The 144,179-nt window shown below is 35.8% G+C and overlaps 2 protein-coding genes across 2 annotated transcripts; both read right to left on the reverse strand.

Annotated features, from left to right (window-relative positions):
• Positions 1–6,613: 6,613 nt before the first annotated feature.
• On the reverse strand, positions 6,614–8,704 carry LOC149544421 (uncharacterized). Its single transcript, XM_089798845.1, has 2 exons — positions 8,543–8,704; positions 6,614–7,933 (listed from the first exon to the last, which is right to left on the reverse strand). The coding sequence occupies exon 2, from the start codon at positions 7,881–7,883 to the stop codon at positions 6,756–6,758; it is 1,128 nt and encodes a 375-aa protein (XP_089654971.1). The 5' UTR covers positions 7,884–7,933; positions 8,543–8,704; the 3' UTR covers positions 6,614–6,755.
• Positions 8,705–10,346: 1,642 nt separating this feature from the next.
• Positions 10,347–65,459, reverse strand: LOC149544422 (uncharacterized). Its single transcript, XM_089795972.1, has 10 exons — positions 65,139–65,459; positions 64,781–65,037; positions 64,373–64,694; positions 60,827–61,080; positions 40,442–40,568; positions 35,502–36,048; positions 12,848–13,092; positions 12,487–12,743; positions 12,078–12,399; positions 10,347–10,896 (listed from the first exon to the last, which is right to left on the reverse strand). The coding sequence occupies exons 1-10, from the start codon at positions 65,370–65,372 to the stop codon at positions 10,642–10,644; spliced, it is 2,820 nt and encodes a 939-aa protein (XP_089652098.1). The 5' UTR covers positions 65,373–65,459; the 3' UTR covers positions 10,347–10,641.
• Positions 65,460–144,179: the final 78,720 nt, after the last annotated feature.

Below are 144,179 nucleotides of genomic sequence, written 5' to 3' on the forward strand. Positions count from 1 at the left end.
TCATTCTTTTGGATTTGGTTCTAACTGGGTGAGTTGGACTATGAGTTGTGTTACTTTTGCCTCTTTTTCTGTTCTTCTTAATGGTCAAGCTTCTCAACTATTCGGTGCCTCTAGAGGCCTCTGCCAGGGTGACCCTCTCTCCTCTTATCTATTAATCATCATGGTTGAGGGCTTGGGTAGATTCATTAAGTATCAGGTGTCCCAGAATTCTATTTAGGGGTGGTTGTGGGGTAATGGTTTACCTTCTCTTTCCAATCTTCAATTTGTTGATGATTCTGCTCTCGCAAGTCTTGCTAGAATCAAGGAAGTTGATGCCTTTCGACATACTTTGGACATTTATTTGGCAGCTTCAGGCTAGAAAGTTAATGAGCACAAATCTTCCATTTACTTTTTTAACACTCCTGATTCTATTCAGCATAGGATTGCTAGTATCCTGCGGTTTCATATTGGGTCACTTCCTTTAACTTATCTTGGCATTCCTATTATTGTTTCTAGGCACCTACATCTCTTCTGGAAAAATTTGATTGCCAAGCTTTACGATAAGGTAAATCATTGGACTCATAGATGGCTTTCTTCTATTGCTCAAGTTACTCTTCTTCAATCTGTTATCCAAGCTCTTGCTACTTATAGAAGCATGGTTCAGGCTACTGATGTTTACTTTCTCAAGGAGTTTGATGCTCTTTCTTGGCAATTCCTTTGGAGTGGTAATTTGTGTACTACTAAATGGAGCTTGATTAGTTGGGAGACTATTTGTTGGCCTAAAAAGGAGGTCATTCTTGGTCTTCGATCAGCTCTCTTCAGTAGTCAAGCATTGGCTACTAAACTTTATTGGCGATGGTGCTCTGAACAACATCAACTTTGGGCTTGTATTATCACTCATAAATATTTTCATGGTGTTGATCTTTGCTTTGTTTCTGCACTTCCTCTTGAAGATCATGGCTCAATGGTCTGGCATACTCTAAAGATAGGTGCAATGTTAGTCAAGAGGGGTCTGTTCTAGATATGTAAGGGAGGTTTGTGAGGCTTTGTTTTGGTCTGATGCTTGGGATGGATTCCCATCCATATTATCCATGTACCCTCATCTTTAGGCTCTTTGTTACTCTTTTCATGTAGCTGGATGGGATAAAGTGGCTCATTACAAGACTCCTTATCAATTGGGACCTATTGTTGGTTACAGATGGAAGCATTCTTCTGATTGGCCTCCTGGAGGCACACATGTGGATCGTCGGGAACTTTCTCAGATTCTAGCCTCTAGAGAGTGTTCCTCTTTGCTAGGTCTAGATGTTTTGGCTTGGGGAGGTACCTTCTCTAGTAAGTATCATGTCTCTGCTGGGTATCAGGAGATAACTGGACAATTATTTGGAGATGCTGAGGTCCCTTGGTGGAAGCAAGTTTGGAATGAAGTTTCTTGGTCCAAGTGCAATTTTTTCATGTGGCTAGTGGCTCACAACTGTTGTCTTATATGGGATAATCTTTGTAAACGTGGATTTCAAGGCCCCTCTTATTGTGTTTTGTGTGGTAATGAGGAGGATTCTATCTTCCATCTGTTCTTCCATTGCTCCTATTCTATTCAGTTATGGCACCTTTGGTGGAGTGCTTGGGGTTGCTCTTGTAGGCATGCTTCCTCTTTGCCTGAGTTCTAGGCCCGCTTGGGCAATGCTCCCTTCAAGTCTTCTCCTCTCGATGTTGCTTGGATTGCTGGCCCATCATTCATGCTTTGGCATATCTGGCTAGAGAGGAATTGTCAAATCTTCCAAGATGATCAGCTTGGTGTTTTGCATCTTTGGTGGAAGATCTCACATTCTCTCTAGGAAACTATTCAAGTGAAGTGTGAGCTAGATGGGGGTATGGATCTGGTTGATCTTGCCATATGCAAGCACCTCAATTTTCATCTTCAACATCGGGTTGCAGCTCAAAGGTTTCCTTCTATGTCTAGGTAGCCTAAGCATCATAGGAAAGGTCAGGTGAATTAGGATGGGCATTGGACGACTCCTCCCTGTGGAGATCTAAAAATTAACATGGATGGTTCTTCCAAAGGGAATCCAGGCCCTGCTCGTATTGGGGGAGTGGCTCATTGTAGTTCTGATGATGTTAAAAAAAAATTCTCAGTTCATAAGGGTGATTACACTAACAATTGCTTGCGGGGATGGAGTAAGATTATCTGTGAGTCTGATTCCCAAGTGGTGAATTTGCTTTCCTCACAGGAGCTAGAGGATGTTAGTTGGCAACTGGCCACTATTGTTAATCAGATTATTCTCTTTTCTACCTCTTTTAAGTTCATTAGGTTCACTGATATTCCTCATGAATGGAATAGAGTTGCTGATTGTTTAGCCAAATGGGCTTCTAGTCATGCTCTGGGTTGGAATATTATGGATAGGAGGCAACTTTCCTTTGAGATGGTCCAAGAATTTTATGAACTTGTTGCTCAAGATTGAGCTCAGGATTGAGCTCCTTGTTGAGCTCTCCTTGTTGTATTTCTTTCTGTCTTAATAAATTTTTACCCCTCTTTTTCCATAGTAACATATGATAGATTAAAAAATGTTTTAAATTATATAGTTATTTCCATGTCTACATTATGGAATGCTTCATAGAGGTTTCATTATTTATTTATTTATTTTTAATATAGTAGTATTCAAATTTCTTAATATTAGATTACAATGAATACAATTTTTTTTATGTCATCAATTTAGGTAAATACTATTGTAATCATTTGTGTTTAAATTAGCAATTAAGTAGAATTTTGACTACTTAAATGAATGAAATATAAGTATTTTATTATTTTAATAATAAATATTATTATGTGCTCCTACATATGGTACTGTAATGTTCTCATTTTCTAAAAGGCTTCAATATGTTAAAAGGCAACTCAAGATATGGAATAGGGAATGCTTTGGGAACCTTCACTTTATGAAGAGGCTTGCTCAAGAAGATCTTGATGTCATCACAAGGGAGATTAGAGATCGAGGTTTCTCAAAGGATCTTGGCAAGGTTGAATCCCTTGCTTCTAGAGCTCTAGAAGAATGAGAACTTCGAGAGGAAATTTTTTGGAAGCAAAAGGCTAGAGTTGATTGGCTCCAGGAAGGTGATCGTAACACTGCCTTTTTCCATAAAACAGTGCAATCTCGCCGGAATCAGAGCACTATCTCTTCTTTGGTTAATTCTCAAGGTATCCAACTAAATTCCTTGCCAGCTTTGTTCCAGGAGGCTATTTGGTACTTCTCTACCCTCTTCTCTGAGGACTCTCCTCCTGCTTATAATGAAGAAAATCTTATTTTGTCCTGTATTCCTTGCCTTATCACTCAGGGAATGAATGATTATCTCATGCGTCCTATTTCTTTGGAAGAGCTGGAGGAGGTGGTCTTTGGCATGCCTAAGGGGAAGGCTCCTGGTCCTGACGGCTTTCCAGTTGAATTCTTTCAGGAATTTTGGGACATCATTAATCATGATTTGTTGGAGGTAGTCAAAGAATCCTATGCTAGCAAGCAGATGCTTCGAGCTTTGAACTCTACATTCTTGACTCATATTCCTAAGAGAGAGTGCGCTAATCAATTGGAGTTTTTTAGACCAATTGCCTTATGTAATGTGGTTTACAAAGTTATTACTAAGTTGATTGCTAAGAGATTGAAAAGGTGGCTTCCCATTATTATCTCAGAAGAACAAGGTGGTTTTGTTGCTGGCAGACAAATTTGGATGGGGTGGTTATTGCTACTGAGGCTATTCACTCTATGGCTACTTCAAGGGAGAGAGCCATGTTTGTTAAGCTAGATATGGCTAAGGCCTACGATAGAGTTAAATGGAGCTTCCTAAGGAGTATTCTTCTTTCTTTTGGATTTCGCTCTGATTGGGTGAGTTGGATTATGAGTTGTGTTACTTCTGCCTCTTTTTATGTTCTTATTAATGGTCAACCTTCTCAACTATTTGGTGCTTCTAGAGGCCTCCGCTAGGGTGACCCTCTCTCCCCATATCTATTCATCATCATGGCTGAAGGCTTGGGCAGATTCATTAAGCATCAGGTGTCCCAGAATTCTATTCAAGGCTGGCGGTGGGGTAATGGCTTACCTTCTCTTTCCCATCTTCAATTTGTTGATGATTCTTCTCTTGTTGGTCTTGCTAGAATCAAGGAAGCTGAAGCCTTTCGACATGCTTTGGACATCTATTTGGCAGCTTCAGGCCAGAAAGTTAATGAGCACAAATCTTCCATTTACTTTTTTAACACTCCTGATCCTATTCAGCACAGGATTGTTGGTATCCTACGGTTTCAGATAGGATCATTTCCTTTGACTTATCTTGGCATCCCTATTGCTGTTTCCAGGCAGCCATGTCTCTTCTGGCAAAATTTGATTACCAAGCTTCAGGATAAGGTAAATCATTGGACTCATAGATGGATTTCTACTGCTGCCTGGTTTACTCTTCTTCAAGCTGTTATCCAAGCTCTTCCTACTTATCGAAGCATGGTTCACGCTGCACCTATTTACTTTCTCAAGGAGTTTGATGCTCTTTATCGACAATTCCTTTGGAGTGGTAATTTGTGTAGTACTAAATGGAGCTTGGTTAATTGGGCAACTGTTTGTAGGCCTAAAAAGGAGGGTGGTCTTGGTCTTCGATCTGCTCTATTGAGTAGTCAAGCTTTGGTTGCTAAACTTTATTGGCGATGGTGCTCTGGACAACATCAACTTTGGGCTCGTATTATCACTCATAAATATTTTCATGGTGATGATCCTTGTTATGTTTTTGCACTTCCTCCTGAAGGTCATGGCTCAATGGTTTGGCATACTTTGAAGACAGGTGCGATGTTGGTAAAGAGGGGTCTGTTTTGGATATGTAAAGGAGGTTCTCAGGCTTTGTTTTGGTCTGATGCTTGGGATGGATTCCCTTCCATTTTATCCATATACCCTCATCTTCAGCCTCTTTGTGACTCTTTTCTTGCCGCTGAATGGAATAAAGTGGCTCATTACAAGACTCCTTATCAATTGGGACCTGTTGTTGGTTACAGATGGAAGCATTCTTCTGATTGGCCTCCTGGAGGTACAAACATGGATCGTCAGGAGCTTTCTCAAATTCTGGCCTCTAGAGAGTGTTCTTCTTTGCTTGGTCCAGATGTTTTGGCTTGGGGCGGTACCTTGTCTAGTAAATATCATGTCTCTGCTGGGTATCAAGAGATAACTAGACAATTATTTGGGGATGCTGAGGTCCCTTGGTGGAAGCAAGTTTGAAATAAAGTTTCTTGGTCCAAGTGCAATTTTTTCATGTGGCTAGTGGCTCACAACCATTGTCTTACCTGGGATAATCTTTGTAAACGTGGATTTCAGGGCCCCTCTTATTGTGTTTTGTGTGGTAATGGAGAGGAGTCTATCTCCCATCTGTTCTTCCATTGCTCCTATTCTACTTAGATATGGCAACTTTGGTGGCACGCTTGGGGTTGCTCTTGTCGGCATGCTTCCTCTTTGCCTGAGTTCTGGGCCCGCTTGGGTACTGCTCCCTCCAAGTCTTTTTTTCTCCATGCTGCTTGGATTGTTGGCCCATCTTTCATGCTTTGGCATATCTGGTTGGAGAGGAATCGTCGCATATTCCAAGATGTTCGACTTGGTGTTTTGCATCTTTGGTGAAAAATATCACATTCTCTTCAGGAAACTATTCTTGTGAAGTGTGAGTTTGATGGGGGTATGGATCTGGTTGATCTTGCTATCTGTAATCGCCTCAATTTTCATCTGCAGGATGGGGCTGCAGCTCATAGGTTTCCTTCTATGTCCAGGCAGCTTCACCATCAGAGGAAGGGTCGGGTTAACCGGGATGGGCACTGGACGACTCCTCCCTGTGGAGTTCTGAAAATTAACACTGATGGCTCTTCCCGTGGGAATCCTGGTCCGGCTGGTATTGGCGAAGTGGCTCGTTGTAGTTCTGGGGATGTTAAATTTTTCTTCTCAGTTCATAAGGGTGATTATACTAAAAATCTCATGGAAGCTCAGGCTATTTTATATGCTGTGGAACAGTGTTGCTTGCGGGGATGGAGTAAGATTATCTGTGAGTCTAATTCCCAGGTGGTGGTGAACATGCTTTCTTCGCAAGAGCTTGAGGATGTTAGTTGGTAGCTGGCCACTGTTGTTAAGCAGATTCTTTTCTTCTCTTCCTCTTTTCAGTTCATTAAGTTCACGTATATTCCTCGTGAATGGAATAGAACTGCTGATTGTTTAGCCAAATGGGCATCTAGTCATGATCCGGGTTGGAATATTAGGGATAGAAGGCAACTGTCCTTTGAGATGGTGCAAGAATTTGATGATCTTGTTGCTCAGGATCAAGCTCCTTGTTGAGCTCTCCTTGTTGTATTCCTTTCTGTCTTAATAAAGTTTTACCCCTCTTTTTGCAAAAAAATATTATTATATTAAAAAATATTATTTTTCCTAATATATTTAAATATGTAAATAGTTTAAATGATATATTTTTAAAACCTAATCAAATTTTGATTAAATATATTAAATATCATTAAAATTCCTATGAATTATCTATATGATTTTGTATTGTAATATTCATAAATTATAATATATTCATGTAAGAATCTATCTCACATACACTTGTTCATTAATTCTATATAAAATAATTTCAGTAACCACAAACATTATATTAAAATGACTAACAAATTCTCAAATTTTATTACGCATTCCACATACTTCCGAATTCACTAGATCAAAACTCAAAACAAAATAGTTATAGAGGTGATATAAACAAGAAAAGTGGTAATATCGTAATCGTGGCCTTATTCACTTAATTTGTCTAGCCTTCGGCACTTGCATCTGCCTCGCCTGGAGCATCATATTTCCTTTCCGGCCTCTCTCACCTACACCAGTTGCATGAGTCCCACTTGCAACAGTTGCATCCGTCTTATCTCCTAAAGGAGCTTCCTCATCCATTTCACAACCAGAAACAATCAACATATATTTGTACTTCTTGGCTGCACCAAAATTATTAACATACTCCAGCCTACGAATTTTATCTTTGAGATACTTTTGAAGATTGTCACGAACTGAATTATCTGCACAAAAACGTGTTTTGTGCTCTTCTAAGACGGAGTATTTATGTCGCTCAACTGCATCCATAACACTGAACTTATCATGATTAGCGGGGAGGATACCAATTTGCTTATGCTCTTCAAGGTATCTCTTCCAGCATTCACTTCTGGTTGCTTCCAGATTCAGAGGCCTATAAATTCCAGCCGCACCAAACGAATTCTTAGTCTCCTCCTCATACTCTACAATTCTTTTTTTTACAGCCTCGATCTTATTATTAAGCTCAGCAATTTCCTTCTCAACTTCGGCCTTGTACAGAGAGACATTGGAACTAAGATCAGCCAGTTGAATATCAAGAATAGAGACCCAAGCACAATCCTCAGGGCTGAAAGAGTGAAGTGTGTGGCGTACTCTTTTAGTTGACTTCTCCATCTCAGTAACCACTGCAATGGGTCTTTTTCCTTTCTTGCAAGAGGATTCAACAAAATCACCAGAATCTTTTCCTTGTTTGCTTTTGCTTGGCGATGTAAGAGTATCAATAGCATCTTTCCCCTCTTTGCTTTTGCTTGGCGATGTAAGAAGACCAACAGCATCTTTCCCTTCCTTGCTTTTTCTTGGAGTTATAAGAAGATCACTAGCATCTTTCCCTCCCTTACTTTTGCTTGGGAATGTAAGAAGATCAATGAAATCTTTCCCTTCCTTACTTTTGCACCACCTAGCAAGGTCAACAGCATCCTTGACACCCCAATCAGTGAAGCCAGAAATCACCCTTCTCCTACGAGCTTCAATGGCCAACCTCCTGAGAATACGTTGATTCTCATAAGATTTGAACGCACTACATTCCTCAATGACCTGCTGTTTCGTAAACCCCTGCTTCTCCATCTCTCTTATAACATCGCCTTTAAACTCGATTTCATTGACAAGGAGGATTCCTGTCAATTCATCAAAAAGAATATCCTGAGAAACCTCGGCCATCTCACTCAAACAATCAAATATTCAAGCAAATAACAGGACAGACAAGCACTGAGCGTACACAGACAAACTTGAACCTGCATGAGATGTTGGAAAAGAAATTGAATTTATATACATAACCTTGCCAATTCATGAAGGGGTACTTTTCAGAGCTAGAAATAGACTCTTTCCGACTTTATATTTCCTTGCTATTACTACTGAAAATTTTACAAAAAAAACACAGATTCGATGATATAGAAACTTTCTATCACTATGGTATATTAAGGAAACTTGTCATTTAGAAAACATTTACAAGGGGAAAGGGAAAAGAAAGTAAAGATGGTTGCATGAGCTCATCTGGAAAGAGTTACCACTACTTAGCTAGTTTTCTTTTTTCACTCCTGTTTCTAGCTTAACTCTTACATTGGTAGCTTCCTTAAATTAATTAAATCAAAATCGACCGGTGTGGAGAAAGTACTAAGCTAACAATAATATAACACATTGCATTCTTTATGTTGTGATAGAAACAATCCTTAACAGAACCATAATCTTTTAGAGATGTTTTCCAGAAATGGTAATTCCAACCATACAAGAGATGTAAAATTTTCTTAGGAGTTAGAAATGAAGATGACTCCGAAATGTGGGCGCTAGCTCTTCCATAATTGTAGACGAGAAGTAAATTCTAGGTTCTATGTCCTCCAACCCATTTGTAATTAATAGCAACTTGAAAACAACTCAAAAGCTTCATCATAGTGAATATTGGTACCAATTAATTAATGTGTCGAAAGGATTGAATATGGATAAGATAAACTTAATGACCAGTCATGCCCAAGAACTTTATGCTAGAATAAAACTTGGCTGCCTCTCAGTAACATATTTTTTAATCTATTGGAGAGAGCTCTATCTCTATTAGCATGCATCCATTATTAAAACGTGTAATTTTGCCTCGAGAAATGTTTGAATTGTTCCTCGAATAATGTCTGTTTACGGTGTCTAAGAGCTCTGTATTTTCTTGTTCAATGTACCAATTTCAAATGGACTCCAGATTTTCTGATTATAAAACAACTTAAAAGGGATTACACCTATTCTACTTCATCTTCTTAGAGACAAGCGAAAGGATAGGTTCTTACTGGAAAAAGTGATGGTTGAGCTGTAGACAGCGACGTATAAGAAACTAATAGAAAGTATTGATTAATACAACACTCTTATGTCATAGGAATTGTTTTCAAGTTGGTGCCCGTTACTGTTAGGGAAGGACTGTGTCTTCTAGCTTCAAAATTTGAAGCAGGGAACCCTTATATAATACAACAAACAATATTTCTTTGAAGGATTCTGTGATTATTCTTCTGTTATGACTATCATTATTTTCGGGTGTCATAAGTGTGTTTTTTAATAATTCTTTTGATTAAAAAAATATTTTTTGTGTTCAAATTTATGTTACAAGTTTTTAAATAACATTAAATCTTTCAGACTCTATAAGAAAAATTACAAATTACAAATTTAATCATTACAATTCATGCCAAATCTACTCTATTTGGTAAACTTCAAAATATAGTATAAAGGGAAAGTAATGCAATGTTCATATGCAAAACTTAAGTGAAAATCTCTTCAATAATATATCTAAAGTATAAAAGATTTTCTATTTGAAGTCTATATTTTTTAGACAATAATTTATACCAAAAAAAATATTGTTGTTAGAATGAATGACAATGTATTATATCTATTTTGACTAAAGTATGATATAATCTAGTCATGATTTATTATTTTCCTTTGTTTAGTAAGAATTCGTTATGATAACATCTTGCAAGGTCCATTACTATATATTGATACCATAGAATGTAGAGGTCCAATCCTAACAATGAATGAATACTTAGTTTATATATAATTTTTGTGAGTGCAACATAATTTGAGACGTATGATCATTTAGGATTTATGTGCACCTCAAAGTGATGCCAAAATATAATATTGAAATTAAAACTCCTATATTCACTCTGTTTTTTGTCACTTTTAATAAAATATAATCTTAATTATGAACATAATGAAAAGTGACAATATCTTGTACAAAGTTGGGCCATGTCAAATATCTTGGTCTTACATTCACATAGTTCTATACCTTAAACTATCTGTGTGAATCATATTTATCCTTTCAGTACTAGTATCAAATTAGTCATAGTCTATCATGATCATGGTGGACTTCTGCTTCCAAGTCGGCTCTATAATTGCAAGTTCATCCCTGAAGAACAAACTTGACTAATCAAACATTTGCATGAATGGATATTATGTGTTAGACTACACTCAATCTAATTATCTTGAATCATTTACCTCATTGTTGTTCCATTAAATACAAGATGATCATTTTATCTTCTTTGATTATACAAGATAAACTGACTATAATGTACAAATCTATTCAGTCGATCTTCTTTGATTTAACAGATTTAAATAACATCATATGAATAACAGACAACCCGCTTCTTTCAATCAATAAAGTTTGTATGACATCTAGGTAGAATTGTCTATTAAGCTGATTTGTGTCTGGCAGCTGGAAGCATGTATAAGAAGTTCTAGGAATTCTAATTCCTTCTACAACAATCACTTTTAGCTTCCCTGCTCTTGGATTTGGACCCTGTAATGACTGTTTTTACCTAACAAATACAACATCACATTACGCGAAAAGCATACAGACTGCACTCTAAGACTGTTGTTCTATTAGAAGAGCTTCTAGTGGAGCTTTTCCTCGAACATCCTTGCTCACATAACTTGTTACATACTCTTCAGATAGAGACGAATGATACAATGGAGGATGAGTTTCATCAACCAATTCAGAGGCTGGAGCAATCAGCACACCATCTTGTGGAGTTAAAAACATGACAACTGACATCCTGTACCGATTTGTATTCACTACTGCCCTATGCTCTGCACTCTTGTATTTTCCATTACTTATAATCTGCCATTGTAGAACCCAAACAAATTCCAAAACACTTATGAGCTGGATATCTTGCATATAAACTACAAAATAGAAATGTTAAACATCTATTCCTCCGATTGCTAATTACTAAGCAAACCTGAACAGATGATCCATCACAAGGGTATTGTAAAATCAAAACTCATTTCACTACTAGTGCAAATCCATATACAAGTACTAAGCAAAACTGCATAGTTCCTAAGTTAGACTTTACGGGCCATAATCATACTAGTACAACTTTTTTAAAGATTTTCTCCGAACTACCCACGTTGCAAAAACTATTCACACAAACAAAAACTACTAAAGCATAAGAAGGATAGTTTACACTCTAAACTACACTTCTGAAGACAGGAAACCTATAGATTAACTCGTATATGCCAGACTCAAGACTTATGTAAACATGTATGATATTTTTATGACATTATCAGATTGGACCAAAACTAGCGGAAATCTATATGTTGATAGTTAGGAAATATTTCGTGTAATAAGTTAAATTATGTCACTGTTATTCGGATTCAATTGTATAATTTTTCATGTCTTATGAATAGTGATTCACAAGAACCCATCTTTTATAAGAATGAATAATATGCATAACACTCATTACATCTTGATGAGACACTGAGCCTGTCCAGAAATTACCCATTGATACAGGAACATCATGCATAAATGTATACTAAGATATTACAGAATAAGCAGCTTTAAAATATAATGCTATTTTGATGTGATTTTGATATGATCAAATCATTTTATCAAAATGTTACTCCTACTCAAATACATTTTAACTACAGAATTTCCACTAAAATTAAAGCTACTTAAACTACTACCCACATTTTATATATCAGATTAAACACAAACTGGGAATCTCATGCAAAGCACAAATATCCTACTGCCCCAGCTGTTTGTCCCTTTGAAATCTAGACTATAGAGCGCTCTTTCAGTATTCTAATGACACATGTATTTGCTTGGATTTCTTAACCTAACTCTGATATCCTTTTATTTATCTAATACCTCCGAATAACATGATGATCGGTATGAATAACCTACTCTAGAGCACCACAGCATGTAAACGAGAAATAGGCAACAAATTTAACAATATCCTGAACTCCAATTGCATATAAACGAGAAATTATTTGGGCAAGAGAAAATTGAATGATTTTACTTACCTCCAAGAAATCACCAACATTGACAATAAGCGATCCAGGAACAGGGGATACGGTCAACCATTCTCCTCCTTTCCGAACTTGGAGGCCCTCGACCTGATCATCTAGCAGGACAGTGATAATAGTCCCATCTGAATGGGGTCTCAATCCATGCACCAAATCTGGCTGAGGGCAAGGTGGGTAATAATTGATTCTGAGCTGAAGCATGGGTTCCTTGATAAGGGTTTGAACATAATTAGAGTCCAACCCCAAACCCTCAGAGAGAAAGCCCAACAATTTATCTGTAAGATTGAGTACCTCTTCTCCATATGTTTCATAGGTTTTCCTTTATTATACACACACCAATCAATCAGGATAAATTCATGCTTCATATTGCAAATTGCTTATGCGCGTTGGAATTAAATTTATTTACCTGTATGTGAGGGGTGTTTTTGGCCAGTGCACTACTGCCTTGACAGAGGTAGGTGAGATATAATGAACAAGGGCATCAACCCAATCAAGGACTGCGTCATCTGAGGTGTCATAGAAGCGACCATAGCCTTCAAGCAAATGAGTGCCAGGCCTCACCGGACACTGCCTTCTTTTTTCCTCCAAAGGAAGATCAAAAAATACTTGTGACACATCTTTGACCCTCTCCAGCAATGAAAGATTTATTCCATGATTTATTATCTTCAAAAGAAAAAAACCAAACCCCTGAAGTCATTGATGCAAATAAAAAATATTCAAAATACCTAATTTGGGTATGTATGTTTTAATGGTGTCAGGGTACAAACCTGGAAAAAGCCCCAATGTTGCGCTGCTTGGGTCACTTGTGTTACTATCTCTGAGTGCTGAGCTGCTAAATCGATGAGGGGAATAGATTGTGGAGCTTGAAGAGCAAGAGATGGCCTTTGATCAGACGGAAGAATATATCGAGAAGGGACATCCTTGATTTGCCTGTCATGGAAATTTTGTACCAGGTCTATTGGCCTCTGTAGTCTCTCCAGTTGCTTGAGAAGATCATCCATTTCGAGAGATAATCAGCAGACTTGGTGTACAATGAATTTTTCTACAGGAAAGGAAGTCTACATTGGAAATCAAAGAGCACAAGTCAAGATACATATTTATTTATTTTAAGCGATTATATCCCGAGAGGTGGCAGTAAATATTACAAGTGATGTCGATGTTCGTAATGCAAAACAGAGCAGATAAAACAGTACATAAACAGTGGGAAAACACGTATGTTCGATAAGTACACATTTGGTGGTTACATTCTCGCGCGTCTTCTATTAATTATTCATAGTGAATATTCAAAATAATGATCTTTTATTATTATTAATTAATTGCCGTGTAGGTTAAATATATAATAATTATAGTATTTTAAATGGGAAAAAACATTTTGGGTAAATTAAAAGGAAGATAAAATATTTTTTAAATGGGTGTTAATTTAATATATAAATAATGAAGGATTTGATGAGAACGAACAAATTCACAGATCTAAAGAAGAAAAAGACAAGAGAAGGCAAGGGTTTGGCTCTAAAAATAGGCAATAATATATTATCAAATTGAATGAATGAAAATACAATGGATAAATCCTAATAAAAGAGATCGTAAAACTCTAATAAGCAAACCCTAATAGGTAAAGGACATTTAATAATTAATTTAATTATTAAAATGCATGTGCAAAAAGTGAAATATTAAGTAGATAGTAAAAGTAATTTAATAAATTAAATTAAATTAATCCTACTCTAACACCCCCTCTTAAGATGAACAACAATGCAAAAAAAGAAAAGAAACTGCAATGCTGAAAGCATAAATGGGTCCAAAAGACATGGCCTGATGAGGTACCCAGCACAACCAAATCTCTAAAAAATGGAGAAATAGGGAAAACCTCGTGGGGAAAACCCTACCCCAAAAAGAGATAGAAGAAGGAAAAAAAAATTAAAAATGAAGGAAAGACTCAAGAATGAGACACTCCAAGGACAACTTACTTTGCCCCAAGCATAGAATGCAACTGAAGATACCACGGGGATGCAAAAATTTTAGTGAAGATGTTTGCAACCTGCTCAACAGTAGGAATGTACTCCAAGAAAAGAGAGTCATCCTAAATCAAATGCTTGATGAAGTGCATGTGAAGTTCAATGTGCTTGGTCCACTGATGCTCAACTGGGTTGCAAGAAATGTGTATAGTAGTATGATTGTCACACCAAAGAAAGGTGGAACTATCAAGGGGAAATCCAAACTCTATCATCAAGTGTTGAAGCCATAAAATCTTCTGACTAGCTAGCACAGTTGCCCTATATTTTGCCTCCGTAGATGATAATGCATGAGCATGTTGCTTCTTGACCATGTGATAGGACCAAAACCAAGACAACAAACAAAGCTAGAAGTAAATTTCCAATCACCAATATCACCAGCCCAATCTGAGTCTGTATAACCAACAATGTGAGAATCCCTTGATGTGTACTGAATTCCATAACATGGAGTACCTCGTATGCACCTCAAGATATGTTTGGAAGCTTGTCAATGACTCTCATGTGGAACATGTGAGAATCTAGAGACAAGTCCAACCACAAAGGAAATATCAGGAGGCATGTGTGTCAGGTACAAAAAACTACTCACAAGTTGTCTATATAAAGTGGAATCCACTATAGGAGTAGTGCAAGTGGTAGATAAATTAACACCTAACTGAAAAGGTGTGGGAGTAGGCTTGCAATCAAGCATGTTGAATCTCTGAAGCATATGAAGAGCATACTTTTGCTAGAGTGTGACTATCCCATTTGATGACTAAACAACTTGTAGGCCCAAAAAATAGTACGGAAGTCCAAGTTTTCTCATCTCAAACTGATCTCTCAAAACATTGAGTACTAGATAGTAAGAGAGAAGTTGGTGATGGAGGATCCATCTGAGGATAACGTTCATCAAACTGGACATCTCACCAAAACAAGACCTCTACGAAATTAGGATCAAACAACTTGTATGCCTCCACATCCTCATAGTAGCCAGCAAAGATGAGTGGCCAACTCTTCCTCTCTATGGCTTTCCTCTAGGCATCTAGAATAATGCCCAAGCCTCACTACCAAAAATGAAGAATGTAGAAACATCAAGATTGACATGAGTCCAAGCCTCCTCATGAGTCAATGTCACAATTCCTTGTGAGGCATTTGATTCTTAATATAGTTGGAACAATTGATAGTGTCAGCTCAAAATAAAGAACCCATAGCTTGACACTATATCATACAATTGGGCATCTCCTATAATGTCTTGTTCTTTCTCTCTACAACCCCATTCTATTGAGGGGTATGGGGAATTGTGAATTAATGTTGTAAACCATGCTGAGTGCAAAAATTTATGTAAGATTAATTCACATATTCCCTTTCATTTTCTGTGTGTATATGCCTAACAAAAAGACCAATCTACTTCTCCACAAATGTCTTAAAGATTCGAAATGAATCAAAGACATCAGACTTATACTTCAAAAAGTACACCCATGTGCATCTACAAAAGTCATTTATGAAGGTAAGTACATGTCAAGTACCTAAAAAGGATGGTGTGGGAAATTACATAAGATGACTATATATCAACTCCAATGGTGTCTTAGAATGTTTGGATCTACCTATCGGAAATGGATCTTTGTGATGTTTGTCAAGTGCACAACCTTGATAAACACCATATGTACAAGAGATCTAAGGTAGCCCAATCACTATCTCCTATGTAATCGTCTATTATAGATATATGTAGTTGACATGGCCAAAGCTTCCTCACTATGTCTACATGAGCAATAAGAGAAACACCTATAGAATTGGAGCTCTTGAAGCCATCAAACTGATATAAGTGACACTGAAGATCAATACTCCTAGTAGTAACAACCAAGTCAGGATCATGGAGATCTCGAATAACCACATCATGTGTTGAGAACTTAACTATCTTACCAGACTTAGAATGACAAATCTGAAAGACAGATAGGAGGTTCGTAGAAATGACCAGAACTAAGAGAACATCCTATAGGGAACCACCCTCTAAAGAGATAGTACCTGAACCTAAAACTAAAAGTCGTGCAGAGTCACCAAATGCAATTTGTGTAGTAACACTCTAACCAAGTAAGGCAATCAAAGCAGGTGAGTGTGTCATATGATGGGAAGCACCTAAATCAAGAATCCAAGTAGTTGATGAAGACAATGCTTGTGCAGAAATATTATGTCCTTTCCCTAAAGGAGGAGGCAGTGGCTTTGGAGAAGCAATACTGTGTTGTTGCATGGCCTCCTCTAAAGCCTCAAGATGTTTCCAACACCTAGAAACTAGATGTCCTTCCTTGCCACAAAAACTACAAAGATCACATGTAATCTTCTTAGTGTTAGAAATAGGAAATACTTTGCAGGGGGTTGTGAATTAGTATTCTGCAAAATTTTGTCACCAACTGGATACTATTAATTAATTTGAACCATGCATAAGAAAGTAAACAAGTAATATTGAATAGAAATAATAACCATGCATAAAGTGAACTCATAACGCCATATTTTCTTAACTAGGGAGACCCTGGCCAAGAAAAATTGTGGTGGGGATGATACCCACTAGATGATATACTGATATATATGTTCCTTGTTAGAGGATGGACCCTATTAGGAGTCAATGAGAAAATTTAGTATAGAGAATCACTGTTAGGAGTTGTAGTACAATGGATGCAAGAAGAGCTCACTGCCCAAACATGCACTTCCAATTACAAAAAGATCTCACTGTGCAAACAAGTAATTAGTCTTTAGGTATATAGGTGATGTATCTTCTTTCTTGACTGATCTCTAACCCCAACTTGATCTTGGATCACAAAATCAAGTTCTCAAAACATCACATATATTGCTTCACAAAAAATTCACATATCACTTATTACAATACGATTGTACACTTCTTTTTGCAAGATGTCCTTCACATAAATACCATGCCTTTTCACAAATTTTTGCTAGGTCAGCTAAGACCAATATACTTTTCCAACTTAAAGTAAAGATCTATGATGTCGGCCCTAATTGGTCAAGTAATTATTTTGTAAACAAAATAATTCCTTTACTTTAATTATGTTGTTCTATTTCACTAGTAAATTGTGAATATCTATTTTTCGTACTGTTTGTACTAATGTCTAAGGTTATACACATCATCATCAACATGTATATTGTCTCCATCAAACTTCACTAGTCATGATATGATGCTAGAAACATTTTACATATAAAGCAATGTATTGTTGTAAACCAAATTTCATACTGAGACAATTTTCTAAGTACCAAAAGCTAAGTATATTTATTTCTAAGGTTTACTACAAGTATGTACATCATGTATTCCCATTAATGACAACAATTACATCACTACATATAGCCAATTGTCAACAATCTCCCACTTTGGCATTGATGACAACAAAGTAAGGAAAATTGGCTAAGTGACAAAACCTTAACAAAAACTTACAATACTTAACATCTAATGCATACCTATACTTCATATTACAAATGCTCAATTGCTTAATTTCTCCCCCTTTGAATATGATTGCTACATCCATAACTTACTACACAATTTTCTTCTACAACTTCTCCCCTTATGATATCAATGACAAAGGTCAGAAAGTCCAAAAACTGTCAAGAAAATTGTCTGTCTTCTTTTCAGGCTGTTAATATTTTCATGCAATCATCAAAATTTTCCTTCAAACTATGCATACCTTTCTCCCATGTGTCATTTTATACTTTGGCAGTAGTGAACATTGCACATAAGGCATATGATGCAATCTCAACTACATTAAGGTTGGAGTAGGTAAAGTTTTCATAAATGTTTTTAGCTTTGATACATTATTTCAATTGTCTTTCAATAGCTGATATCTTTAGAGAAATTGATTCTCTTAATTCTGATAGGCTTCTCAAAATTAGGCCTTTTTCAAGTTCCAATTTCTTGATGTCTAAGTGAACACTGACAACTTATCCTTCCAACTCATCAAATATGCAAGAGGTTTGTTGTACCTGACTAGTTAGAGCTTCCATCTCACTCATCTTCCCTTGAATCTATCTATCCAAATCTTTGGTCAACATATGAGATAAAGTACATTTGATGTATAGTACCTTGCCAACTTGTTGACATCTTTGAAGTTCCTTGATACGAGTATCAAGACTTGGAAAATCATTCTAAATATTCTGACAAATGGTGATAAAAAGATTAGCATCATGTGAAATTTGAGTCTTAGACTCAACAACATTCAAAACATTTGTAAACTCATCATCAAATAATTTTACAACTAATTGAGCTCTCTATTTGGGGTTTGCTTTAGTGTGTTTGGCTATGAGGGTGTTGTGTGATCTATTAGTCACCTCCATTAATGCTTTCGGTAGACTTTTCAACTTTTTGTTCTTCTCAAACAATTTTGTAAAGGATGAGATCAAGTTAATTTCATCATCATCATCATTTTTAAGGTTAGCAAGAGATATAGGAGAGGATGAGTTATGTGCTTTCAGCTCATCTTTCTTTTGTTTCTTCTCTACTACCTTCTTTGATCTTCTCTCTTCTTCTTCCTTCTCTTCTCTCTTGCTTCCTTTTCTCTTTCTTTTTTTCCTTCTTCCAACTTTTTCTCTTTTTCTTCTTCTCTCCTCTTTTCATCTTCTTTCTACTTCTTTTCTTCTTCAAGCAATTTCAACTTGGCTTCTTCAATCTTTTTCTTTTCTTCATCTATCTATCTTTTCTCTTCTTCTATTAGTCTCAACTGATCCTGAATATCTTTGAAATGGGGCTTAGGCTAATTTAATGGATCTTCATCAATGTTAATAGTAACATTTGTCTGATCAATCTACATAGTATCACCACTTACTAATACTTCCAAGGTTTTCTCTGTAGTAGTAGGTTCTACCTTTAACTCACTCATCATTTGATTGATGGTTGTTGCAGTTTCATTTATTATAGCATTCTTTTCTCCTCCCATGAACAAAAATGGCCTCATCTTACTTCGCAATTAAGGTGCTAGTTTCTTCATTAATTTCTTGATTTCATCTTCATCATCTATCTTACACATAGTTCTTAGCATTGACTTTTGAAGTTCCATGTCTTCTTTGTGAGCTGGTGCCTTTTAGCCACAAGTCTATCATAAACTTTTTTGATTCATCATGCCTTTAATACTCTCAAGTTTCAAGTTATTAAGGATCATATATCTCACATCAGAGATATCTATTTGTTCCTTTTCAATGTCATTGTATAAATCATACAACATATTTGTCATGCCCAAAAAAAAATTCAAAGCAAAAACACACCAATTTATTTTTATTTTTCCTAAGATACTAATAATTAAACCCACTAAGTTGATAGTTTTAAATTAGTTTAAAACACATGTACATTGCAAGACGTTCAATGCCTTGCCCTTAACATGTCCTGACAATATCATAAAAGTTTATGACCAATGGTTATGAATAGATCGTTAAAACTGAGCATTCGTTATTACTTTACTTTTAAACAAATATACAATTTTGTTTATATTAACTTTTAAATTAAAACTAATTATTTCTCTAAAGGTAAATACTAACATATTTATTAAATCTAATATAACAACATTTATTAAATTCAGGCTAGTATTATCTAATCAATATAGTTAATTAAATCATAAATAATAATTCTACATTATTTTAAATCAATTCATCTTCTTTATACTTACCCCATAATACCAAACAATAATCTTAGAAGTCTTAACCAAATAATACAACCAATAACAAAGTTAATTAATTTTCAAATGTATTCTAACACTATTATAAATCTAACATTAATGATCCAAAACACATATACTAAATACCTTTTTACTAAAAATTAATATGATTAACAACATATCCTAACAAAACATCTGAACTAAACTAGATCTAACTATCTCCAAGACTCAATACAAATTAATTAATAGAAATTAAATAAATAAGTTACTAAAATAAGAAACTACTAAAAAAAAATTTAAACTCACCTATATTAATTCCTTCTTCCCTAAACATGCAAATCTATTCTCAACCTTCAAACTATAATTAAACCTAAACTTTCTACCACTTACCAAAAATTCCTACCAATAAAAAAAGCATTAACTAAATTATGATCTACAATGATTCTCTTTTCTAACAACAAAACTTAACTATACTAACTGAATTGTATTTATTCCTAGCTCACCAACTAGTTCTATTACCCTCTTATCAAAAAAAAACATATTTAATAAAGGCTCTGCTACCATTATACATTATTCTAACTCATTTCCCTTAATTATCTTAAGTAAATCTACTCCTAACCTTATAGCAAGAACATTTGTTAATAACCAATCTACACTACCCCACTACCAAACTTTATAAACACGCCATCAACAATTTCATCCCAAATCGCTGGATGGTGGAGAGTCTTAGGTGGCACGTGAATGGTGTAGGATGGGACGCATCCTCCTTGGGATGCTCACCCTTTGGACCTCAATGTGGAGGCGCCTAAACAGATTCAAAGTAATGTAGACAGCATTATTACCCCATCAAATCAAAAGTCACATCATTTACTTATGAACAAGATATATGTTGGATACAAAAGCCGTAGGATGTGATTTCTCTGCACATTAATTGGAGGAGAGGAAATCGATGTTTAAAATTTGATTTTTCCAGCTATACATAGTTAAGGTGGTGTAGAAAGTTACATATCTAATGGTAAAGGGAGGGGTTGGAAAACGTAGTACACTGGTAGTAGCGATTACTCTCCTTCCCAAGTCAAAAGAACATATTCACAAATTCCCAAGTTGTGTGCACGGAATTAGGGTCGTGACCAAGCAGGGTGCTAAGTTGAGGTGATAGGCAATTTCAACGCCTAGCTCTAGGATACGGTTTCTATGTGGTACCATTTCTAGGTTATGATAGTGTAGGGGTGAATTTTATAAACTTATTTATTCTTAATTCATTCATTTATTTATTTAAATACTTCCATTTATCTTTTTTAAGACGTCCTTTTTATGTTGACTTTGCTCACGGGTTTCTTCTCCTAATATCAAAATTTGAAGATGACATATTTTTATATCTATTACTATTATATATTGATCAATCATTTTATTATTTTAATAGTGTCCTATTAACAAGATTCTAAGTATATTCTTGCTGAATAAAATATTAGATTGTAATAGGCATCCATTATATTTCTCATTCCAATACAAATTCCAGAGAGGTAATATGCATCTACAGCAAGTTTCACTAAGAGTTTTATTGTGTTTCCTTCTATTCTTCGTTTGATAGGATATGAGTGTGGGTTTGAATTTGGCTTAACCGCGCTATCCTTTTTTTATAAGATTATTGGTTCTATTGATGCTACTTGTAATAGTAGTAAATAAAAATAGAGTCTAAAAAAACTTCCCATGCTATTGGTTTGATATATTACATCAACTTTATAGCTTACATTTGATCATGTTCCATTTAAAAATTTTACTAAAGTATTCATTATAATGAAACCTTGATGAAAATTTATATCAACTAGCTTCTTCCATGAGCAATCACAATTGAATGCCTCTTAAATTTGTTATTCTAAAATATAATCATGACTATTTCTTAACATGAAACTATCTCATATATGAAAGAGAAGATAATCAACTTCCTTTATTCGAGTAAAGCACATAAAGATAGAGTCTTACAATGCATTCAATAAGAGAACCTCCAAATTCTTTTCTCTGCCCATGAACCCATACATCACAGTGGTATATACAAATGGAGATTTTCTTTTATAGCTCAACACACAAAGCAAAAAGAGTAGGAACTATACTCTTACAAATACAACATTTGATGCTGTGAGAAAATAATATCTCCTTCCAAACAAAACACATATCCCTTCTTCTCTACTATGCAATCATTCATTTCAACTACACGAACAATATGGAGAGTTCACCTTTACAATTACAAAGCAAAATGACAAGTTTTATCTTCATGCAACGGCCATAAGATGATCATTCCAAGCTTGTTCCATTGCTCCCTTGAGCACAAAATTTGTAAATGCATCACAAATTTAAAAAAACAAGGACCACAGGTACTTTCCACCCAACCATAGGCCTCCATAGAGACCACCCCCATGCTAGGGGAACAAGGCTCGAACCAGGTTACACACATGCATCACAAAATTTTGCATGAAGACACAACACAAAACACAATCAACACCCTTTCATGGCTTGCACAATGATTCACCATTGGAATCATAAAACATTGGGTGAAGGTGGGCTCTTCAAGGAGGAGAAATTAATAAATATCATATTGCCAATACATTTTGCCTCTCAAGGCCACCACAACATAAATAACATATTACCACTGCATTGCCTCTCAACGCCTTCAAAACAACCATCTTCTCCTCATCCACCAAACCTCTTTGTTCCTCCCAAACAACAAGATTCATGGCCATGAAGGAGCCCATGCTCCATAATAACAACCTCATCATGAGGTAAAAACAAAATTTTCTTTCTCACCTGCAATGTCAAGCCCAACTTATGCCCTTCACCCAAGGCTTCTCTGCCCTCCCAAGGGTGAGTGAAGCCTTCACACCCATAATCACAATCAACACTCACATTCAACAATAACAAAACAAATGAAGAACAACAAAACCAAGAAAGGATCTCCAAAAGCACAAAACACATTCACTTTCCATTCCAACAAAAACAAAACCAAGAAGGTGAACCAAGAAATTTATAAGAACATCACACATTCTCGCATTGTCACAATACATAATCAATGCTCATAATGCAACAAGAACACCACACTTTCACACAATACCCAAAAATCCATATCATAAGATTTACAATGCAAATGCATACTTTATTAATGAACTCTCACACTTGCAGATTTGTTTAACCATGCTAAAAGCAAGAATGAGAAAGAAACAAGTTTTGAGACACCAACCTTTGTCCAAGCTATGGTAAGGATAGTTTTAGTAGAGCTCCCTTAATCTCCCTCCAAAACCTAACAGTCTCTAAAATTAGAGAGTTGGTAGACACCCCACTAGTTGGCCAAGACCCTCTAATAAAGCCTTCTTACTAGCTATTTTTAGCAAAAGACACTAAACCACCTCTTCTTACAAACTTGTCTCCCCTAACTTTTCTATTTTTTTGACTTAGTGGGAACATAGATAAGACAACTCCAAATTCGAATTGATGGAAGAATGCATGGGTAAAGGGGCTCCCTAGGCTATCTAGGCACTCACATGATCAAAATTAGGTCTCTGACATGATGCACTATCATATGGGTAACTTATTTTCACCTAAAAGACACTTAGGGACCACCTAATGACCCCTAAAAACCCTAGCCAAGTCAAAATTCGAATTTCCTTTGATTGAGACTCCTCATAGCATTTTTCTATGTGAAGTTAACTTGGGTTCTTCATCGGGGTTAGGTTCAGGTTAGGTTACTTCTTGACAAACCTCACAAGGACAACACAAGTGTCAAGTGATACACACAAAACATCACATTGCATTAAAATGACTTATTTTACAATAATACATGAACTAGGCTACTATGCACACATACAATTCACATATACGAATAAAACACATTACAATGAGGTTTGAATCTTTTCCACTGATTCAACCTTGGCTATGTCATGTTTGTAGTAGTTTGAGCCTTAATTCCCCTTTAAACCCATGGTCAAATTCCTGCACACTAAACTCAAGCATCAGAAGTCCAAGAAAATCATGTAATTAGTAAGTACATAAGTGAAATAATCATTATCTCATTCAACATTAGACTTGCATATATTTCATCATCTCAATTTAACTTTCCCTTTCTCAATCATTTCAAATATAACCTTCAAAATATTAAAATATCAAAACTTACATATCACATTTCGACATTTGAGTTCCATACCTCATTCTTTTTAATTAAATTACTTTTTTCTAATAATTTCCATGTAAAATGCTCAAAATACTATAACATCAAACATAACATGGTAAATTTAATATTCTGAATAACTTCATAGTCTATTTTTATCATTACAACAAGATGTTGACTCCACAACTATTGAATCCCTAGGTATGCGGGTTAGGTCTCAATGCATAACCAAATTTATCTTTTAACTCTAATTTCCACTGTAACATTACCTTCTTACATTACAAGCATTTCTACCATTCAATTTCTATTAAAGCAATGTCAATAGCTTAAAACATGAATAGAATCATTAAATGCATCAATTAGGTCATAATATGCAGAAGTAATTGTGAATCATCAAAATGCAGATATTAAAATGACATAACCCTACAATCTCAAAAGTGTATCAAAACATAGGATTAAAATCACCGTAATGCAATTATCTCATTGGTACTATGATGGATTGGGTGAGGCCTCACAATATTCATCTACACAAAGTTTTCTTCATTGATAATGGCTATGCTGATTTTCTCTATCTTGGGTTTCCATGGTTGCCTTGTTTTACCTGTTGGCTTCTTAGAAGTAATGACTTTATTTGTCTATTTTTCTTCTAGTTCCTCTTCTTTTTCCTCTTCATCACTAGAGTCCTCAATTGTCAACAATGTTTTCGTTCTTTTCTCAAGTCTAGTAGCCTTTTGCTTAACTCTTTTAGACTTGTAAGTCTCTATTAACCTTTCAGACTTCCTCTTAGGTTCACTTGGCTACTCGGATGATACAATAGCATATGGAGTGCTCTATTCTATAGGAGTTTCTACAATGGATGCATTAGATTCTTGGCCAACTAACATAGATGTCACATACATTACACCTTGTTCACTAGTTTGTTTCAGTCTAAAGATAGTTTGTCTAACTAGTTGTGATTCTTCTTTTGACATATCAGCCTCCAATAGTGCTTTCTTCATTACATTTCAAATACGTATGATGCTTGATCTATATTAGGTTTCAACAATAAATCAATATAACTAAAAGCTACATCATCGCTTAACTCATAATCTAGGGGCTCAAGAAATGTTTCTTGAGGTTATACTACTTCAATATAGGTTAGGTTAGTGTCCACCATAAAATATATATCATTCTTAAATCTACCAATAATTATAGGGGCAATTTTGTATCTATGTTTCATCTCAATCTGAAATATTCTCATGATCAAATTTCTATTGTCCAAGATTTTTTTGACAGGGTGCCTTCTGCATACATCTATTATCTTGTCAATAGTGCATCTTTCACTATTCATAATATTATGAAGTACATGAAATAAAATATGATTAATCAAAGACTAAAATTTGAATACACTTTTCTTAGTTCTCTTAATCTTCTCCAAATTCTCAATGAGTTGTTCTATTAGAATCTCTCTTAAATTCACTTGTTCTTTCTCAACACATATCTTATAAGTTGCATAAATGAAGCCTGCTAAGAACTCATCACTTTTAGAACTTTCACAAATAGAATATGCAATGATTATGCTCAAGAATCTTACATCATGTTGTATGATGGTGTTGATCACCATTTCTTTACCATTGTAGACTGCCTTAGTATAATTTTCAACCTTTTTCTTAACTAGTTTCTCACCAATAGGTACACTACCTTGTTTGCTAAGACCAATGACCTCATGAATAAGGTCGACAGAGATGTCAACTACATTGTTTCCCATCCAAATATTTCATTATGAATTTTTCTTAATATGATCTATGTCCATTCTTCAGTATCAAGTTCGTCGTGGAGATGATATCTAAGTCTAAGTCTTTTAGATGCTAATATCTAGGCTTAATAGTCATATCATGATTGAAAACAATTTCCATATCTCTATTCATAGGCTCACTTCCAATGGTTTAAAACTTACTACATAGGTAGGTTCCTATATCTTCCAAGAAAACTACATTGTCCAAAGTAATTGATAAGGCCAAATTAGGGTTCTCCTCTAGGGGTTTCATAGGAACAAACTTTAGTTTGGGTCTCTCAATATTCTCAAAAAGCAAAAGTGGGGTATAAGTGGACACCTTTTTTTTTTCTGAAATCAACAATTTCTGAACTTGAATAAGAATTTGAAGATGGTTACCCTCAAAATTTTAAGATATGATAAAAAAAAAAAAGTAGTAGTCCTTTGAATCTAGTTTCTAAACTACTAATTTTTAATCAAAATGGTTTAGTTTTAGGTCCTCAAAAAAGGGAGTCATAGAAAGTGGTATAGTTTATTCAGAAAAAACATACCACAATACAAAGTGTGGCCCCCCTAGAATTTTAACTTTTTTTTTAAAAATTATTTAATCGCTCTAGTCAAAAGTTACCTAACACTGTGTAGTTTATCCCAGATTTTTTGGGTAATTTTATAACATGTATTCTTTTTATGAATTTTTTAATTAGACACATCCCAAGAATGTGAAATATCTATGTACTCCCCCTAGAAATGATTGAAAACTAATCTACAATCAAAGCTTCTTTTTTTCAAAGTTTGTAGAATGGAGTCTAGTTTCTTAAAAACTAAGTTGTTGTGAAATTCAATGAACGAGCTAAAATCTACAGCCCAATTAGTACATGTTGATTTTTGACAAAAAAAGGGCATACATTCAAAAGAAATTATAGTTGAAAATCTTGAAATAGTTCAAATAAAAAATAAATTATATGGTTATATAGCTAACGCAAAGACCTACAATGTCATGTAACTTGATTTTATCGATACTCAACCATGAGGAAACTTGAAGAAGAGCACACAAGAAAAATCAATCATTTTTTCTATGTTTGCTACAAAACATGTCGCAGACCAGTTTAGAGACTCCAAACCTTTGGGTTGGATCCCCAAGGAAAGACCAAGCCTAAGGATTTGTAGAACGCAAATCTTTAAATAATGCATGCGTGTTATAGCACGCACATGCTATTCAAAGGTTTTTTTTTATTTTGGTCTTAATAGCACGTGTGTTCTTTAGTGTGTGCACACTTTAGGGCACACACACTATTAAGACCTAAATTTGGAAGGAGATAGGGGAAGCGAGAGTGAGAGAGAGAGAGAGAGAGAGAGAGAGAGGGAGAGTAGGGGATGGGAGAGAGTAGAGAGGGAGAGAGCAAGAGTGAGAGAGTAGGTAGTGGGAGAGGGAATGGGAGAGTAAGTAGGAGAGGGGGAGAGAGAGAGAGAGAGGGGGGGGGGTGGGAGTGTGTGTGTGTGTGTGTGTGTGTGTGTGTGTGTCTGTGTGTGTGTGTGAGAGAGAGAGAGAGAGTAGGGGATGGGAGAGGAGAGAGGGGGGATGGGAGTAAGTGTGTGTGAAATAGAAAGAGTAGGGGATGGGAGAGGGGAGAGAGAGTAGAGGATGGGAGAGAGAGAGAGTAGGCAATGGGAGAGGAAGTGGGAGAGGGAGAGAGAGGGGGGGTATGAGATTGTGTGTAAGAGAGAGAGCAGGGATGGGATAGAATGAGAGAGAGAGAGAGAGAGAGAGAGAGAGAGAGAGAGAGAGAGAGAGAGAGAGAGAGTAGGGGGTGGCAGAGAGAGAGTACAGGATGGGAGAGAGAGATTGAGAGTAGGGGATGGGGGAGAGAGAGAGAGAGAGAGAGAGGAGGAGGAGGAGGATGGGAGTGTGTGTTTGAGAGAGAGAGAGTAGGGGATGGGAGAGGGGAGAGAGAGAGGGGGGGATAAGAGTGTGTGTGTGTGAAAGAGAGAGAGTGGGGGATGGGAGAGGAGAGAGAGAGAGTAGGGGATGGGAGAGGAGAGAGAGAGTAGGGGAGGGGAGAGAGAGTAGGCGGTGGGAGAGAGAGTGGGAGAGGGGGGGGATGGGAGTGTGTGTAAGAGAGAGTAGGGGATGGGAGAGAGTGTGAGAGTGTGAGAGAGAGTAGGGGTGGTGGAGAGAGTAGGGGATGGGAAAGAGAGAGTGATAGTAGGGAATGGGAGAGAGAGAGAGAGAGAGAGAGAGAGAGAGAAGGCAAAGGTTTGACTCTAAAAATAGGCAAGAACATATTATCAAAATGAAAGAATGAATGAAAATATAATGGATCAATCCTAATAAAGGAGATCATAAAACCCTAATAAGGAAAACCTAATAGGTAAAGGATGTTTAATAATTAATCTATAATTATCAAATGAAAATACATGTGCATAAAGTGAAATATTAAGTAGGGAGTAAAGGTAATTTAATAAATTAAATTAAATAAATCATTTACTCTAAGACCCCCTCTTAAGATGAGCAACAATGCAAAAAAATCAAGGAAACTCCAATGCTGAAAGCATAAATGGGTCCGAACAACATGGCCTGATGAGGTACCCAACACAACCAAATCTCTAAAAAATGGAGAAATAGAGAAAACCTTGTGGGAAAAACCCTATTCCCAAAAGAGATAGAAGAAGCAAAAAAATATTTTAAAAAGGACTCAACAATGAGACCCTCCAAGGACAACTTCCTTTGCCCCAAGCATAAAATGCAACTAAAGATACTGCGAGGATGCAAAAGTTTTAGTGAAGATGTTTGCAAACTACTCAGTAGTGGGAATGTACTCCAAGAAAAGAGAGTCATCATGAATCAAATTTTTGATGAAGTGCATGTGAAGCTCAATGTGCTTGGTCATATGATGCTCAACTGGGTTGCGGGAAATGTGTATAGTAGTATGATTGTCACACCAAAGAAAGGTGGAACTATTAGGAGGAAATCCAAACTCTATCATCAAGTATTGAAGCCATAAAATCTCCTAACTAGCTAGCACAACTGCCCTATATTCTGCCTCTATAGATGATAATGCATGAACATATTGCTTCTTGAACATGTGATAGGACCAAAACCAAAATAGCAAACAAAGCCAGAAGTAAATTTCCAATCATCAATATCACCAGCCCAATCTGAGTCTATATAACCAACAATGTGAGAATCCCCTAATGTGTATTGAATTCCATAACATGGAGTACCCTATATGTACCTCAAGATATGTTTGGAAGCTTGTCAATGACTCTCATGTGGATCATGTCAGAATCTAGAGACAAGTCCAACCACAAAGGAAATATCAAGAGGTGTGTGTGTCAGATATAACAAACTACCCACAAGTTGTATATATAAACTAGAATCCATTGTAGGAATAAGTGCAAGTGGTAGATAAAATAACATTCAACTAAAAAGGTGTGGGAGTAGGCTTGCAATCAAGCATGTTGAATCTCTGAACCATATCAAGAGCATACTTCTGCTGGAGTATGACTATCCCATCTAAATATTGAACAACGTGTAGGCCTGAAAATAGTGCAAAAATCTAAGTTTTGTCATCTCAAACTAATCTCTCAAAGCTTTTTTAACACTCTAAATCATAAAGGATGAGCTACCTGAAATGATGAGATCATCTACATATAGCACAAGTATAAGTAAGTCAACCCCATGATGTTGAATGCACACTAGAGGATCAAAATGACAGTGAGTGAATTGTGAAGCAAGAAAGAAGGAATCTAGCTTCTCATACCAAGCCTGACGGGCTTGTTTGAGACCATATACAAACCTCCAAAGCCTACATACCATAGAAGAGTCCTACACAAAACCATGAGGTTACTCCATATAGATCTCCTAATGTAAGTTTCCATGCAAAAAGGCACTCTTCACATCCATCCAAAATAATGTCCATCCCTGAGAAGCTACAAGAGAGAGTACAAGGAAAATATAATTCATCTTGATGACATGAGAAAAGGTCTTAGAGTAATCAATACCCTCAACCTGTAAAAAATCTCTTTGCAACAAGATGTGCCTTATACCTATCAATAGAACAATCTTCAACATACTTGGTACGATACACCCACCAACACCAAACCAAATTTCTTCCATTTAGAAGAGGAAAAAGATCTCAAATGTGGTTCTTCATCAAAGAAGAGTATTCCTCATCCATATCCCTATCCCACTCTAAGTGTCATATCGCCTATGAAAAACTCTTTGGATCATCTGAAATGGCATGACTTAATAGTCCAGTACTAGATGTTTGAATAGATATCCTATCATAAGTCTAGCTATATCAATAGTATCATGAGCCCACTTGAGCACTCACTAAAAATATGGAAAAGGTTTTGAAGGGGAATCAACATCAAGATCTTCCTCAAAGGATTCATAATCCTATAGAGGAGAAGAGGGAGTACTAGGTAGTAAGAGAGAAGTTGGTGATGAAGGCTCCATCTGAGGATAACACTCATCAAACTGGACATCTCACCGAAACAAGACCTCTATAGAATCAAGATCAAACAACTTATATGCCTTCACGTCCTCATATTAACCAACAAAGATGATTGTTTAGCTCTTCCTCTCTATGGCTTTCCTCTAAGCATCTAGAATAAATGCCCAAGCCTCACTACCAAAAAATGCAAAATGTAGAAATATCAGGATTGGCATGAGTCAAAGCCTCCTCATGAGTCAAATGTCACAATGCCTTGTGAGGCATTTGATTCTAAATATAGTTGGAACAATTGATACCATCAACCCAAAATGAAGAACGCATAGCTTGAGACTATATCATACAATTGGCCATCTCTTGTAATGTCTTTGTTGGTGTTTTGAAATGCTATAGGTTTCAAATTACCCCAATGAGAACAAGACACATCTAGGGGTAGCTAACTCCAATCTTCAACATGTCATTTCAAACACCAAGCCAACTATAAGGCTAGGCCCTTCTTCTACTTCAAGCTCTGCAAAACCTAGGCGAGTGGACCTCAGATTCAATTATATGATACCAATGCAAAAACCTATTCCTAAATCTAATAAGCAGATTTAACCCTTGTCTCTCCTAATAACTCATGCAATAACATAGATCTGTAGTAGCTAAATGAAAATCTATGAAATTCACAAGTTGAGTGAGGGCATTCTATTTAAGCTCTTCAACATGAAATGGAAATACATTTTATTAATGATGTTGAATTTAGTAAGACCCCAAATATACAACAGTAAGAAAAAATGATCCTATAGATGATCAGTGTCTTATCTATTGGGAAAACCCATGAATCAAACACATAGATATGGATACCTAAGACATACTCATACATTCAGATATTTGATCTATCAATTCACATTGTAAATAGACATCTATGTTCATAAAGATCTCACTACTTACTAAAAATCCTCCTAATGAAACCTACAACCCTGTCAAGGTAAATAAGCATTTACTTGGCTCTTTGTTCCAATAGCAAACTTATCCAAACATATAACCTTAAGGGATTTCAAATGATTCTAAGCTCTTTGTTCTTAAACACAAAATATTGTAGATAACAGAGGAAGGAGAAAAGAATCAGAATGAAACTAAAGAGATTTCTACTCAATTGTATTCATTTCCTTGAAATTATACATTCATATGCATGAAATCAAAAATGAAAAACACCTAATAGATCTGAACTTTCTATATTATCTCTTCACTAATGGTGTTCATACAAAAGAAATTGTTGAAAGAATGGTGTCTCAGTAGTGAGAAGTTTCTCTTAGAAAACTGAAACCCATACAATGAGAAAGAAAGAGAATGATATAGGAGGAAGTTAATTACTAGATTTGATCTGAGGAAGACATGTGTCCACTTGAAATTCCCTCTCCTAGTAGTGAAAAGAATCTCTCTTATCTCTCTCTGCAATTTCATATCAAATCTTCAATCATTCTGGCCTCCAAAAGCATGAAATATTTTAAATATTTTGCTCGAAATCATAACTGATTGCAAAAGACAAAAATTGTTAGAAGTTCCATCAAAAAGCAAGCAAATTGTGAAATACTTGAAGCAAAATTTATCATCATGTGTGAAATTTTGACAAACTGATCCATCCAAGAAAATCAAATGCATCTCAACTAAATTCTGATGTTCCATGATGAGAACTACCCATTATGTTGCAAATGCCCTGGAAATCACAAATTTTCTTATAACTCAAATTAGTAAATAGTTGTACAAAAAATAACCTTAGAAATGGATAGCTCGTCTTCTCCTGGTTCCAACGATATATTGGAGTGTATATTTGAGCAAAAAACATGCCTATTGTGGCCATTTGAAGTTTCAAGCTCCTTATGGTGTTGCACATTAAAAAGAATGAATTTGATTTTTTTTTTTAAATTCCATAGTTTAAAATATAGAAATTAATTTTTTGAAACCAAATCTTTCAATCTTAGGTTGAACATGCGAAAAAGGGATATTATTTTAAATTTAAAACTCCTTTATATCCCCTCAACCTCTCTAATGGCACCATGTGTCATCATGTTACTAGTCCTTTTACTATTGTGGGTCCCACACATCTTTCTCAACTCCTCGCAGGATTTTCAATTTTTCGGGCCGAATTTTTGATTTTCCAGGAGCTCACCATGTCACTACTAGCAAGACCATCCCATTTTTTGGTGGCAACATGGCGACCACCAGAATCCTTTAATTTCTTGGTGACATCCTTAACTTTTTCGGTGAACCTTCCTTTTCCAGCAAACCTTCCTTTTCGACCATGTCATCACCACTTTTGTACCATGTTTGTACCTGCTCATTGCCACGTCAACTCCACCTATCTTGGTTGCTATGTTGCCATGGTTATTTGGTGTGCATCTTCACTTGGCAACATAGCGCCTACCACAAGATCATCCATGTGGCATCATCTAGGTATTCAGATTCCATGTCATCGCAATAGCATAATAGGTCAAAACTCTGTCATTTGCACAGTCCAACTATCATCCACATGTCCATCTATCTTCATCGTTCACCCAAGTGGGCATCCTTGTGCATGAGGCTTTCCTTTTCAAAGGCATCATCTTTTAGACATGTAGTCGTATGAGTGGAGAAGTACTTAAACAGGCTAAAGGTCCACTACAAGAGCAATGTGGAATAAAGGTTTTAAAATGCCTCCTTCAACTTGTGTTACCTGCAACCTCCTCTGCTGAATTCACTCCTAAAACTTCCACCAAAGAAGGATTGGAAAATGTCAAATGGATCATGGCCACTGCCCCACCCATTCCTTCTTTAAGTGCGTCCTCTCCATTTTGATCATAAATTTCTCACTTCTCGGGATCACAGAGCACCTCATAAGCTTGTGCAAGTTCTTTAAACTTTTCAAGGTCCCTCTTTTCTATGCATGCATCAATGTGTGGTTTTTTATTTTTCCTTCTACTATTTTTCCCATCTTCTACTGGTGACTTCCACATAACACTATGTATTTGAAGTATGAAATCGTAGTGTCATATTCTTTCTCCTTCTCCTGACCCTACGACATCCTCAATTCATAACATCCCTTCATAACATTGCACACCTCAAATTGAGCCTCCCTGATCTTATGATAAGCTCAAAATTCATAATATCTTACCATTGAAATTTTGGCCCTCTGACCATATGACAATCATATCATTTTTGTAGCATTGGGGCACTTCAAATTTTTCTTGGCCATCCTATGATTGGTTGTAAGATCATAGATCCTTTCTTTGAGCTGCTCAATCTGATGATGTGCCTCTCAGAGCTTCGATGTGGCACTCCTCCGTTTGAATAGTCAAAATTGGACTGGCATCACCCATCTTGGCTGACTAAGCCCCTCCATCACATTATTATTTAAAACATTATGCATTCACGATATTACGATGATATGATAAATCGTATCATCATAAGCCTTACCCATCACCTTCCCAATCACTCAACAAGAGGTCTTACCTTCTCATAACATCTTATTCCATGAATTTAACAATCTCAATGTCCCTGCCTCCCGATCTTAGGGCAAAATTATAGCATCGTGCATCTTTAAAAACTAACTCTTGATCCTACAATAAAGGGAGAATGTTGTGACATCTCAAAACTTGAGTTGAGGCCTCTCAATTTTATGATCTTGGTGTAGCATCGTAAACCTCCAAACTAAGCCTCCCGATCCTACGATTACATCGTGGGATCGTAGACATCCATCTTTGCACTTGGCGATCTCATGATGGGCCCCATTTTTGTAGCATCACAGGGCTTCAATCTCCAGCTCCCGACCTTTTGATCGCATGCCTTCATCATAGTATTGCACTCCTCCATTTTGATCTTTCTAGCAATATGATGGGAACCCAATCATAAGATCATGGCACTTCCTATTGCACCTCCCAATCACACGATTCCCGCTATGTGAAAGGTCAAAATTTATTTGACTATGCACTTCACTACTAACCATGGTAGATGGGCCCCTCCACACCTATGCTATGCCTTTCAAAGAACTAGGTGTCTTTGAAGACACTATTGCATCAAATCTCTAAGGTTTTAAAATACAAGGAAAACTAACCTCCCATGCATATGGGATTAAACGTCTAACAACTACCTAGATATGCTCTTCCTTCACATGGAGCTCCCTATTCTGCATTTTACATGGGCCTTCATTGGGCATCTTTCTTTGATGTCATCCTCCATTATGCTCCAAACTGTGGTTCTGATGTCATATTCTTGCTCTATGCCATTAGTGCTCTCTCTCTTTGGTGTAGATGCCTAGATACCTATGGATGTTGCCTAGGCATTTTTTCTTGTGTGGGCTATTTGATTTTATCAATAGTACTCAAAATCAGGGCTTCGATTTTGAGTCCCAAGAGTGGCTCTATTTGGGGATGCATGTCCCTTGTGGGCATGACAAGGATTTAGATCTCTGGTAGAAGAAGACCACACATTTGATAGCAAAAGTTCTATCTTGGACAACTTTATTGAAAGCAAGAAAACTACTCCTACTATGTACAAACAATGGCCCCAGGCCACCAAACTTCAAAAAAAAATTTAACTCTATCATAAATCTAATTTTCATCTGAATGTGCATGAGGTAAGCTAGAAATATTACTTCTATTAATTTCACCAATTAGATCAACATTCTGAATCAACTCACTTGGCAAAACTGAATCTACATCCTCACTTTCATAATGCATATAAAAACCAAATTCACTTTCAACCACTTGCTCATTATGAAAGTTCTGATCAGCATGCTCAAAAATATCAGACTCAAATTGAAACTCTTCTTCTCTTAATGAATATTGCATTCTATCAATCTTGAATATGAAGGCATCATATTCACCATGGGGAAAGGGATCACACATACCTTCAAATTGTACATCCTTGTGTATAACTAGAGGTACTCAAATGAGCAATAAGATTTGTACGAGAACGCGCGCACACACACACACACACATCAATGCCAAAATTTGAAACTAACCTAGAATCTTCAAATGGTGCTTTGAAAACAACAAATGGATTAGCCATCATATTAGAGCATTCATCATAAAACCCACTGCAACCTGCATGTTGATCTTCAATAATAACTTTTTCAAACACCTTGTTATCCACATCATGAGATGCAACATCATTATCACAATCACTATCAAACCAGAAGAAGAACAATCTGATCTCTTACAGCTGTAGGATAATGTATCATCATTAAGATCATCCTCAACTAAATCTAAACCTTCCATGTGCTCTTCAAAAGGAGGGTTGATAATTCCATGCAAAGAACCTTTGTAGACATTATGGCAAGTGATGTGTTGATCAACATCAAACTCCTCACCATATAATGGATTAGTGGAAACTTTAAAAACATTTCTAACATCAATGTCATGGATGCTTTCAACATATAAAGAAGAAAAATTAGAATCATCACAGGAAGACGCACCATTAACTCCATCAACAAAGCATGTAGAAAATAGATCAATATTACTTGCATTTCCTTCATTAAAATGATTCAAACGTCTTGCAAACCAATCATCTTTCATTCTATCAATAGGTGTTGATGTATTGATCTTAGAATCATTTTCATATTGCTGATTACTACTACATATATCTTCAAGACATTCATCTACACAATTAGGTAGTCTATCCTTATAAACAACATCTTTATCCTCATATTGTACAAACAACTCTTCTTCACAACTTTTAACCTCAAGCTGATTTGCATAATTCTGAAATGGAACTTCATTTTCAGATTTAGAAATAGAACTCATACCTTTACTGACATAAGAGCACACACTTCCGTCATTTCTTTCTTCTGCCCAATTTGGATCTGATTCATATGAAGACAAACATATACTAGCATTGTCTTCTTCTCGACTTGAGCAACAACTCTTGCCATTGTCTTCACATAATGCTTCTTCACAATACATTGGGTCAGAAACTTCACCTTCATCACTTGACACATCACTTCCAACTTCTTCATCCTCAAACTGAGATGAACACATTTCCTCTTCATGATTGGTTATGTTTTCAACATAATGCAAATCATCAATAGAAGAATGAATAATTGAACTTATATCTTGCATGTATAACTTGTCAAATGAATCAACTCTATCATATGCTGTTGTAAGCCTAGAAACATGTGCATTCAATTCATCAGGGATAGGTTCAGTTCCTTTTTGCAACAAAGAGACTTCATATTCACATATATTTAATTCTGAATTTTCAACCAAATCATTTACAACAATAGTAGTATCTACTTGTTGATCTGAAATTAAACACTCTTTATGACATTGATTCTTCCTTTGAACCTAATCTTGCCAGTAAACACTCTTAGAGAAGTGACTCTGAGTTAATTTGTACTTTATGTTATTCTTAATCTCTATGGTTATCACGAAAGCCTGATATAATGTCCTAGGTTCTTTATCCCTTAACCGATAACTCATTTTCTTATCAAATGCATCTAGGTAAACTATTAGACACGCTTGATCTTCTAGTCTACATTTCTTAGGGATCTCATTCAAGGTTCTTGCAAATATGATATTGAATTGAGTCACAAGTTCATCACACTTAACATGAATCTTCAAGAACTTATCATAAGAATTAGATATGCTTACTCTTTCTCCAAATTGCTCTGTGAAGGCAGAATGCAACTCACCCCAAGATGAAATAAGACATGCTGGTAGAAAAGAAAACCAATCTCTAGCATCACCTTCCAAAGTTTGAACAAATAATTTCATGTGCACATCCTCATGAGCAATATCATAGTCACCCATCAAATCACTGAAAACTTGAACATGATGACTAGCTGAAACAAGATGGTTCCCAGTAAACTTGGGCAATTTATTTCTAACATCATTAGGAATGACATTTGGGAAACTATGAATGCCATTGAAATTTAATGGCATATACTACTTGGTAGAAATTGATCTAGAAATTTCACTGATAGGCTACATACTAGATGAAAGAAAACTTGGCATTCTTTAAAGATTTGGAACTCATTCACCCATAATAAATCTTAGATTCACAATTTGCAGTGGATCTATACAACCTTCTGCCAAATAAATCTCTTCAAATACACTTCACAAACTCAAATACAACAAGCTGAAACTCAATCCAATGAAGGGTATGAAACTTGTCAAACTATTCTCCTCCTCCTATTGTTGAAACTCACTTGATGGAGAACACTGCCTTTTAACAATAAATTTTCATGAAATGATAATACATGAAAATAAAAATACCTCAAGATCTAGATGGCTTAAGGTTCTCTGTCCACTATTTACAATAGCAGATCCAAAATCTCATCAATTCTTTACTGAACTATTTGAACTAGCACATCAAAAATCTTACCAACCATTTGAATGTTTCAACCTCTTCGAATCTACTCTTCTCCTATAGCAACTAATCACAATTCATGTATAGAACTGCACTGGTATGGAGATTAACTTTGAGTCACCACTCACATTAAGTGAGACATGAATTGCATTAGTCTTGAAGATACCACAAATTGACTTGAAACAATAATAGATAGAAGATAGATCTTCAGATTTATCTTGAATTTGAAACCTCTACACAAAGTTGAAACATGACTTTCTTAACTCTGAAATTACAATAGCAACTCACACTAAATTGAAATGATTGAAAGAATACTCATTTCTCAACACAATTTACATCCAATTTAAGAACTACTACTGTAAGAGAATAAAGCTTAATGGGGAACACAAAACCTTGCATACAATACTGAATATGCAAAATATATCAGAGGTTTCCAACTCCATAGTTCAGGCATTTACAACCGTTGTCCCCAGAAAAGTCACCATTTTGTTGGTGACTCAAATGGACAAAACCATATTGAAAAATAGGACTGAAGTATTCACTTCACACTAGAGGTTTTTGTCCTTTTAACAAGATGTATTGACATCTTATCTCCCTAGTAGAGTTGCCATTTTTTTGGTGTTTTGAAATGTTATAGGTTTCAAATTACCCTAATGAGAACAAAACACATTTAGAGGCAGCTAACTCCCATCTTCAACATGTCATTTTAGACACCAGGCCAGCTATAAGGCTAGACCCTTCTTCTACTTCAAGCTCTGCAAAACCTAGGCGGGTGGGCCTTAGATTCAATTATATGGTAGTAGTGCAAAAACATTTTCCTGAATCTAATAAGCAGATTTAGCCCTTATCTCTCCTAATAACTCATGCAATAACACATATCTGTAGTAGCTAAATACAAATCTATGAAATTCACAAGTTGAATGAGGGCATTCTATTATAGCTCTTCAACATGAAAGGGAAATACATTTGATTAATGATGTTGAATTTAGTAAAACCCCAAATATGTAGCAATAAGCACAAATGATCCTGTAGATGATCAGTGCCTTGTCTATTAGGCAAATCAATCAATCAAACACATACATATAGATACATGAGACATACTCATACATTCAAATATCTGATCTATCCATTCACCTTGTAAATAGATATCTATGTTCATAAAGATCTCACTACTTACCGAAAATCCTCCTGATGAAACCTATAACCCTATCAAGGTAAATAAGCATTTACTTGGCTCTTTGTTCCAATAGAAAACTTATCAAATGAGTCTAAGCTCTTTGTTCTTAAACACAAAACATTGCAGATAACAGAGGAAGGAGGTGAGAATCAGAATGAAACTAAAGAGATTTCTGCTCAATTGTATTCATTTCCTTGAAATTATACATTCATATGCATGAAATAAAAACATGAAAAACACCTAATAGGTTTGAACTTTCTATATTATCTCTTCACTACTATTGTTCATACAAAAGAAATTGTTGAAAGAATGGTGTCTCAGCAGTGAGAAGTTTCTCTCAAAAACCTAGAACCCATACAATGAGAAAGAAAGAGAATGATATAGGAGCAAGTGAATTCCCATATCTGATTTGAAGATGGCATGTGTCCACTTGAAATTACCTCTCCTAGTAGTGAAAAGAATCTCTCTTTGAAATTGCATATCAAATCTTCAATCATTCTAGCCTCCAAAAGCATGAAATAGTTTAGATATTTTGCTAGAAATCATAATTGATTGCAAAATACAAAAATTTTGAGAAGTTCCATCAAAAAGCAAGCAAATTGTGAAATACTTGAAGCAAAATTCATCATTATGTGTCAAATTTTGACAAACTGAGCCAACCAAGAAAATCAGATGCATCCCAACTAAATTATGATGCTTCATGATGAGAACTGCCTATTCTGTTGAGAATGCCCCAAAAATCACAAATTCACCTATAACTCAAACTGGTGAATAGCTGTGCAAAAACTTACCTCAGAAATGGATAGCTTGTCTTCTCCCAGTTTTGACAGTTTATTGGAGTGTATATTTTGAGCAAAAAACATGCCTATAGAAACCATTTGAAGTTTCAAGCTTGTGCTATGGCCTTGCACATTAAAAAGAATGAATTTGAACTTTTTTATAAAAAAATCCATAATTTAAACTATAGAAATTCATTTTTTGAAACCATATCTTTCAATCTTAGATTGAATGTGCAAACAAGGGATGTTATTTTAAATTTAAAACTCCTTTATATCCCATCAACCTCTCCAATGGCACCACGCTTCATCATGTTACTGGTCCTTTGACTGCTACGGGTCCCACATATATTTCTCAACTCCTCGCAAGATTTTTAATTTTTTAGGCCAGATTTTTGATTTCCTAGGAGGTAGCCATGTCGCTACCAGCGAGACCATCACATTTTTTGGTGGTGACATGGCAACCACCAGAATCCTTCAACTTTTCTAGCAAACCTTCCTTTTCCAGCAAACCTTCCTTTTTGACCATGTCGTCACCACCTCTGCACCACATCTGCACCCGCTCATTGCCACATCAGCTCCATCTATCTTGGTCATTATGTTTCCATGGTTATCTAGTCTGCATCTTCACTTGGTGACATAGCACCTACTATAGGATCATCCACGTGGCATCATCTGGGTACTCAAATTCCATGTCATCATGGCAGCATATTGGGTTAAAACTCTATCATTTGCATAGTCCAACTGTCATCCATGTGTCCAACTATCTTCATTGTTCACCCAAGTGGGGGTCCTTGCATGTGAGGCTTTCCTTTTAGAAGGAACCATCTTTTAGACATGCAGTCATATGAGTGGAGAAGTACTTAAATAGGCTAAAGATCCACTACGGGAGCAATGTGGGATAAAGGTTTTAAAATGCCTCCTTTGACTTGTGTTACCTGTAGCCTCCTCTGCTAAATCCACTATTGAAACTTCCACCAAAGAAGGATTAGAAAATGTCAAATGGATCATGGCCACCACCCCACCCATTCCTTCTTTAAGTGCATCCTCTCCATTTTGATCATAAATTTCTCACTTCTCGGGATCACTGAGTACCTCAGAAGCTTGTGCAAGTTCTTTAAACTTGTCAAGGTCCCTCTTTTCTATGCATGCATCAATGTGTGGTTTTTTCTTTTTCCTTTTGTCATTTTGCCCATATTCCATTGGCAGCTTCCACATAACACTATGTATTTGAAGTATGAAATCATAGCATCTTAATAATTCTTTCTCCTCCTCCCGACCCTATGACATCCTCAATTCATAACATCCTGTTGTAGCATTGCGCACCTCAAACTGAGCCTCCCTGATCTTATGATAAATTCAAAATTCAGAATATCTTACCATTGAAATTTTGGCCCTTTGACCATATGGCAATCATATCATTTTCGTAGCATTGGGGCACTTCAAATTTTGCTTGGTGATCCTACAATTGGTCGTAAGATCATAGATCCTTGCTTTGAGCTTCCTAACATGATGATGTGCCTCTCAGGGCTTCCATGTGGCACTCCTCCATTTGAATAGTCAAAATTGGACTGGCATTTCCCATCTTGGCCAACTGGGCCCCTCCATCACATTATTATTTAAAATAGTATGCATTTATGATATTACGATGATACAATAAATTGTATCATTGTAAGCCTTACCCATCACCTTCCCGATCACTTGACAAGAGGTCTTACCTTCCCATAACATCTTATTCCATGAATTTGACTTTCTCAATGTCCCAGCCTCCTAATCTTATGGAAAAATCATAGCATTGTGCATCTTTAAAAATTGACTCCCGATCCTACGATAAAGGGAGAATGTCATGACATCTCAAAACTTGAGCTGAGGCCTCTGAATTTTATGATCTTGGTGTAACATCGTGAACCTCCAAACTAAGCCTCTCGATCCTATGATGACATCATGGGATTGTAGACCTCCATATTTGCACCTGGTGATCTCATGATGGGTTCCATTTTTGTAGCTTCATAGGGCTTCAATCTTTGGCTCCCAACCTTTCTATCTCATGGTTTCATCATAGTATCGCACAACTCCATTTTGATCTTTCTGACAATACGATGGGCACCCAATCATAACATTGTAGCACTTCCTACTACATCTCTCGATCACATGATTCCCACCATGTGGAAGGTCAAAATTTATTTGAGTGTGCACTTCACTACTGACCATGGTGGATGGGCCCCTCCACACCTTTCCTACACTTATCAAAGAACTCGGTGTCTTTGAAGACACTATTGCATCAAATCTCTGGGGTTTTAAAATACAAGGAAAACTAACCTCCCATGCATATAGGATTAAACATCTGACAACTGCTTGGATATGCTTTTCCTTCACATGAGGCTCCCTATTCTACATTTTGCATGGGACTTCATTGGGCGTCTTTCTTTGATGTCATCCTCCACTATGCTCCAAACTATGGTTCTAATGTTGTCTTCTTGCTCTATGCCATTAGTGCTCTATCTCTTTGGTGTAGATGCCAAGATACTTGTGGATGTCACCATGGCATTTTTTTCTTGCATGGGGTGTTTGATTTTATCAATATTACTCAAAATCAGGGCTTCAATTTTGAGTCCTAACAGTCTTGTTCTTTCTCTTTGCAACCCCATTATGTTGAGGGGTATGGGGAACTATGAATTAATGTTGTAAACCATGCTCAATGCAAAAAGTTTTGTAAGACTAATTGACGTATTCCCTTTCATTGCTAGTGCATATATGCCTAGCAGAAAGACTAGTCTACTTCTCAACAAATGTCTTAAAGATTCAAAATGAATCAAAGACATCAAACTTGTACTTGAAAAGTACACCCATGTGCATCTACAAAAGTCATCTATGAAGGTAAGTACATATCAAGCACCTAAAAAGGATGGAGTGGGAAATTACATAAGATGATTGTGTATCAACTCTAATGGTGCCTTTGAATGTTTGGATCTACCTGTCGAAAATGGATCTCTGTGATATTTGTCAAGTGCACAACCTTGACAAACATCGTCAATACAAGAGATCTAAGGTAGCCCAATCACTATCTCCTATGTACTCATTTATTATAGATGTATGTGGTTGACATGGCCAAAGTGCTCATGCCAAATATTGCTAACTATGTCTACATGAGCAATAAGAGAAACACCTATAGAATTGTTGGGTGATGCAACACGCTCCCCTACCCACAAGTGGTTAATTATGTGGTGTTCCATGTTCACTAACAGTCATGGCTTTTGGTGCAACGGAAAATGGGCCCTAAAATTGGTATCAGAGCCTAGTTTTGGCCTGGTCATGGGTTCAAATTTCCCCGATGCCTTCCCGACCCGCATAAGCACCTGGTATGCGCGTCGAGGGGGAGATTGTTGGGTGATGCGACGCGCTCCCCTACCCATAGGTGGTTAATTATGTGGTGTTCCATGCTCACTAACAGTCATGGCTTTTGGTGCAACGGCAAATGGGCCCTACAAGAATCAGAGCTCTTGAAGCCATCAAACTAATATAAGTGAGACTGAAGATCAACACTCCCAATAGAAACAACCAAGTCAGGATCATAGAGATCTTGAATGACCACATCATGTGGTAAGAACTCAACTGTTTTACCATAGACAGAATGACAAATCTAAAAGATAGATAGAAGGTTTCTAGAAATGGTTGGAACCAAGAGAACATCCTATAAGGAAGCAACCTCTAAAGAGATAGTTCTTGAACTTTGAAAGTAAAAGTTGTGCAAAGTCACCAACTATAATCTATGTAGTAACACTCTCACTAAGTGAGGTAACCAAAGCAGGTGAGTGTCTCATCTGGTGGGAAGCACCTGAATCAAGAATCCAAGTAGCTGATGAAGACAATATTCATGTAGAAAGAGTATGCCTTTTCCTTGAAGAAGGTGGTGGTGGCTTATGAGAAGAAATACTATGTTGTTGCATGGCCTCCTCTAAAGCCTCAAGACATTTCCAACACCTAGAAACTAGATGTCCTTCCTTGCCACAAAAACTGCAAAGATCACCTGTAAACTTCTTAGTCTTGGAGGAAGACTCGCTAGACTTAGAAGATTTACCTTTTGGAGTGAATTTTTGAGCATCTAATTCAGGAGAAGGCTTGGAGGATCTCTTGCTATCTGCTAAATTTGATTTGGGCTTTGATTTCTACTTCGGCTTCCCTATAGATGTCTGAGAAACCAATGCCTCATTCTTTGGTCATGTTAGAGAGTCCAACTATGAAAGCTCAGCTTGCTCTCTAATCAAATGATCACAAAATACCTTAAATGTGGGCATGGTAAATCTATGACCCAAAGCATCCATAATGGAATGGAAGGTAAAAGAGAAAATCTTAAAGCTTCCTCAAAGCTTTGATAATATTAGATAAATCCACTCCTTATTGTTATGATTTGGAGCCTAATTAGAGTTAGAGGTTTATTCAGCACAATTTTCTCCCCATATTATTTCTATGGGGGTTTTGGAGCAACACTTCCAAGACAGGGTCAAGGGGCAACACCCCAATTGCACTTCCTATTGCAGTATAAAGTGGGGTCGAGGGGCAATGCCCTTGTAGGGGTTTTTGAGGGTAGTGCCCCTGAAGCCAAAACTTCCCTTATATTGTAAAACACATTGGCTGCTATTTTTCCTATTGGATGACCTATTCTACCCCTAATTTTGTAAGTGGCAAAAGCTTGTATAAAAAGGCTCAGGGTTAGGGATTTCATAATGTAATGGTGATATTGTAGCCTCTTGCAGCGATATTGAGCTGTAAGGGATTTTAGATTCTAATCACTTGATAATAATAATATTGGACTTGTTGTTGGTGAATGTAGCCTAGAAATTGGGTGAACCATGTTAAATCTTGGTGTCTCGTTTTCTCTTTTATGTGATCTACCATTTTCTAGTATTGGTTATATTTGCATATAACTATTATTTATGTCTAAGGTTAATCCTAACAAGTTGTATCAGAGCCAGATGATCATTGCTTTTTTTAGCTTAGACTGTCGTCATTTTTCTTTTTGCCAGACCATCATCATTTTTTTTTTTTTTCCAAACCATCATCATTTTTTTATTTGTATTTTTTTTTATGATCCTCTGTAGGAAGGTCTCATAGTTGAGTGGAAGTGATGATAGATGAGGGTAAGCTAAAGGTGGAGAAGTTTAATGGGTAGAACATTTAGTTATAGAAGATGCAAATGGAGGACTATTTTTATCAGAAGGATTTATGGTAGTCATTGGAAGGGAAAACTAAGAACCAAGGAACTATGATAGAGTAGGAATGGAAAGTTTTAGATAGAAAGGCACTTGGAATTATTTGATTATGCCTAGCACCATCGGTGGAATTTAACATTACAAAAGTGAATATGATGGAAGAGTTCATGCAAACCCTAGCAACGTTGTATGAAAAACCCTCTACTTCAAACAAGGTATTTCTCATGAAGTGTTTATTTAATATGAAGATGACAGAAGGTGGATCTATTGTAGATCATTTAAATGAGTTCAATATTGTTACTAGTTAGCTATCTTCTTTGGGTATTAATTTTGATGAAGAAATTAGGGCTCTCTTGATTTTGTGTTCTTTTCCTAAAAGCTAGAATGGCTTGGTAATGGTTGTGAGTAATTCTCTTTCTGGGTCTAATACCCTAAAATATGATGATGTGATCGGTATTATTTTGAGTGAGAAAACTCGTAGGAAATCCTTAGGTGGATCTACATTAGGAAATGCTTTGAATGCACAAAGCAAAGGTAAAATGACTAAGAGAGGAAATAATTCTAGAAATTGTGAAAAATCAAGAGGAAAGTAAAAGGGGAAGAGGTCCCAATCCAAAGGACCAAGAGATTGCTAGTAATATGGTAAAATAGGGCATAAGAAGAAAGATTGTTGGACTCGAAAGAACCATGAAGGAGATAAACCAAAAGGGAACAAGGAGGAAAATGTGGTAAGTAACAAATTCAAAGATGATGCTTTGCTTCTGTCTTTAGAAAGTGTTGATGATTCATGGGTTTTAGATTCTAGTGCTTCATTTCATGCTACACCTCATAGAGGTTATTTCATTGATTATGTCCAAGGGGATTTTGAGCTTGTTTATTTGGGGGATAATGAACCCTGTCATATTGTTGGAAAGAAAAAAGCTAAGATTAAGTTGTAGATTGGGAATCATTGGCTACTACATGAGGTAAGACATGTTCCAAGGCTAAGTGAGAATTTAATTTCAGTAGGGCAAGTTGGTGATGAGGGTTGTGTGGTTACTTTTAATGATAAAAATTGGAAGGTTTCAAAAGGTTCCCTTGTAATAGAAAAAGGTGTGAAAGTAGGCACCTTATATTTTGTACAGGTCATATTGTTCCTTCTACTTTAATTGATTCATAGAAGAATGGATGTTTAGGAACAGTTGTTGCAGCTGAGTAGGGAGAACAAATAATTGTTGTAGATTTTGATACAACATTATGGCACCACAGACTTGGGCACATGAGTAAAAAAGGTATGAAAATACTTCATTCAAAGAAAGTTTTACCAGGTCTAAAATGTGTTAATATGGATTTCTATGAAAGTTCCATGTATGGAAAACATAAGAGAGTGAGTTTTGTGAAGAGTGGAAAGAAAAAAAAAGTGAAAAATTAGAGCTTGTGCATATAGATGTATGGGGACTTGTTCAAGTATCTTCTCTTGGTAACTCTATTTATTGATGATGCAATTAGAAAAGTATAGGTTTATTTTCTTAGACATAAATCTGATGTATTTCAAACTTTTAAGAAATGGAAATGCTTGGTTGAGAATGAGACTGGTAAAAAGCTAAAACGTCTTAGATCTGATAATGGTGGTGAGTATTGCATTCATGAATTTGAATATTATTACTCCACTAATGGTATTCATAGATAGAAAACTATTCCAAGGACTCCACAGGAAAATGGAGTGGCTGAATGCATGAACAAGGCTATAACAAAGTGTACAAAAAGCATGAGGTTGCATCCAAGGTTGCCCTTAAACATGTGGGTGGAGGCTATCAATACTATTGTATATTTTATTAATAGAGGTCCCTCTACTCCTTTGGGTTGTGGTATATCAGAGGAAACATGAACTGGTAAGAAGGTGAGTTATTCTTTACTCAAAGCCTTCAGTTGTGAAGCATTTTCTCATATAGATTCTAGAAATAGATGGAAGCTAAGTCAAAGAAATGTGTATTTATTGGATATTGCATTGATGAATTTGGTTATATGCTTTGAGATTTTGAAAATCATAAAATTGTAAGAAGTAGGGTGTCATATTCAATGAGAAAGTGTTGTACAAAGATCTATTGTAGCAACATGAGAAGAAAGAAAATGATTATGTAGTGTTGGATGATACTCCAAAAGATGATATTCCAACAATTCCTCATGATGTACAACAACCGCAACAACAAATACCACACACCCCAGTGAATTGTGAAGAACCTCCTTATAGCAATATCGTGAGAATGCTCGAAATAACAGAATACCAAGTGATAGCAGAACTCAGAATGAATCTACTGATCGCAGGCCACTTCGAGGGGGTAACCTCCTTTGAGCAAGCTCAATACAATAAATTCGTCCGTACCCATCAAGGGCCTCAACCTATTCTTATATACTGGGTACGATCTAGAAAAGTAATACTACCTATGCATGTGGGATAATAAAATATACTCACGGGACGACTTACAAAGCATATGCGTCCAACAACACTACTCTAACAAAATAAACAGAAGGAACACACAGGTTCCTAACATCCCCTCTCCCTTAGAAAAAAGCTTTGTCCTCAAAGCTTAAGGTGTGGAAATTGTTGTTGAATCTGAAGAAGGGGTTCCCAGGTAGCATCCTCTGGTTGCATGCCATGCCACTGAATCAAGACCTCAGAGATGGAGTGAGAGCGAAGCTGGCGAGTGCGCTGGTCAATGATTGCCACCGGCTCCAGGATAATGGATCCTTCCGTATCCATTTCAGGGAGAGTAGTTTGTGCTCTGACAGTGGTACCCAAAACTTTCTTTAGACAAGAAACATGAAAGACTGGATGAATGCGGGAAGAAGGAGGAAGTTCCAGTTTATAAGCAACTGAACCAATCTTCTGCAGAACCTTATAAGGCCCATAAAATTTTGGGGCCAGCTTATGACGCCCTTTCAGCTTTAGGGAGGATTGTTTGTATGGCTGTAGACGAAGAAAAACCATATCCCCAACTTGAAATGAGCGCTCAGAACGGTGTTGATCTGCTTGCTGTTTCATCCGATTACGGGCCATGTGAAGATTATCCTGTAAGGTACGAAGAATCTGATCCCTGCTGCGGAGAACTATGTCAACTGCCTGGACTGGTGAGCTGTTGGGAGTGTAGGGAAGGAGCACTGGAGGTGCCTGACCATAGACTGCTTCATATGGAGTCATTTTAGAGGTAGTGTGGTAAGAGGTATTGTACCACCATTCAGCTAAAGGGAGCCACTTGGCCCACTGATGTTGCTGCTCGGAAGTGAAGCAACGAAGATAAGTTTCCAAGCATTTATTGACAATTTCAGTTTGACCATCAGTTTGTGGGTGATAGCCCGAACTCATCTTCAGTTTGGTGCCAGTTTTCTGAAACAGTTCAGTCCAAAAATGACTGGTAAAAGTTGCATCACGATCAGAGACAATGGAAGAAGGGAGTCCATGAAGACAAAATATCTGGTCCATGAAGATTTGTGCAACAGAGGAGGCAGTATAGGGGTGGCTGAGGGCACAAAAATGACTATATTTCGAGAGACAATCAACCACAACCAAGATCACTGTCTTGCCACCGGATTTAGGAAGCCCTTCAATGAAATCCATAGAAATATCAGTCCAAATCCGTGTAGGGATGGCCAATGGTTCGAGCAAGCCAGGAAGGTGGGTCGTTTCACCCTTGTGGCGTTGGCAAGTATCACATTCAGCCACCATCTATTGAATCGTCTGTTTCATCCCTTTCCAAAAGAAGTTTCTCCTTGCTCGCTCATAAGTTTTGAGGAAGCCTGAGTGCCCTGCTGAAGGAGAAGCATGGAGTTCATAAAAAATAGCCTGATGTAGAGCTGGGTTCTGAGGAAGCACTAGCCGACCCTTGTATCGAAGAGAAGCACCATCCCAAGAGTAATGTGGTATAGCAGAAGGATTATTGGCTAGCTGGTGAATGATTTGAGATAAAGAAGAGTCACTGTCATAGCCCTGCTGAACAGATGCTAACCAATTGGGAATGGGCATAGAAATAGCGGAAAGGGAAGCTTGATTATCAAATGTGCGAGAAAGAGCATCTGCCACAATATTCTCCTTACCCTTCTTGTAGGTGATCTCATAATCATACCCCATGAGTTTGCTGACCCATTTCTGTTGTGTAGGAGAGGATACCCGTTGTTCCAGGAAGTATTTCAGACTTTGGTGATCGGTTCTGATGCAAAAATGACTCCCTAAGAGGTATGGCCGCCACTTCTGTACAGCATGCAAAATAGCCATCATTTCTTTTTCATAAGTAGAGAGGGCTAGATTCTTACCAGAGAGGGCTTTGCTAGTGAACGCAATAGGATGGTCATCTTGCAGGAGAACAACACCCAATCCATTGCCGCAAGCATCACTCTCAATAGTGAAGGGTTTGGAAAAATTTGGCATCGCGAGAACAGGTGTACTGCACATAGCCTGTTTCAGTTGTTCAAATGCAGTCTCAGCAACAGGGGTCCAGGAGAAGGCATCCTTTTTTAACAGAGCTGTCAATGGTGCTGCAATTTTCCCGTAATCTTTGACAAACTTGCGGTAGTAGCCAGTCAACTCCAAAAAACCCCGAAGGCTCTTGAGAGTTTTAGGATGCGGCCAAGTTTTCATGGCATCTATTTTTGTAGGATCCACCCGCACTCCATGGTGTGCAACAATATGCCCGAGATACTCCACTTCCTCCTGGCCAAACACACATTTAGATAGTTTTGCACAGAGTTGATGATCAGAGAGGAGTTGCAAGACAAGCTCCAGATGATGGAGATGCTCAGCCCAAGTTTTGCTATATATGAGGATATCATCAAAGAAGACTAGAATGAATTTCCGGAGGTATGGCCGAAATATGTTATTCATCACTGCCTGAAATGTTGAAGGAGCATTCGTGAGGCCGAAGGGCATGACTAAAAATTCATAGTGACCATCATGTGTGCGGAAGGCAGTTTTAGGTATATCCTCCTCATGAACCCGAATTTGATGATACCCAGAATGAAGATCTAACTTGGAGAAAAAATGAGCCCCATGAAGTTCATCAAGAAGTTCATCAACAACTGGAATGGGAAACTTGTCCTTTATAGTGAGATGATTAAGTGCTCGGAAATCAATGCAGAGTCGCCATGACCCATCTTTTTTGCGAACAAGCAGAACTGGAGAAGAAAAGGAACTGGTACTAGGGCGAATAATACCTTGCTTCAGTAAGTCACGGACAAGTATCTCGATTTCGGTCTTCTGATGAAATGGGTAGCGGTAGGGCCTGATGTTGGGCGGAACACTGCCAGGAAGGAGCTGAATACGGTGGTCCTCTGGACGAGAAGGAGGTAATCCCACAGGTTCAGCAAATATACCAGAATACTTGTCCAAAATGTGTTGGAGATCGGCAGGAGTGCTAGAGACTGCTGATGGCTGCATCTGAATGGAATGGAGCTGAGCGATGACACCATGTGAATTCTTCTTAAGAAGTTTTTCCATACGGTGTGAACTGATGATGCTGAGAGACCCTGGTTGTAAGCCTTTCAAAGTGTGTTGGTGCCCCTCGGCTGAAAACTGCATCCAAAGTTCAGCAAAATCCCAGAGAATGGGGCCAAGAGTGTGTAACCATTGGGCACCCAAAACCACATCAAAGCCACCTAAGGGTAAGGCAAACATGTCAGAGCGCATGTTATAATCTCCAATAGAGAGACGCACATTGCGACATTTCCCTTTACAAGGTAAAGTGCCCCCATTGGCAATCATGACTTCAAAGCTAGAGCAGGGATGGATAAAGCAATCAGCCTGTTTGGCTATTCGTGGATCAATGAAGTTATGAGTGCTACCAGAATCAATGAGTATAGTAAGAGGGATCTTCTTGAAGAAACCCTGGACCCGCATGGTTTGTGGAGTAGTGACTCCTGTCAAAGCATGGACAGATATCTCTGGTGGAGCTTCTGGTGAAGGAGGTTCAGGCTGGTGAGGCTCAACCTCATCATCCACTGTTTCCTGAGCATCTACATATTCTTCCAGTTCCGATGGAGAATCCACATCCAAGAGATAGAGCTTTTGCTGAACACATCTATGGCCCCGAGACCATTTCTCATCACAATTATAACAAAGCCCTTTGTCTCGCCTGACTCGCATCTCTGTTTCAGACAAGTGCTTGATCGGAGTAGTTCTGGGAGCTGGTATGACTGGAGGGTTGTGAGAACCTGTATTTCTGAATGGAACAAAATTAGATCTGGAGCGTTGGAGAGCACTAATCTTGTCTTCCGCTAACTTAGCCAACCCAAGGGCTTCCATCATTGTAGTAGGTCGAAACATTTTGACTTCTGAGCGAAGTGCATCCTTCAGACCACTGACAAAACAACTACGGAAGAATTCATCAGACAAGCCCTCTGTGTGATTAGCTAATTTTTCAAACTCTGTCTGGTATTCTCTTACAGTGCCTGTTTGACGCAGTTTAGTGAGTGCTCCTGTGAAATCATCAAAGGAACTAGGGCCAAAGCGCTCCAAAATGAGGGTGCACAATTCGCTCCACGTTGGGCCTACATTAGCCTTGATGTACCAACGGAACCATTGAAGAGCTTCATGTTCCAAATGAAAAGATGCAAGGGGGACTTTGTGGTTATCCAAAGTATTATGCAAGCTGAAATACTGCTCTGCCCTATAGATCCATCCAGTCGGATCAGAACCATCGAAGCGTGGAAAATCAAGCTTTGGTCCACGGAAATTGCCAGAAGAGGACCCAGTATCTCCTGAATGGTTTCGGCTCATGGCTGACTGCTGAAAGTTAAGACCCAGAATTTTGTCATCCAGATCTTGAAGTTTGGTTTTGAGGGATGCAATTTCCTCTTCCATGATTTTTGCTCCTGTACGCATAACAACCATAAAACAAGGTTTTTTTTTTTTTTTTTTTTGGTTTTTTTTTTTTTTTTTTTTTTTTTTTTTGGAATGGGTAGAAGATGAGAAACAAAAACTTTTTTAGTTACGGCAAACTTGGATTTGGGTAAAACTCATATAGGAAATGGGTGTTCGACGGGTGGTGGGAGACTACCTGGGGACAAGGGAAAAAGAAAAATGAGGGTTTCAAGGGTAGGGAGGCGAAATGAGGCGAACAGTCCAAGAGGGATAAGGGAGCAAAATGAGGAATCGAATCTTGTGGCTCAGTTTGGTGGCGATTGGATGAGAGGTGAAAAAGATAGGGCAAACCCTAAAATTAGAGAAATGAGGGATTTAGGGCTTTGATATGTAAAATTTGGGGTTGGGTCGCCAAGGAAGGAAGTATGCGAAATGATATTGCAGACGTTCTGCGGAAGTATGAGCAGAAACAGAAAGCAAACAAGGAAGCTACGACTAAAAAACAGAAAAATTAAAAATTTGATGTAATTTCCACCCAGCGAGCCCAAGAGAGTGCTCTGATACCAGATGTGAAGAACCTCCTTATAGCAATATCGTGAGAATGCTCGAAATAACAGAATACCAAGTGATAGCAGAACTCAGAATGAATCTACTGATCGCAGGCCACTTTGAGGGGGTAACCTCCTTTGAGCAAGCTCAATACAATAAATTCGTCCGTACCCATCAAGGGCCTCAACCTATTCTTATATACTGGGTACGATCTAGAAAAGTAATACTACCTATGCATGTGGGATAATAAAATATACTCACGGGACGACTTACAAAGCATATGCGTCCAACAACACTACTCTAACAAAATAAACAGAAGGAACACACAGGTTCCTAACATGAATGTTAAATGGTCAACAAGGCTAAGTAGACCTCCAGAAAGATTTTCTCCTTCCTTGTATTCTATTTTACTTACTGATGCTAGTGAACTTGAATGTTATGATGAAGCTATGCAGGTGGATACTAAGATTCAATGGGAGTCTGCAATGAAGAATGAAATGGATTCCTTGTTGAAAAATAAGACATGGGATTTATGCAAGTTTCTTGTAGGTAAATGGGATTTACAGAATAAATGGATTTATAGGTTGAAAGAAGAGGATGGAGCTAAGAAAAGATTTAAAGCTAGATTAGTGGTAAAAGGATTTGCATAGAAAAAAGGCATTGATTTTGATGAGATATTCTCTCTTGTTATAAAAATTACTTCTATTTGCACTATTTTAAGTATTGTGGCTACTAAAGATTTACATTTGGAGCAGATTGATGTTAAAACAACCTTTTTTCATAGTGATTTGGATGAAGAGATATATATGGCACAGCCATAGGGATTTGAGGTCAAAAGTAAGGAGAACTTAGTGTGCAGATTGAAGAAAATTTTATATTGCTTGAAGCAAGCACCTCGGTAATGGTATCTAAAATTTGACAAGTTTATGCATGAGCATGGATATAGGTGTCACTTAGATCATTGTATTTATTTTAAGAGGTTGGATGATAGCAGTTACATTATTTTATGTTTATATGTTGATAATATGCTTGTAGCTAGGTTTAACATGGATCACATTAAGGGGCTGAAATGTCAATTATCACATGCATTTACTATGAAGGATTTGGGGGCAGCAAAACAAATCCTTGGTATGAAGATTTGCAAAGATAGGAAGAACAAGAAACTGACATTATCTTAGGTTGATTATATTGAGAAGGTGTTTCAACATTTCTCTATAGAGAATGCTAAAGCTGTCAATACACCCTTACCTAGTCATTTGAAGTTGACTAAGGAGATGTGTCCCAAGACATAGGAAGAGGAGGATAAGATGTCTAAGGTACCTTATGCTTCAGCTATAGGAAGCTTGATGTATGTTATGGTATGTACACGGCTAGATATTGCACATATAGTGGGAGTTGTTAGCAAGTATACGAGTCATCCAGAACTTGAGCATTGGAATACAATTAAATGGATTCTCAAATACTTGAGAGGTACATCCAATAAGTGTTTACATTTTGGGGGCTCTACTACAGATTTATAGGGATATGTTGACTCAGATTTGGCAGGGGATATGATACTAGGTAAAGTACTATAGGTTATGTATTTACTATTGGTGGGGCAGTAGTGAGATGGGTTTCTCAATTACAGAAGGTTATGCTTTATCTACTATAGAGGCAGAATATATTGCTGCTATAGAGGCAACCAATGAGATGATATGGCTTCAGTTCTTCTTGGAAGAATTGGGACACCCTAAAAGGGATAAATATTTTTTTACAGATAGCTAGAGTGTCATTCATCTTGCAAAGAATTATGCTTTCCATTCAAAGACAAAACACATGCAGATGGGTACCATTATATTCAGTTAGTTTTGGATGATAGATAGTTAAAGCTAGAGAAGATGCATACAAATAGCTGATTTTTTTACAAAAGTAGTGACAAGGGAGAAGCTCAATTCCTATTTAGCTTTGGTTGGTCTTCTTGACTAAATACAATAAAAGAACAATAGAGTCTAGGGTGGTTTGATATTCTAGTGTGAGCTATAGGTTTAGCAGTGCAATGATCAATCTCCAAGTGGGAGGTTATTATTGTGGAGTTTGATTAGTCTCCAAGTGAGAGATTGATGTGATGTAGAGCCTAATCAGACTTGGAGGTTTTTTCAGCACAATTTTCTCCCCATATTATTTCTATGGGGGTTTGGGGTTAGTGCCCCCAAGATGGGGTCAAGGGGTAACACCCCTATAGGGTCCTGGGGCAACACCCAAGTGTGCTCCCTGTTGTAGTACAGGGTGGGATCAAGGGAAAATGCCCTTGTAGGGGTTTCCAGGGACGTAGCCTAAGGATTGGGTGAACCATGTTAAAACTTGGTGTCTTGTGTTCTCTTTTATGTGATCTACTATTTTCTGGTATTGGTTATATTTGCATGTAATTGTTATTTCTGTTTGAGGTTAATCCTAATACTTATTAGTCTTCACTTTCCCACTATCATGTAACAAAGATATATGTTGTTTAAACCTCATCAAGATGTCCTTAATAGAGGGAAAAACATTTGGTACAAGTGATGAAAGCTCACCCTCAATCTAAAGTTCCCTAAACTCAATGATGGTACTAAAAAAATCATTGAACTTGACCCAAATTTCTCAAGGGGTATTTAACACATTAAGATGAGATTGCAAGCTGTCTAAAACATTCAAAGAAATCAAACCCATGGCCTCATCTATCTTAGTATTGTGTTGAATAACCTCAAAAGGCCTCTATAAAACATGTTGTACTTCATCTAAACAAGACCACAACCCCTTTGAATGGAGAAGTCATGTTATAGAAGATGTCCATGTGTGATAGTTGTGTGGGTTTAGAGGAACTAGACAAGAAGAGGTCTTGGGCATTGTTTTAAAAGGTGTTTGATTTTTTAAAAATAATTTTGGTTTACTAATATAAAAGATAGAAACAATAATATAAAACACTCCCACAATGCAAAAAATTAAACCCTAGATGATAGAAAGAATGCATATACAAGAAAAAAGAATAAAAGATTTAGTTTAGAACCACGTGTACCTATTGAAAAATAATGATAAAAATAACAGAGAATTTGGAAAGTACTTGAGAAGAGTTTTTTGGCACTTCTTTGGGATCAAAAAATGGAGCTAAAATGAGCAAGTTATGACCCCTAGAAGATTAAAAAAACCATCAGACTTTGACTACAAAAAGGTACCATTCTAGAAAAAATTATTAGCAAAACCTACACCAATGTCACTGTCTCAGAATCAGCCTTTCGATGATATATCGTTTTCCCATAAATGATATTGTATGTTTAAGTTATTGTGAAAAAAATAAATAGGACCCCAAAATAGCAAAACAATTGCCAAAGAACCACCTTTAGCCTTAAGTTTTAGCCCCCTGATCACCCATGTGATTACAAGCGGGTGGGACAGGGTAGAGGTGGCCTGGTGGCACAATGGCAAAGATCCAAAGGAGGCACACTCATAGAGGTGGTAGTGGCTTGTGGTGATGGTAGCTGCTAGCAGTGACTACATGGTTTGGGGATGGTTTAGAACACTGTGTGGTTTTAATAAACTATAGTGGTGTTAATAAAGCACATGCAGTGTTAATATACCACAACATTATTTTTAATATGGGTTGCACTTCTTTAAAAAAAATCTTTAAAATAAAAATAAAAAAATTGTGATTTTAAAAAAATTGTGTTGATTTGCATGGAAAGGTCGCACGACCTTGGTATGCAAAATTTGATTTGCCTCCCCAGTCAACGTTGTCCAAAGTTTGAAGTGTTTTATTTAAAAATAGGGGTTTTGACACACTCTAATTCCAATTGTGAAGTTCATTTTGACTCAAAGAGCTTCGAATTTTAGAAACCCCCATATTTTCATAAAAGATACCTAAAAATAGCTAGATATGTTATATCAAACCCTTGTTCCTCTTTTTCTTCAAATAAGAACAAGCTACAATAGATCGGACTCTTATAATATGAAGAATTTGATGAGAACAAATCCAATAGAACACCTTCATGCAAGAACATGTCACAGAGAAGAAAAAGACAAGAGAAGGCATGGGTTTGGCTATGAAAACATGCAAGAATATATTATCAATTTGAAAGAATGAATGAATATATAATAGATCAATCCTAATAAAGGAGATCGCAAAATGCTAATAGGGAAACCCTAAGAGGTAAATGACATTTAATAATTAATATTTAATTATTAAATGGAAATGCATGTGCATAAAGTGAAATCTTAAGTAATGAGTACATATAATTTAGTAAATGAACATAAATAAATCCTTTAACAAATAATTTCCTTCTCAAAGCTGATTTGTATTACAAAACATTAATATGTTGACATTATTTTTTTCAATTTATTTTGTCATATGTTTACTAAATTTAGAGAAACTTTACAAAAGTTCTCTTATAACACTATTTACTACCCTCTCCAACTTATTAATGTTTAAAGTTGTCACTAGTTTTTCTACCCATACTCTCACATGTTTACTAAATCTAGAGAAGCTTTGCAGAAGTTCTCTTATAACACTCTTTACTACCTCTCTTAAGCTCTCTTTGTTGGCTACTTTAGGCCTTTAAAGGTAATACTTTGATTGTAATGTTTTTGATGTATTAAAAATCAGTTATAGGGGGCTTGACCCCGAAGTACACTAGGTTAGAGATCAACCAGAAGTCATACCACTAAAATTTCAGCTATTCCTTTTCTAGACATCAAAAAAAACTTATCAACCCAAAAAAGATCAAACTCTTTCTTACTAGCATTATTAACTGAAACAAACATACTGCCATAATATCTAAACCAAAAAAAATGTAGTAGCATAATCTACGAGTGCTACTATGGAACCAACAATGTTTCAACTCATACAAATTTGCCTCGTAGGGCACAAAGTTCATAAAATACCACATCATAACAAAAATTTAAAAGAGAAAAAAAAACATAGGGGTTGGCTCCCCTCTCTATCACCTAGGTCCTCCTTAATAGGTTTGTCATCCTCCTTCCTAGGGCAGGGTCTTGAACCAGTCATCTGCCAGGAAGCTATAGAGGGAGCGGGTGGATTCACTTTCTTTTCCCACATCCTTATCCTCATTGTCAACCTTTGTAGCAAACTTAGCAAGGGTCTCAAATTTTCTATACAAGATACAAGGCCTCTTGGTTGTATGTTAGATCATTCATAGATTTCTCCAACATATCCATCTTAGTTTTACTTTTCTCTTTGTCCCGGTGGAGACCCCCCATCTTCTCCCCACGCCTCTTTGCCTCCTTCATGGGGGAGGTGATATCCTCACCCAAGCTCTTGTTTGGGGATGGGTTACCTTCCATGGTATTAGAAACATGGGATGGGCTAGGGTTATCCTTACTCCTGGAGGCAGGGGGAATCAATTTTATTTTCCTTCCTAGTAGGTTTAGTTTCTATCCCCGTGGATTCTAAACTCATCCTTTTTGAGAGGGGTTCTAAATTTATCCATTTTGAGCCTCTTGCTAGATCTCCTAGCCATTGTGATTGTAATGTTATTGTAAGAATTTATTGAGCTTTCTAGCAATTTAGAATATTACATCATTCATTTCAGTGTTATAACACTATATAACAATGTTGACCATTCTTAAACGGTCTTGGGTTGGAAGTATTCATATACTTTTTATACTCATTTGTCTATTTTACTTATTAGAGAGGTGGAACTATCAATGTAGGAATGTGGTTGTCAAATTTTCGGTCTTAGATAGCTTTCCTTTTTAATTGTGATTACAAATATCTATTCACTCAACTAAATAGAATCTTTTAAAATGTTTATTTATTGTTCATGGTTGTTATGGAGAATACCTCCTAATATACATGCTTTGCAGTTTCATACATATTGCTTACATATAGCTTTTTGAATCATTTACTATTGCATTTTATGTGGGATAAGGATACATAGTTTAAATTGAATGCTATGCTTCAATGATGTTATAACTGTGTAAATTTGTTTACGTCATATGTTTCAACTTGTTAGAAAAATTAAATAATCTCATCATTTTGTGTCATTGTCCTTATATGTTATGTAATCATTGGCTTGTTATAAAAATTAAATAATCTCATTAATTTGTGTGGCATTGTTCTTATATGTTATGTAGTAATCTTTATTAGATATATTAAATGATTGCTCTTGTATTTTACATAATTATATTAAATGTGTGGGGGACATGCATGCTTACTAATATATTCTTATTTTACAATTTAAAAACTAGGCATGGAATAAGTTTCTCCTTCCTTTGGTCTAGAATTTCATTGTAAAATAAACACTTAGATCATGTAAGGTACATTATTCTATTGGGATCCCATGGGCTTTATGGGTCTTATCATTTTTGTGTAGAAACATTAACTTTAGTACACATACATAGTTATGTGTGTTATATACTTGAAAATGCATAATCATTTAGTATTCATGTGTGTCTCAAAGTAGGTCCAAAATGTTACTCAGAAATTACAATTATTGGCCTCTCATTTAATTGTATGCCAATAGTTAAGAAATGTCTTGATAAATAGTTATGATGATAAACGATACTATCTTGTGCAAAGTTGAATCCATGCAATTGTCACTTATCTACATACAATTATATGTTTATTCTTTTTTTCTTTCTCTTATAGTCAAACATCTATATACCTTTGACCTAATTGACTAACTTCCAGATTAAATCAAACACTATTACCTAAATGAACATAGTTTATCATGACCATATTGGTCTTTTGTACTACAACTAAGTCCATAGTTTTGAGGACATCCCTACATGAACAAATTTGAGGCACTAAAACAATCCATTAGTGCTTTTTAGGGAGAAAATAAACTGCGCTTTTTTCTGTCTTTGATCTTGTAATCTATCAAGGGGTTCATTAAGTTGAAGAGCCCTTACAACTTGCTTATAGGATAATTTAGCAGAGATATTTAATATTACTTGAGGTAAAAGATTCAAAAAAGAGATTATAAAAACATATAAAAGATAGAATATATAGTTAAATAGAGGTCAAATCCACTAATACTAGTATAGATTTTGGTTACAATAGTTGATGAGATAAGCTGATAAAAGACAAAATAAGAATGGTTTCTTTACGATTCTTCAATTCTAAAGTCAAGAAACTTATTCATCTAATTCTCCCCTCTAAAAATGGTAAGGTACATTATTCTATTGGGATCCCATGGGCTTTATGGGTCTTATCATTTTTGTGTAGAAACATTAACTTTAGTACACATACATAGCTATGTGTGTTATATACTTGAAAATGCATAATCATTTAGTATTCATGTGTGTCTCAAAGTAGGTCCAAAATGTTACTCAGAAATTACAATTATTGGCCTCTCATTTAATTGTATGCCAATAGTTAAGAAATGTCTTGATAAATAGTTATGATGATAAACGATACTATCTTGTGCAAAGTTGAATCCATGCAATTGTCACTTATCTACATACAATTATATGTTTATTCTTTTTTTCTTTCTCTTATAGTCAAACATCTATATGCCTTGGACCTAATTGACTAACTTCCAGATTAAATCAAACAATATTACCTAAATGAACATAGTTTATCATGACCATATTGGTCTTTTGTACTACAACTAAGTCCATAGTTTTGAGGACATCCCTACATGAACAAATTTGAGGCACTAAAACAATTCATTAGTGCTTTTTAGGGAGAAAATAAACTGCGCTTTTTTCTGTCTTTGATCTTGTAATCTATCAAGGGGTTCATTAAGTTGAAGATCCCTTACAACTTGCTTATAGGATAATTTAGCAGAGATATTTAATATTACTTGAGGTAAAAGATTCAAAAAAGAGATTATAAAAACATATAAAAGATAGAATATATAGTTAAATAGAGGTCAAATCCACTAATACTAGTATAGATTTTGGTTACAATAGTTGATGAGATAAGCTGATAAAATACAAAATAAGAATGGTTTCTTTACGATTCTTCAATTCTAAAGTCAAGAAACTTATTCATCTTATTCTCCCCTCTAAAAATGGTAAAGATGACTCATTCATGTGGTTAACTCAATCTTCTAATTTATTTTTAGTCTAAGCTAATGTGCTTTTAGGTTTCTGAATTCTACAAGATTAGCCTTTAGGCTAACCATCTGATTGTATCATTTTCTATTTGAAAGACATTTAATATTTACATATGACATGTACATTTTAAAACAGAAAAAACTATAAAAGATGTAATTTAGAAATGGCCATTGAATTAATGTTAACAGATTTTACAATACACAGTGTTATTAGACTGCACATTTTAATGTCATTAATGATCAAATAAATAAATAAAAAATTTAAAAAATTATTTGCAAAACCCTATAAAATATGTCCAAAACAATAGAATTCTAATTTATATTTTTCCCTAAGATTATATAAATTAATTTAACTATTAAGATTTCAAGAATGTATAGGTTTATCAGAATTTTAGAACTCTGAAACTGTTTATAGATTTATCAAGGTAATTAATTTTGGATCAGGCTTTCATAAAAAAAACATAAACGAAAAACATAACTGTCATATAATCCACCCACCAATAAGGGCATTGTTGGTATAAGAGACCACTAAGTCTTTTAAGTAGAGAATACTATAGCAGACCAGTATACAAACACAACCCATATATCCGTTTACTATAAAAATGATTACCAAATTGAAGCTTACTGTAACAATTCATCTTTTTTCGTTTGAACATACTTAAACGCATATTCATACTAGATGACCTCCCTGTTTCTATTAGCGAAGTTTGTTATAACATAGAGACCACCAAAGAGTTTGATGTCTGGTTGATCGAAGAAGTTGTAGTTATTTTGATTCTTAGGTTTGGATCCTGTTATTCGTTAGCTGTTCTAACTTACAGAAATAATACAACATAAGGCTACAGGCATATTAAATGCACACTACGACTGCTGCTCTATTACAAGAGCTTCTACTGAAGCTTTTCCTCGAGTATCCTTGCTCATATAACTTGTTCCATACTCTTCAGCTAACGTAGATTGATACAATCTGGGATGAGTTTCATCAATCAATTCAGGGGCTGGAGCAATAAGTGCACCATCTTGTGGAACTAAGAACATGACGACTGACATCCTGTACTGATTGGTATTCACCACCGCCCTGTGCTCTGCACTCTTGTATTTTCCATTGCTTATAATCTGCCATTGTAGTGCACAGAAATCATCCTAACAAATCTTATGTATTTAAAAGCAATATATTTTCTATGTAAACTAAAAGAACAAAAATGTTCAACATCTATTACTAGAAGCATTAAGCAAACCTGAAAAGTTGATTCATCAGTAGGAAATTTTAAAATCAGAGTGCATTTCATTACCAATGTAAACCAAATCCATACACAAGTACCAAGCAAACCTGGACAGTTGCTGAATTGGAATTTACAAGCCATAATTCATTCTGATGCAAATTGGTTTAGATTTTCTCTCAACTACCCATGTTGCAAAACTAATTATTCCTACAAGCATTAAGAAAACCTGAAAAGTTGATTTATTAGTAGGATATTTTAAAAATCAAAGTGCATTCATTACCAGTGTAAACCAAATCTATATAAAAGTACCAAGCAAACCTACACAGTTGCTGAATTGGAATTTACAAGCCATAATTCATTTTGATGCAAATTGGTTTAGATTTTCTCTCAACTACCCATGTTGCAAAACTACTTATTCCTACAAGCATTAAGCAAACCTGAAAAGTTGATTCATCAGTAGGATATTTTAAAAATCAAAGTGCATTTCATTACCAGTGTAACCCAGATCCATATACAAGTACTAAGCAAACCTGCATAGTTGTTGAATTGGAATTTACAAGCCATAACTCATTCTGATGTAAATTGGTTTAGATTTTCTCTCAACTACCCATGTTGCAAAACTACTTATTCAGATAAGCTGTAAAACTGTGATGCATGAGAAAGAGATTTTACACTCTAGGCTGCACTTCATAAGCAAGGAAACCTATAAATTAGTTTTTACAGACTAGAGTGGAATCGAACTTAGGGAAACATATATGTTATATTTTACGTACTAGGTTGGAGTCAAACTTAGGGAAACCCATATGTTAGTTTTTACATACCAACTTGGACTCATACTTAGGATCTCCTAGCAAAGCAGAAATACCTTACCGCCCCCATCTTCTTATCTTTTCAAATTCAGACTATAAAGTGTTTTTCCTGTATTCCAAAGCCAGATTTATTTGCTTGGATTTCCTACTCTTAACTCTGATTCATCGGTAGGATATTTTAAAACCAAAACGAATTTCATTACTGGTGCAAATTTATGCCTAAAAGCTAAGTTGCCGGTTCGCGGTTCGGTTCCGGGTTCGGGTTTGAGAACCGGTTCGCTGGTTCGACAAAATTTTGAAAAGGGGTTTGGGTTCGTTAGTACAAAAACATGTAAAATTTTTTTTTTTTTTTAAATATATATATATATATATATACATCTTTACGAAGCATGAGTTAGAATTAGAATGTAGCATAGTAGCATAAACACATTTGAACAACAAAAAACTTTAAAACAGCATAAACAATATAGTAGCAAACCACAGCGATCATTGGAACCCCTAGCGACTAGATCTCTTCCCTTTCATTTAAAAAATTCATAACTGTATCTGATTAGTTTATGCAGATCAACAGTAAGTTTTAATAAAAATTTCTTCTTTTCATAAATTTATTTACCAAACTCTTATTATGATTAACATAATCGATTGAACGTGGTTAAAAACTAATTAGATCTAGCTTGCAGAAGGTAAATCCTTTGACCAGCTGAATATTCTTCAATCTCTTTGGGCACAATCTCCCAAGCACGGATCAACAACAGTAAACTGGAAAAAGACCATTCATGGAGGCCTTTGGCTAACACAGTCTGACGTCCCAAATTCAATATTCTTTAATACAATTTTTAATATACCTAGAGGAGAAATAATCAGCCAAACAGTGATAGACAATGTGGTAAGTAGCTGCCCCACCTGACCATATTCATGTGACCGTAACTTTCTTCTGCAGGACAACATTTCCCAATAAAACGTTGTTTATTGTTTAGTGTTTGAAAAATTCATATTGCTACTCAAATAGGCCCTGAAATTCCTCGAAATTGGTCATGGTGGTCGCCACATGTTGAGCATCTTCTCTTGTGGGTGTCTCAAATTTAGTAGCATTTTGATTCAAATAGAAAGTGTTTTACAGCTAGGGATTACTCAACACTAAAAAACTGTGGCATTGTAATGCCTACCAACCCAAACCCAAGATGTATCAACATAAATTAAATTAAAACATGTTGTAATGTGGAAAATTTATATGTGTGGTTCTCCTGGGTTCGAACCCTGGTCCGAAATTTTATATGTGGTTCTCTTGGGTTCCAACCCTGGTTCGAACCAGATCGAACCAGGCCTCCAAAAACGAACCCAGGTCGAACCGGACCAGAACCACGAACCGGTCCGAACCGGTACGTGGTCCGGAGGGGGGGGGGAGGTACCCGTGCAACTTAGCCTAAAAGTATTAAGGAAACCTGCACGGTTGCTGATTTGAAACTTACAAGCCATAAGTCAACTCCGGCAGCTTGGTTAAGATTTCCTCCAAACTAGTACAAATAAAAAAGGAGAACTGTTGATGCATAAGAAAGATATTTTACACTCTGCACCGTGCTGAAACATATAAAGCGGATGTGATGCAATTTGCATACCATCCCTGATGCAAATTTATTCATAGAACACAGTTTGATGTGGTGCAGTTTGTATGCTATATATCTTTCCCCATACAAAGTATGTAACCTACTAAGTTCTGTTCAGGGTTATGTCTGCACCACTTTGTTGAGATGTACCCTGAACTACCCTACCTACCAGAAAGATAAAGCCTGTAAGCTTGATTGATATACGAATATATGGAATGCCAATTACATATTAAATTTTGTTACTAATCAGGGCTTTTAGTCTATTGGTGAAGTTGAATAGTTTCAAGAGAGTCCATAAGAGATCAAGTCTTATTGAGTGTAAGGCTCTGACATCATAAAGAATGAAAATGGAATAGATTACTAGCACGATGCCTCTACTGAGCAGCCATGCTTGCAAATAATCTCCATAAAAAGAAATTACAAGCCCCTAGCAAAGCAAGAACACTTTAAAACCCAGCTACTCATCCCTTAGGTATCTAGACTACGGAGGATTCTCCTAGCATTGCAGAAGCCACATTTATTTGCTTGGTTTAACTATTGGTTTTCTAGGAACTTCAATTAACATGATGGTCAGTATGAACAACCTACTCTAGAGCAGTATAGAATTGGTTAAAAAATTGATGATCTACTAAATGGAATCAGTGTTTAAGTGTGTACCCTCTAAGCTCATGAGCATTGAGCAATGGGTTATGAAGACTGTCTTAACATTAAACTCCAATTGCATATAAACAAGATGATTAAGACATGATAAAATTCTATAAATTTTACTTACCTGCAAGAGATCACCAATGTTGACAATGAGTGATCCAGGAACAGGGGATACAGTAAACCATTCTTCCCCTTTCTTAACTTGAAGACCCTCAACCTGATCATCTAGCAGGGCAGTGATCACACTCCCATCTGAATGGGGTCTCAGTCCATTCACCAAATTTGGCTGAGGGCAAGGAGGATAATAATTGATTCTGAGCTGAAGCAGTGGTTGCTTGATAAGGGTTTGAACATAATCAGTATCCAACCCCAAACCCTCAGAAAGCATACCCAGCAACTTATCTGTAAGATTGAGTACCTCTTCTCCATATTTTTCATAGGTTTCCCTTCATTGTCCACCACCAATCAATCAGCATCAATTTATACTCCTAATTACAAATTGTTTATGCATGTTGTAATTAAATTTACTTACCTGTATGCGAGGGGTGTTTTTGGCCAATGGTCAACTGCCTTTACAGAGGGTGGGGAGATAAAATGAACAAGGGCATCGACCCAATCCAAGACTGTGTCATCGGATATGTCAAAGAAGCGACCGTAGCCTTCAAGCATACGAGTACCGGGTCTTACTGGACACTGTCTTCTTTTTTCTTCCAAAGGAAGATCAAAAAAATCTTTTGACACGCCTTTAACCCTCTCCAACAATGAAAGATCTATCCCGTGATTTATTATCTTCAAAAGCAGAAGCCAAACCCCTGTAATCATTGAGCCAGATAGAAAATATTTAAAATACCTAATGGGTATGTATGTTTTAATGGTGTTAGGGTACAAACCTGGAAGAATCCCCAGCCTTGGGCTGCTTGGGTCAATTGTGTTACTATCTCGGAGTGTTCACCTGCTAAATCGATGACAGGAATAGATTGAGGAGCTTGAAGAGCAAGGGACGGCCTTTTATCAGATGGAAGAATATATCGAGCAGGAACTTCTTTGATTTGACGGTCATGGAAAGTTTGGACCAGGTCTATTGGCCTCTGCAGCCTCTCATATTGCTTCAGAAGAGCTTCCATCGCTTAGAAAAACATCTAGCGCAATGAAATGGACTTCAGAAAAGAAATGACTCAGTAATCAATGAAGCCTTTCTTTTACTTGCGCCCGCTTATCCTGTTTATTATTATTATTATTTTTTTTAAATTATTACTGTGATTTGTTTGTTCAATTTAAAAAACCCGAGAAGGGAAACTTCAAATCGAGTGTAAATATAAAACATTTGTATTAATAATAATAATAATAATAATATATTACAATTAGGATTGAGAATCTTATAGCTGGTGCTTTGAGGTGGCCAACAAATATTATAAGTTAGATATTTCAATCCCACCATTATATATTTTTGCATGTAGATTTATTTGGAGAGGAGATAAAATGGACATTTATTTATTATTTAATGTTAAATTTATATTATAATACAATTGTTTTTATAAATTTCAAATGATTAATAGATTACAATAATTGTCGGTTGGATAGCCAAAGGAACTGTTTACTACACACGTAATTAGAATCTGATACAATAGGCATTCAAGCATTAATTCTTTCTTCACTCGAGAGTTGAAATAAGATGTTTGGGGGAAGGTCTTTGCAAGCTAGTTTCTAAATGGGCACGAAGGGAAGGCACAAAAGGTAGGGTGTATGCAGGAGCCAAAATGTATCTACTTAGACAATTTATTTGCATTTATTAATGAATTAAAAAATTGCAGTACAATAGCTTGATCAAAATTAATTCATTTAGTTTATAGGCTATTACCTTGGCGAATCTCCATCAAAAAAAAATCATGTCATCTTGAAACCCTGTCATCAATGAACCGCACTACCGAAATAGTAGAAGACATGTGGTGTTTTTGCAATCAAATTCTTTGTGATGATAAGGTTTTTTTTTCCTTATTAGTTTTGTTTTATCTTTAAGCATGTCTATAACAATACTCTTGTAAACTCTTGATAAACATCCATTATACAATAGCAGAAGCTTATAGTTAACAAATAACACATGAGGTTGAACATAAAGAAACTCTTTAGTCGGGGATTTAATCCTTTGCCAATACCTAAGAGTGTTGGAAGGTTCAAAACCATTTTACACTGACCATCGACGATGTAGTAATTCTTGAAGGAAAACAATAATGGAGGCCACCGTACAAACAACATCCTCCACTGCTTCTTACTTATTTACATTTTTACCTATTCCTCAAAGAATTAGGGACACAAGATTGTCAACATCTTCTTCTAAATCCTCATGTTCCTAATCTTATAGATTAGCAACAAAACATTAAATCAGAACTCAGAAAACCAAGATGACATTCAAGCAACCTTAAAAGATCCAACTCACTTGAGCAAAGGAAGTAGGCATTGTCTTAACATCTTTGTCCATATAATAGAAATATCTTGGATAATGAAATCTATAAAGTATATAGATTAAAAAAATATAAGGTAAAAAAATAAATAGAACATTTAATAAATAACTAATCTAGATATTAGATGATGTGTAATGTGATTAATTTTTACTTAGTAGCTTATCTCGTGTAGATTCGATTTGAAGTTCCTAGCAGTCTTTTATTGCATCATGTTGCATTAGATTAGCGAGGCATGTCCATAACAATACTCTTGTAAACTCTTGATAAACATCTATTATACAATAGTAGAAGCTTATAGTTAACAAATAACACATGAGGTTGAACATAAAGAAACTCTTTAGTTAGGGAGTTAATTCTTTGCCAATACCTAAGAGTGTTGGAAGGTTCAAAACCATTTTACACCAACCATCGATGATGTAGTAATTCTTGAAGGAAAACAATAATGGAGGCCACCATACAAACAACGTCCTCCACTGCTTACTTATTTACATTTTTACCTATTCCTCAAAGAATTAGGGACACAAGATTGTCAACATCTTCTTCTAAATCCTCATGTTCCTAATCTTATAGATTAGCAACAAAACATTAAATCAGAACTCATAAAACCAAGATGACATTCAAGCAACCTTAAAAGATCCAACTCACTTGAGCAAAGGAAGTAGGCATTGTCTTAACATCTTTGTCCATATAATAGAAATATCTTGGATAATGAAATCTATAAAGTATATAGATTAAAAAAATCTAAGGTAAAAAAATAAATAGAACATTTAATAAATAACTAATCTAGATATCAAATGATGTGTAATGTGATTAATTTTTACTTAGTAGCTTATCTCGTGTAGATTTGATTTGAAGTTCCTAGTAGTCTTTTATTGCATCATGTTGCATGAGATTAGCTAGCCATGACTCTGCTAGCCTACTGAGATGTATTTTGTATCATTGTAAACATTCTCACTTTTGGTTTAGATGTCAAAATAAAATAAATGTCTATAGTTCTATAGACATCCTCTAGGGTATGTGCAGGATCATGGTGGCAATGTGAAAAAAGTGAAGTTTGAAAATGTCTAAAAGCATTTCAAAATTTGCTTTGACTTTTTTCCACCCATCTTGATACCAAGGCTAAAAAGTTAGGACCAAGCACTTTCAGGTATCCGATCGGTAATAGAGTATCCAATATGAACTTGATATCATATTAGGTATCTGATATGAAATCAGATACCTGAAACCTATACCATAGATTTTTATTTTTATTTAAAAAAAAAAACATGAGAGCTCTTTTTACATTGCATTTTTTTTTTGATTGTTGACCTCCATTCGGGTATCAAATAAGGGTAAAATTTTTTTAAACGTTTTGAATGAATATTATTATAAATCAATTATTTTAAATTGAATTTATTAAAAATTGGGTTTCTTTAATGGAATTTTTTGAAATTTAGGTTATTTTTAATAGAAAATATGTTTTACAAATTAATAGGTATGGTTGACCCAAATGATGTTACTGAGGTAGGAAACAATGTTCCTTGTAATCCTCCACCAAATGATCTAGTACCCCCTCAAAACCGTCCACCAAACGATCCCCTACCCCCTCAAAACCCTCCTAGAATTGAAGATTTGATATTTGAAAATCTTGCCAAACTGATGGTTTTGCGAGCCACATATAACACTATACCTGCATTGGCTCCCATGTTATCCATGTTAAACACCATAGTGGATAATATTGAAACACTTACCAATGAACAAAATGTTGCTCTTCATTGGCATGACCAAATGCATGCCATGTTTGATGATGGGTTGGACTATGATGAGGTTGCGATCCTAAATATAACTAAAGATGATATAGTTAGCCTTTTTGTGGACCCAAAAAATGGTAAACAAGTAGAACACACAAAGCCCAAACTATCAATTAAATGGTGCACAAATGAGGCTATGCTTGTGAACTTTTGGGATTGTTGGTGGATGGTTTTTGACATCCCTCCACACAACAATTTAGAGGTTCCATTTTATTTCATTAGAAAATTGTATGCCAAATTTGTGTTCACCTCAAGGTGAACTATTAGAGCATGAGGCCCAACATGGATGTAGGAGGAGGAGCTCCTCAGGATAGACCCTTTTCCTAGTGGAAGAAGGCTGGCACTTTTGTCCCCCATACTGATGTCTCCCCCCTCCTCCAGTGCAACATCCTAATATCATTGCAAAGGCTAGCTCTCAAACTATTAGAGCCATCCATAGATTGAGTAGCCTATTGATATCCTAGACTAGATCAGTGTTGCCTCCCCATGTTGATGATGTTGGCACGAGTTCATGATCGACAAGCTCATCACATGTTTGTCTGCCCCATACTTGCATAATGTGCAAGAATATTTGTTTGGGTCCTATAGGTGATCTTTCTCAATATCAGTTTGTATTTGAGGAGGATACACTAGATGCACGTATAGAGGCTACACACCCTGATGTGAGAGAGGAGGGGCATGAAAAGGCATAGAATTATGACATATGTGATTTAAAGTTAATCTTTATAATAGAGAAATATTAATTTTTAACCCATACTGACTTATACATGTATGTGATCTTCATTCATGTTTAGTTGATGACTAAGGAGGAGCTCAGATAGGTTGATAGTGTCACACTCTCAGCTATTTCAGTTGGCCTTGAGACATCTATGGTACATTATTTTGTGTTCTCATCATTTTTTCTATTTGATATCAGAGCATATATGGTTTCTAATCTTTTGTTTCTCTTGTAGGTATCACATGTCAGTAGGGGGTAGAGTGCGAGGGATGAGGCACAACCCATTGACAAGGAGAAGGTAATTAGGTGCTTTAAAAGTGATTAAATATTGATGCATTCTTGTAAAATGTTTGTGGTAATGAAATTTAATTATATTCTTCATTGTATAGGGAGTGGCTACTAGTGATGAGTCTAGGAAGATTCCACATCCCAAACCCTCTAGCATTTTCATTTGCGGTGAGAACCCCATCATATGTATAAGTATCATTTATTTTTTATTTTCCTTATTTTTATAAATAAATTCAAAAGTGATTTTTGTGAGATTAACAACTAGCATTTTGTATATCATAGGAAACACCTAGTGCACATGAGGTTAAATGCATGAGTTTTTTATATTTGCTGATACAACCATTATATCCAGAGGAGGAGTTGACAGAGGTAAGTTGTAGTTTGAATTCTTGGTTATATGTTATAAATTTAGCATGCTATGAATTATAATGTTATAGTTTAAGTTATTGGTTTTGGGGGGGGAGGAAGATGTATAGGAAATGGCAGAGGAATGGGTATGATGGGAAGACGAAGCAGAAGCCTACATCTATCCATGGAGGGATTAATGATGGCTTGATATCTTTGAAGGGAAAAGATAAAGTTTTGTTGGATATTCACATGCCAAAGGAGGTAAAAGAAGATTTGGATTTGTGAAGGAAGATGGTGATGATAGGGAGATTTATTGGTGAGAGGGTTTCGAGAGAATAGACTAGAAAATGGGTGGAAAATAATTGGCAAAAAGTAGTTACTATCAAATTTATCCCCAAAATTTTTTTCATTGCTATCTTTCAAAGTGACGAGGATAGGAATTCAATTTTATCTAGTCAGAATTGGTTTTTCGGTCTTTCTCTTCTCTATATACAACCCTAGTAGCCTTTTCTCAATCCATTGCCATTAGGGATTTACCAAAATCCTATTTGGTTTAGGTTCTATAATCTACCACTTGAATTTTGGGGAGATTCTTCTTTAGAGCATATTGGTCATTCTTTAGGAACGCTTTTGGTAGTGGATGATACAATTATAAATGATGATTCATATTTGTATGTGAGAATTAAAGTAGTGGCCATTCAAAAGCTACCAGATTTCATCAATTTACAGATGGGAGATTTGATTTAGAAATAGAGTATAGAGATAGAGGAGCAAGAGATCGAATGTATGAAATACATTTTCAAGAATCACTCAACATTGGATTGCAGGGTATTTGTTAAGCCTGCAAAAATCTAGAGGAAAAAAGAGAATATAACAGCTTCTAAAACTATTCCTAGACAAGAGGAGAAGACGGTGGAAAATCTAGTTATTTCTCCTACGAGAATAGTCAATGAAAAAGGGGAACACTCTGTAGTCTTGATGAATCTTCCTCAAGTATTGAATGGTGATAAGGAGATTACTACAACTATTCATTATAGATCAGATGCAGAAGTAGAATATGATAGGGACTCTTTAGAAGAATCACTTGATGATGTATATGATAAGTTAGAGCCTAGATGCATAAGTCAATTGGCGAATGTTCTTTTGGGAAAATATAAAGGGGGCAAAGGTAGGAGACAAATAGACAATTGTGGGAAGAAAATGCCAAAGAGAAAGGTATTGTTAGTGTGCTGGACTTAATGAAAAAAGCCAAGGGAGGAGATAACTCCCTTGGTAAAAAATGAAGATCACTTCATGGAATGTTAGGGGTTTAGCAACCCCTAACAAAAAGTACTTGTTTTTATGAGTGCTTCAGAGATTGGAAAGTGATTTAGTCCTTATTCAAGAAACTAAACTTAATATGGACAAAGCACTAAGTCTTGTTTTTTCTTGCAAACATTGGGAAGTTTTTTTTTTCAGGAAGCTAAAGGTGCCTTGGGTGGAATTGGTTTTCTCTGGAAGCCATCTCACATAAAAATGTCTCTTCTTGAGAATCATGAAAATTGGTTGTTTGGGATGGTGAAAGTTATCAACATTAATGTCTCTTTCCCTATTTTTAATATCTATGGTCCTATCAAAATGGAAGAGAAATTTTTTTTATGGGATGAGTTATCCATCAAAATAGCAAGTTTGGGTTCAGAAAAAAATATCTTGGTGGGGGATTTCAATGCCATATTGGAATTGGAGGAAAAATATGGGGGAAATAATAAAAGGATAAGGGTAATGGACAATTTTAGAGAATTTTTTTAGGATAATAATTTGATTGATGTGATGACTTTGAATGGGTTTTTCACTTGGTCCAACAGAAGATCCAATTTCACAAAAATATCTAAGAGATTGGATAGATTTCTAGTGGATTCTTTTTGGTTTGAATTAGACTTCACAGTGGATTCCAATATCATTCCTATGTCTTTATCTGATCATTTTGCCATTCAACTCAACATTTTTTCTTCTCTGAAAGTCAATGGTTGTTTTAGATTTCAAAATATGTGGTGGAGAGATGATAATTTCTTGTTGAATTTGTCAGCTTGGTGGAAAGATAGTGATCATTTCAAGGGCACTCTGAGCTTTGTATTGGTAAATAGATTGAAGGAGGTCAAGAAAAAAATTAAGGTATAGAATAAAGTCTCTTTCAGAAACATTTTTTTCAAAAAAGCTTAGAGTATAAAAAGAAATGGATACTTAAAATGCTTTAGTGATTGCCTCAGGTATGACAAATGTGGAATTTGAAAGAGAAAAAAAATTAAAAGAAGAACTAGTAGAACTCTTACTTAGGGAGGAAATATATTGGAAAGACAAATCTAGAAAAAAATGGATCAAAGAAGGTGATTATAACTTAAAGTGTTTTCACACTTCGGTGAAAGCTAAAAAGGCATAGAATTGCATCAATGGGATATAGGATAGTCAGGGAATATGGCAAGACAATAAGGTTGGAATTGAGGAGATTGCCAATCAGCATTTTAAAAACATTCTGGGATCTTCAATTGATTATGATTCTTCCACAAGTTTTGCATTCTTGGAAAACATCCCGAGAACTATTACAGAGGAGGATTATTTGATGCTGATGAAACCTTTCTCGCTTCAAGAAATCAAAATGGTTGTTTTTGACAACCCTACTTTCAAGGCTGTTGGTCCATATGGATTTCTAGTAGAATTTTTTCAAAGATGTTGGTTGTTTATGGGAGAAGACATTCTCAAATTTGCAGAATCATTTTGGACCAAGGGTCAATTTGTAAAAGAGTTAAATAATATGGTCATTACTTTAATTCCAAAAAAAAGAGAGCCAGTGTCCATGGATGACTTCAGACCGATCACTCTTTGAAACTCTCTATACAAAATACTAGCAAAGGTTATGGTCAACAGGCTCAAACCAATTCTCAATAGAGTTATTTCAAAGGAACAACATGTTTTTTTTCCAGGAAGGGAAATTTCTTATAGTATTATTCTGGCAGGGGAAACTATTCATAGTATGTACTGTAGCAAAAAGCCAAGTATGATAATTAAATTAGATATCAATAAAGCTTATGACAGAGTTCACTGGCCTTTTCTTATTGAAGTATTATCTTGATATGGCTTCTGCTCAGATTGCATCAAATGTATTCATTTCTATATTTCTTTGATCCATTACTCTTTATTTGTTAATGACTTTATTTCTAGTTTTTTCCAAGCTACTAATGGGATTAGGCAAGGTGATCCCCTATCTCCCTTTCTATTCATGTTGATGGCAGAATCTTTTGGCCAGTTGATTAAACATTACAACAGGATTGACAAATGGGTGGTATTTAAATTTCTAACATTATAGAGTCGATTATGCATTTAAAATATTCAAACAATGCAATTCTTTTTGGTATGGCTTCAATTTAAGAAGCTAAAAACATAAAGGTGGTTATATTGGGGTATGAAAAAGAATCAAGGCGAGTTATGAATGTCACTAAATCTAGGATTTATTTCACTCACACAAACAAAAAGTTGAGAGAAGTCATCAGCAAAATTTTGAGGTTTGAAGAAGGATATTTTCCCATCCAATATTTGGGAATTCCTTTATATGCAGGGCATCCAGATAATAAAATATGGTCTGGGGTCATTGACAATATTCATTCTAAAGTCACCTCTTGGAAGAATCATCGAATTTCTCATGCAAGCAGGATTATTATGATCAAATTGGTTCTTTCAACTATTCCCACTTATTATTTGTTAGTCTACAAGATATCCAAGAGATATGCTTTAACAATTGATGGCTTATTTAAAAAAATTCTACGGGAGGGGACTAAATTTGACAAGAGGATTCATTGATAAGTAGGAGATAATTTCCACAATAAACCAAATTGTGATATTGCTATCAAGATTTAACTGTGTGATTTTGAATCAAGCTCATTGACCTATGTTTCATGAGTAGTGATTCAAAATGAATTCATCTCTCATGAGAATATATGGAACACTTAGCACTCATTGGATCTAGGTGATGCTCACAGGGGTGAAGCACTGGGACTTCCTAGGAGGTCACCCATCCTAGTACTACTCTAGCCTAAGTGCGCTTAACTATGGAGTTTCCTTGATGGTTAAACCCAAAGCTTGCAACCCCATTTGCAACTCCATGGTTAAGCATGCTCAGGCTAGAGTAGTAATAGGATGGGTGACCTCCCAAGAAGCCCCTATGCTTCACTCTTGTGAGCATTACCTAGATCCAATGAGTGCTAAGTGTTCCATTTATTCTCATGAGAGATGGATTCATGTTGAGTCATTACTCATGAAACATGGGTCAATGAGTTTGACTCAAAATCACATAGTTAAATCCTGAGAGCAATATCACAATTTGGCTTGCTATGGAAATTATCTCCTACTTATCAATTGATGAGCTTAAGGGGCTTTCTAATGAATGGTTCATAAGGCACAACACTTGATGAAGGTTGTGATATTGCTATCAGGATTTAACTGTGTGATTTTGAGTCAAATTCATTGACCCATGTTTCATGAGTAGTGATTCAACATGAATCCATCTCTCATGAGAATAAATGGAACACTTAGCACTCATTAGATCTAGGTGATTCTCATAGGGGTGAAGCACTAGGACTTCTTGGGAGGTCACCCAATCCAATACTACTCCAACCTGAGTGTGCTTAACCATGGACTTGCAAATGGGGTTGCAAGCTTTGGGTTTAACCATGGAGGAAACTCCATAGTTAAGCATGCTTAGGCTAGAGTAGTATTGGGATGGATGAGCTCCTAGGAAGTCCCAGTGCTTCACCTTTGTGAGTATCACCTAGATCCAATGAGTGCTAATTGTTCCATTTATTCTCATGAGAGATGGATTCATGTTGAATCACTACTCATGAAACATGGGTCAATGAGTTTGAATCAAAATCACACTATTAAATCTTGATAGCAATATCACAAAGAGGATTCATCTCATTAAGTGGGACACTGCTTGCAAGTCTAAAGAAGATGGAGGTGCAAATTTGTGTAGCATGGCTTTCCAAAATTTAGCTCTCGGAGCCAAACTGGTGTGGAAAATGTATAAAAATTCAAACAAAACTTGGTGCAAAATTATGAATGTAAAGTACCTTGATGAAAGGACCCTGGATATAATTCTAACTGTTGTAGAGTCTCCTACTAGCTTGACATTTTGGAAGCTTATTTTGGGTAGTAGGAACTTAATCACTGAACATTTAACATGGAATATTGGAAATGGGAACATAGCTCTTTTTTGGAGAGACTCCTAGCTAGGGGATAAACCTCTTGATAATTTCTTCTTGGAGGGGGACTAGGTGAATAGTATGGAATCCTTGATGGCTAAAAAGATGGTAGATTATATGGATTCTACTTCCAATTCTTCGAAAATTAAGTGGAAAAGTGTGGGGGTTCCTAGATCAAACAATAATGTTTGGTTGACAGAGTTGTTATCAAATAAAATTATTTTGAGATCTAGTGAGGAGGAGGTTTTGATTTGGAGTGCTTCCAACTCAGGGGAATATAAAGTCAAGCTAGGATATGAGTTACTTAGACGTAGATAGCATAACTCTTGTTGGCCCACAAAATTATGTTGGGGAAAATGGCTCATGCCTAAGGCTGGTACTTTCTTATGGGTGGCCTTACACGGAAGGATTTGATTTGGGAAAAGATGGAAATCTCTAGGATTTGCAGGTCTGAATTGGTGCATTATGTACAAAAATGAGGAAGAAACAATTGATCATCTCCTTCTTTAGTGTCCATTAGTGATAGATTGTTGGGATTGGCTTTTGAGAATACTCCAATGGCATGGAGTTAGAAATGGTACTCTTAGAGGTTTTCTTTTTTCATGGCCGCAAGATAGACTTCAGTCCAAATGGGGTATCTTTTGGACTGTTTGCCCTTCCATGATAGTTTGTCATATTTGGAAAGAAAGAAATTGGAGAATATTTAAGGAAAAATATTGGGATTTTGAGAAAATTAGAATGAAAATTCAATTGTCCATATAGGAAGTGGTGAATAGTAGAATTTTGGGATTAAATTACAAATTTTTTACAAAGTGGGATTTGGACATGGAGAGAAATTGGAATGTCAGGCATAGATCAGATCATAGAATGATTAATGATAAACTTGATAGGAAGTTGGTTAGGTGGCAGGTTCCTCCAAAAGGTTAGGTTAAACTTAATTTGATGGTCCAAGTAGAGGCAATCCTGGAGAAAGTGGGATAGGAGCTATCATCAGAAATGATAAGGTGGAAATGGCAAGGAAATTGGGTATTCCACTAACAATAAGGCAAAAAATTTTGCTTTGGAAGTAGGATAGGAATGGTGTGCTTCCAACATGTATGATAAATTTGTAATTGAGGGCAACTCACAAATAATCATTAATAGGTTAACCAGTCTATCATTTCAAAACTGGAAAATGGCTACTTGGATACCTAGTTTAAAAGCTCATCTAGGGCGACAAATTATAGGGAACAACATGTATATAGAGAAGGGAATCAAGTGGTAGATAAACTGGCCAACATAGGTATTGACAAGGTAAGAGATGTAACTGAAGAGTCTAATCCTTTCAAAATCTATTGATAGGGTAGGGATTGGATAGGTTTTGGACTGTCGTGGATGGGATAGTTTATACATGCCATATCTGCATGTGATTCTATAGAGTCTTTCATGCTCTACATTGATGAAATCCATAGTCTTTGCGAGTTGGTTTTCTACTTTTTTGGGAAGGTAGTTTGAACATAGTCCTTTTTAACTTCTCTTCAAAGTAGTTTCAGATGCATGATCTACAATTTGTAATCTGCAAAGACAAGGGTGGACATGGCACAAATGTTCGACATCAAGTGTATCTATTTGCAGGTAGTAGGACTGAGGGAAGCACCAGGTGAACAATTGCAATGACTATTTTGTAAAGAAAATGTCAGGGAGATAGTGACTATGATAGAGATATTGGGGGTTGACTATTGGGCTGATCACCATATCCATGATGGAGGTCTCATTCATGATCTATTTATGCCCATAATGCAAGTTATTGGCCATCTGATGTTGGTAAATGACATGGTTAGAAGGATGTTGGCGGATGTTCTTTTTGATCAAGTGACAATGGTTTTAGATTTGATGGACCTCAAACTCTTTGGAGGATTTCTTAAGGAATTGTTCACCTTGGAGGAAGATAAAAAGAAAAAGTTGATGAAAGAAGCATGGAAGATTTTCAAAAAATGTGTTGCTGAGGATAATGATTTGGCAAAGTTTTTATCATTTTGTCAAGAAAATGACAAACTTTTTCATAGGATGTAGTTGCTAGGCTAGTTTCAATCGGTATAGGGATTGGATATCTTTATCATTAAGGTTGTATTTTCAGTCTTTGGATTGGAAGGCTTATATATAAAACATATGTATCTTTTTTGGTGATTAATATAATGGGTACTATCTCCTAGGTAGAGCTTGATTAAAAAAAAGAAAAAGAAAAAGAAGTTATAGTTTAAGTTGTAGATTCATCTGACAAACATACTTGAACATACACATGCCACAATCAATGAGGTTCAAGCATTGATGAGGACATATAAGAGGACTCCTAATTGGTGTAGGAGGTCAACGAGAGAGGTATTTATGATGAAAGTTTAATACTATAAATCTTCATTAGAAAAAGGATCATTATGCATTTGAGTAATTCAATGTTAGATACATAGAATCATATAAATTTAGAAGTCTAACTTTGGGTTTTCCCTTTTTGTTTATGTATGAGGCATTCGATCCACCTAGTGTAGCGAAGAGGTTACATTTTGATCATCCACCAATAACATAGGATAGAATTGTTGTCATAGGATGCATCATGAGACATTTTGAGATGACATATGCCACATTGTATACAAAAGCATTGATATTATACACATTCCAATGGCATTATCAACAACATTTTGTATATGGATCTATGTATATTTATATATATATGTGTGTAATTCATCTATGGATACATGAACTTTGATATATATTTTTGTTATTTATGTGGACAATGATATACATATTAATTTATTATAGTATTGTTCAATTTATTGTGGATCATGTGTATTGTTTATGTTTATGGAATATCATTCAATTTGATCATGTTTGTTATATTCGATTCAAATGCAATAATTTGTGAATAACATTTTAACAACCTTTATTATCAAATTTTGATGCAATTCTTAATTTGAAATGCTATCATATATGTAAATAATTTGAAATAATCTCTACAATCCTTGAAGATGTCACTATGGTTCACTTGCCCAAATACACTTAGAGCACCTTGGAAATGAGACAGATTATTGTAGGCCTCAACATGACAATCCTATAGCATTCGACATTTCATCAATAGCCCCCATGAGATCCGAGTTATGACCCTTGTGTTGGCTCCTGATTTAACAGTTTCATAGATAACCAAGAAACCAGACCAATGCATCTAAGGCTAGCAAATTCCTATGACGAATACACCTGACTGCAGTCTTGGGCCAACTATAAGGCTTGACCCTTTAGATTTAATTGATATCATACTAGTGCAAAACATATCCCTAAATCTATTTACTGCAAACAAAAACCCCTTATATCTCCTAATAACTCATGAAGTAACATAGATCTATAGTAGCTAAATGCAAATCTATGAATCTAATAAGCTAAGTGAGGGTTAAACTGTTCTAGCTCTTCAACATAAAATGTAAAGATGATTTAAATTTTGATTTGATTTTATGTGGGTGGGGAAAGTAGATGAAAACTAGGTATGAACAACAAACTTATGATCTTATAACAGATCAGTGCCTCATCCATTGGGCAACTTATGAATCTCCCTCATGCATTTTGGATATCTGATACTTATTCATATATTCAGATATATGATCTATCCATTCACCTTGTAAATAAACATCAATGTTCAACTTAAATCTCATTCTTACCTAATATCCTCCTCAATAAACTTGCAACCCTATTGAATCCCTGAAGCATTTACATAATTCCTTGAATTACAAGCAATAATGAAACAACATACAACCTTAAGGGACTGCAACTATGATCTAGGCTCTTTGTTCAAAGACCATAAAATGTTACAACTTATTGAGAATGGAGACACAATTTACCATGAAACTCAACCCTTGCTATTATTTGTATTGATTTCCTTGAAATAATACATGAAAATGCATGAAATTAACTCATGAAGAACCTAATGAACCAGACTATACAATGAGAAAATGCTATCATACAAGACAGAAAATGGCGGGAATGAGAAACTAATGGGATGGGAAGGGGGTATCATAGTCAAAGCAAAGCTTCATGGTCTAGAACCAGCACATCCCAGATCTTCCATGCAGACTTCATCAATTCTAGGGCCAATTCTACTAACTATCTTCATTCTAGAGAAAAAATTTCCAAAATTCCAACCCTTACAATGAATGAAAGAAAGAAAGATATAGCAAGAAGTGAATTCCCATATCTATTATGCAACTAACATGTGTCCACTTGAAATTCAATCCCCTGCAACTGAAAACCTCTTTCATCTTTCTACCATTTTGATCTGATTTTGTTTTCATCATTACTTGTAATTGATTTGAAAATATCTTAGATCAAATGATGAAAACCCTTTTTGCAACCAAAATATCTAATATGCCTCATGAAATGCTGAAGGAATTAAAATTTAACTAATTTGAAAGTAACCCAATTCGACCCCAACTGCATTTTCACTGTCTTTTATGCATATTCAGGTCATTAACTTGCTAAAAAATAGTTTTGAATTTTGTCACCTGAATACATTTGCAAATTAGGAACCTGGGACAAAACCTCCTATATCTTGAACAAACTGCTTCCTGTGCAAAAACTAACCTCAGAATCAGAAAGTTCGTCTTCTCTCGATTCTAGGGATATATAATATTGCTATATTTGCTTCTTAGAAATGCCCAGAATATCAGTTTGGAAAATAATCGCCCCTGCTACAAGGTTCAAGTCTGCACTCTTTGAAATTTAAATTTTGAAAAATTTAAATTACTTTAAATTAAAAAATTTAGGTTAAAACCCCTTTTTGAATTAAAAATTTGGTGACGTGCATCCTTATTTTGAAAAATGATAAAAATTTGACATTTTAAATTTTTTTTCCCTTTATCCTTACATTTTGAGGTCAACTGGTTTGACCAAGCTTTTCTGCCACGTGGCAACATCTAATTGGTTGACCATTATTCATCAGATGCAACATCAGCACTCAAAGCCCCTGCTTCATCATCGCCATGTCAGCACACCCAGGATTCAATACCACATGGCATGGTCTTGCATACTCGCATTACTTATCTTCTGGGCATCTTTCTTTTGTGAAAATGTGCAGTCCATTCGATGCACCAGGTGTTGGCATCCAGGCAATTCCTACTTGAGCTTTCTCTTCAACACCACCTCACCATGCGTGGGATCTGCTACCATGTGGCGGCGTCCCACATTCCTGCATTCTTTATCGTGTGTGCATCTTGGTTTTGCAGGTGTGCACCCACTGCCCATCTTGTTGCATCTAGATTTTCGGTGCCAAATCATCTTTCTTGCATCTTAGTTCAAAATTTTGCTGGCATCATCATCCAACTAGCTAGGACCTGCATGCAACCACAACTCTTCAAAAAGCATCTTTTGTTAGACACAATGCATTGTGTAATGATTTGTATTTAAAGGCATCAATTTCCTCCCACAGAGCCAATGTGGGACATATGTGATTTGATATTTTCTTATGCTGCATTCTTTTTAGTGGACAACTTTGTTCTCATTCTTTGATGGTGGCTTTGGCCCCCTTTTTAGCTGTCCACTGCCTTCTTGCTTCAACGTAGGCCCTCTTCTTTTACATGCCTACTTCCCGTTGACTGCCTTCCCCTACTCTTCAAATGCAGAGCTTCTTTTATGTTTGCTATGTGATGGATGAGTGTCTCTGTTGTTCCGTTGCGTGGGGAACTTCTTAATTGTTGTGGAGATCTCCTTTGTCGACATTCTCTACTACCATAGCTTTATCCACGTGAGCTTTCCCCTATTGTAGCTACCTCAGACCTGCTCCCCTACCACTAGACATGTTTGACTGCATTTCTCTATGGTTGGCATCTTTCATTGCCTAGTAATCAATGACCTTCCTTGTTCTCTATTGGCGTGAGACAGATCTTTCTTGGTAGCTCTGTGTTTGCAGTGGCTTCCTTTCAATGAATTCCTTAACTCCAAGTTTCGTGAATTCTTGTGCAAGATTTTGAAGAGACTCCCCCTTGGTAATTAATGTCCATTAAAAGCTTTGACTATGACATCCGAGCCATGCCATAGTCCATGGAAGAACACACCACAGCAACCATGAAGGTAATACAAGGCACCATCAATCAGGATCAACATGCATGGTGTAGCCTTCCCTTTTTGAACAAACTATACTGCTCAAAACTTAAAAGGATCATTGGCATCGCTTCAATAACTGCAGGCCAGAGACAACTGAGGAGATCATATGTTATATCAATGTCAATCATGTGATAATATTGCCAAATAGTCTTGGGCCTAAAGGTAATTCGAATGGTTGTGGCCATAGAAGCAATCATATTTCTTCAAATGTTGTGCTACAAGATAATTTTGATGCAAAGGTTGCTATTGAGTAATCACAACCCACATTGCGAAGAGGAATCAATCTTGAGAAGAATCATTATTATTATTGTGCCTGCTAGATATCGAATTGCAGAGGAATTAAAAAAAGAGAAGATGATGGGAAATATAAGATGACAACAAGGTCTGCCTTTGGTCATCCCACCTTTTGACTTGAACACTTCAATCTTTCACTTGGGTCAGTTTGACCCATGGGTTAGGCATCAACCCTTTCTTTTGCAATAATGTTCAAATGCTAGCAATTGCCTACCCTTTCTTCATAAAATTCTGTAAGAAAATCCTACATAAATGTGTGCCTCCTCTCAGCCCTTTTATACTCTCATTTGACTTCCCATTTTCCTCACACGAGTCATTTTTAACTTTCTCTAGATTATTTGACCACCCCATTTAAGTTCATTATTTTTGCCATGAATCTATGTCGATTCATCATTTTTCTTATTTACCTTGATATGTAGAAATCTGACTTCTACCTGATGAAATCAGTCAGGCCCCAATGTGGGTCTGACTAATTTTTTTTTCATTTTCAAACGATTGAAATGCCAAACTGATATATTAAAACCCGTCATACTAATTAGGATCAGATTTGACCACTAAAAACAATTTTGAAAACTCATTTGACATCATTATGTAATTTGTCGACTTAGTGCCAAGAGGTCCTTTGACTAGCTTTAAAAACTAACCCAAACATCTGAACGCGCTCTGAGATCTGACACACTGATTCTTTGTTCTACATACTTTCACCCTGCCGAATCTTGTCTTATGAAAAATTTGAGTTCAAAAGATATTCGCTATCAAAGTTGACCTCTCAAAACTACCTGCAAGAAAACATGTTACAAAACACTAAATTGGGTTCATATTTGGCTTTGAAAATTGGATAGATTGACACTTGGGAGAATGAAAACTGGGGCATTGGTTCTCTGTCACGAGGAGAGTATACATTTTTTATTTGGGCTCATGATGAATAACAAGATGCGAATGGCAAGTGGTCAAAGTAGGCTACTCAGAATTTGCAGATTAAAAGCATTGATAGAAAACATTTTTTGCAAATGGAATGGACCTGGAAAAGTGTGCAGATGGATTTGTCATGACTTGCAAATTGACACACTTGGAGAATTTTTGGAATACAACATAGGGGTACAATCCATTTAGGCTTACCTATCATGGATTAAGAGTTATAACATCACGAATAGGGGTTCCAATCAATCTGCACTTATTAACACCAGTAAAAAGATAGAAATTAGGTTTGGAATTGCATTTGAAAACTGATCAAACAGATTCTTCATAAGTTGAAACTTGAAACATAACAAGTATCTAACCTCTACAATACAACAAAAAAGGAAATTTCACATGTCAATCGACTGGGTCAAAATTATAACACGTCAAACAGGGCTTCCCAGAATTCTGAACATTTCATATCAGCATGACATTGATAACTGACCAACTTTGAGGGATTCAAAACCTAGTCAAACGGACTCGAAATGACTCAAAATTTGAAATATAGGTTCTCACTTATGGACACTAGACAATCTCAAAGTGGAAAATCATGAAATGATACTGGGTGCAAGATATTCAGATGCAAACATGCCCTCCTGTCGCTATTTGACACAAGCAAAAAATGCAAAATTCTCAATTGCTCAAAATGGGACTTCACGAAATGACTCAAAATATCAATTTGACTTCATGAAATGAGTGGAAAGGTTAAATGGAAGGTGTTAGAAACATTAAACACCTCACAGGGCTCAAAGGCATAGCCGGGTACATGTGCATTTAAAAGGGCTCATACGTCTCAATTTTCTCAATGGTACTCAAAATTGACCACTCAATTTTGAGTCCCAACACCTTGGAAGGTTTGTTTGAACCTCCACATCTTCATAGTATACTTGCACTACTCATAGAAATAATGGGCGACTCACTGTAGGAATGCTTTGGGTGGTGTTTTCTTGAGAGACACGTTGTGCCCCATTGAATTGCAGGCCATGTTTGTACTCCTAAAGTATGTCATTCATAGTATATACATAATTACGCTTTGATTTTGGCATCAAACTACCTTGAACCTCTCATTTGACTTGAGTGCTTCTACCTGAGTAGACAAGCATGCCTACCTGTCCTTGGCTTTTGGTTGACCTATCAAGCTTGCCTACCTGATAGAGGGGGGGCATAGGCAACTACGAGAATCTATATAAAACTAATACCATCATAAGTAGTCTATAGAATTGTAGGGAAAATATTGATAGATCAGAGATCCTCAAATTTATGGGGCCAAAGGTTATATCATAATCAAAATCAAAATTGTATCTAATATACATGCTCATAGAATAGTAGGGATTTCCTACTATTCTTTTTAAGGTGCTCTCCTATTCTATGGCCCCCCCTACTATTTTATGGTTCTAAGTCTTGTATTCATAAAATAAAAGTGCATGCAGTTCCCCTATAAAAATGGTGGGCAAGCACAAAAGGGAGAGGTAATCATAGTAGCAGGGAAGGTAGCTTACCACTTTGTTGACTAACTCAGCATCAAAGAAAGCTAGTGGTAGAGGTCGTAGTTTAACCCTTGGTATAGTAGTATGATAGGTGGGGCCAAGCCAACTCTATAGGTAGTGGGAGTTGGAGGGACCTAAGAAAGCAACATTTATTTGGCTGGTTTACCTTGGCCCTACATCCATTGACCTCAAAACACACTTAGACCACCTTGGAGACTCTTCAGTACGAGGTGGTAGCGAATGATGGAGGATCTCCACAACAAGAAAAAGGGTGTCACTAGGGTTCAATCACCCATCCAAAGCTAATGGTACAGATGATTCGATACCAAGATCAATGATTTCAAAGTTATGCTATGATGCACTTGTGAACTAAGGCACACTACGAGTTTTGGCATTGAGCGAGATCATTGTGCTAAATCCAAACAAAAAGTGATCTCTCAAAAATGAGATAGGTTATTTTAAGCCTCAACATGACTATCCTGTAGCATTTGATATTTCATCAATAGCCCCCATGAGCTTTGAGTTACAACCCTCAAAAGATTGACCTCAAAATTTACTTAGAGAACCTTGGAGACTATTTCATACGAGGTGGCCGTGAACGATGGAGGCTCTCTATAGATGGAACAAGGGTGTTACTAGGGTTCACCCACCCATCTAGAGCTAATGGCATCGATGATTTGATGCCAAGATCAATGGTTTCAAAGTTATGCTATGATGCACCTATGAACTAAGGCACACTATGAGTTTTGGAATCGAGTGAGTTCACTGTGCTGAATCCAAACATAATATGATCTCTCAAAAATGAGATAGGTTATTTTATACCTTAACATGATCATCTTGTAGAATTCAAAATTTCATTGATGTCCCCCATGAGTTATGAGTTATGACTCTTAAAAGATCAACCTCAAAATGCACTTAGAGCACCTTGGAGACTCTTCAGTATGGGGTGGCCACGAATGATGGAGGCTCTCCATGGCTAGAACAAGGGTGTCACTAGAGTTTACTAACCCATATAGAGATAATGGCACTAATGATTCAATGCCAAGATCAACAATTTCAAGTTACACTGTGATGCACCTATGAACTGAGGCACACTACGAGTTTTGGCATCGAGCGGGATCCTTGTGCTAAATCCAAGTAGAATGTGATCTCTCAAAAATGAGATAGGTTATTTTAGGCCTTGGCATGATCGTCCTATAGCATTCAACATTTCATTGATAGCCTCCACGAGCTCCAACTTACGACCCTTGGAAGATCAACCTTGAAATGCACTTAAAGCACCTTGAAGACTCTTTGGTATGGGATGGTTACGAACAATGGAAACTCTTTGCAGCTCGAAAAATGGTGTTACTAGGGTTAGTATTAAGTAAAAACATTATTTTTTACCTCTCTCAAGTTTTTAGCACTGGGCATAGTGCAAGTTTGGTGTTAGTATGTATTAAAATCATCATTTTTTAGGTCCCTCCACATAAATTGCATTAAGTAAAATCATCTTTGTTTCTTACATTAAATCAAAAGGTTTACATTTACAATATATCAAGTGTTTCATCATTATTACATCAATACACAACTATCAAAAATCATAGCGTCAAAAATAGTAGTGTCAAAAATTGTAGTGTCAAAAATAAAATAGTTTTTTCTTCATTATGCTTCGTATTTAGTTTTTTATCTTCATGCATGGCTATGCTTCATGATGTACCTATATTCCAATATCATAAAAAATATTAGTAATTTATTTTATTAAACAAGATAATCATTAGTTCATCGAATCATTATGAATAAAATAACATAAGAAGTAAATATACCTAGTTGAGTGTTCCAATAGGGTTCTCTCTCTATTTTAGGGTCTCTAATAGGGCTTCATGATCAACATTAGTAATAGTAAAATGGTCTTTTACCTTTGGTTTCCTTGATGCATCAACAACTTCACATTTTTTGGTATAATAAGATGCAAATATATGAGAATTATTTTTGTGATTCTAATAGTCTTTAAATGCAAGAATTTCATTCCTTCTAAGCATGTATGTCCACAGCCATGTTCTAGCAACAACCACTGAACTGGTAGGATATGTGAATCCATCATCATCTATGATTGGTTGTGAAAGCTTTTGTTTACCTCTTACACAATGAGCTAACCAATAATATGATTTCTCATCATTCCCTTGTAGTGTAACCAGTGCAAAGATAGGTTCTAGCTGAAGAAGATCTAATAGATGGTTATGCTCAAGTGAACTTTCCATGTCATCATTTTTTATATAGGGTATGATAGACAATGGAGTAAGATAATGTGGAGCCCATGTGTCCACCCACTCACTCGACTCACAATGATCCCAATCACACTAAAAACAACTAGGACGAAAGCAAGCTAGTTGTCATGTCCAAATGGTCCATGTACTAGAATCAGAGCTCCAAAATGAATGCATTTTTTATAAGTCTCTTAGTGTAGCACAATATACTATATCACCCATGGACCCTTCCTCAACCGACCAAAAGAACCCAGTATTACTGAATCAAGAGTCCCCCCCTTGTGATCATGTTGAACTACATCAATAAAAAATGCTATGAGGATCAATAAGCTCTACTCATGAAATCTTCAATTGCTCTTTAACTAGAGCTCTCCTCACACATGCCGCTACTCCATCATGTTCCACTTTCTCAAGGCCGGACTAAAAAAAACTTCAAATATGAGGCATCCCCCTCTCTACATGCATCCTACACAACTGGTAAAACATGTGAGCATTCTTGAATTGACCTGTGCAATTATATGACCAAATGATATTTATATCCATAGAAATGTCATGCTCCTATAAGAAATCAAAATAATTCTCAAAAAAATGTTGCACAAACTTGTGAGAGTGAGATCTATCATCACTCATATAAAAATGGTACTCTTTAATAATCTTCTGATTATCTTCTGCACTATCAGGGGCATGTCTATATGTTATGTGGACAAAAATAACAATCACAAAGATTGTGTCCCATTTTGAGGCTATAATGTGTAGTTCTCAGCAAAGTCAACAATTGATATAATAGTGCCAATGGGAAAAGTTTCCTTGCACATTCTAAATTGTTGAACCAACCACTGACACTTGTGACTATGTCTTGTATACTTGTAGAAAAGATTTGTCTTAAAATCTGAAATAAAACTAGCCACACTAATTTCTTTTGCAACCAATTCACATCTAGAGCCCTCACCCCCACTCTTCAATGTGTATTTCACCATTTCTTAGTCCATCTTTTTTACTATTGTCTTCCCAAGATCTTGTTCGCACCCCTCATGGAAACATGTGTCAAACTTGAATAACCCACCACATTCTGAACACTTCTCATTTAAGCAAGCATTTCTATAAAAGAAACAACCATCAACTCTACAACATAAAAATTGATCTAGCAAGTCTCTTGATAAAATCGGAAGCCCACTAGCACCACAATTCTCCAACATTTCTTTACTATGCGAAGTATAAAGGATGGAGCGTAATAGTTCATGGTGAATAGACAACTTGACATGATATTTGCAACAACATGTATTTCAAATTTTAAGTGGCACACAATAAAATGGCTTCAAAGATTCGAAAGCCCTTTGTGATATATGCAATCATGGATGACTCTCTATAAATTCTTTGAAAAACATAGTTTGACTTACCTTCAAATAATTATTAGGATGTGGCATCTAGTATTTGATGCCAATTCTCAACTTTAACACGTCTTTAGCATTGGGTGATACTCTTGAGCTAGAGTGTCAAAATTATCTAATTTCTTCCTTTACATCATCGAATAGGTTCTTATCAAAATGTGGAAGTCTCCCACCAAAAGCACATGTTTAATTTTGAAGAGGATAATCAATTCTCTCTCATCTACTAAGTGCTCTTCTCAAAGTAGTACGATTTAGGTTCAAGTCAATATAAGTTTGTAACATATATCTACCCTTTCTCAAATGATGACTTGCCAAAGAAGTTGTAATAACCTTTCGAGTAGCTCTCTTATCCTTCTCCCTGCTATTTTTCCCAATGTTATTGAGAGCACTGAAAATATTCTTCACAATAATTTCATTTTTTCTAATTTTTTATTGACACGAATCTTCAATTTGGAATGCATAGGTCTCATCTTTTGCATCTTTAATAAGTGCATAAAAATTTGACATTGTTCCACCACTGTCTTGTTGTCAAAAAATAGCTTATATAGTCTTGAAGCTCATAACTGAATGGTTCTTTGTGATTTTTCCCTTGCAAATTAGTAATAATCATTTCATCAATTTCAATTATCCATTTTGGTGTTCTATAACCTTCATGTAAATTATAATTAGTAGATATGTAACGTTCCTATGCATTGTCATTTTCGACATGGTCAATCATGGAATTTACATTATTAACTAGCAAAATTTCATTTTCTAAATTTTCAATCCCAACATTGTCATTATTAATTGGTACATTTTCACTCCCCAACTGTACATATTCATTATTTGACTCTATGATTTCACCTTCAATCTATACACCATCAACTTGACTCACATTTAACATACATTGTCTCTTCCTTCAGTGATTTACCTTGTCCCTTTCCCTATATGCTGCAATGTCTTCATTTGATACCTTCCTTTTGCATTTAGCATTTTGATGGCTACTACTCCCCATTCAAAAAACAATATTGAACACCTAATCATACATTATAGAATGTTTTTTGATACCAAGAAATCAATTTTCTCCAAATTTGTGAAAATGACCCCAAAAAAATGTGATAGTCGGGTTTGTAGTGACAAAGAATATTTTGAAAAAAGTATGCTAGTATTTCAGGTACAAATCTCAGATTGGGTACCCGAAATGGATGCCCGAATTTTGAAGGTAAGTCAAAATTTGGCAAGTGTGAGCAATGTGAACAAATTTGTACATTATTATATATTAGCATTTTAGTAATATAATATTTGTATATAATTATTATTATGAATACTATTATTATGATTATTATTATTAAATATAATATAGTAATATATATTATTAATAATATCATTATTATTATGACCTATAAATATTATATATATATATATATATATGATTATTATTATTATATTTAATAGGATATTATATATGATTCAATCGAATGTGTTGAAAGGGGTCATAGGTTATCCTATGACCACTTTTGATGCATTTGATGATAATATATGTCCCTAGGGACCTATTTGGTTGGTTTGGATGTGTCAAAAGGGTTCATAGGTTATCAATACATTTCATAACAACATATGTCCCTAGGGGCCCTAGGACCCCTAAAGACCTATTTGGTTGGTTCGAATGTGTCGAAAGGGGTCATAGGATAACCTATGACCCATTTCGATGCATTTCATGATAACATATGTCCCTAGGGGCCCTAGGACCTCTAGGGACCTATTTGGTTGTTTTGAATGCATCAAAAGGGGTCATAGGTTATCTTATGGCCCCTTCTGATGCATTTCATGACAACATATGTTCCTAGGCCCCCTAGGACCCCTAGGGACCTATTTGATTGGTTCAAATACATTGAAAGGGGTCATATGATAACCTATGACCCCTTTTGATGCATTTCAAGAAAACATATATCATTTGGTTGGATTGAATGCATTAAAAGGGGTTATAGGTTATCCCTTTCGATGCATTTCATGACAACATATGTCCCTAGGGCCCCTAGGACCCCTAGGGACCTATTTGGTTGGTTTGAATGCATTAAAAGGAGTCATAGGTTATTCTATGACCCCTTTCGACACATTTCATGTCAACATATGTCCCTAGGACCCCTAGGGACCCATTTGGTGTGTTCAAATGCATCGAAAGGGGTCATAGGTTATCATATGACCCCTTTCTAGGCATTTCATGGCAACATATGTCCCTAGGGGCCCTAGGACCCCTAGGGACCTATTTGGTTAGTTCAAATGTATCAAAATGGGTCATAGGATAACCTATGACCCCTTTCAACACATTTCATGACAACATAGGTCCCTAGGGGCCCTACGAACCCTAGGGATCCGTTTGGCTGGTTCAAATATGTTGAAAGGGGTCATAGGTTATCTTATGAATCCTTTTGATGCATTTCATGACAACATATGTCCTTTGAATCCTTAGGACCCCTAGGGACCCATTTGGCTACTTTGAATATGTCAAAAGGAGATATGTCCCTAAGACCCCTAGGAACCCATTTGGTTGGTTTAAATGCGTTGAAAGGGGTCATATGATAACCTATGACCCCTTTCGATGTATTACATGGAAACATATGTCCCTAGGGACCATAGGACTCCTAGGGACCTATTGGACATATGTTGTCATGAAATGCATCGAACCTATGACCCCTTTCAATCCATTCCATGACAACATATGTCCCTAGGAGCCCTAGAACCCCTAGGGACCCATTTGGTTGGTTCGAATGCATTGAAAGGGGTCATAGGTTATCCTATGACCCCTTTCAATGCATTTCATGACAATATATGTCCCTAGGGGCCCTAGGACCCCTAGGTACCTATTTGGTTCATTCGAATGCATCAAAGGGGTCATAGCTCCCTTTCAATGCATTTCATGGAAACATATGTCACTAGGGGCTCTAGGACCCCTAGATACTCATTTGGTTGGTTCGAATGCGTCAAAAGGGGTCATAGGTTATCAAGTATGACGCCTTTTGATGCATTTCATAACAAAATATGTCCCTAGGGGCCTATTTGGTTGGTTAGAATGCATCGAAAGGGGTCATGGGATAACTTATGACCCTTATCAACACATTTTATGACAACATGTTTCCCTAGGGGCCTATTTGATTTGTTCGAATGGGTCAAAAGGGGTCATAGGATAACATATGACCCTTTTCAATGCATTTCATGATCACATATATCCTTAGGGTCCTAGGACCCCTAGGGACCTATTTGATTATTTTGAATGCATCAAACAATGCATTTGATGACAACATATGTCCCTAGGGCCCCTAGGACCCCTAGGGACCTATTTGGTTGGTTCAAATGTGTCGAAAGGGGTCATAGGATAACCTATGACCCTTTCGATGCATTTCATGACAATATATGTCCCTAGGGGCCCTAGGACCTCTAAGAGCCTATTTGGTTGATTTGAATGCATTGAAAGGGGCCATAGGATAACCTATAACCCCTTTTGACATATTTGATGACAACATATGACCCTAGGGGTCCTAGGACCCATGTAGTTGGTTCAAATGTGTCAAAAGAGGTCATAGGTTATCCTATGATCCCTTTCAAAGCACTTGATGACAACATATGTCCATAGGGGCCTACCTATTTGGTTGGTTCAAATGCATTATAAGGGGTCATATGATAACCTATGACCCCTTTCAATGCATGTGATGACAAAATATGTCCCTAGGGGCCCTAGGACCCCTTCGAGCCTATTTGGTTGGTTTGAATACATCGAAAGGTGTCATAGGATAACCTATGGCCCCTTGCGATGGATTTCATGACAACATATGTCCCTCAGGGCCTATTTGGTTGGTTTGAATGCATTGAATGGGGTCATAAGATTACCTATGACCCCTTTCAATACATTTCATGACAACATATGTCCCTAGGGGCCCTAGGACCCTTAGGGACCTATTTGGTTGGTTCGAATGCATTGATAGGGGTCATAGGATAACCTATGACCCCTTTTGACACATTTCATGACAACATATGTTCTTAGGGGCCCTAGGGCCCCTAGGGACCTATTTGGTTAGGTTGAAAGCACTGAAAGCGGTCATAGGTTAACTTATGACCCCTTTCAATGCAGTTCATGACAATATTATATTTATTAATAATCATATAATATTAAATATTTTAATATAATTATAATATATTACTAGATTATATAACAACAATAACCATATATTACTATATTATATTTAATAATAGTAATCATATATATTACTATATATAATAATAATCATATAATATTACTACATATTTAATAATAATAATTATCATATATATTACTATATTATATTTAGTTATTATAATAGTATTTATTACTATATTATATTGAATAATAACAATAATGTAATATATCTATATATAATAATAATAATCATAATAATCATAATCATATATAATAATAATAGTTTATAATAATAATGCCCACACTTCTCAAATTTTGGTTTCCCTCCAAAATTTGGGTGGTTTCCATCCAAAATTTCTAAAATTTGGGCTAGGCTATGAATGTTTGAAAGAATTTTGGCTGCCACTTTTTAGGTAAATCAGGTATGGTACCCAATTAGGCTTGGTATTTACCATACCTATTTGGTCAACTCAAAAAATTTGTTTGAGAAAGGTTTCACTAACATTAGACTTCGAGTAGCCATATAACAATATTATTTTCATCAAAATTCAATGAAATGAAAAGGGGTTTTTTTATAACACTCTCAAGATTTCATCAATATAATTGCTATCAAATTATGAGTTGGATAAGTATTTATTAGTTAATTTTTAATGAAGTTGTTTGTAAAGTGCTAGTTGACATACTGATTGAAAAATAGCTATAACTTTCAAATGGTATAACATTTTTGAAATCCAAAAGTTGTGTCACATTCTATGCTTCACCTAGCATAAGGAAAAAAATAAAATTAATTTGGTAAAGTTTTCAATTAGTTAAGTTGGTCAGTTATAGGAGTTTTTTATTCTAGAAAATTCATATTTAATTATTTATTTGGAATAAAAATATCCAAAAATATGTATCACATCTAGCCATGAGTCTACTTTTTTTAATCTAGAATTATACTAAAAATATTATCATTTGATTTTGATCAAGGTCAGACATACACCTACTTTTTATTTTCACCCTAAAATTTTTGTAGCGCTGCATTAAAATCCAAAATTTTGACAAATAAAATTATTTTTTCTCCAAATAAGGCCTAGTAGTTTAGAAATTACATTCAATTTCCTACAGATTATTTTCTTACAAAATTTTGATATAAAGCCCATAACTACTTTAAAATTATGTGTCAAGCCAACATAACCCTGATTTGTTGGTTTTTCACTGCCACTTAAGGCCATAGTTTGGTTGACCATGATCCTGCACATACCCTCTAGAAGAAAGCTTTCCTATGGACAATAGCAAAGTGTAGAATTCAAAGAAGGTGATGGTAAAGAAGAATAAGAAGAAGCAAGAGGAGAAGAAGAGAAAGATGAGGAGGACCTCTTGAAAACCTACCATTAGTGAACTACATTAGTGAAATAGTAGAAGACAAAGTTTTTTTGTAATCAAATTCTTTGTGACAATAAGATTCACTCCCTTACTAGTTTTGTTTTATCTTTAAGCATATCCAAAACACTAATCTTGTAAAGTTTCACATTATACAATAGCATAAGCTCATAGTTAACAATTAAAATAGGAGATTGAACTTAAATAGCCTCTTTAGTTAGGGAGTTAATCCCTTCCTAATGCCTAAGAGTATTGGAAGCTTCAAAACCATATTGCACTAATCATTGACAATGTAGTAATTCTTGAAGGTATATAATAATGGAAAGGACCTCTTGAGAACTTGCCAAGAAAGGACCTCTTGAAAAATTAGTGGTACATTTTATATGTACAATATACAAAATGAACCTTTCAACAATGCAATAGAAAAATTCCTTACTGGAATTGATGTTACATAATATTTATGTCTTTATTTAAGTTTGTGGTAAATATATCACTAGATTTTACCCTTTGATCAAACCCCTACTTTGTGTTAATAAATGTTATTGAAAGGACCTCTTGAAAACCTACAATTGTTGAAGTGCACTAACAAAATAGTAGAAGATAGAGTGTTTTTGCAATCAATTTTTTTGTGATTGTCTTGTCTTAAATTGGACGCACTCCAATTTAATGAAGCTTTTGCACCTATTTAATGCAAGATCATCAATCTTCTTACACCTTTCCTTCTTTCTTCCATTTGTTGTCCTTTCTCCTAGGTGAAATTTGGGTAAAGCCTAATAGATCCTCTTTAAAGCTCCAATTTTCATAGTGTTAAACTCGATGTAGGATCTATCATCCTAGGTCCTCCCTTTTCTTGATCCATCTACTTGGAATCTTCACTTCAAACTATAATGGCTATATCTCAAATTTTGCACCTAATTCTTGAGATCCAAGACCTATTTTGGGATCCTAAAGAGATTGAGAAGGTTCTAAGACCTGATTGTCAGGGGTTTAGTGGGCCTTTGATTGGGTCCTATTTTGGGTCTCCTCTTTGTGCCCTGTGTCTAAATGCTTTTAGGGTGTTAATTTCTAGGTAGGTGGGCTTGCAAGAGTTAATCAATTCTGAACTCTGTATAAGCCCTTCCATTTTCTTTATTTCTCATACACAATCCACAAGAATTCTATGATATCTACACATGCATGATTAAGCTCTCAAGTCTTCAACCATTCTTCTATTGAAGATCAAGGATTCAAGCATTCGAGAAATTGAAGGATTTTATCTTCAAGATCTTCTTTTATACATCCTTTGTTGCATCTTCTACATTCATCTTCATCTTCTCGATGCAAATCAATTGGTGAAGGAAATGGATTGCATTCAATTCAAGAGATTCATCTATTGTAATATGAATTTGTACATTTACTTTACATTCATGCAATTTCAATTATTTCAATTCAAGGTTAATTTCTAAACTGGTTTTTGACTAAGGCAAACCCATCATGACCAACAAAACCTTTTTTTTTATTGTAGGTTGTAGATATCAAATTGATTAACATGTTATAGATCTGAGTACTCTTTTTGAGTTCCTTTAGAACTGAAAAATAAAATTAGTGCTGCACATAGTCAATCAAGGGTGCATTCATCCTTGATATTATGTTTCTCCCCTAAAGATCCAATTCACCACTAATAGATCACCTAAAGACTTCTAGTCTTTGTCTGTTGCACAATTTCAAGCCTAGATCCGACAATTTCCATTCATTCTGATCAACACACAAATCATAAAAGAGATTCTAAAGGTGTATTCTTCTACCTTCTTTTTCCTTTGAAGCACATTTACTTATATCTAGCTCTAGCTTCTCACATTCATTTAGGAATTTTAAGGACTTGGATATCTTTTTCCCCATTCTTCCTAGACTTGGTCTACATTAGTGTTTTTTACTTATTTGGTTAAAACTAACCTCTCTATACCTAGTTCCTTGAAATTAGGATTGAAACGATTCATTTCTTTGACTGCCCTCCCTTTATTATGTATATATGATATGGTTATGTGATGAGCTTAAGCTCGTATCCTTGATTCACATTTCCAACACTATAGAGTGACAATGAGGGTTTTTTCCTTATTAGTTATATTTATCTTTAAGCATATCCACAACATTACTCTTGTAAACTCTTTATACAAATCCATTATACAATAGCAAAAGCTTGGCAGCCAAGTCTAGCCTTATAATATTAAGTAATAGCATGATCAGATTATTTTAAAAAAATAATTTTTTAATACCCATTCAAGTTTTATAAAACCCAATTAGGTTTTGAAAAGTTCAATTTTTTTTTTAAAAATGACAATTTGCCTCATTTTAATGCCTAAAAAAGCACAAAAAGAGCTTGAGAAGAAGGGAATTTCCAGAACCTTGTCACGCTTTGAGGGTTTTAAAGCCATTTTCAACATTTTTTACCATGTCACTTCATAAAAAAAGGAATTTTGCATTTTTTTGTGTGTTTTGGTTCTATTTTCTTCCATTTGGTTCTATTTGTTAAAAAATTAAGATTTGTAATATATTTTTGTTTTCGTTTTATTTTTATTAGCAGATGCATCAAAGAAACTAAGAAAACAAGTCAAACATGAAATACCACTTCATACACAAATAATGGAATCAACCTATGAAGCAAAAAAACCCTCCATTTACTACAAGTAAACCACAAAACCATTTTCCCACTATGAAAAATCCACAAAACCCACTCGCTACAACACAAGCACAAAACCCATGATGAGCTACAACACAAGCACAAAACCTTCCACTCAATGTTCATCTTCAACAGCCATGAGCACCTATAAACCCTCCACACATACCATTAGATCATGTAAATTCTACACAAGAGGACCTCATAAATCTCCTTACACAAAATACCTTTTGCATTAGCCAAATGGTCAATAGGTTGAGGTCATCTAGTCTTGCTCACCACTCAACCTTGTGGATACACTTGAGCAAATGGCCCAAAATGGGAATGAGGTGTCTAGGGAGGTTACAAAATGAGGTTCATGGAGGGATAGCTGTCATACATTTTATATCAATTGAATATCATATCAACAAGTGAAAGATAAGGACATAAAGAAAGGTGTTCTATGTGCTCTTTTCAACAATCACAATTTTGGCGACTCCCTATTAGAAATAGCCAAAAATTTTCCTATTCATTAGTGCACTTACACTACAATGAGATCAAATTTCTGGGATAGGTGGTATATGATATTTGACCTACCACCATGTAATAATTATGATGTTTCTTTTATATTTTTTGGGAAATCTATAATGCGAGTTCATCCTTGGCGAGAAGCCAAATTATTTTGACATCCATGAGATCCAAGCTAGAGGGAATGACTCCATATAAGATAGACCTAGGGCCAATATGGTGGTACCAGTACATGAGAGCAGATGTAAAACATGGAAACCCATGTCTCATGTTATGGTCCCAATAGTCATAAAAGAGTTTATTAATTATAGACTCTTCATGTAGCTACATCATTGACCAATGCCATCATCCAACATGGGTCATAGTTAGGTGGTATTACTTCACGTATGACACCTCTACCTATACCTATGAAATGTGGGCCTCTGAACCTCATAGGCACTTCAACATGGTCATTACCTATGGAATCATCTTGGAATAAACATTGAGTTGTTTATCCAAGAGGTCCGATAGAGTAACTTGTCGCCTTCTATCTAGAAGAATTTTGCCTGTTAATATCCTCAGAATTGAGGTGCAGGCAACTAGACCCTCTAAGAACGAAGGATTTGAATGCAATTAAGCTATATGAATGTGCAAATTTACTCTAAATGAGAGATGCAATTTATTCTATTAAACAATAAAAGAAATTAAAGTAGATGTATGCATTATTAAGCTAGATGAGAATCTAAAATGATAGCAATGTGGAAACTTAGAAAATAAGGTGAGTACTCAATTCGACAACAATTCAATAGGATGAAAATTCAACTTCTGTAATGAGGCAATGAGGGTCTCTTAAATAGACTTTCTTGGAATCCATCAATGGTTGAGATTGATTTCAATCAACGGTCAGGATTAAAGATGAGGTTTAGTTAAGGTGGAAGATTTCCAAATTAGAGGGAGTTAACTAGCTCAGATCTGAGTGTAAGATTCAGGAAACTTAGATAGACTTCAGTGTGAGAGCAAGTGATCTGTGTCACTTCTAATTTGATCAGCAGTGAACTAGGAATTTCCATTCTTGAACTGAAGAGAAAATTAGGAGAGACATTTAATTTAATAAAATGAGATATGCTCTCATAATTACCTTTTTCTATTTAATTAAATAATTCTATTTAATGAATTAGAGACACTTTTCTTATTTAATTAAATAACTCTATTTAATTAATTTAGGAATAACTTCCTTTTTAATTAAATGACTTTGTTTAATTAATTTAGAAGTAGCTTCTCCATTTACTTAAATAATTTTGTTTAATTAATTAGAATAGGCATATTTATTAAATTAAATAAATTTAATCCCATAGCACATTAGCCTTAGGAGATAATTTAATTTAATAAAGTATGAATACTTTAGATTAAATTAAATTGAAATCAAATAGGTTTAACATGGCTAATATGAGTGCATATTATAGAGATTAAATAACGAGTATGATGAATGCAGATTAGGGTTTTCTGCATCTGACAGTTAAGTCAAGTAGTGAGTAGCAGAATAAGAATTGCCTAGTAGAATAGGTCTTAGGATTGATCAAAATAGACCAGAATTGGTGATCATGGCAATGAGCCAATTTTGGGGTATTACATTTTGCCCCTCTTTGAATGAATGTGTGAGTAGTACGTTCAATTCAATGAAAATCAAAAGGCATGATGTGAGGATCAAGAAATGAGATTGGTTCCAAAATTGATGATATGAAGACCAATTAATAAGGTTTTAAGGACTATCTCCATAATAGAGTTTAATCCTAAGGAATCCAAGTAGAATACCTAGATACCTAAAATTGATAAGCATTTAAAAGATTTCTTCATAATGGAGTTTGACCTTTAAGGATCCAAATAGAACATCTAGATACCTGAGATTGATAAGCATTTAAAAGATTACCTCTAGAACATAGCTTAAACTTTAAGGATCTAGATAGAACACCTAGATACCCGAGATTTAAAGCATTTAAAAGATTATCTCCATAATGGAGCTTAACCTTTAAGGATCCAGATAAAACACCTAGATACCTCAGATTGATATCATTTAAAAGATTGTCTAAGAATAGAGCTTAACCTTTAAGGATCTAGATAGAACACCTATATTCCTGATATTGAAAGCATTTAAAAGATTATCTCCATAACAGAGCTTAACCTTTAAGGATCCATATAGAACACCTAGATACCTGAGATCAATAGCATTTAAAAGATTATCTCCAGAATGGAGCTTAACCTTTAAGGATCTAGATAGAACACCTAGATACCTAAGATTGAAAGCATTTAAAAGATTATCTCCAGAATGGAGCTTAACCTTTAAGGATCCAAATAGAACACCTAGATAACTAAGATTGAAAGCATTTAAGAGATTATCTCCAGAATGGAGCTTAACCTTTAAGGATCCAAATAGAACACCTAGATACCTGAGATTAAAAAAAAAGATAACAAGATCCAATCATGAGTCATAGAATCATCCCCAGAATGAGGCTTGATCCTTAGGAGTTAGGGTTTAGACTGTCCCAATACCTATCCATCAAACTCTAAGATGAGTTGTTATAAGATTGATCAGTTGATGAAAAGATAAGATAGATAGCAAAGACGCCAAATAGGAGGGAGCAAGATGCCCTGAGTGATGAGATGCCCCAAGTGACGAGGACATAAGATAGGAGCAAGATGCCCCAAGCGATGAATATTCAGATTGATTTGAAATTCAGGTTCAATGATGTAATCATCTTGCCCCCTCAGGAGCAAAATTGAAAGATGACACACCAGAAATATGATGTAAAGCAGTAGAAGAAATTTGAGATTCAACAGAATGTAGAAGAAGATTCAGAGTTAATTCGACATGGTTTTGAGGTCTAGAAGTCCAAGTTTGACCAAAAGATGACTAGATTTGACCATAGTTGACTTGAGTTGACTTTTTCAAAAAATAGATTTTGAAAACATGAAGGATCTTGAGTTGCAAAGATTCCAAGAATCACAAAGTATCAAAAAGATTTGGGCTACACAAACATTCAATCATGTCGATCCTCAAAATTTTAAAATGCATTTTTGAGGCACTTAGGTGTGTCAGATTTTGAATTCGATCTTGAAAATGGATTCAAAACAGTCAAATTAGCTAGGGGGTGATTTTTGCACAAATCAAAGCACTTTGAGAAATTAGGTCAATAGCTATATAAGGGCCGAAGGGGTCATTTTCAATTCATTTGTGCCTTTTGTCTTTTAGTGAATTGAGCTCTGAGAGAGACATGGCAGTGAACGTAAGATATCATCATTTTGAGTGCTCTAGATGACACAACTGGCCAATAGATTACATACCACCAGTGAGTCATCAATTTCCCACCTTCATACTTTTGCTTTCACACTTTACGAGGTCATTTATTGAATGTTTTAGCATGTTTTAAGGTTGTCCAAACCGTCTTCACCTGAGACTTTCCTTTCTTGCATGAAGAAATAGGGTGCACTGTTTCTTCGCGTGCATCGCTAAGGTTTCTCACACTAGATAACCCACCTCTCACTCGTAGAACAAAATTCTTCGCACACGAGAACTTCATTTCTCGCGTGGGGACTTCGTTTCTCATGTGGGGACTTCATTTCTCGTGTGAGAAGGAGATTCTTCGTGTGAAAGAGGGAAACTTAAGATTTTCACACGAGAACCCATGACAACAATGTTTAAAATTTTTAATTTTGCACGTAAAATTTGTGTTTTTATTAGCTTTGTTTCGCCATTTCATTCTGGTACTGATCATTTTCTTGTCGTTGTTTATTTGTGTGCGTGTAGGAGGTCTTTGATGACATCTCATTTAGATCACATTATCCACCCTATGGAGAGTTTTTATGTAGTCTCGATGATGTTGATCGAGCACACATTGCTCGATTGGGTTTGTCCTCGCTATGCCGGATCCTAGCTGTGATGGTGAATCATGGCTTACTCATAGCTTTGGTGGAGTGTTTCCATTCGGAGATGAACACCTTTCATCTGCTAGTGGGAGAGATGACCATCACCCTAGAGGACATCTGGAGGATCTTGCAGATTCCATTCCATGGAGCTCAAGTGGTGTATGATATAGTGCCTCGAGTAGGTACAGAGGCACTGTCTATTATGTGTGAGAGGGAGCTGCAGAGAGGTTAAGCCATCAGTTGGGATGAGCTGATGCATACATATGGGCCGACACATAGGCTGGCATCTGTGCTAGCTATATTCTTGAGCTTTTTCTTGTGTCCTGACAGAGGACAACATAATTTGGAGTGTGGGTGGGGTGTTATGTTGCATCGGATGGGAGAGGTGCCTAAGATTTTTGGGTGGGGTTAGTGCATGCTGGCCCACTTGTTCCACGAGATGCATGAGATAGTCTTCCATGAGAAGAAGACTATGGCTACCAGAGTTTATGTGCTTCAGATCTGGGCTTAGGAGCATCTTCCTGTATGTAGGCCCATCCATGAGGATGCCTAAGAGCCGATGGAGCCGTATATCTGTAGATATCAGGTGCACATTACCCAAGTCTTCCTAGGTAAGATAAAGCATTGGAGGATGCATCTTGATGACCTAGTCTCCATTGTATGATGACCTTGGCGAGAGACTGAGGACTAGGATGATGCCTTGAGGGAGCTACCTTGGATGTTCAGCTCACAACTACTATTGGGTAGGATGACACAGATCATAGAGCAGTTTGTGATTTCACGAGTGTGGCAGCAGTATGGTCAACCACAGGATGTTTCTCAGGAGTACTACACATACGCCAGACTGGAAAGAGATGTAGGGTAGGGGTGGCCTCCACATATGGATCCAAGCTGATCCATGATAGACATGTGCAGTCTAGCTATAGTTTAGTGGGACTACCTTTCAGAGGTAACTGATGTAGGGATGATGCCTTCTTATCAGGTGTATTTGATCAACCATCCATTCCTACATTTTACTAATCCACTAGGGATGGTAGGTTAGGCACAAAGATAGGTGCCTCAGTAACAATAGACACATCCAAAGCCATAGCAGCAGCCACAAATGTGGCCATAGGTTTGACACCAAGTATAGAAGTTGCAGATCCCCCCATGGTAGATGGGATCATACCCAAGGGCCGGGGGTAGTGGGATAGGACATGGTCGACGGCGAAGGCAGAGGACAGAGGAGCAGGTCCCACAACAAGAATCTCCATAGCAACAGGTGCCACCATAGCAGCAGGCACAACCATAGTAGTAGGCAACACCATAGTGGCAGGCACCCGAGATGCTTGATGAGGATATGCTATATCAGCTTGCAGTTGAGGTGCAAGATATAGTACGATGCTACTAAGAGAAAATTTGTTAGGGCTCCCGACAGTTGGGAGATCTACAGATATAGGTAGCTATTCAGGACTCTTAGTTGGTGGAGCAACAACAAAAGATTGATCAGTGGAGAGAGCACGTTGAGACTGCTAAGTAGCAATTGGAGATTGCACAGGAAGAGATTCTCCTTCAGTAAGCTTGAGCAGCCTATTACTTTGCTACATATTCGACAGTGGTGCCTGATGAGGCTCTACAAGTGCAACGATTTTCACAGTATGCACGAGAGTCAGGAGGTGCACGACCTCCTGCTAGACTTGACATGCCACCACCTCCTCCTCCACTTGTAGCTCCTACTCCTGCTCCTCTTAGAGACAAGAGCAAAGGGTAGAGTTAGATGTTGTGCTTCTGGTTCTTGATTTTTGATCTTTGGCTATGTATTGATTAGTGTGCCAACACCATTTTGTATTATTTTGATCAATAGCACTTGAGTAGTGCCTATTTTTGTACTAACCCATTTTTTGAGAGATATACATACGAGATTTTTGAGTCGAGTAGCAGTGTACATGTCATTGTCTATTTTTGTTTCACTTTGATGTACATGAGATGTCAATATGATGATGATGAGATACATGTTTTTAATTTGATATGATTGCATATGTATTCTAATGTGATATGGTGTGATTATGATCATGTAGAGTAGATATTATGAGTATATGGATGCAATGCATATGGAAATGGACTGACATCTCATGTAGTGTTGCATGTTTTTTTCTTGATAGTGAGAGATATTCCATTGAGGAATGCGAATTGATGAATCAAATGCTTGTGCAACCATAAAGAAACTTGACATGTTTGAAGATGCCCCCAATCCTTCATCAAGCAGGAGAGAAATAGAATCACAATCGAATTACGTGCTTATGTAAGTGAAGCATGTAATGAAAGACTTATGTTAAATGCAACCCTAGGTCTAGTTACCGAGCCTCAACAATTTATCATCATTGGATATAGAACAAAGCTCGTATGTTATGTAATTTCCACTGACATTGCAATCATGGGAATATGAATAGAACATACGTTATAGGTTTGTTGAGATTAAATGTAAGCATTCAAGGCACAGGAACCAAAATGACGAACATTTGTCCCTTTTAATATAGCAAGTTAACATAAGCATCAAAGCATAAAAACCAAGATGACCAGAATGTTGTTTGCATGACAGAAACACCAAACACATGGGAGATCTATCTTATGCTAGGTATGCAGTATTTATTCTCTTCGCAATGACCCTTGCATTTGTAACTTGAGATAGAAGTGTGCTAGGTATACTCACAGTGACCCATATGTTCACTTAGCAGGATGAGTATCAGTATTTATATTAGCATGAAGAGTTCACTCCAACAAATAAGGAGAAGAACCAACATTATTGAAGTATTCATATAAAAGGAGTCAAGGTACACATGGCCATCCAATACGAGATGGAGGCTCTTATAGTGGACACCCCTCTTATAGGAATATGTCAACTAATTGGAACAAAACTGCAAATAGAAAGCAAAGAAAAGATCATGCCCCCAGTCATTACTTCTAGTCAAAAATGACATCATCAAGTTCTTGAGGAGACATGATGAAAGAAAAAGCAATCAAAGAAAATTCTCAGCATATCCAAACAATTATGTCATTTTGAGTTCAATATTTTTGGGATTGATGTCAAGTGTCAGTGTCTAGAACATGTTTGAAAGAAATCTCTTCAATAGGGTGACAACAGTAGGAAGACATAGTCAGAATGACTAGTGACTGAGGTCAAAGAGGATCTTCATGATGAAGAACCTAAAAAGGATTGAGCGATAGTAGACAGACACAGCCAGGATGACTGGTGACTGATGCAAGAGAGATCTTCCATAAAGGAATCTAGAGATGTGACCCAAGCAATAGTAGGCAGATACAACCGAAACAACTGGTGACTATTGTGAAAGAGATTCTATGAGGAGAATCTTGAAAATGATGTGTAGTGGTGATAGTAGGTAGATGCAGTGAGGACCACTGGTGACTATCACAAAGGAGATTCTATGAGGAGAATCTCAAAAATAGTGACACTAGCGATAGTAGGCAGATGCAGTGAGGACCACTAGTGACTGGAGCAAAGGAGATTCTATTAGGAGAATCTCAAAAATAGTGACACTAAAGGGGAATGCCCTCAAGCTGTAAAAAGACTCAATCCATGGATACATGAGTGGAAAGAAGGAAAAGTAGGAAAGCAAAAGAATGAAAGAGACTGTACAGAATAGCTAGAAGATGTGCTGCAAGATGGAGCATTAGGAACAAGAGGCACCTGTTTACCAGGTTTTCATCTTCTTGGCAGGATTTCTCTTTTTGTGCTACCATGATGCCTGTTTCTAGGTTTTCACCAATGGCACTTTTTTTTTTTTGATTTTTTTGTATTTTTGAGATTTTTCACTTTTTTTGGTGTTACCAAGGCGTCTTTTGCTAGGTTTTCACTAGGGTAACAATTTTTTTAGGACCTTTTTTGATTTTTAGATTTTTTTTAGGACATATAGATATGTACATAGAGCTTTCTTTATATTAGATCAACTGTAAAATCACTTCAAGTGGAGAGTGTTGACAGGTTCTTTTAGTAGTTTTCCCTTGGTTGTGGAAAGCTAATAGGTGCTAGATCTATATACTGCAATAATGATGTAGGGACTGAGCTAGTTTGGTTCAAACTTTCCTTTTTGTACTTGTTGTTGTTGATTCTTAGGGTTCTCTCTAAGGATGAGATCACCCAACTAGAAGTCACGTGGCTTGACCCTTCGATTGTAGCTTCTTGCCATTCATTGTTGATATGCTTGCAGATGATCACATGCCACTTGTCGATGTTCACCCAGTAACACAAGCTCTTGAAGTTGAGCTATCTTGTAGTCATCATCAGTGACAAGGTGCTTCATAGAGATTCTCAAGGCAGGAATCTCAACCTCTATTAGAAGCACAACATCCGCCCCATACACCAACACAAAGGGAGTTGTGCCCATTGGAGTTCTAATGCTTGTCCTATATGCTCACAGGGCTGGATTGATCTGGAGATGCCAGTCTCTCCCTAATTTGCTCACTGTGTGATGAAGAATTTTGAGGATCACCTTATTGGATGCCTCAGCCTAGCCATTACCCTAGGGGTAATAAATGGAAGACCAATGTTGTGTGATTTTGAATTTCTTGCACAATTCCTTGAGGTCTTTGTTCTTGAATTGTCCTCCATTGTTAGTCATGATTGAGGATGATACACCATATCTACAGATGATGTAGTTTATGATGAAAAGTGCTATAGTTTTGCCATCAGCAACTGTGAGAGGGACTGCCTCTACCACTTTGTGAAATAATCTGTAGCAGTGATAATGAACTTATGTCCATTAGAGGAGGTTGGGTGAATCTACCCCACCAAGTCGAATGTCCATTGTTGAAATGGCCATGTTGTAGTAGAAGGAATCAACTCTCTAGCTAGAGCGCAGATGAGATTCCCATGTATTTGACACTACTTGTAGGACCTAGCATACCTTATAGCTTCTTGCTCCATTTTGGGCCAGTAGTAACTAGCATGAAGGAGTTTGCGAGCTAGTGTCAAGCCATTAGAATGAGCTCTAAAAATGCCCTCATGAATGTCAATTAGTGAGTGTTTGGACTCTTCAAGTTCTAAACACCTAAGGAGTGTTTCATCAAGACCTCTCCTATATAGATCGTCAATAATAATGACATAGTGTGAAGCACTATAGATTAGGTAAACTTTCTCATTTTGGGTCAAACCTTCTAGAATGGTTTGATTGCAAAGATAGGAATAAATGTGATGGTAGCGAGATGATTCTTGTCCTATAACAGAATAGATCATCTTAGAATCAGGGGTGTCATAGGCTGGGTAGTGTAACGCTTCTGCCAAGAACTCATGTCAGAGATCATTTTCAAGCATTTGTAGTAGGGAGGCCAGAGTGGCCATAACATTAGCCACTTTATTATCTACTCGTGGAACTTGCTGGAAGGTGATGTGTGCAAAATACTTCTTTAAGTCATCAACCATGTGCTTGTAAGGAATTAGTTTCTCATCCTTTGTTTGGTACACATCATTCACTTGGTTGATGACAAGTTGAGAGTCACCAAAGATATCTAACTGATCCACTCTCCATTTAGCTACAATTTTCATACCATTGATCAAAGCCTCATATTCAATAATGTTGTTTGTACAAGGAAACAAAATCTTGTATGCTTTGGGCAATGAGTATCTTTGTGGTATGATAAAGAGTAATCTAGCACCTAATCCTTGTTATGTGAAGGACCCATCAAAAAACATAACCCATGTGTGGTGTGTGAGTGTTAGAATCGACTCATCTGGGAAATCAATGTTCATTGGTAGAAGACTCTATATGGGTGCATCGGCTAGTTGATCTGCGATTGCCTATCCCTTGATAGCCTTGAATTCAACATATTGGATGTCAAACTCACTGAGTATCATAACCCATTTAGCCAATCTTCCTATGAGAGCTACTTTACTGAGCAAGTACTTTAGTGGGTCTATTTTAGCCATGAGCCTCATAGTGTGGGCAAGCATATAGTGTCTCAACTTCTGGGAAGCAAAGACAAATACCAAGCAAGCTTTCTCAATAATGCTATAGTTCTTCTCATAAGAGACCAGTGTTCAGCTGAAGCAGTAAATAGCTCTTTCTTTGTTGTGATTATCTTCCTAAGCTAATAGGATTCCCAGAGATGTTTCAATGGCTAAAATGTATAAAAGCAAAGGCTTCCTATGAATAGGAGGCATTAGGATTGGCGGACTGACAAGATATTGTTTGATCTGTGTTAAGCTTTGCTCACAATCCTAGCTCCAATTGAATTTCACACCCTTATGTAAGGTCTTTGTGAAGGGTTGTGATCTATCCGCCAATTCTGAAATAAACCTACAAATAGATTGAAGCCTTCCTTGTAGTCCTCTCATCTGACTGATGTTACGAGGTGGTGGCATGTCCATTATTTCTTGTACTTTCTCCAGATCTACCTCAATTCCTTTTGCAGAAACAATGTATCCCAGCAACTTCCCTAATGTGACACCAAATGTGCATTTCTTAGGATTGAGTCAAAGATTGAATTTTTCCATATGATCTAAGATGGGTCCCAAATCTTGCAGATGAGTATTGCGTTTAGCACTTTTGACCAAGGTATCATCAACATAGTCCTCCATGGTTCTATGCATCATATCATGGAAAATTGTAGTAATAGCTCACTGATATATAGCACCAGAGTTCTTCAAGACAAATGGCATCACATTCCAACAAAAGGTTCCCCATGCACATGTGAAAGCCATTTTCTCTTGGTCTTTTGGTGCAATTTTTATCTAATTATATCCAAAAAAACCATCCATAAGTGAGTACATCTCATAGCCAACCATCATGTCCACGATCATATAAATATTAGGGAGCAAAAAGTCATCTTTAGGACATGCCAAGTTAAGATCACAGAAGTCTGTACAAACCTTGATAGATTTATCGTGCTTGGAAACTGGAACAATATTGGATATCCATTTAGCATAATCAATTTCATGGATGAAACCAGTCTTTAGAAGTTTCTCCAATTTTGCTTTGATGAGCAATGCAATGTGAGGGTGCATTTTTTGAAGCTTCTATTTAACTGGTTTGATGCCTGGTGCTATGGACAAATGATGCATGATAAGATCAAGATCCAATCCTAGCATGTCAGAGTATTTCCATGCAAAATTTATTTTCTTTTCTTTGAAAAAGGTAATGAATCCTTCCTTTTCTTCAGGTGATAGCGATTGTGCCAAATGTATCATATGAGGATGTTCTTCTGTGCCCAGGTTAATTGGCTATGTTAGCTCTATCAACACTGAAGATCTCTCCTAAAAGTGACTGGGAAGCACATCAAATATCTCATCCGTGGGTGCCTTAGAGAGGTTTTCACCCTTGGATACGTCTTTTGTTTTTACTTTTTTGGGTTTCAACACTGCCACAATGTGGTTTTCACCATCGAACCTTTTGTATTTTTTCTTTTTAATTGTATGACTAAGATATTTGATGTCAGCCTCAGTCATGTTGACACTCTACTCATTGGTGGAAGATGTTACAGGTTCGATATGTATAGGAAAAAGGTGAGAGCATAGTCATTCTAGAACATTCCAATCTATAAGCTCGAGATGTGTGAGTGAGAGAGTAGTGGTTGGTTCAATTGTATTCATAGTATAGTCATTAAGTGCTTGGACCAGCAATTCGAGACCTATGATGACCTCATCCACAGGTGTGTTCAAATGCCTCAAAGTACGAATGCCAGTAATTGACGACTCCAGGACACTAGTTGGATCTGACCCATGTGACCTAACCCTAGACATTTGAAATGTCCCTTTTCTGATTTGATATGGTATTTCACACCTCTAATTAGATTTTCAAAAATCAAACAACTGATATCACAAAGATCCACCAATTTCTCAATGAAACCCCAAATCGGGTATGCCGAAAATAGTGCCAAAAAGCTTCACAGCTTCACCTGTTATTAATAAATCTGAAAGTGGAAATTTTTACAGAAATTTCAGCAGAATAAAAGCCTACAAAATGAAATTTCCAGATCTATATAGCCTTTACACAACAGCTCACAAATGTAGGACAAAAACTATGCTCATCGGGCTCCCGAAATTAACACAAAATGCCCGGAAACACCACAAAAACACTAATAAACTATCTTAGAAGTTTAATCACATCCCAATACATATATTCAGCTCTATTTTAATAGCTTAAAGTATGAAATACAGCAGCAACCAAAAATAATATGAAATGCTCAACTGAAAACACCAAACTCATGCAAAAAACACACCTAAAAACCCACAAATCTACACTGTTCAGCACAAAGGCAAACTTTGTATGAGCATGCACATGAAATGGCTTCAAACTCCCATCCTTAGCCTTCCTCGAAACCTTCAAACTCCCATTCTTGGGTCTCCCTATAAACTTGCAAACTCCCGTTCTTGGGTCTCCTTCTCCACAGGTTTGGCAGCCTCTGAAGAATAACAAAGAATGAGCGAAAATCAAGTCTGGAATCCCCCCCAAAATGCCTCCAAACCTCTTTAAAAAGGGCATAAATGTAACTCACGTCCAAGAGAGGTTAATGAAACATATTTTAATAATAATTATCATTTATTTTTCCAACGGTTTCCAAAGATTAACTCCCTTTTTCCGAAACTTCACTTTCTTGGGCCTGCCTGTCTTAGCAAAGATTATTATTTTTTAATTATTTGAAAAGGGGACATGACAACATTTCACCCACTTCAATTTGGTTTTCATAGACATGCACTTGGTCAATGTCTTTATCACTAGTTTCTTTTGAAAGAGATTCAAACTCATATTCCTTAGAATCAGTGCTACATGGTGAGAGATTATAGAACTCTCTAATAGTGATAGGGAAATAGTCACCTTCATCCTTTGGGTTCTTACAAAAATACTCAACATGACATGACTGACTAGATTCTCCCTTTTCTGAATGATATTTGAGTTGCTCAGTATTGTTCTTAGAAGAATCACTAGTATCATCCATAGTGCTAACACATGGCAAAAAGTCATCTGGCTTAGCAAAGAATTTAGTGAGATCAAAAGGAATAGGATGAGGATAGGAATCCTCATCATCAGATTCTTCCTCTTGAGTATTTGACTCAGGTTGTGACTCATTTTCAGATGAGCTCTCAGGTGTTGGTATGAATTTATTTGATCCCAAATGAAAAGGAACCTTCTTAAATCCTAGGCCAGTTGTATCACGGTTGCTTCGAGCTCTTGCTTTGATAGGATCAATTAGGCTATTGTTATTGCACCCAATAGGGCTAGTTCCCTTGTAACCAAAATGCTTCATAAGCCTAAGACTAGGCCCATATTTCTTAGGATGATTTCTTGAGCTTGATCTGTTAGGTCCACTGGAGCCTCTTCTTTATAAAGCCATGCAAAAATGGCTCTATTTTCACTTTTGTCTTCTAAGGGAACTGTAGCCTTGACAAAAGCACCATTATACTTGGTCTAAGGTGTCAGCACAAACAACTTCCTTTCCTCTGAGGGCCTCCCATAATGTCGAGGAGACTCTGGGAGAGATGTTAATGATATCACTGGTTCAATTGATACTCTCCCATGCTAGTGTCTTTCAGTTTGAATGACTACTCAATTTGTTTCAGTTGATTTTCATGATAATTAGTGAACTCACGGTTAGTAGGGATGAAATTTTTAGTAGCCTTGAGCATATTGCAGGTATAGCTAGTAGTGGCAGGAATAGTAACTTTAGAGTCATGAAATGGGAACTTGATGCATTGGTGGTATATGGATGTTACAACATGCATCTCATGTTTCCATGGCCGTCCTAACAAAATGTTGTAAGCTAAGGGAATGTCAAGCACTTAACAAGTGACATCCCTTTGTACAGGACCAATATGAATGGGTAAAACCACAAGACCTAGGGACTTTCATTCCACTTCGTCATACACTTTAATAGTGATCTTTTGTCAAGGATCAATAGAGTCTTCAGAATAATTCAATTTTCTAAGAAGAGCAATGGAGACAATATTTAGGCTAGTGCCATTATCAATGGGTACTTGACAAACATGTGTCTAATGGATCATAACCTCAATGTGTAGAGGTTGATTGTGTGGGTGACTTAGTGAGTTATCCTCCTCCTCAGAGAAGGTCATAAGATAAGGTGAGGATAGGTGACCTGCCATGGATTAGAATCGCTCAAGATCAAGATCTTGAAGAACATTTGCCTCAGCGAGGGCTTTGTCTAGAATTTTCTTGTGAGTAGGCAAGATTTTAAGCAGCTCAAAGATGGAAATCTAAGCATTAGTTTGTATTAATTGATCGAGAACACTATAACTAGTTACTATCGAGTGCGTTGTGGGTTTTTCACCTTTGCTACATGGACCAGCAAGGGCTTTGTCTTTGTGTTGTTCAGGATTTGAAGTAGGAGGCGCAGGGCCTTTGAGCACCAACTTGGCATGAGAGCAAGTGACAACATTAACATAGTGTTGTGAAGGCATATTATCTATTGCATTGGAAGTAGGGTCCCTCAAGACAAATGGTGTCTTGGGTTTGTCGTTATCTTGCTTGCCCTTAATGGTAATAATGTCACAATATTCAGAATCCACAAGTTCAACCATGTGAATGACATTGTCATCATTGGAATATTTATAGTTGACCTTGTTGTAGGGTTTTGGTTTTGAAGTCTCTCCTTTTTAATAAGTTGGAAAAGGTTCTTTGAATGCCTTGTGATCTAAGTTTTTGTTATGTCCATCTACCACAAGATCACCAGCATCAATCATGTCCTAGACTTTATGGCACAAGTTTATGCAGTTGCTAGTTTTGTGTCCCTTGTTTGGTGATACTCATAGAATGAGGTCTCATTCCACCATGGTGGATGTGGTTGTGGATCATAGGGATGAGGGTTATCCATTGGTGAAATAAGCTTATGTTTTAGCAATATTTTGTAAACCACATCCAAAGGTTCTCCCAAGGGCATATACTCTCATTTGGGGCATGTTGTCCATGAGTTTCTTGGTTTGTTCCTGGATGTTTTGTTGTCAGTGGGAGGTTTCTCAGTGTTTTTGGCTGCTTTGAGGCCGTCTATGAGATTAAACGCTCCTTTAGCAGGTTTGGGTGTGACATTGTCAATGAATCCATCACGTATAATTTCTCAATTCTTGTTGACATGTTTGGTTTTGTCCCTATTGGAAGTGGAACCTTGTTTTATGTCTCTCTAAAGAGTGAGCTTACCTTTCTTGACCATAAATTCTTTGATCTGGATAGCCTATGTGATCATGTCTTCAAAGGTATGTGGACCTTGAAGTTGGACTCTATATTCAAAATCAGGTAGGAGGTTATTAGTGAAAATGTCAAGCTTCTCTGTTTCTAGAATTTTACAGGAATACTTAGTGTATAGTTATCTCCACCATTGGAGAAATGTGAGAAAAGGTTCTTTAGCTTTTTTATGGTTGCATAGATCTCGAATATTGATAGGGTGTTGTATGTTATGAGAATATTTCTGAACAAATAGATTGGAAATTTTGTCAAACATCTTGATACCAAGAGGTAAATGTGAGAACCACTCCAAAGCTTGACCACCTAGGCTTCTAGGGAATAAATGAATGAGGTATGTTTGATCATGTATAAACTCTATAGACCAAGCACCAAATTCTTGCAAGTGATCTTGGGGATCAGTAGTACCAAAGTACTTGTCATATTTGGGTAGCTCTAGGCCTTGTGGGAAAGGCAACATGTTTATGCTTTTGTCAAATGGAAATGGACGAAGAGCGTCCAATGTGTATGTGTTTTTGGGTTTCTCTTTCTCATGCATCATCTGAGCCAATTGGTCTTGCATAATTTTCAATTATTATTGGAGTTTGGAAGTCTCAATTTCTTCTTTAGGCATGATAATGGTTTCCACATTGAAATGAGAGAGTAGTTTAGCTCCCTCTTGGGCAAGTTTGAGAAAGTACTTTTATTTCTCTTCATTGAGTATGATTCCCATGACCTTTTGAAATTTTTTGTCTCTTCAACATTTTGGTATGTGTTCAGGGAGTATTTCTACTTCTTCTTGTTCCTCATCAGTATCATGGTCTTTCTCTTTCTCTTTGTCATTCCTAGGTGGTTCTTGATGTCGACTATGACTACCATGTTCAGGTTCACCATTAGTCATTATAGGAACGTGTTCAGTCTCAATGTGTTGTGTTTCAAAAGCTCCTCTGAAAAAGGAATCAAACATAGTGTTTGGTAATGAAAGACCTCTACCTATCTGAGTATCCTCTTGGTACAAAGGATTCCTAATTTTTGGAAAATTTATGGAAAATGCTTGCTGAATTCGAGGTTAGCTGGCAGGTGAGGGGGATCGTGAAGATGCTTCACTAGCCAAATTAGATACATATTGTGTAATGAAAGGTAAGCAACCCTTGCCATGATTATTACCCCTAGCATGACCTCACCTAAGTCTAAGAGGATAAAATATGTTTCCACTTTTGGTTGAGATAGTCATAGACAAGGACAATAAGCTAGAACCTAGACAAGGACTACACTAAGACTGAGTCTCAAAAAGGACAAGATAATAGCAAGAATGCTATCCACCTAGGCACAAATGGTCTGATTTAAAGGCTAGAATAGCCAAAGATTATGACCAATGTGACACAAAGTATGACAAGCATTAAGGGATGAAGACAAAAGATAACTTAAGAGATGAGACCAATCAAAGCATGAGACACAAGTCTTTCGCTAAACAAAGTGCCATTGTTTCAGGATTGTTTGCAGATAGAGAGTGATAAATAGATGTAGAAAAAGGTAGCATGTAGGTTGTAGATAGCTAAAACAAAACAAAAGTGGTAATGTTAACACAAAGTCTCACGCGAGAAACCTTTACAGGCCACACAAGGAAGTATTCTAAACCACGCGAGATTATACTCTAGGCCATGTGAATGTCAGTGACAATAGTTTAATTTCACGTGAGAAAGTTTGAAGTCTGTACGAGAACTTGGATAGAGTCTCGAAAAATAGTGATAGAACCATATGATTTCGTGCGAGACTTAAAAAGATTTCACATGAGAAGGCAGACCAGTTTTACAACAATGACTGATTTCGCCAAGATTTTCAAACTATTTGGACAAAATAGACAGATTTACCAGACAAATTTAATTGGACAAATAGTGAGGTTGACTTAGCAAGATGTTTAGACAATGTTTTGAGTTTGCAATTCAGGCAATGTGTTCAAAGAAGACAGTGGGAAGCAAGCAGTAGTCAAAAATAGTCCTACTGAGGACAAAGCAACTCGATAGGATAGGGGAGTCTTGACTTTTGTTTGTTGTCAAATGGTTTGGACTTTTTTGATGGCTTGATAACAAAAACACTTTATCCCTAGAAAGAAAAATTGGTAGAGAAGCCAAAACCTTTGTCCCACATCTTATGCGAATGTGTGTACCTCACACAACTGTGTCACCCCCTAGAGGGTGCCTGTGTTTTTGGTATATTCAAAGGACTCAATAGTATACACTAAATGAGTACCCTTTCTGGTAGGGGATGAGCATATATACCACCTTCCAATGTCTAGTAGCGTGCCTATGGTGAGTTCTATAGGAGAGATTCTTCCCCCTCCTTGCACAAAGATTATGCCTCCTTTTCGAGGTGAACCAGGTGGCTTCTAACTATAAGGTTTTTACTTGGCTTCCATTCGTATTAATTCCTGGTGGCTCCACAAGTGGAGTTGAGACTAGCAGCCCACACTAGTATCTGAAAGTGCACACTACTTCCTTAGCAAGCTAGGGGCCAGTGCTGACTAGTGCACAGATAAAGCTTCCCTTTGATATGCGATATCAAGAATCAAGGGGAAGAAATTAATCCAACTTTGGAGTCTTTCACTCTATAAAGCATCTTGATTATAGTGAGTTGGAATCTCTAGCGAAAGGAGTGTGCTCACTTGGGTCATTCCCAGAGGTTGGATCACTCCAGTAGGCCCTCTAAAGGATTCACATAGACTGGTGGTCTAGATTTAAGGGTCAAAGTTTTTGATTTCTCTTAAGGGGAAAGAGCATAATCCTCTACCTTATTTCCTCACCCAAAAATTCAAAATAGATTGATTACCCACTTAGCTTAATCAATCTAGACTTATCCTTCCTCAAGATTCTAATTCCCTGAAAGGAAATCATCATCCCTTCATAGAAAAGGACTCGTACTACAGAACCACTAAGTTGCTTGTCTTCTTCATAATACCATCTTTTGAAAGCGTCTAGGTTTCTAATTCACCCTTGGTCATGACCTCCAAGTGGTGAAGAGTATAATCCCCTATTCTTCCATCTTGCACCCTAGGAAGTTCACAAGCCCCTAATTAGACTAGTTTGAAAAATAAGAAAAGAAGACACACTGTTTTGTGGGTTTTAAATTTGATCTTTGATAAGCGTATCTTCAAAAACTGTCTTGCAAGAAAACTATTAATCCATGTTTAAGTGGGTTTTAGAAGGATTCTTCAACAAACATCCTGCAAACAATAGTTAGGCTATAGCAAAATCTAGAGAACAGATTAAGACAAGCATGTTAGTAAAATCAGATAATCTAAAGATCGAAAAATGGTCAAAATTAAAGTTTCTGTTACAAGATCTCGCACAAGATCTTTGAAAAATCCATGCAAAATTATTTTCAAGCCCGTACAAAATTCTTTTACAGCTCGTGTGAAGAAAACAGGTGCCGTGCAAAGTTTCGCTCACTCAGGCACTTTCTTGCTTGACACGTAGAGAATCTTCGTACAAAAATTTAGAATTCTCACATGAAAATGAATAGTCTCATGCAAAGATTAAGAACCTATACGGAATTGTACGAACAAAGAACACGAAAAAATGATTAAAAAATGCAGAGTAAGGCCACAGAAATTGATTTTTTTGGCCCCACGGTGGGCACAAGAAATGTACCTGTGAAATGTGGGCCTCTGAACCTCACAGACAATTCGACATGGTCATTACTAGCAGAATCATCCTGGAATAAATATTGATTTATTTATCCAAGAGGTTTGATAGAGTGATTTTTTTCCTTCTATCTAGAAGGATTTTTCCTATTAATATCCTCAAAATTGAGGTGCAGGCAACCAGACCCTCTAAGAACGAAGGATTTGAATGTAATTAAGCTATATGAATGTGCAATTTTACTCTAAATGAGAGATGCAATTTATTCTATTAAACAATAAAAGAAATAAAACTAGGTGTATGCATTATTAAGCTAGATGAGAATCTAAAATGATAGCAATGTGGAAACTTAGAAAATAAGGTGAGTACTCAATTCGACGACAATTCAATAGCATGAAAATTCAACCTCTATAATGAGGAAATGAGGGTCTCTTAAATAGACTTTCCTGGAATCCATCAACGGTTGAGGTAGATTTCAATCAATGGTTAGGATTGAAGATGAGGTTCAGTTAAGGTGGAAGATTCCTAAATTAGAGGGAGTTAACTGGCTCAGATCTAAGTGTAAGAGTCAGTCAACTCAGATAGACTTCAGTGTGAGAGCAAATGATTTGGGTCACTTCTAATTTGATCAGCAGTGAACTAGGAATTTCCATTCTTGAACTGAAGAGAAAATTAGGAGAGACATTTAATTTAATAAAATGAGATATGCTCTCATAATTAACTTTTTCTATTTAATTAAATAATTATATTTAATTAATTAGAGACACTTTTCTTATTTAATTAAATAACTCCATTTAATTAATTTAGGAATAACTTCCCATTTAAGTAAATGAATTTTTAAAATTAATTTAGAAGCAGCTTCTCTATTTAATTAAATAATTTCATTTAATTAATTAGAATAGGCATATTTATTAAATAAATACATTTAATCCCGTAGCACATTAGCCTTAGGAGATAATTTGATTTAATAAAGTATGAATACTTTAGATTAAATTAAATTGAAATCAAATAGGTTTAACATGGCTAATATGAGTGCATATTATAGAGATTAAATAATGAGTATGATGAATGTAGATTAGGGTTTTCTGCATCTGATAATTAAGTCAAGTAGTGAGTAGCAGAATAAGAATTGCCTATTAGAATAGGTCCTAGGATTGATCAAAATAGACCAAAATTGGTGATCATGGCAATGAGCCAATTTTGGGTTATTACACTACCATCATCATATGTGCCATTAGGGTCATTGCATATTACAATAGCTCCATCATCATCACTTGTGCCACCAATTTTTTTCCCACTTGTGCCAGTTGCATTGTTATCATGTGTAACATTACAATCTTTGAGGCTTAATTAGCATGCGTGTTTTAGTTGCTAGCACATATTTGATGGGTTGGACACTGAGGTGAATGAGGATGGATTGATATTGCATCCATGTATACTTTGTGGGAAGACTTATTAAGCATGTGAAGGTGGGGATTTCATTCTTATAGATGATTTGATGATGATTGTCTTTGGTGGAGAGGAGACATTGGGTTGTTTGTATGAGTTTTTACAGGTTAATATTTAATCATCAAAATATTGTAAAAGTAAATAATTTCTTATTTTATAGAACACTCTGAATTGATATATGGACAATATGCAATGTAGGGTGCAACAAGTGGTATGAGAACACTACACAATACTCATTCTTCTAGAGGTGTGAGGCCAGTAAATATTCTTAAAAGTACAATAATGCATTGGGTTCAAAATATTTTTTCTTAATATCTATTACACTAACAATACTAAGTTCCCTAAATGTTGTTTCTTAATTGTTATTACATTATCCAACCCTATTTTGTCCAAGGCTCCTTTCCATGACCCTTTAGACTTTGAAACCTTACATCATTCCCATTATTACAATATGTCATTATTTTCCTTCAAATATTCCAATTAACTTGTCCCAAAGCCCTCCATCTAATACACCTTAAGGCATATTTAGCATTTATATAGATTTTTATCATCTATATCTATCAATCCTCCACCTCATCCACTAACACCCAGGTCTTCAAGGAGTTTTATAAGGAATCCAATAGAATATCTATCTCCTTTAGTTGATGAGTCATGTCATCTAATTACATTATGTGAAGTTTCTAATGTTGAAACATTTAATCCAAATCAAGTCAATACCCTATCAAGCCATCTTCTTCAAATCAATCATATGAAGATCTGACTGCTATACCTACTCCATCTCAAGAGATGTTATCCAGCCTCCATTCAAATCAAGATCCTATCCTTCCATCTGCCTCACTTCATGTTCTTTTAAATTACCACAAGTCCAAACTAGCCCACAACTTTCTCTTTGCCCTCTTGGTTTACTTAAATTCACCCATGGTGGACCACTTGTAATAGAACAAAATAAATTCCATCTCCCCTATTTTCAACACACCCAACAATGGGATCTGTCATTTTCTCCAAATAAGAAATATATCCTAGCTTGTATTGAATGCTCAAGAAATGGAATTATCAAGGTAAAGGTTTAAGACCTCATGAGAAAGATAACATGGAGCCCATATCTATAAAAGAGCATCCATGATCTTATGGTGTTGTTTACACATCTATAGTCTCTTCATCCAAAAATGTTGGTACAGTACATCCAAAATCCAAGCACACTTCCAAACCTATGATCTAATATTCCCATCATTCCTCCAAGATATTTTATGCCATCCCCCCTCCTCCATCATTATAACCCAAAACAACCTATCATATTCCTCCTTCCTCCTTTAAGACTCCCTTTATCAAAATTAAGAGGACCAGTTCATAATCTTCCCCTTAAGGATGTTCTACCAAGTTCCCAATGCAACTTATTTGTCTCCTATTCTCCTCTATATCTTTCAAACAACTCAACCTCCATATAAATTAGGGTATATTTCAAGAGGGTGGGGGTCATGAATCTACTTTTTTATTCCTTGAAAAGGTGTCAAAAGTTCATTCCTATCTCTCTTTTCCTTCCCAATCTCTTTGCTTTCACAATTAGACCTTGTAGCTTTCTTGAGCCCCAATCAGGCCTTATATCCAATCTTTTAACTATCCTTCCAATCTTGTCCACACCTTGTCTAAACTCCATTGAACATCTTAGAACCATTGGTTTGGTACCTTCAATCACCCACTACAAGAATGAAATCACTCTTATTAAATCCAATATGTCAAGGTTTACAAAACAATACCCTCGTATATCTATGTCCCTCTTGTATCTTCCTACCATTTACAACATTATCTCTTATTTCAAACAATGCTCTTTACTATTTTACAGGGCTTGTTAGGGGCTGAAATTTATCAAGTTGATGATGTCATACTTCTGCCATTAACTTTGTCCTTGAGAGCTATGTGGCATCGTATTTTGTACACCTATCAAGTTTATAGTTTGAGTTGAACTCATGTTGTATCTCATGCATTCCTCTTATGCTATTTTTGTTTTTGCATTATGGTACCTCACATAGCTTAAGGCCAGGAGAAAAGTGAAAGAAATCACCAAGCAAATCCAAACACAAAAAGGTATTAAATACAAGTTAAGTTTATATTTTGAAATTTATTATGAATAAATATATACATGTATTCAATATTGATGAATATATGTAGAAACAATTGAGTTTTTTAGAGTTGTGGGATGCACCTAACAAAATTGATGTTTAGGATAGGGAAGAGGTAATTTTTTTTTCTTTCAATTAAATTTCATCATTGTGTTATAACATGTTTGCTTTTTCATTTAGGAAATTGTCAAAGTTGCCTCATTAGTGGTGTTGCCTTCTATGAGTATATAACATGCATGTAAGGTACATGTAATTTTTCAATTTTATAGTAATCATCAACAATTTTGGGATATTAACATGTGTTAAATATCTTTTACCTATTATAACTCGCTTCATGAATTCCTACAAAACCTTTATCATTTCATTTTGTTAGAAGTCTTGAGCATCAAATATTGGGTCAAACATGACGGAGGCCAGAGGTATGCATGTGGATTCTTACTTGAAGCCCTCTTGTTATCTCGTATTAGATTTCTTATGTGTATGATAGAAATTCCTAACATTTACATCTATAATGATAACATTTTTATCACCTACCATGTAGGTTGTGCCTCATACCAGCAATGATTCACTAGTTATGCCTCATGCTAGCATGGGATCCAACTTAGGTTTTAGTATGTATTTTTTTTTTACTCTATTTAGAAATCCCTAAAACTAATGTCTACAACTCTAACATTTTATCACTTACAGTACATGTTGTGCCTCATACCAATAGTATTTCATTAGTGGTTGTGCCTCCCACCAACACTGATTCATTGATAGTTGTACCCTCTATCAACATAGGACATCCATTTGAGGTATTAGTACACATTCCATTATTAGTCCATGCATTTTTGGTTTATTAGTATATGCTGACTTCTAAAAAATTTTTATTTGTTTTACATTTCCTCTTATAGGAACCTTTAGGACTATCCATTTGTCATGCCCAAAAATTATAGGGCAAAACACACACACATTTTTTTTTTTTTTTTTTTTTTTAAATTTAAAATTTAAACTTAAACTCACTAAGATGATAAGTTCAAAATTGAAAGAAAGCTAAGTTACATTCAAGGCAACTACAAGTCTCTAATCAGACTTTGAAAACTGCGACTTAGTTGAAAACTCCCAAAGAATAGGTTGATAACCATTCATTGCTAAATTAATTAGTTAAATAATTTAACCCACTAGATTCAATAAGCTAAAGGATGTAACATATTATTAATTTAGCAATGAATGGTTATCAACCTATTCTTCGGGGGTTTTCAACTAAGTCATAGTTTAAAAAGTCTAATTAGAGACTTGTAGTTGCCTTGAATGTAACTTAGCTTTCTCTCAATTTTGAACTTATCATCTTAGTGAATTTAAATTTAAATTTTAAATTTAAAAAAAAAAAATTTAAAAAAAAAGTGTGTGTGTGTGTGTGTGTTTTGCCCTATAATTTTTGGGCATGACACCATCATCTCTCTACCTTATCATTTGGTTAGTAGTCCTACTTGTTTATGAAGGAGCCTATTACCATTATCATCTAGTCCAAGTGTGGGACAAAGAGATGAGGTAATCAATAACTCAACTACCAATAATTTATAACCCAATTTTTAGTTATTTTTATATTATTTTTAGATAAGATATTTGATATAACATTTTATTTTTTCTTGTGTAGACACTTGCGAGCCACATAAGACATCAGAGAGGCTCAATTTTTATGATCCAACAAAGTCATAGATATTGATAAAGAAATATGCATGTACTAGTGGGCATTACATGGCACATACATACATACATACATACATACATACATACATACATACATACATACATACATACATACATACATACATACATACATACATACATACATACATACATACATACATACATACATACATACATACATACATACATACATACATATATATATATATATATATATATATATATATATATATATATATATATATATACAATTTTTTTTATTATATATGTATGACATTTATATTATACACATTCGATAGTTGTATTTGGATGAATGCACCAAGTTATGGTGCTAAAAAGATGACACACATACTTTTTTTTTCAATTTTTCAATAACACGTACATGCTTTTTAAAACTAATATTTATGGGGTGCAACTTGCAGCCCATCTCATTTTTTTTTGTTTCCTCTTGTTGGTTTCCTTCTCTACCCCCAATAGTGTGCACATGTTTTGTAGAAGTCCCAATATTTTCTCTCTCTCCTCCCCAAAATGCCTCATTGTTATCGGAGATCAAGATCAGGATCATCAAGTATGTTTTCTACTCTTGTTTTTGCATTATTTTGTATGTTTTAACATTTTTTTGTATTTTTTTAGTTGTGCTTCTAGTTTTTTATTTATTTAAAATGCAATTGGTTTCTTATCGGAAAATATGAATAATCAACCACCAAATCCCCAGCCTAATAAAAAAAAATCAAAATGAAAACCCTCCACAAGATCATAATGAAAACTCTCGTAAGGAAGAGTAAGAACCTCCACAACCTCCACTAATTGAAAGACCTCAAAATGGAACCCAAGATAATTTAATGAATGAAATAGAAAGAGGGAAAAATAAATTAGAAGCAATCATTGGCATGTTGAAAACTTGTAGGAAAACTAATCCTATGAGAGCACAATTGGCATCCTCTCTTGAGTCAATTATGAGTCCTATAGCTCCTATTAGTGGTTAGTTGGATATTTGGCATGTTAAGAGAGAAGAACAAAGAAGATATTATGCAAAAAAAATCCTATAAAGATATTAAAAAAGGACATAACAAAAGGTGACATATGTGCATTATTTAAAAAGCTAGGAGAACAAGACATTGTTAAAAATGCAACTAAAAGGTTCTCCATCCATTGGTGCATCCATGATGATATTGAAAATAACTTTGGGATAGATGGTGGATTTTATTTGATGTCCCTCATAATAATCATGTGGTTCCAATATATTTCTTAAAGAAATTGTATTTTGAATTTATCCTTAGGGAGATCCCCAATTATTTTGACATGCTATATTCTTAGGGTAGAGGTGTGGGGTCATCATTTGAGAGACCACGGGCACATCATGACCCTAATATAGCTAGGGAACCTATTGTCATGCCATAGGGTGAGCATGTCATTATTCCTTCAATTGTGAAGGAAATGTAGAGACAAGTACTCTAGGGACTATCAATGCTTTGACACAGAACCTCATTCATTGGATCGGTCCATTAGTTGAGGAGGAGCCTTCTTTGCACCATGGTCACATGTGCATGTCATGTGAATCCTTATACATGTTTGGATATCATGTTGGAGACATTGTGGATGATGGACTAGTCATTGATGACTTCCTAGATGAGACATTTTGGATTGATACATAGGTAAATTACAATTATAATAAATTAATTTGATCACATTTTGTATGTACAATGAATGACTAATAAATTAGCATGTCTTGACATTGTTCAAAATTTATGGTAAGACTGTTGATAGCCCTAGTACAGATTCCTCAACCCCATTTTATGTTTCGTCTATGAGTCAATAGGTATGTATCAAACTAATCATTTAAATAAATACATATATTTATTAAGTAATCATATGAAATATTGACAACTTCTTTTTATCCATGTGCATTAGTTCTCAACTAGACCATTGAAATTCACAAGGGATTCTAAGCCTAGGCATGCTATGAGCTTCATAGAGGTACATTTGTTTCATCTTAATTTAATTCATTTTATTATATTATATTCTATAAAAAACATGTAAATTGTATTATATTATTTGGAGTTGACGTTAGAGACTCCTCCTCATCTTTACCGGTCCATCAATCATGGATTTTTTGCCATGATGGCTTGTTCAGAGCCATTGACTGAGGTATGGAAGAGTTTTCATGGTTTTAGTTCTTATTTATAATAGTTAGTATTGAAATTTAAAATGATATTTATAAGTATGATCAAGTGATTACAATGATTGAATTGTTATAGGGCCTTGTTACTTCCAATCATTCGTGAGCATTTGAGGTGGATGTACAGAGTGACTATTTGATGGTGATAAGAAAATAATTAAATTTTTGTGTACATATATTTGATTTTAATGTATACTAACTATTGATTCATATATACTTTTTTTGTATCATTTCTAGTTAGAGAGGAGCCTAAACAAGAGGATGAATGAGCATGTGAGGAAGATCTCATCATCCCTATCATCTCCCTCCATGCAATGACCAAAGAGCTCTAGGGATTTGTTTCCTTCCCATATTGGGAAGAAGAAGATATAGGTATGGACAGTATAGGAATTAGTGGACATATATCTTGGATTTTATGTTAGTGGACACATTTGACATACATTTGATGTATATATGACATTTTATATTTGATGTATGACATATATCTGATGCATGACATTGTTAGACTTACAATTTTGATGCATCAATTTTTTGATGTATGAAATTACTAGTTATCATAATATATATATATATATATATATATATATATATATATATAGACATTTTAATTATTTCAAATATTTTATTTTAATGTAATTTACATCCAAAATAAGGGTAGGAATCATTATAATAAGCTTTGATAATATCTTTTGACATGTGAATAAGGCTATGATATTAATTTTTTATTTAGATTGTACAAATTATGAGTACTTTTTGTAAGAATTTTCTTTAGGGCAAAATTCACCCAAGAACTAAGAACTCAAACACAAGCACAACTATAGACTAGAAAGAGTATGATCAGAATATCATTATGTATTCGATTCAATGTGCATGAAAGTACACTAGGAGGGCCTATATATAAAGGCCTCTGAGATGCATCTAGAATGCCTAAGAATCAACATCATGATAAGTCATACAACTAGGCACATATCCACCAAATATGGGTTATCCTCCATTAAGCACAGAAGTAAGTGTGATGATGAGAGGATAAGCCTACAATGGTGTAGCACAAAAATTTATGTTGTAGACAACATGTGCTAAAAAGAGAGTATGAATAACTATGTTGTCTACATGAAAACTTAGTGAATGATGCAAACTCTAGTGTTGTAGACACCATGTGCTGAATTAGAGTTGCGTACTTATGTGTTGTTAACATGACAATTCATAAAGGTACACAAACTCCTAAGTGTCTCACAAAATAAATAATAAAATAATGCATTTACCTAAGTAAACTTAAGTAAGTATAAATAGTAAATACTTATTTACACCAACACCCCCTCTTAAGTGCAACTTAGGGGAATGCGCTTAAGATTACGAAAACTAGGATGAAAATGCAAGATGGGGCTCGACTACTAGGCCATGTTAGGTACCCATGTACATAATGAAATGCAATCTCTCTTAAAGTGGAGAAAGAGGAAAACCTCATGGGAAAAACCTTCCCCCAATAAGAGAGATGAAAAGACCAGATGCATGGACGGATGGAGTAATTAAGAACCCCCCATTACAACATACATCAAGTATATACAATAGAGAAGAATGAGAAGAACAAGTCCTCATAAGAGGTAGTCCCCCCCCCAATGAAGAATGCTGACTAGTGATTGCTGCTCCAAGAAAGAAGTTGGTCCATGAGTGTTGAATGATGTTCCTTCCCTTTAAAAGAAACAATAGCAAAGGTATAATCCCAAAGATGTATGGAGGCCTTGAAACCTGCTCAAGTATCCATATGTCGATGCTAATGGTTGGGCCTTTTAATAGTGCTAAAAAGAACAAATGTAAATCTAGTAAGGATGCCTGATGAACCTATCCCAATGAGCTATTTGTCTCCTCTACTGATAAAGAGACCTTTGAGAATTGCTATACATAAGGATCCACAATCACATCAACCTATAAAGATTGATAATATAGAGAATGGACATGAGGGTTAGAGTGAGCCCTCACAACAACTATAGAAGGATCATCTTTATCAAAGAGAAGATGTAAATTATCAAGGCTATCTCCCAAATCTGTAGTGTGTGGCTCCATGAATAAACCTGCAATGTCTGCCAAGAAGTCATCTTCTATTATTGGAGCTAGAAGACAAAGTGTACCCTACTATGATGGACCTATCACTATGCCAAGATATTCATGTGGACTATACTAATTTCATGACCTCTCACTACAACTATCGATAGAACCCCATGTGTTTGAATCTGTTGAAGCACTATCGTTGGTGTCACTATCAATTTCCACAATGTATGAAGTATGAAGAGGATTAGAGGATAAGCTGGGTGAACTTTCCTCAAAGTGAACATCCTTCTCAATAAAAATCTCATGAGTCTCAGGATCTGTAAGCCTATAAGCCTTAACACCATCTTAATATCCAATGAAAATACAAGGCCTAGGTAATGGTGCCTTGCATCTCCTAGAAGATATGTTTTCCCATATTGGACAACCAAAAACTCTAAAGTGACTCAAAATTAGTTTTCTATTGTACCATGCCTCAAAAGGGGTCTTCCTATCTAAGGCATTATAAGGAGACCTATTAAGTATGTGAGTAGCATTGCTAATGGCTTTGACTTCAAGTGTTAGATCAAGAGACTTGGATTTTATCATGCAACTTGCCATGGACTTAAGAGTTCTAATTCTTAGTGTTGCAACATTTGTCTTGTGTGGACTAAATGTTGGTGGATTTTGAAGATCAATACCCTCAAGTTTACAAAAGTCTTTAAGTTTTTTGTCCACATATCTACTTTCATTGTCCATCTGTAGAACCTTTATGGCTTTCCTAGATTTGTTTTCCACATGAATCTTAAAGGCTTGAAGCTTATCAACCACTTCATTCTTATGATGAAGGAAGTAGACCCATGTGAAGTGTGAAAAGTCCTCAACAATAGTAAGGATGTAGCAGCCTTGGTTGACTGAAGTCACTACAAAAAGACCTGCTAAAACCATGTGAACCAATTGAAGAATAATTGGTGCTCTTGAAGACTTTCCTTTATCACACTTCTCCTCAAGATGCATATCCATTGAACATGATGAACACTCACCCTTAGAAAACTTGATGTTAGGTAGACCTTTGACCATATGTTTATATCAAAGTTGTTGAAGATAGTGGAAGGCAAGATGACCAAACCACTCATGCCATAAGTTTTTTTGTGGATGTGAGTGAGTTAACAAGGATTGAGAAGGAGAGTTAGGCACAAAGCGGGAGAAGGAATAAAGCCTCCTGTCATTATTGACTTTGCCTACTTTAACCAATAAATTATCTTATAGAGTTTACACCATCACTGAATTTGGAAGGAACTCAACTTTGTTGCCATCTCCAAGGTGAGTGATTTGATAAATTGAGAGGAGATTGGAGCTTAGGTTTGGAACATAGAGAACGTCTTTGAATTCCCCATTTTCCATCTCCACATGTCCTTTCCCTTCAACTTCCATTTTAGTATCATCTCCCACAAAGATGTGCAGTACCTATGACTGCTTCAATGAAGAAAAGTCTACCTTTTAAGAACCACGCCTAAGTAAAGTATCCATTCCGATGAAGAACTTGTATTTGCCATAAGTGCTTGCCATTTCCCCTTTGAAGAGGTTGGAGTTGAATCCTTGGAAGTACCTCACACTTGAATTTTTTTCTTCTTGAGTAGGTTTTCCAACTCATCAATATTTTTAGTCTTCCAATGATGTTCATCATGATTTGGCATTTTGAAATATGCACAAAAAAATTTGTCCTTCTTTTCATTACTTGCCTTCTTTTTGGAAGAAGATTTGCCTTGCTGTAAGGAGGATTGTTGTGTCTTAGAATGTGATTTCTAGTTCCACCACTTTTTCTTGTTGTTGTTAGAACTTCTTCCTACTTGATTTGATTGGTTCTCATCACTAGCCACTAATGCTTTGGTCTTTGATGTCATGAGAAGTCCCAAATCTATCATGTGAGATTGTTCAACAATCAACATCTCTACAAATGCATCAAAAGTAGGCTTCTGGAAAGCACTTCCCATGGTCAACCTATGAGTATTATAACTGGAAACAAAGGAAGCATACTCTGAAGGTAGCCTCTTTAGTATGTGATGAATCAACTTGTCATCCTTCATGGAATTTTCACAATCTTTAAGTAGTGCCCTCTACTCATTGAATTTGTTGATATAATCCTAAATTGTGTCAAATTTCTTTGGATTCAATAGAAGTAGACCATCCTATATCTTAAAACCCTTTTCCTCATTCACCTTGCCATACAATGATTCAAGTTTGTCCCATATAGGTTTGGATTCCTTGAAACTAGAAATGTGAAAGAAAAGATTTCTATATACACAATTCTTAATAATTCCCAAAGCCTATTGGTCTTGTTCTTGCCAATTAATGAGTTATTTAGCATCAATAGGTTTGGGTATTGTAGGATCAACTTAGAGAATAAGCTTTTTCTATTAATCTACTCCATACAATATCTTTCCATGTAGAATAATTGTGTGAAGTTAGAAGTGGACATTTAGGTCAACCCATGATGCAAAAAATCAAAAGAGCACACAAGAGAGATAGAAAAAAACACAATACATAGCCCACCTTTTGACTCAATCAAAAGATCCCCCCAAAAAAGATAATTTTGGCACTTTATATGTAGTGCATGTACAATAGGCCACTTGACAAAATGCACAAAGTGGACTTCTAATTTTTCTTTTCACAACTACCTTTCGAGGCCCATATCTATCACTAAGCACTGTAGCTCAAATGTACAACAAATCTAAAAAGTAATCAAAGAAATATAATGTAGAAAAGGCCCTAGTTCTAAAAGTGATTTTTTTTCCACACAACCCTTTAATTTGACTATAGATCTAGAAAGTAAATGAAAAATAACACACTTAGAAAAAAAATAGAACTTGAAAAAGCATCCAGATGAGCACAAGTCATGTCACTATAGATCATCACTTGAATTGGAGCACAAGATAAAAACCTATCATAGGTGTGTGTTAGAAAATTCTTCATGGCTAGTAGGTGGGTGGTAGCCCCACTAGGAACCTTGCTACCAAGGGCTGGGAAGGAAAAATGTCCACTAGAGGTTTGTGGGGTTTATCCCACATTCACTATAGGATAGCCCTGCACCAAGTTTAAAAGTTGAAAGCTGCGGCTATTGTGTAACAAAGAGGCCACTAGGATTGTTATGACCAGACCTTGAGTGTGTGCGGTGTGGTAGAGTTGGCTTGAAACCATTTGTTGGTTATGTTGTGGTGCTAGAAAATAATGTGCAAGCTGCCTAAGGAAGAAGGAAAATTTGAAATGTTTAGAGAATATTCCTTATGGGTGTAGGGCTGAGGTGTGACTGCCTAGTACCTGTACCAAAAAAAAATTTCTGCTGCCCAAAGGGCAATTTTTTTTTGAAAATTTGCAATAAAATTGTGATAGAAATATAGAAAAATTAAAATTAGATTTGAAAAATTAAATTTGAAAAATTAAATTGCAAATCTAGAAATGACCATACCTGAACTTGCAAATCAGGGCCTCCGAGTGCCAATTTGCAAAAAAAATTTGCCTCATGATTGACTTTGGGCTAGGGTAGGTGAATTTATAGCCAATTTGCATCGAATCAATGTTTTGGATGCAATGGTGAGGTCAGTTTTGGCTCTAGATGCTCCCAATTTGTGTGATGCTCTATATTTGGGCTGAGGTGCTGAAGCAACAATGGTCTCGAATGAATATGTGAAGAGAAATTCTTCAAGCTCTAGTACCATGTAAGAATTTGCCTTAGGGAAAAATTCAACCAATAACTAAGAACTCAAACACAAGCACAATTATAGACCAGAAAGAGTATGATCAGAATATCAACATGTATTTGATTCAATATGCATGAAAGTACACTAGGAGTGCCCGTATATAAAGGCCTCTGAGATGCATGTAGAATGCCTAAGAATCAACATCATGATAAGTCATGCAACCAAGCACATGTACACTAGATATGGGTTAACCTCTATTAAGCATGAAAGTAAGTGTGATGGTGAGAGGATAAGCCTACAATGGTGTAGCATGCAAATTTATGTTGTAGACAACATGTGCTAAAAAAGGAGTGTAAATAACTATGTTGTCTATATGACAACTTAGTGAATGATGCAAAATCCAGTGTTGTAGACACCATGTGCCAAATTAGAGTTGTGTATTTCTATGTTGTGAACATGACAGCTCATAAAGGTACACAAACTCCTAAGTGTCTCACAAAATAAATAATAAAATAATGCAATATAATAAAATAATGCATTAACCTAAGTAAACTTAAGTAAGTGTAAATAGTAAATACTTATTTACACCAACACTTTTGATAATGAGTAAATTATTTGGAGTTTTTTTTGGGACAAGAAAAATAAAACTTGAATTTTTATTACTTTTATACAATTAACATTGAAGTTTGACTCTTGAGTTGGTTGCATTTTGTAAATATCTAAGCTTGAATTATAGTGTCATCATAAACATGTCAAGATTTTATATATGCATTATCTTGAGAATACGAGAAGACTTGAAATAAAGTTTTTTAATTTATTCATACAATTTGATATAAATATTTCTTTCTTATTCATCTTTTTGAGAGCTTCATTCATGGAAACACTTTATATATTCTCTTCTTATGATTCTTACAACTATAGTTGCAGTTTTTCTTGGATATCTTTTATCTGTCATTATCTTGCTATAGGAAACCTAAAAGTCCTTTTTTTGGTTTTGTTTGTGTTGTTATTCCTTTGAGGTTTATTATGATTCTATCCAAGTCAAGGTGGTGTGTTGGTTTAGTTAGATCAAGTTGGTTTAACTAAGCCTTGTTTAGGTATGTGCAAGCTAATAAACACTAGGGGGACACTAGGTGGTCAAAGTCCATACAAGTCATTGGTAAGTGGGATATGACCCAACTAGGTTCTAGATAGTGATTTTGCATCTTGTTCAAGTCTTTGGAACTCATAAAATGTAATGTTGGTTGTTTAGGATCCGAAATGCCAAAAGTTGTTAAGTTGTCAAGAAGTTGCTCAAATGGGTCTAGGGGACAAAAAGAGCCATCTTGGATACTAGGGGGCCAAATTATGTCTAAAATTTTTTATTGAACCTATTTGGTTCCATTCAAAAAGGTTTCAAGGGTCTAGAAGTAAAAAATGCAAAAAATGCAATGTGGTCAGCAACTTTTAAAAGTTGCTTCACAACATTTTGTGCAACTTTTTAGTATCTATTCATTAAGGTTACTTATTTTTATTTTTATTATTAATTATTATTTTTGTTTTTAACTTAATGCAATTCAATTTATTATTTTCTTAAATTATTATCATCTCTACTATTGTTATTATTATTATTATCTTCTTTATATATATATATATATATATATATTTCTTCATTTTAGCTCTCCTTCATTTTGATTTTTATCCTTTCGTGCCGCCTCCCCACCCTACTTCTAGTTTTTGATTCTTCAATTAGGAATCTCCCCTATTCCTCTACCCCCCTTCATCCTCGAATCCTTTTGAATTGGTCCATCATTATCCTGCCTTAAGCGATCACTACTGATTTTTTCATCTCTTAGGTTTTGATTCTTTAATTTGTCTTAGTATTTTCTTTTATGCATTATCTATCTTACTCAGTTTTAGCCAAATATTTATGTAATTCATTTTGCTCAGTTCTTTATGAATTGTGAGTTCTTTTGTAGTATCATTTCTTTTCTCTTATTCCTTTTTTGGCCCCTTTATTCCCCTTCTTTCTTAATCATGTGTCTCCTTGAACTACATGTTGCCCTCCTTGCCCCCTATTCTTCTCTTTTTATTCTGTCTAAGTCTACAACCTATTATGTTTTTTCTCTTAGTCTCTCATCCTGATGATGGATCATTGAGTACGATCTAAAATGTTGATGCTGATAATCACATAGAAGCATGAATGAATGGTTATTTTAACTAAATGCATGCCTTGAGAGGTCCTATGAGACCTAGAAGAAGACAAATCTACTAGTTGGATGTTGGAAGAGTTCATTCTTGAATTTGAATACAAACATTTTGTTACATTTTCTTTAACATTTTTTGGATTTTGCAAAGCAAGTTTGAGATAAGGGATTGAACATTGAAGTTTTACCTTGGATTAAGTTAGTTCATGTTTCTATAGTACTTTTTGTTCATTAAACTTTCCTTTAAGTGTTCGTATGTTATGGCTTTAGAAATTGTTTTGAAAATACCCTATGTGTTGGTCCTACCCAGGTAGCTCACACAAAAATGACTCTCCCATGAGTTCCCACAATGGAATCATCATGGAACTAAGAGAAATGGGAGAGGACACACTGTACATAATGTATCATAAAGCTTGGGCCTTGGAAATGGAGTTAGCTAATTTTCCAATGATGCCCTAAGCAAGTTTTGGATACTTGGGTAGGGAATTACAATGCCAATTTAAGGAGTTTGGGGTTTGAATGTAGATGCTAGCTCAAATTTTTTTTTGAAAATGATAGAGGGATGAGAAATGATGCTTTATGCCAAAGGAGGCCTCCCAAAGAACAATTTTTATATCGCTAGGATGTCATCTTCAAATTCTTGTTTCTTTTTCATTCTTCCAAGTATCAACACACAATATTTAGTGACTCTTAGGGTCAATTCCTTTTGGAATTTCAAAGAATGTTCAAGTAGTCAATGGTATGAGACAAGCTTTGGAATGGGGTTTACCTAGCCACTTAGAGCTAATGGAGCAGATCGTTCGGTCCCACAATGAACGGTTAGAGAAATTCACTAGTTGATGACTTTGTACTAGCCAACACTACAACTTTTAGCATCACCTAAGATGGGGCCATAAAATCAAAATAGGATCTAATCTTTAGAAAAAGAGATAGATTTTATTATAGGTGTCAATAAAATGATCCTGTACCACTCAGAATTGCATTCATACCTCACATGAGCTCCAAGATATTCCCCATCAAAGATTGCTGCCCTATGACAATTAGTAACTCTTAGGGTCAATTTTTTTCAGCATGCCCAAGCATGTTTGAGTGGTCAATGAGATGGGAAAATCTTGGGAATAGAGTTTACTTTGCCACTTGGAGCTAACAGTGTATATAGTTTGATCCCATGATGAATGGTGAGAGAGATTAACTAGTTGGCAATGTTGTTTTGGCCAACACTACAAGTTTCACCATCACCTGAGATGGGGCCACAAATAAAAATGAAATCTAATCTCCAAAGAGAGAGATAAGTTATTTTAGGTGCCAAAAAATGATCCTATAGCACCTATAATTACATCGATACCTCACACAAGCTCTGGGATATGCCCCGTCAAAGATCTCTTCCCTATGGCATTTTTGTGATTCTTAGGGTCAATTTTGTTTGGTGTGCCCAAGAATGTTTAAGTAATCAATAGGATGAGATGATCTTGGGACTAAGGTTTACTCAGCCACTCCAAGATAACATAGGAGACACTTTGATCCCACAACAAATGGTGAGAGAGATTCACCAATTGACAACTTTGTACTACCCAACACTACAAGTTTCAACATCACTTAAGATGCAGTAGAAAAATCAAAATAGAATCCAATATCCAAAAAGTGAGAGAGGTTATTGTAGGTGTTGACAAAATGATCATGTAGCACCCATAATTACATTCATATCTCACACAAGCTCTAAGATATACCTAGTCAAAGATTTCTGCCCTATGGCATTTAGTGACTCTCATGGTTAATTTCATTTGGTGTGCCTAAGAATGTTTGAGCGGTCAACAAGATAGGATGAGATCAGGACTAGGGTTTACTTGAACACTTATAGCTAATGGAACAAACATTTTTATCCCATGACAAATGGTTAGAGAGATTCACTAGTTGGCAAATTTGTATTGGCCAACACTACAAGTTTCAACATCACTTGAGATGGGGCTGTAAAATCAAAATAGAATACAATCTTCAAAAAGAGAGAGATGTTATTATAGGTGTTAATAGAATGATCCTATAGCACCTTGAATTTCATCCATACCTCACATGAGCTCTAAGATATGCTCCGTCAAAGATTGCTTCCCTATAGAAATAAAGGATTTTGAGTTTTGAAGCCATTTTTACTATTTTCTATATGTTGGTCATATTGTATGGATTGGTATGTCTGACCTAATGATTTTCTAAGAAGGAGATTTTACTTACTTTTCTTTTTCTTTTGGTTTCATCCTTCTAAGTGTTGTTTTGCTCAAGTTGTTCATGATTTAGTGCAGCTAATTTTGTAGGACAACAATTTTGTGCATATTCCATAAATGGGCCCCTAACTACAATCTCTATGGTTATATTTTCATGGCCTCTTATGGAATGGAAGTTATTAGGGTCCTTCCAATTATTTTAGGGTTTCAATACTAGAGAAAAAGTTTTTCTATTTTTTCCTAAACAACTCTAGGTCAAGTACCTACGAGGATTTGACCTTTTAGACGTGTTGTTTGGAGTATAACAAGAGTTAGAGACCTGTTGGAGGGATGGAAATTTTGGAACATGTTTTTAAATTTTTTTTAGTCATTCTTGAGTGTTGGGTGTGTTTCCATGAACCCCTTATCTCTATGTTTTATTTGTAAACCAAGCCCAACTTGATCAATTCAGTTTGTGTTGCCTAGTAAAAACATGTATTTGAATGCTTTAACCTTGTTAATGGATTCTAAATGATGGGACATGGTTGAGGAAGTTTTAATTCATCCTATATAGCTTGGTAGAGGCATAGGATAAGCAAGTAGAGCATTGCATGAATTCCATCAGCAATTGTATGACATGTTAGTGAAGAATGCAATAAAACTCCATTTTTGAGCAATTTGTGTGTATTATCTTGATTATGTTGGTTTCTTAGTACTATAATGGTGTTTTTAATCTATTGTCATGATATATAATCCATTTTTGGTGCATTGAGACAAGTAAAAATCCATTTTGCCAAGTGTTGATTGCAATCAACTTTTCATCAATTTTTGCAAGTTTTGGGCACTTAGGGAGCAATTGGTCATTTCATGGATGTAGGAATATGATTCCCATGGAATTAACCTATATTAATATGTAAATAAACTTTTTAATAATGTTTGGACAAGATTTTTCTTGGTTGGATGCCTCTAATGGAGTTTAGGTATCTGCAGGTGCATGAAATGCATACCTAAGGAGCAACATTAGGAGATCTAATCATTGGAGAGGGGTATTTTATGGTAGATTGTGTTTACATATTCCTTGAAGATGGTGAATAAACCTTCAGTTGATTGAAGTTATCTTGGGAAGTCATACATTGAGAAATCCCTAGGTTTGAGGGTTTGTAATAGACCAATTTGGGGGTTTCTTGTAGAGGTTGGAGCATCAAATTGACCTAACATTCCTTTGATTGGGAAAGTTTGAGGAGACTATTGATAGTCTAGAGCATTGGAATCAAGGGAAATAGGTAGTTACTTTGGAAAACTACCCTATTTTATGCTTAAAAAGGAGGCCTAGTTGTAGGATATGTTTTTTGGTCCAAAATAACCTATACTAAGGTTGAGATATGTTAAAGAAGGATGAAATGGGTATCTAGAAACCTAATTTATTTGAGAAGTCCTTGGGATAATTTGGGAGAAAACTTAACATCTTTCTCGCTAGAGACCTAATTGGGGGCAATTAGGCCTACTCAATTTTTTTGAGGAAATTGAGTGCTAGGATTGGATTGAGGGTCTAAAACCACTTGTCCACTACATCAGAAACCTTGTGAGAAGGTTGAAGATTTTTTATTTTGTTGGTTGGGTGAAAGAGTGGGAAAGTCCATTCAAAGCTACCTAGTTCTGCACCCTGCATTACAAAAAGCAAGAGAGGTCCATATTTTGGTAATTATAGTCAATCTAAAGAATCAGATGGACTTCTCTACATTTTAATGTCTCAAGTATTGCCTTATGGTTTGACTCACAAACATTCCAAAGAGTATTAATATGTGGTTTTCCTCCATATTTTATCAAGTGGACATTTGATGCAATAATCAGGTTCGAATAATAAAGAATCTTCCTCTCTATTTGCCAATCCTCAAATAAACACAACTTATGATTCTTCATAGAATATCATCTAATCCATATACAAGTTACAACCACTACACCTATATGGTATTCTAAACCTTCATCATCTATAACCAAGTGATCTAATTTTTTGGTCTAGACACAACAATACAAGCAATAGTCTATCCTTTCTACATTGTCTTCAAGTGTAATAACAACAAAAACATGGCCTACATTGATAAAAATACATAATGCGGTCATTAATTTAGAAAATACTTAGGTAAACGTTATAAATTTATATATTATATATATATATATATATATATATATATATATATATATATATATATATATATATATATTTTACTAGGTTGCACTAGATTAGACAAGTGGTCAAAGTCAATGGATGAATCCATCTCTACCATTTTCAGTGCTTGTGGAGGATGATAGGTGTCAATTGGGTCCAAACTCTGTATATCCCATATGTCCACCCATTTAGTAAACTCACACTCATTCTAATTTTCCTTTGCACATGATGAACAAAAGTATGCCATTTTTCATGTGTGGATACTCCATGAACCTACATTAGAGATTCTAAAAGAGTGAAACTCACTTGATCCTTTTAGTGTGCAACAATCCTCTATTAGAATAATTGATTAGTTGTGTATTGTCATTGATGTTACACAAAATACCATATCATCACTAGTCAGTATATGCCTAGCTCACTTAGGCATTGAAGACAATATTTTGTGTCTGCCAAGCATTCCATAGTTTGCCTAGTTCAAAAAATAGTGTCTATTGAGTTTACTCAGAAGATAAAAGAAAGTTTTTAAAAAATGAGTGTTAATCGAGCTCACTTGGTTAATGAAGAAAATGTTGGATGGAACCAATATTAACCGATCTCACTCGATTACTAAAGGAACTTTACAAATATGTAGTGTTAATTGAGTTCACTTGGTTAACATAGGAAAATTGTTCCTAAGTTAGCTTGTACCAAGCAGGGTTAGCTAACAAAGGATTTTCTTATTTTGGCATATTAAGTTCAATTGTGTTGTCTATTGGTTCTAGCTGATTGAGGAGATGAATATTAATTATTCTAAGTTGTATTCTAGCCAACTTGACAATATGAAAGATATAAATATAACTTGTTGAGTTGAGAATTAAAAGTAAGTGAATTCATGAAAGATAATTAAAGATTTCATGATTCTAAGTGGAGCATAATTAAGAATATCCTTATGAAGCTAAAAAGATACATTCGATTAAGAAGAATCAAGTATACAAGTCAGAATTGAGATTTGTAATCAAGAATTGAGTTGTATCAAAAATTAGGTCATCTCATTGTTACTCTCTAACCATTGTAGCAATGATCTAAATCTCTTAACAGAGTTGGGTTAACATCTATCTATAAAACCTCTAACAAGGTGGCATTTCTATTGATTATCCAAAGAACTCTAACACACCCAATCCTAATAGAGTGATTAAACCCTCTAACAGGGTCACACCTAACAATGTGTTTTGTAACCTTTAACATGGTTGGCTCCTAATAGGGCTCACTTCAAAATGTTAGGATAAACCATGGACAAAAATAAAAAACTACATGAAAATATAACCAATAACAGAAAATAATAGAACACATAGAAATGAACACAAGGCACCAAGATTTAACGTGGTTCAACCAATCCCTGGGCTACATCCACCAAACAACAAGTCCGATCTTATTACAATCCAGTGATTACAACCTGATTACAATTCGTAATCCCTTACAGCTCAATACCGCCGCAAGAACCAATTTTGCATCACAACATAATGAAAAATACCCAATCCTAAGCCCTTTTATACAAGTATTGAACCACTTTAGGGTTATAACATGTCGGCCATATGTCAGCCATAATATGTCGGCTACCATGTCGGCCACGGCCCAAAATTTTTTTCCCCACTATTTATGAAGTATGTACAATACTTTCCTGATCAGTCACCACATGTAACAATCTCCCACTTGGGGACTGATCAGGTTCCACACTAAAAAACAATCTCCCACTTGGAGATTGATCCTGTAGCAATACAACTACCACATGGGGCTCCCACTAGATCAAACCACCCTGGACTCTGCTGTTCTTTTATTCATGTTCAGTCTAAAAGACCAATCGAAGCTGAAGAGGAGTTTAGCTTCTTCCTTGTTACAACCTTTGTCAACATATTGGCTGGATTTTCATTGGTATGTATCTTCTCTAGTTTTAACTATCCATCCTCCAAAACTGACCGAATGAAATGGTACCACAACTGTATGTGTTTGGTCTTAGAATGCAGAGCTGAATTCTTAGCAAGATGAATGGAACTCTGACTATCTGTAAATAAATAATTATCCTTCTAAGGATGTCCCAATTCTTCCAAGAAGAACTAAAGCCATATCATCTCCTTGGCTACCTTTGTAGTAGCAACATGCTCTGCCTTTGTAGTGGATAAAGCATTAATCTTCTGTAACCTAGAAACCCAGCTCACGGCTGCCCCACCAATAGTAAAGACATAACTTGTAGTACTCCACCTAGTATCAATATCCCCTACCAAATTTGCGTCAACATAGCCCTATAAATTAGTAGTAGAGCCCCCAAAATGTAAAGACTTATTGGATGTCCTTCTCAAATATCTGAGAATCCACTTGACATCATTCCAATGCTCAAATCTTGGATGACTCATATACCTGCTAACGACTCCCACTGCATGTGCAATATCTGGCCTAGTGCATATCATAGCATACATCAAACTTCCTACAGCTAAACCATAGGTTATCTTGGACATCTTATCCTCCTCTTCCTATGTCTTGGGACACATCTCCTTAGTCAATTTCAAATGACCAGGTAAAGGTGTGCTGACAGATTTAGCATTCTCCATACAAAAATGTTGCAACGCCTTCTCAACATAATTAGCCTGAGATAGCATCAAGGTTTTGTTCTTCCTATCTCTAAAAATCTTCATACCAAGGATTTGTTTTTCTACCCCCAAATCCTTCATAGAAAATGCATGTGCTAACTGGCATTTTAGCCCCTTAATATGATCCATGTTGGACCCAGCTATAAGCATATCATCAACATATAGACATAAAATAATGTAGCTATCATCATCCAACCTCTTAAAATAAACACAATAATTTGAATGACACCTGTTATATCCATGCTCATGCATAAAACTGTCAAATTTTAGATACCATTGCCGAGGTGCTTGCTTCAAGCCATATAAACTTTTCTTCAATTTGCACACTAAGTTCTCCTTACCTTTGACCTCAAAACCCTGTGGTTGAGCCATATATATTTCTTCATCCAAATCACCATGAAGAAAGGCTATTTTAACATCCATCTGCTCTAAATGCAAATCTTCAACAACCACAAGACTTAAAACAGTACGAATAGAAGCCATTTTAACAACAGGAGAAAATATCTCATCAAAATCAATTCCCTTTTTCTGTGCAAATCCTTTTACAACTAACCTGGCCTTAAATCTTTTCTTACCTCCTTCCTCTTCTTTCAACCTGTAAACCCACTTATTCTGTAAAGCCTTTTTACCCGCAGGCAACTTGCACAAATCCCATGTATTATTTTTTAGCAAAGAGTCCATTTCATCTTTCATTGTAGACTCCCACTGAATCTTAGTATCCACCTGCACAGCTTCATCATAACTTTCAGGTTCACCAGCATCAGTAAGTAAAATAGAATACAAAGAGGGAGAAAACCTTTGTGGAGGTCTAATTTGCCTTGTTGACCGTCTAACATTTACTAGTGTGTGTGGTATTTGTTGTTGCACATCATGAGGAATGGCTGGAACATCAGCTTTTGGAGTATCATCCAACACTACATAATCATCTTCTTTCTTCTCATGTTGCTACAACAGATCTTTGTACAACACTTTCTCATTGAATATGACATCCCGACTTCTAACAATTTTAAGAATTTCAAAATCCCAAAGCCTATAACCAAATTCATTAATGCCATATCCAACAAAGACACATTTCTTTGATTTAGCTTCTAGCTTGGTTCTATTTTCAGAGTCTATATGAGCAAAAGCTTCACAACCGAAGGTCTTGAGAAAAGAATAAATCACCTTCTTACCAATCCATGCTTCCTTTGGAATACCACAACCCAAAGGAGTAGAGGGACCTCTATTAGTCAAATTTACTGCAGTATTGATAGTCTCCACCCACATGTGTAAGGGCAACCCTGCATGCAACCTCATTCTCCTTGCGTGCTCCATTATAGTCCTATTCATGCGTTCAACCACTCCATTTCCCTGTGGAGTCCTTGGAACAAGTTTTTGTCTATGAATACCATTAGTGGAGCAATAATCTTCAAATTCATGACTGCAATACTCACCACCATTATTAGATTGGAGACATTTTAATTTCTTACCAGTCTCATTTTCAACCAAGCATTTCCATTTCTTAAAAGTTTGAAATACATCAGATTTCTGTCTAAGGAAATAAACCCATACTTTTCTAGTTGCATCATCAATAAATGTAACATAATAATGAGAGACACCAAGGGAAGATACCTGAGCCGTTCCCCATACATCTGTATGCACAAGCTCTAATTTCTCCTTTTTGTTTTCCTTCCCTGTCTTTACAAAACTCAATCTCTTTTGTTTTTCATACACACAACTTTCACAGAAATCCATATTCACACATTTTAGACCTGGTAAAACTTTCTTTGAATGAAGTAATTTCATACCTTTCTCACTCATGTGCCCAAGTCTATTGTGCCACAACACTGTATTAGAATCTATAGCAGCTATTTGTTCTCCCTGCTCAACTGTAGCAATTGTTCCTGAACATTCATTTTTCTCTGAAACAATCAAATTAGAAGGAACAATATGACTTGTAAAAAGATATAAGTTGCCTACTTTCACACCTTTTTCTACTACAAGGGAACCTTTTGAAACCTTCCAATTTTTATCATTAAAAGTAACTACAAAACCCTCATCACCGAGTTGCCCTACTGAAATTAAATTCCTACTTAGTTTTGGAACATGTCTTACCTCATGCAGTAGCCAATGATTCCCATTCTGAAACTTAATCTTAAATTTTCCCTTTCCAACAATCTGACAGGGTTCTTTATCCCCCAAATAAACAAGCCCAAAATCCCTTTGGACATAATCAATGAAATAACCTCGATGAGGTGTAGCATGAAATGAAGCACCAAAATCTAAAACCCATGAATCATCAACACTCTCTAAAGATAGAAGCAAAGCATCCTCTTTGGATTTGTTACTTACCACATTTTCCTCCTTGTCTCCATCTAATTTATCTTCCTCATTTTTCTTTCGATTCCAGCAATCTTTCTTTTTGTGCCCTGGTTTCCCACAGTACCATCAATCATTTGGTCCCTCGATTGAGACCTCTTCCCCTTTGACTTTCCTCTTGATTTCCCATGATTTCCAGAGGTACTTCCTCTTTCAGTCGTTCTACCCCTGCTTTGTGCATTTAAAGCACTTCCTGATGTAGATCCACTTGAGGATTTCCTACAAGTTTTCTCACTTAAAATAACACCGATCACATCATCATATTTTAGGGTACTAGATCCAAGAACAAAATTACTCACAACCATTACCAAGCCATTCCAGCTTTCAGGTAAAGAACACAAAATCAAGAGAGCCCTAATTTCTTCATCAAAATTGATACTCACAGAAGATAATTGGCTAGTAATAGTAGTAAACTCATTTAAATGATCTGCAACAGATCCTCCTTCTGCCATTTTCATATTAAAGAAATGCTTCATGAGAAATACCTTGTTTGAAGCAGAGGGCTTTTCATATAGTGTCGCTAGGGTTTTCATCAAATCTTTTGTCATCTTTGCTTTTGTAATATTAAATGCCACCAATGGTGCCAAGCATAACCAAATTCTTCAAAGTGCCTTTCTATCCAAGAGATCCCATTCATCCTCTGACATAGTTCCTTGATTCTTGGCTTTGCCTTCCAATGGCTTCCATAAATCTTTCTGATATAGATAGTCTTCCATTTGCATCTTCCATAATTGGAAGTTTTTCTTATTAAACCTGTCAACCCTCAACTTACCCTCATCTGCCATTGCTCCCACTCAACTGTGAGACTCCCACTTAACCATGAGACTTTCCTGTAGAGGATAACTGAAAGACAACCTCGCTCTGATACCACTTGTTAGGATAAACCACGGACAGAAATAAAAAACTAAATGCAAATATAACCAATAACAGAAAATAATAGAACACATAGAAATGAACACAAGGAACCAAGATTTAATGTGGTTCACCCAATCCCTGGGCTATATCCACCAAATAGCAAGTCCGATCTTATTACAATCCAGTGATTACAACCTAATTACAATCCGTAATCCCTTATAGCTCAATACCACCGCAAGAACCAATTTTGCATCACAACATAATGAAAAATACCCAACCCTAAGCCCTTTTATACAAGTATTAAACTGCTTTAGGGTTATAATATGTCAGCCATATGTCAATCATAATATGTCGGCTACCATGTCGGACACGGCCCAACATTTTTTTCCCCACTATTTATGAAGTATGTATAGTACTTTCCTGATCAGTCACCACAATCTAACACAAAAGAGTGAAAATTAGTAACTAGTTGCAATTGGTGGTTTTTCCCAAATTGGTTTTCCATGTTAAATCTTGGTGTCAAATGTGTTCATGATATTTATCTTATATGTTTTCAACTAAGTTAAAATAATATTAATCAAAAGGCTTGCATGTTAATTATTTGATGATCATTTTTAGTGTTTACCGAGTTACAACATCTTTCTATGTGTTTATCGAGCATCAAAAGAGTTTATTTTTTAGAGATTATTTTGTGCAGACATCTAAGGGATTTGGGATTTATTTTGTAGTAACCAATTCACCCCTCCCCTCTTAATTAATCCTCTTATATTTCCAATAGTTGGTATCAAAATTTTTTGGTGCTTGCTAATAAGGTTTCAATGACCTTAGCTAAAGATGAGAATGCCTTATAGAAGAGAGATTCCCAAGTTGAACTGAGACAACTATACAGCATGGCAAGGACTTATGAGGTTACATCTAACAACTATCAGTGATTCAAGTTGTAATTATCTTGATACTAAATACAAAACTCCTACCAGAACATTATTAGTTGAAGATATTTCTGAAAAGAAAAATCATAATATCATGATAATTGGCATTGCATCTGCTCTTAATTATGCTAAATTTGATGAAGTCAAATGTGGATCAAACTAAAAGACATCTATAAAGGAGATGAGAATGTAAGAAGAGCCAAATCCAAAAGTCTCAGAGGATAATTTGATTAGATAAAGATGAGAGAAGATGAAAACATTGCAAAATATGTTGAAAGAATTAAAGCAAGTGTGAGTGCAATTAAAGCATTTGGAGAAGACATTGATGAAAAAATAGTTGTAAGAAAGGTACTCAAAACCCTTCTTCCTAACTATGCATTTAGAGTATCTACAATTCAAGAGATGAGATGTGATCCAAATAGAAATATAACTTTGGATGCTCTAGTTGGAAGATTGACAACTTTTGAGTTGGATAACTATGATAACTATGTTCCTAGATCCAAAGGTATTGAGTTTGGATTTGAACCCAAACTCTCAATAAAGAAAAGGAATAAGAAATGAAAGGAAAATCAATAAAGAAGTGAAGAAGAAGAATAAATTTTTGATAATGATCTTGAAGTTGTTGAAGCGCTACTTGCAAGGAAATATTCCAAAGGAAGAAGAAAGTACAAAGATAAGATTCCTCTAATATGCTTTCTTGTGAAGAAGTTGATCACATTTTTGCTAGTGTTCAAACAAAGAAAAAAAGGATGAAAGGAAAAGTAATAAGTACAAAGGTAAGAAGGAATTCAAAAACTATAAGGACTACAAGACAAATCTTGTTTTATGGCTAAAGATTCTGATAATAGTGAGGATGAAATGGTATATATTGCTATAAAATATGAATCTAATGATGAAAGAGATGACATAAAATTATTTCTCATGTTAGAAAAAATGATACATGGATTATTGACAGTGTCTTCTCACATCATATTACTAGAGACAAATCAAATTTTGAGCACATGGAATATTATGATGGTGGTAGTGTGAGATTTGAAAATAATGAACCTTGTTACATAAAATGAAAAGGATGCATCTCTTTGACCAATGAACTTATATGTGATAATGCTTATTGGGTTGAAGGATTAAAGAATAATCTACTAAGTGTGGCATAGTTGAATAACATTGGATGTAGGTAGAATATATGAATGAGAAGGAAAAACTGTTGGATGGAAAAGGAAATCTAGTTGAATTTGGAAAACAAACAAAAGGTAATCTATTCTATCTAGATCTTAGTGAAAGTTTATATTTTATTGCTCAAGTAGAATAAAGTTGGTTATGGCACAAAAGATTATGTCATGTGAACTTTGATAATCTTGTTAAAATAAGCAAAAAGAAAAGAGTAAGTGGTATTGCTATCTTGACGAAACCTAATATGAGTCTATGTAAAAACTCTCAAATTAGTAAGATGGGAAATATTAGTTTCAAAAGAAAGAACTATGATTTAGAAGAATTCTTAGAGCTTGTGCATACAGATTTATGTGGACCTATTGGAATAGAGAGTTACAATGGAGATAAGTTTTTCATTCTTTTTGTAAATGACTATTCTAGAATGATGACTATAATGTATATAAAAGAAAAATTTGAATCCTTTCAAAAATTCAAGTGGTATCTGGCAAGAGTAGAAAAACAAACTAGAAAGAGGTGGTGAATTCATCTTGAATGAATTCAATGAATTTTTCATTAAAAAGGGAATTAAAAGACAAGTATCAGCCCCTAGTACACCTTAGCAGAATGGTATAGCTGAAAGGAATGGATCCATCATGGATTGTGCAAGAACATTGATTATAGAAAAGAATGTTGTAATCAAATACTAGAAGGAAGCAATCAACATTGCAGTAAATACCTTGAATAGAGTATAATTGAAGAAAGACACAAATAAAACTCCATATGAACTATGGTATGGCTACAAACATAATGTAAGTTACTTGAAAGTATTTGGCAACAAATGTTATATCTTTAAAGAATCTAGGAAAGGTAAATTTGATGTCAAAGGTGATGAAAGAATATTCCTAAGATAATCCTACAGAAGTAAAGCATTCAAATGTTTGAATCTATCTACTCATAGAATCATAGAGATTATACATGTGAAAATTAATGAGTTTTCTGAAAAGAGTCAAGAAGAAAGCAATGAAGAGCTTGAGGAATATAAAAGATTTGTTTAATGTGAACCTGATACTCTACCAAATCTATCTGGAAGAAAAGAGGCTTCAACTCTCACATCCCCAAAATCTCCAATAACTACCAAGTTGTAGACATTGCAACTTGTGTCATAGTCTGAAGGACCCGAGTCATAGTTAGAGGCTACCAAGCTAGAACAAACCAAGTCTAATGGACCTACGTCATTGAAAGTGGGACCTGAGCTTAATACAAAAGTTCATGATGAAATTAGTGAAACATACTCCAAATCCAAAGAACCCATGTTAGTAAGATATGTCAAAAGGCATCATGCACCTTATCAGATCATTGGAGATAGATTAGGTGGAAAATTGATAAGAAACAAATTGAAAGGTACATGTTTACTTGCTAAATTTTAACCTAGAAATGTTAAAGATTCTTTGGATAATGAAAGTTGGATAGAGGCAATAAATGAATAAATAGAATAAATAAAGAAGAATAACACTTGGACTTTTGTCCTAGTTCCAAGGATAAAAAAGTAATTGACACAAAGTGGGTATCCAAAAATAAGCTAAATGTAGATGGAGAAGTTTCTAGAAATAAAGAAAGGTTAGTATGTA

This window comes from Cupressus sempervirens, chromosome 8 (assembly GCF_028749045.1).
Source record: "Cupressus sempervirens isolate cs-2001-9-10 chromosome 8, ASM2874904v1, whole genome shotgun sequence".
NCBI classification, from domain to species: Eukaryota; Viridiplantae; Streptophyta; class Pinopsida; order Cupressales; family Cupressaceae; genus Cupressus; species Cupressus sempervirens.

Excerpts from the sequence above, each read along its gene's own strand:
- LOC149544422 (XM_089795972.1), bottom strand. The coding sequence starts at position 65,372 with ATGGAAGCTCTTCTGAAGCAATATGAGAGGCTGCAGAGGCCAATAGAC. Across the intron at positions 40,569-60,826 it reads GTAATAGAGCAGCAGTCGTA|TGTTATGTGGAAGCTGCCAA; the intron begins GTGTGCATTTAA and ends TCAAATACATAG. Across the intron at positions 13,093-35,501 it reads CTTTGTTGATGGAGTTAATG|TATCTCTCGAAATGGATGAT; the intron begins GTGCGTCTTCCT and ends AAGTCTGCTGAT.
- LOC149544421 (XM_089798845.1), bottom strand. The coding sequence starts at position 7,883 with ATGGAGAAGCAGGGGTTTACGAAACAGCAGGTCATTGAGGAATGTAGT.